This window comes from Corapipo altera, unplaced genomic scaffold (assembly GCF_003945725.1).
Source record: "Corapipo altera isolate COAL_440 unplaced genomic scaffold, ASM394572v1 180, whole genome shotgun sequence".
In the NCBI taxonomy this organism is placed as follows: Eukaryota; Metazoa; Chordata; class Aves; order Passeriformes; family Pipridae; genus Corapipo; species Corapipo altera.
The window spans coordinates 5,823-139,100 of record NW_020884915.1 but is presented as its reverse complement, the minus strand read 5'-3'; the positions used below and the strand labels follow the sequence as shown (position 1 = coordinate 139,100).

Below are 133,278 nucleotides of genomic sequence, written 5' to 3'. Positions count from 1 at the left end.
CCTCGCGTGGTATGGTAAAGAAATGAAACTTGCAGCTGAAGAGGCCTTGGGGGCAGGAATTTAAAGGAAAGGTTTAAACATCTCTGCAAAAAACAGATGCGAAGAAAGTTGTGATAAAAACGAAAAAAAATTTTCCATGAACAGCTTTTAAAACAAAAATTTCTAAAGGGAGGAGCTTCCAGCTCTAATGGAAATAGCCACCCTATACCTTGTGCTTTTTGTCAGGAGTCAAAGAGGACAAAGAGACAGATTTTTTCAGAAGAGCAGACAAAGCCCTGAGCAAGCTGGTCTGACCCCATAGCTGGCTCCACTTGGAGCAGGAGATTGGACTACATGTCCCTTCCCACCTGAGGGGCCCCACAGTTCTGTGGGACTGACCTGTGGCCACAGGATCCTGTCCTAGCTTGGGGCAGGGAAACGTCCCAGGGCTCCATCTGATTATGCAGCTAGAGTTGTAAAGGGGCACTTGGAATAAAAGCAATTGACAAAAATATTACAGGCAGTTTTGAAGAGCAAAATTCCTACTTCAAGGAAATAGTAACACCACATATTAGTAATATATACACAATGTATTTTGTGTTTTATACAGGTACTCAGGAACTTATGCTGACCATGCATACATTATTGTGTTCTTCACCACCTGTTTTATAGTGCCTTTATTAGTGATTTTGGTATCCTACGGAAAACTGGTGCAGAAGCTAAAAAAGGTAAGAAGAAGCACTGATAAGTAAACTTTTAAAATGTTCATGTACGCAAATGTTTGGAATTTTTAAGTTTGACTTTCTATAAAGATCAGACATAAGCAGATCAGAATTGCAGTCAGCAAACACACTCAGTTATTGTTAAATAATTATCCCTACAAACAGAAATACATGCCATGGTTAGAAGTGGTTTTTCAAAGTGTGCAGTTTTGCATCACTTATTAGTCATCTATTAGTCAAACATCATACAAATGAAAGAATGTCTGCCTCATAAATAAAGAAACTGAATTACCCAGTGTTGGCTTATTCACAATTGTGCTTCAATTCAGTGACATTTCTTAAGACTCAAACCAGGCAAATCAGAATGTAGCTTAAAATGACTCAATTGTAAATTTTAAGAGTGCTGGCTACTGGCTTGTAACAATTATATGCAGAGTGAGATGTAGCATTTGTAAATAATGCAATCCTGTTTAGTAAATAAAATATTAGATTGTCCAGAAATATTTTAAAGGCTTGAGAAATGCTTTTGAATTTTATTTAATGGTTGTGTTCACCTGATTCAAAGAAGAAGCTGCAAAAAGTGAAAAAGAAGACAATAGAATAGGAAAATTCCTATCTGGAACTGGATTTTGGGACAGTATTTTGGGACAATATTAATATTTCTATTTACTGCAAAGCTGCCTTGCCTTGTTGCTTCAGTAATAAATTCAGTGAGTTTCTTCAATTTACTGATGTTTTGAAAGTATTTGAGATAGTCAAATTGTATTTATTTTGAATGTTGTTCTTTCTAAGTAAAATGAAACAGAAGGGAACTTTGGGTGACACTGTGATTCTTCTGAAAGGATTTTTCTTGATTTCCTCACGGATTCTTTCAGGGGAGTGAAGGCTGAATGGCTGGGAGAGGTTGATTTCAGAATTAAACAAAAGAGGTGGGATGTGGATGGCAGGGGGGACAGCTGGTGCCTGCCAGGGAGTGGGGCCTGGAAGAGCAGGATATGGAGATGCCTGAAGGAAATCGTTGCTGAGGACTCAGGGTCTCCTAAGAGAATTTGTAAAACTATGGTTCTGTTATTCTGAATATCCAGAATTTCTATTAGTGTTTTATTTCACCTGTCCTGCCTGTCCTGCAGAGGAAATGGGATGAAGGGGGAGCACAGGGGGCCAACTCAATGTGGGGGAAGAGGGGCAGCCCAGAGCAGCCACCTCAGGTTCCTACTCCTGCTGGGGACACGAGGCTGTCCCTGAGGACCCGGGGGGGACACAGGGCCACCTCCAGGAGGATGTTCCTGGGAGGGGAACCCATGAGATTGCCTGAGACATCACCCCAACAGAGGGGGTGTGAAGGACAGTGAGACCACTTGCATCTAGTGCTGTCATGGGACTGCCAGAGCAGTGGCTGATCTGTTAATCAGATGCTTTAGGTGGTGCACAGAAAGGACCGTTTCCTTCCTCTTAAAAGTCTGCAAATGCAAAACAAAGCAGGTGAGATGAGGAGCAAGGGAGGCATCGTCAGTCACAGCAGATGTCATGAACGGCCCATTTTGCCATTTGAGTCAGGTCATGATGTCTTCTGGAAGGCTGGTCAGTGCCATATAGTGTGTACCAGCATGGCCTGGAGCCACTCTGGTGTGATCTCACTGGGCTGTCTTTCTCACTCCTCTCTCTGCTATCCAGAAAGAATAGCAGTATTATTTAAAAAATCACACTTCTGGGTAAGTTGTGTGTTTCACACTTCCCTCACAGCTCAGTGACCTGGTGGATGGCACAGCCAGGGAACAAGAGTGCCCTCAGGGGACCACATTACAGGTGATGTAGTTGTGACCATCTGGCTTATGCAAGTCCTGGCCTTTGCCTCTGAAAAGCCAATACCTGCAATATAATCTGTAAATCTATAATGAATTACCATATGGCCATATCTCACAGCTAAACTCGTTTTCAGAAATCTGACTACAGTGAACAGAGAGAGGCCCAGGCACCAGAACTGGTGTCTTGGTGTTCCCAACCATCCCCTTTCCCAGATTTTGGCTGCCATGTCCCATGGTTGCCACAATGCAGACTTGGTCCCGAGTGGCACAGTTCTGTCTTAGTAAAGTCTGCCAGTCTCTCAGTCCTGGTGACACCAGCTTTACAGAGCCAATAGTGGCTTTCACTCCAACTGCAAAGTTGATGAAAGAAATTAATTTTCAGGAAAAGATCAAATTAGCAGTTTAGCACAGAGGTAAGTTGTTTTGGCAGTATGCCTTTGTTTGGAAGATAAAGCACCAGTACATGATTCCTTATCAGTTTTTAGACAGAAGGGAAAAACCATAGATGAGAAAAAGGCCAGGCTGACAGACAAAGATGAAACAGTTGAAAGTGCAATCAGGGAGATTGTGTTCCTACCCCAGGGTGATTGTACTTCTGCTGAAAGGGAGGCTGGGCTGCTCTCTGTGTGGGTACAGCATATATGAAAAAATGCTGTAGAAGTGTCATATAGTGACAGGGCATATCTTAGCTTTGCTCAATACCTAACACAGCCTTCACTGATGCCTAAGAACTTGTACCTGTTATAACAATTCATTATTATTATTATTATTATTAAACATAATACATATGTATATATATTGTATATATGTTATATAACAACAGCATAAAAACCCAACATTAATTGCAATTTTCTACAGAGATGAGGACACCCCCCCCCCCAGGAGGTGCTTCTATACCTCTAAAAGTACAAAATATGTTGAATTCTCTGAGTGTAGTTCAAGGGTTATTAGGGGAAGTGTGTCCATAGAGATCTAACATTACTGCAGGAAGTTAAAAGGCCATATTATGCCAAAAAATCTACTTTATTGGCATGTATTATTTTAAGACCTGGCATCAGTTTCTTCTAGAGCCATACAGCATTATCATTAATTACTTCCCATGTAAACTAACGTAACAGTGCCTTGTTTCACCAAGTCATCAGAAACAAAACAAGGATGTTTCCCAGAAACACATTGTTTGGCATCACATAATCACTGTATCAACATCTCTGCCCAGGCTGCTTGCATGATCAATGAGGGGAAGAGGGAGAGCATTCCTACTAAATGCTCCAATCCTCCTTTAATTCTGGTGTCATTAGATCATAGCAGCTCTTCTGGTGAAGGCCATAAAGCACCACTGAGCCAGACAGACTCCCCTGGTGTGGCCATCCCCCAGGGTGAGGGGGTTGCACAGCCTGAGCAGTGCTGGCTGTAACACCCATATCAGTCACCTACTTGTCTGCAAAGGCTACGTGGACTAGAAAGTGCTGGAATCCAGCTCCCTGTCTGCTCATGACTCACTGTGATGTCCTTCTTTTTCACTTTCACAATAAAAATAAAACAATACTTAAGCAGAGGAAAGTTTAGTACTGCCAGTATAGGGTAATTCCTGTCCCTGAGCAGGGACTTTGGCACCCTGTGGTCAGTAACAGCCTCCTCCTTTGCTGCCACATTTGGGAAGCGCAGGTCTGTCGTCCCAGCATGGCAGGTCACTGCCCCGCTCACTAAAGTCACTGTTGGAGGCCTTGTTCTTTTTTCTTTTTTAGAATCTTTTATCTCTTCTTTAAAGGTGTCAGAAACACAAGGCAGGCTCAGAACTACCAGGAGACCTGAAAGACAAGTGACCAGAATGGTGGTTGTTATGATCATTGCTTTTCTGATCTGCTGGATGCCATACGCCGCCTTTTCCATCCTCGTCACTGCAGACCCCTCCATTGAGCTGGATCCTTGTCTGGCAGCAATCCCAGCTTTCTTTTCCAAAACAGCTACTGTTTATAATCCAATTATTTATGTCTTTATGAACAAACAGGTACGGTATGCTCTCAAAGTTTCTTTAAAACTCATATTTTGCTATTTTATCTTGCTTTATGGTGAACTATTTCTACCTGCCTATGTGTTAGTTTACAAGTATTACAACATCCAGCATTTAGAACAAAAAAAAATAATCTGCCTGCCGTAAGATAGCGTAAGCCTCTGTGCATTATTAAAATATAAGTGTTAATAATTATTAGGTTTAGATATTATAAAGGAAAATCAGCCCTTAGTGAACATCAGTTGGTTTTCTGTATGAAAATTCTGTTCTAAGACTGTCCCGGTGTATTTCAGTAATTCTTCAGGAATGCAACACCAAAAAGTTGATTTTAAGGCGGGGTGGAACTTTTCAAAGCTTGAATTTGTGTCGGGGAAGTGCTGCATTTGTGGTTGTATGTGCAGTGGGGTAGAAGCATTGCATGTGCCCATGGACAGGGAGCTTTCTTCTCTGGAGTGAGGGCAGAGGATCAGATGCAGAGAAAAGGAACTGCTGTGGGGCTGGGCCGGAGTGCTGTGTGCTCAGAGTGGTAACAAGCATGATAACAAACGTGCACAGATTTCTGCAGGGAATGAAGTTACTGAGAGTGGTGCCATCAAGCAGAGTATAAGCATGTAAGCGAAAAGAAGAAAAATAGTTAAGTGACCACTGGATAAGAAGTGGTGAATACATTTATTCAGTGAGACAGCTATTGCTTGTCTCTCATGCTGTGGACAGCACCCTGGTCTCCCAGTGCGGGGCAGATGCTGCTCATCCCCTGTGTGTGGATGCAAACAACAGACAAACCACCTTTGAATTGCTGGGATTTAGTGTATGAAAGCAACTCTTGAGTCTGGAGAAATGACCAGTTCTGTCCATTAGATGTGGTTAGTTACAATCAGAAGAGGGAAATAGTTTGGGTCTTTTGAGAACATCATTAGTTCTCAGGTTTAGAGTTCTTCATGGTGGCATGGGCAAATACATTTTTTAGGGTTATTTCTTTATATTCCCAGCTGATTCACGAGAGAATTTCTAAGAGTTTTAGCTAACACACAGACTAATTTATAGAACTGTTTTAAAATTTCTCATGTGTTTTAATTGATCTCCTGTTTTTTTACCTTTCTAGTTCAGGAGGTGTCTGATTCAAATGTTCAGGTGCAATGCCACAGGAATTGCAGAGTCCAACGTGAACCCAACTTCAGAGAGAGCAGTGCTAACCCAGGACAGGGGAGGCAGTGAGATGTCCACCATGGCAGTTCGTAGCACCGCTTCTGAAAGGAAAATTGGAGATGAACATGGAAATTGCCAATCCTTTGCTCAGTTGGCATCTTCAGGAAACAAAATTTGTCCCACGTAGAGTGGAGGATGTGATCATTAATGCAGTGCTACAGTGTATTTCAGTGTTACAGTCATCTACTATAAAAATGTGTTGTCATTGGGGACATTATACTCCTGTGGGCACCGGAGGTTCCAGCTCCTTCGTGCACGTAGGAGCTCCTGGCTCTGCAGGTGCAAATGCCCAGCCAGAAGGTGAGTCCTTTCCTCCTCTGTGTTCCCCTTTCCAATCCACAGCAGGCAATGGCACCACACTGCTGTTCTCCTGTGAGGAGCAGTTGTGTCTCTGTCTCTCCTGCCCTTAAATTCCTTTTAATTGAGTTATTGATCCTGGCACAAATTACTGACTCCTCTGCTTTCAGAAACAAGGAGTACAACATAAGTACACTTTCTGTAAACAGTGAAGAAGAATGGAAATTGCCATCTTTCCATCTCAGGTTAATTCACACAGTGCTGTGCAGCAATATACTTGGCTTTAGTGGAACGTCACTTGCACATGCAAAGCCAAACTAGGCTACAAGTGTAATAAAGACAGACTTCTGTGTTAAACAGCCTTTGGGATCATTGTATGAAATGTTGCTAAGAACTGGCATATCAGATTTTTAATCCCATATAAGATCTACCTTTATTGAATGTGTTTTAGAAGAAAAGGCAATGGCTGACTATATTTATATACTTTAGTATGGGAAACCATTATTTCTAGAGAAGATATTAATAGAATACCAATTGAAACAAATGTTACTCCTTAGTGGTATAGAGAAGCTACAGTAACTCTGTTCTGTACAGGCCTTACAATAGAAACGGGATATGGAATGAATCATCCATGGTTCAGTTTTACTTCAACAAAATTAGAATTATTCAGGGCAGAGTGTATCTGACATCCAAGACAAACATGTTACAGTAGGTACCTGCTTAGGTTACTGCTGATGTTTTTTGTTTCATCAAAGACGTAAGAATTATTCAATAAGATCTTTCTGTTAAAAGATGCTCTACAGGTAAAATGTGATCCCTGCAGGAAGTGTATTTCTGTAGTGCTTTCTCTTAACTCTCTGTGGGGGCAGTTTCTTTGGCCCTGCTCTTGTTCCCTTTACCCAGCTCCCCGCCGTGCCTCCTCTCCCAAAGGGCAGCTCTGCCTGTTTCACCCTCAGCACCCTGCACCCTGGAGGTGAAGATACTTGACAATTCCCTTTTTTAGAGAAATTTAGTTGCAAGACACAGACAACTAACTTGTAACATTTTAAACACATAATTTTTAATAAGCAATAGTTATACATTGTGATCTTCCTCTTAATTCATCCTGGACTCAAATTTATTTTGAATTTGATCCTTTTTCTGTGTTCTGAGTAGAAGAATGTTCAGATTCGAATGCCCTGATTTCAGAATGGTAAGATCCAAAACAGGTGAGTTACTCCGCAAATAAAATCACAACCTGCACATGTGAGAACTCACTGCAAAAGACTCTATGGCCTTCATCTCACAAAATTTCATTAGGTGACTGTCTTTTACAGTGTCATTTTGGCAGGGCTCAATCTTAAAGCCAAACGTTGGTCCTTATTCTGACAGCCACATTCTTTACCATTAATCCTGTGGCATCTAGAGCAGAAAAGCGAACAGATCTATATGCCTCTTTTAAATGTTTTGGAAATATTGTGAGACAGGAAGGGTAAGGTATTCAGTTATTATTGCATGCACCTTTTTGTGCTCATTAGTCTGTTAAAACAGTCAGATATGATTTGAAAGTAAAAATTCTTGCATTTAAGACTCAGATTTTCTCTTTCAAGGATATGTTGACCTAGGTTAATCACATGTTAATGGTACTGGATATATTAAATCATGAAGAATTGGCAGAAGTGCTAGTGTTTAATTAAAAGCACCAGAATTACTTTATCTCCTGAGAAGGTTAAGATATGTAAAGTACAGCTCTGTAGTACCAAATAAGGCAACAAAACTTAAGTAATGGCAGTGAAAAAACACGATGTAAAAACGCACAGAAAGCCATAGAAAATAGCAAGTTACCATGAGATTCCCCATCTGATTACTGGCTGTGTCATCCTCAGTCAGGGTCACTCAGGATAAAGTGGTACTTGTAGAACATTTCACCAAGGAAAACCTGCTTTGCATCTGTAAATTAATTGAGGACACCAGTTTGTAAAGACAGTCAAAGACAGTGTCTTCAACTAACACAAGTGGGTCCTCACCCATTAAATGCAGCAGCAGCCAGTGCAGGGTGAGCCGGGGGTCACATCACTGCCGAGCAGGGCAGGGGGACACTGACACCAGACATGAATTACTGCTCTCAAACACTATAGGGCAGGGGATTGATAGAGGACCCTCAGGGCACTGCTCACATTCCCCCACAGGGCAGACAAATAGCTTTGGCCTTTTTATAAGGGAAAGGGAGAACTACTGCACAAAAGGAACAAACCAGGAATTCTCAGAGGGAGAGAGCGTACAGAAGAAACTGAAAAGTCGTGACACTAAGCCCTGCTTCCTTTTGGCCGGTCATAGGCAACAGCTAGAAAGACAAAGCAAGATTTTTCTCTCAGGTCCAGGGGTCTCCTGTGCCCATCCAGCACTCCCCTCACAGACACCTGGGCTCCTGCAGAGATGAAAGTTCTAACAGGATTTTGTTTCCTGGGCAAAACTAATTGTCATATGCCTTTATTTTCATGGGAAACAATTTCGAGATAACATTCAGGGACTGACTTTTAGAAAAAGATTTGTTTAAAACTTATTTAGAAACTGCAGCATTTTCTGTACTGTCTGGTTATTAAAATGGGAAGAGAGAAAGGAAAACATGGAAGAAAACTCAAAATTATTTTCCCGTGCAGTGTTAGAGGCTTCAAATTGTTCCTGTTCTCTGGACATCAATAAAGCACTAGCACTACTTTTCTCATAGAGAATTCTTTGTTGAGGTGTTAGTTTTTTTAATTAAAGGGAATTTTAACCACTTTCTCGCTGTTTGCCTTCAGCTGTTCTGCTGTTATGCAGACCATTAATTAAAGGTGTAACAGCAGTATTTAGACATACAGAAGACAAAAAGTGTTTACAAACTTCACAGTCAAAGATTTAGAGAAGTGTTATACAGATCCAAAATAGCACTGAAGAAGATGATAGATAATTATGAAAAAACAAATTAAATATGTGTCAAAGATGGTAACACTTGCACTCAGTGACAAGAATAACAACAAATGAGGATTAGTTAGAACAAAAATATGGAGACTCTTGCATGTGAACTTCTCCATGCACTGCAATGGCTATTGTGGACATCAAAGATATGTGGCTAAAATAAAACAGAGGGTATGATTTCATGAGATAAGGCAACACAGTAGTAGTGGCCAGAGAAAAAAAAGAGATTAGTAGGAATAATATTAATTTTGGACTTGAACAAAATATTTGTGCCAAAGTGAAATGAAGATGGTTCCCCATGTCAGAGGAGACAGTTTTGCCCCTGACAAAACAGGATTGTGAGAGGAAGAAAGAGTAGCAGCAGTGCCAATCACAGAAGAGATGGTCAGACTTACAGCTCTCGACACACAGCTTTGAAAATCATTGTGGAACATTCAGAAAGAGAGAGTGGCTGAAACACAGAACTGGGAAGGCTGGAGATACCTTAGAAGTAGAAAGCTGGATTAGCATTCTGTTAGTGAGGGTAGTAGAAGGAATCCACAGGAGTGGAGGCAGTCGCACAGGTTATGCAGGGAAAAGTGGATTGAACTTTAGAGGATGGTGAGATAAGGAGGAAGTTTCATATCCTGAGTGACTGGCCAAGGAGTATTATCATAAGGAAATCAATGTTTAATAGTGGGAGATGCAGTGCAGGATGTTAGGATGAGGGCTATAAGCAGTACCACAAAAACAAGTGGAAAACATAATCTGGACAACCAGGTTTACAGGTGTAAATAAACATTTGCTGGGAAGCAGTTTCTCAGGGTGAAACACATGAAAGCCTGAGAAAAGAGAGTATGATCTGAGCCACAGAAGGAGAACATGGTGCCACTGACTTTGAAGAGTGTCAGACATAAGGTGATGGCTGGGGAGGGTGCAGGGAGCTCAGCAGCTTCCCAGAGAGAACCAGCTTTGCATTGTCCAGGGAAGGAAGCAGAGAAGGAAGAGAAACTGCATATGAGAGAAATAGGGATAAGCAGCATTCCTTCAGTCTGCCAGGACCAGTGGGACCATCATGAACGTATCAGTAGCTTATTTCAACAGAGAAGTTCATAATTCAATTAAATATACTGAAAATCACTTGAGCAGTACCTCAGTGGCACACAAGGGTTCATCATCTAAACCTTTGTTCCCAGTGTGAAGCTCTGTCTTGAAGGTTTCTGGAGAACCAGCTCATGTCTAGTTCCACATGGATTTCAAGGCCTGACTGCCACTGTTGAGATTGGAATCATTCTCCTTTTGCACCAGCCCCTCTGGCAACTTTAATAATTATGTTTATGGTTGTCTTATATCATCTTGCCACCCTGTCAGACAAATACTGACATCCCCAAGCACAGACATACAAATATAGGCTGCAACAGGGTGATATGAAAATTAGCAACTCAGGACAAATAGGAAATTAATATTAGAGTCTAATTAGTCTTGATTTCATTTGGAGAAGGAATTAATTAGTCTTAATAGGACCACAGAGGCATCACAAATGTTTTCTTTCCATCAAACAACAGCTGCATTGAACAATTAACAAATCATTCTCATAAAACACAAGGTTCCAGCAATATTTGTCACTGTCCATAACACTGATATTTTTCAGGCCCTCACAAGTGTTTTCTGTTAAGGGCCAGATTTTGTTTGGTTTATTAATATGAGAACTCCCATAACTGTGGGCAAAGACATTTTCTTGAAGAAGATATTTACCTTCTGCACATACAAACGAGTTTTTGTAAATGTTGATCAATTCTCCAGCACTAACATTCTGCATCTCTAATGAGTTCCTGTCTCTGTGAGAGGTTCCCATCTTTGATACAAACAAGGAATAATAGAATCATGGGATGTTTTCATGTTAAAATGTCTTCAGTAATGCTTTTCAGGAGGAGGGGGATACCTTCCTATCCTGCCTGTAGGTCAGAGAGTACATTTTAAAATGTGTAAACACATTGTCATAGTGGGCCAACTGAGCAGTATCAGCCTGGGCACGAAGTGCTACCGGGTTCCCAGGAGTTGATTGTTAAAGTCTTTCAATGTAACACAATAAAAAATCTTTAGATCTGCAAGCAAAAAAACGGGTGGGGGAGTGGGCTTTTTTTTCTTGGGAGTTATGCACAGTGACTGAAGAGACACCTCTTGCATTATGTGGTAAGAGCATGAACATTTTACCATATACAAAAAGTAATTCAGGCAATGGGTGGTCTTAAAACCTTAAGATTTCATGACTAAAAGGTGTGAATGCTGCCAAAGTCAATTTGCTCACACTTACTGTGAGCTTATAAACAGCATCTTGTGTCCTTGAATTTTTGTTTTGCCACCAAGAATACATCTAGAAATCACATTCCTTTAAAAAAAAACATTGCCTCTGGTTTGCAAAACTAGCAATCATAGTATCATAGTATCATAGTATAGATTGGGTTGGAAAAGACCTCCAAGATCATCAAGTCCAACCCCTGATCCAACTCCAATTACTATATCATGGCACTAAGGGCCACGTCCAATCTCTTTTTAAAAACCTCCAGGGATGGTGAATCCACCACCTCTCTGGGTAGGCCGTTCCAATGCCTGATAACCCTCTCTGTAAAGAATTTCTTCCTAACATCTAACCTAAACCTCCCCTGGCAGAGCTTGAGCCCATGTCCCCTTGTCCTATTGTTGGTTGCCTGGGAGAAGAGACCAACCCCCACCTGGCTATAACCTCCCTTCAGGTAGTTGAAGAGAGTGATGAGGTCGCCTCTAAGCCTTCTCTTCTCCAGACTGAACAACCCCAGCTCTCTCAGCCTCTCCTCATAGGACTTGTGCTCCAGTCCCTTCACCAGCCTCGTTGCTCTTCTTTGGACCCGCTCCAGCACCTCAATATCCTTCCTGAACTGAGGGGCCCAGAGCTGAACACAATACTCCAGGTGTGGCCTCACCAATGCAGAGTACAGGGGAAGGATCACTTCCCTGCTCCTGCTGGCCACACTGTTCTTGATGCAGGCCAGGATGCCATTGGCCTTCTTGGCCACCTGAGCACACTGCTGGCTCATGTTCAGCCTCCTGTCGATCAGCACCCCCAGGTCCCTTTCCGCCTGGCTGCTCTCCAGCCACTCTGTGCCCAGCCTATAGCGCTGCAGGGGGTTGTTGTGGCCAAAGTGCAGGACCCGGCACTTGGCCTTGTTGAACTTCATTCCATTGGAGTCAGCCCATCTCTCCAGTCTATCCAGATCCCTCTGCAGAGCCCTCCTGCCTTCCGGCAGGTCGACACTCCCTCCCAATTTGGTGTCATCAGCAAATTTGCTGATGATGGACTCAATCCCCTCATCTAAATCATCGATAAAGATGTTAAAAAGGACTGGGCCCAGCACTGACCCCTGGGGAACACCACTGGTGACCGGTCGCCAATTGGATGCAGCTCCGTTCACCAGCACTCTCTGGGCCCGGCCCTTGAGCCAGTTCCTGACCCAACACAGAGTGCCCCTGTCCAAGCCGTGGGCTGCCAGCTTTTCCAGGAGTATGCTATGGGAGACAGTGTCAAAGGCTTTGCTGAAGTCCAGATAGACCACATCCACAGCCTTTCCCTCATCCACCAGGTGGGTCACCTGATCGTAAAAGGAGATCAGGTTGGTCAAACAGGATCTGCCCTTCCTAAACCCATGTTGGCTGGGTCTGATCCCTTGTCCATCCTGTAGCTGCTGTGTGATTTCACACAGGATGATCTGCTCCATAACTCTGCCAGGCACCGAGGTCAGGCTGACAGGCCTGTAGTTACCAGGGTCAGCCTTGCAGCCTTTTTTATGGATTGGGGTGATATTTGCCAACTTCCAGTCATATGGGACCTCCCCAGTGAGCCAGGATTGTTGGAAGATGATGGAGAGCGGCTTGGCAAGCTCTTCTGCCAGCTCCCTCATTACCCTAGGATGGATCCCATCTGGTCCCATAGACTTGTGAGGATCCAGATGACTCAGTAAGTCACTAACAATTTCCTCCTGGAATACAAGGGGGCTATTTGGTTTCCTATCTCTGTCTACCAGCTCCAGAGGCCGGTTGCCTTGAGGGCCACCTGTCCTACTGGTAAAAACTGAGGCAAAGTAACTGTTAAGTACCTCAGCCTTCTCCTCATCTCTATTAACTATGTTTCCCTCCAAGTCCCTCAAAGAATGAAGGTTTTCTTTGCTCCTCCTTTTGTTATTAATGTATTTATAGAAGGACTTTTTGTTATCCCTAACAGAAGTGGCTAATTTAACTTCAAATTGCGCTTTTGTATCCCTGATTTTCTTTCTGCATGATCTAGCTGTCTTCCTGAATTCTTCGTAAGTAGCCAGCCCTTTCTTCCACAGTCGGTAAGTTCTCTTTTTATCCCTGATTTCCTTCAGAATCTCCCAGTTTAACCAAGCTGGTTGTCTTCCCCGCCGGCTTGCCTTTCGGCACACTGGTACAGCCTGTTCCTGTGCACTCAAAACTTCTTGCTTGAAGCACGTCCATCCCTCCTGGACCCCCTTGTTTTTAAGGGTTGTTTCCCAGGGTATGTTCTGGACTAGACTTCTGAATAGGTCAAAATCTGCCCTCCGGAAATCCAGCGTAGAGGTTTTATTGTTGTTTCTCCTAGAATCTCTGAGTATTGAAAATTCTATTATTTCATGGTCACTATTTCCCAGGCGGCCTCCAACCACTACATCTCCCGTCAGCCCCTCTCTGTTTGTAAACAGCAGGTCTAGCGGGGCCTTACCCCTGGTAGGTTCATTTACCAGTTGATGGAGGAAATTGTCCTCTATACACTCCAGGAATTTCCTAGACTGCCTCTTCTCTGCAGTATTGAGCTCCCAGCAGATATCCGGCAGGTTAAAGTCACCCACAAGGACAAGGGCTGATGATTTCGAGACATCCGCCAGCTGCTTGTAGAATATTTCATCCCCTTCGTCATCCTGGTTGGGCGGTCTGTAACAGACACCTATGATGATGTCGGCCTTGTTGGTCTTCCCCCTGATTCTGGTCCACAGGCACTCAACCTTAGCATTGCTGAATGTAACACTGCACTATTCTTCTGCTTTGGGAACATTTATTGCATTTTAATGATACAACCTGGACAAAGTACCTGCCCTTCCTATAAACCTCCTATGACACTGGGGGATAATTGCTTTGTGGTTTTGCTTAAAATTGTCAGCATTCCTCCATCAATTTACTTGTTTGTAGTGGAAATAACTTTATATATGTATATATATATATATATAAATTATGGTTGTCATAAGAGCTACCATTGTGTTGTGAGGTCATGCTGGTTCCTTTGGGATAATGGTGAGAAAGACACTAATGCTCAAGCCTGGCTAAATGAGTCACTGAGTGAAAACCAGAAATTATGGAAAAGGTAATAGCAATCTTGGGCCCCTTGTGATGCTGGAAACCTCAGATGTTTCAGCATGGAATCACCATCTCCAGGCTCCAAAGTCTTCTGCAGTGGTACACCAGAGATGCTCTGCATTTACACTTTTGCCAGTGCTTTCTTATGGAAAAACAAACAAATCTGTTCTCAAAGCTGTATATTCTCAAGAAAACAAACAAAGAAACAAACAAACAAACAAAAAAACACACACAAAAAAAAACACAGAAAAAAGGTGGATTTTGACATGGGAAAAAAATAAAAATAGCTTTCAAAATCAATTATTTCAGTAGGAGATAAAATGCTGAGGTTTAAAAGTAGACTGTCCAGGCTATTTTCCATAGCCTAAAATGCAGAGAAAGAATACATTTTAAAATGTCATAACATCAGCTCACCTCAGCACCCATTAGCAGGGAAGAAGGTGAGAACTTAGACACTGAATGATGTGTTGGTGCCCTTTAAAAAATGTTCATGTTCTTGCTCTGCCAACAGACAGCGAGCACAGCTCCTCCAGGGAGTCCTTACTGCTTCTTGAAGATACAAATGTTTTAATATGCAGATTTGGATTCTCCAAAAATCCATGTACTGTAGAGCACTGCTAGAGGAGATACCTACCTGCTTACAGTGTAGGGACGTGGAGACAGGCAGAGATCTTTATTAAAGACCAGCTCCACCACAAATTCATCCTAAACCAGGTTATTCCAGCATAGCTCTGATGGAGATTAACCTCTACAGCAACCATTTCCATCTCATTATAAACATGCTGCTCCTCTTGCAAATATTTTTACCTTGTTTTTTTGGTGAAAAATGCACTTAACCACATTTTCTTTCACTTTTGAGTAACAAGACCTTGCCCTTGCCCACACTGAATCTTTATTGCAAAGGCCTCTGAAAGCAAAAATACATCTAGCTATGAAAACATGTTTGAGAAACACATTTCTCTCTGTTTCTGACTTTGGATGAAATACTAATTCCTGCTTTTGTTTCCTGCTTTCTTCCTTTCACTTCTTCTCCGGGCTCAGAGCAACAGCTCCAAACTAAAACACTTCTGATGCTCTCCCTCAGCTTGCTCTTGCCTGCAGACCTGAGACCCCACTCAGAGTAGACGTTTTCTTCCACTAAATGCACTTGCAAAGGACAGAAGGTTTTGATAGTGAGATGAGATGACTTGTCTAAGCCTAAGTAGGTCTTAAACAAGCGTGTTCAGAGTCTCCATAACATTCCTCTACCATTATTCCAGTCTGAGTGTTCCTCCAGTCACACCCAGGGCAGACAAGTTTGCTCACAGTATAACTAGAGGAATGATATGAATATTCATTGTCTAAAACCTCTTCTGTTTAATTATGACCTCAGTGAAAATGATTATCCAAGAAAACAGAGTCATGAACATTAACAATAATTCTCATCTCAATTATTGAGAAATATAATTTTAAATGATTGGTGAAGAGAAGATTCCTAGAAAATTTATGATAATGTTCTTTATTATAATACTTTGTGTTATAGATTGTACTATTCTTTCTCTTTATTACATTTATATTGAAGTCTCTTTCCTTTTCTCTGTCACAAATATTTAAAAATCTGTAAGAGAATTTAAGAGCCTTTCAGCAATTTGGCACACCGGTTTTAGCTCAACTATTATCTTGCTGCATCATGATATTAATGTAGTCATCTCTCTTTAGTCTCAATGAATTGCTATAAAAATGTCAAACAATTAGATTATATTGGCCAACACAGCCCAGTTTGATTGAGTACAGATGTAGGCCATGTCCCTTGAATAACACTGATGGAGAAGCAGAAAGGCTTGTAGAACTCCAGTGCAAATTTATTTCAATATAGGTATCACTTTGGTTCCTAATGTCAGTACTTGCAATACTAATAACCAAAAAATGCTAAATAGGTATTTTCAGATGGAATAAAAGTCAATGTCATTCAGGAGAAACACCAATGAACTCTGCTGGAGGAGAAAAAAAAGAAAATTATAAAACCAGCATAGAAGTCTGGTACAAACATAGACGCTGCTCCAGGGCACAGATGTGACTAAGCCAGAGGGGCAAAATGAACATTTCCTTTGCTTATGGGAATAGTACTGCCCAAGTCCTGTCTCTGCCTGGACCAGAAAATTTAACACTCACTTTTGTGTCAGGAAAGCAATCAGTGTATAAATACTTGATAGAGATATCTGGTTACAAATGTGTCGGTGTTGCCTCTGCGCCATTCCGGTGGTCACTAGGACTGCGACCTCCCTTCTTCTTCAAGTACAAAGTGTGCAGCACTTGCATGTGCAGGCCTGGCATGGAATGAACAGCAAGGGACAAATCCTTACAGACGAAATCTCTCTCAACCATCAGGTGTCCACACAGACCACGCATAGTGAAAAGCTAAAGCTGTGCTGTTAGAGTTTAAAAGCTGCAAACAGCTCCTCTTCCACATATGATAAAAGTCCAGAAGGTGGGTAAGTTGTTCACATTTTGCTGGACCAGGCACGCAATAGGCAAAGTACCCTGACAGTGTGTCTCCAGGGTATGAACTGCTTCAGCTGAACAAGTCTGTTTCCCACACTACCCCAGCAAATCTTGATCCATGAGCATCTGAGCTCCTACTTGCTCTGGAGCAGCAGTGCAGGAGAAGGGCCCCTGTGATGTCAGTGATGGGATTACTGGCTAATCATCAATAAAAACAAAGGCCCAGAGAGGATCAGCTGCACAGTGACAAGGTTGGAACTCTGTTGAGATCATGCTTAGTGATCTGTGCAATTTAGCTGCTGCCTCCCTGTGAGGACTAACCCACTGACTGCAGGTGCCCACCCCACACCCCAGTTGCAGCTCACTCTGTGCTCATTCAGCTGAAATTCTGTGAGCCACTGCGAGAGTTACAAGCTCAGAGAAATTCTGAGGACATGACAACTGCAAATATTTTTTGAAACCCATTCTTTTCCTTCAACAGAAAATCTTAATTACTTCTCTCTGCCAGTGTATTGACAGGTAATTAATAAATACCTGTCACATCAGTAGAAGAACAGACTGTTCTGGCTGCTCCCGGAATGCTGAGAACTCCAGCAGACCAGCTCATTAATACCAGAATGAAGGTCAAGATGTCTACTCTGAGCAGATTAAATGTTTTCATCACAAACTTCTCCCCCTCCATTCCTCTCCTCTTCCAGGATATTGCAGATTACAGCTCTGACTATAATTCCACTGTCACCAAGCTCAGTTTGGACTTCAGGTCTCTCACCAAGCTCCCTTTGGACTTAAGAAGTGGTCCTCCTGCCATCCCCAACAATTTTCCAAATGAACACTCCTGTCCAACAGTATGAAATCCTTTTCTCTTGCTGATGGATTGTGATCATGTCTTCATTGTGCTAATCAAAACAAATTGGGAGCACTGATTTGTCTCTTAAAATCTTGGCATTAAAAAGAAAAAGAAGGCAGAGAATAACAGTGTGGACACCACTGCTGTGATATAAATATGATCTACCACCCAGTACCCGGTCAGATAATAAAACACCCATAATATATTATATTTTCCCAAGGAAATCAGTACAGCTTATGGTTGTTCAAGGGAAACTACCAGCTGAAGTTTTGAAAAACTCACGTTTCGTTTGGTTTGGTTGGTTTTTTCTGCAACTCTCCCTGCAACGTGTTGATGTCTTTCACAATTGACATACTTGTGCAAAATTAAGGAAAAAACCACCCCAAGCTAAAAAGAAATTTAGATAATAATGAATCTGATTCAGTTGACTTTGGTGTCCTTATCTGTAGCTTATCTCAGTGCACTTGTAGCATGGAAAAGTTGTTATGTCAGTTGTTGAGTTGTTAAATATGGTTACGGTGGGCCCATAAGAACCAGAAGTCTGAACCACCTGCCTTGCTAAGAAACTTGTCTTGTGACAATAACCTTCTTTAAGAAAATTAAGTCATGAAAAAGGCCAGATAATTATAACAAAGATTTTTAGATGCCTGTTCAGAAAGTAAAACACAAACTCTTAATTAGTGCAGCCCTAGTTCCTGGAAAAGCTGTACATCTTTGTGAGCACCTGGTTTGTCCTGACAATTTCAAATGCTAAATGTCAAGTATGAGGCCATCAAGAAAAGGGACAGGTCATGACCATTCAGTCACAGAAAGGATGCAGTGCTCGAGCTCAGAACTGACTCTGTTTAATCTTGCCAGTTTTCACCCTCTTCTGCCATCATGTGTCAGGCTGAAGCATTTTATGAAACAAAGGGAAAATAAATCACAGGAATCATTCGGTCATAAAGAAGTATCTCCCTCAGTGTTTCCCACAGATTTGGACACTGCCACCAAACTGAAAAGCCAGGTGAAAAGAAGGAGATGTTATGTTTGGAAATTTTTGCAAAGCTATTCAAATGCATATAATGTCTACTAATGACATCTTCAATCGCTCATGGTGACACAAAACACTAAGGATTAAGATTATGTTTATTGAAGATTATTTCCCTTTTAATTTCTTGTATTTTCCTGGCCCAAGATATTGGCCTTTACTTCTGAAAGGGATCTTTATTTTGTTGCCTTCAACTGTATTGAACTTAGGAGTTACAACACTCTTTTGACAGTGGAAGAATACTGTACTACTGTGTTTACAATGTTTATTTTACTATATTTAACAGTATACATACACATAATAACAGATCTCAAGACTCATATTTCAGGAATTATAATTGATATGTCATGCACTGGGAACATTGTTAATATTTCATACTGCATTTTTACAAAAATGGGATTAAGTGATCAAAAATTATTCCTCATACCAGAAGTCTTAGGTAACCATCTGGAAAACTGCAATTTATTAAATATGTTGCCACTCTTCTGAAATAAAGACTACTGTGACTACTGCTTTTGAAAATGGCACCTACCACGTTCATGAAAGACCCCACACATTCTGTTCTCAGTGGCTGAGAAACACTCTCTCATCACCTGAGGAATGACTTGGGTCTTCCACAGACTAGTCAGTATGTCAGAGCACATAAGTATCCCTTCAGATTTATCTTGACCACATCCTTAAAATCTCTATTTGTCACTGTATCCACATGGAGACACTGTAGTTGAGGCCTGAATTAACACCCGAGAGGTACTTTCAGCAGCTTTTCCTGGTGGCTTTATCTTTCATCCAAACTAAAGAGAAGAAATAATTTACACTCATAGGATAGTTGGCTTCCCTTTGATATCCCATTCCTGGAGAGCTTTAGGGTCAGACAGGGTGTGAAAGCAAGGGTCAGAAGGCTTAGCAGGGTGTAAAGTCACTAAATTAGTGTTCAAATGCAGATGAATGGGCTTAAATAGCCATGGGAATGATCTGTAGTACAACCTCAAATCTGCTGTTATTTCCCTGCCTACAAACAACCAGAGCCATTAGCTGCCATGTTTTGGGATATGCTCCACCTTTGCAAAGCCAGGAGAGAGCCCTGCTGAGGGGACAAGCCCAGCACATGGGATGAGAAACCCTCCAGTGGCTGCTGATGGCAGCAGAATCTTAAAGAGGCGACACCAGGGACTAATGTCAGAGCTTCTCTTTTTGTTTTTTATCATTTTGTGGCAAACTCACTGCAGTTCTTTCCTGCAGACCATTTACAACCACACACTTTTCTTGGACAGCTACCTACTACTCAAATTATGTTCTTGTCCTAGAATATTATCAATAAATTCACCATGATTTTTTTCCTCCTCACATTTTTCAGATTACATAAATTTTAGCTGACCAATTCTTTTCATGCTCAAATATATTATGAAATGTCATTTCTGTTATAAAAGCTAATTGATAATGTGATTTGTTATGTTGCTGAGACATAATTCAGAAAGGTATTTTAAAGCCCTTGATACATGGAATAGCACTAACTGTTTAATATTTCTTGTATGAATGGATACAGTGCATGGGAATGATGTGGTGCCACGTAGATGAAATATTTTCAGAAGCTTTTATTCTTGTTGTTTGGGCTTGTGCCAATGTCGTTCAACGAGAGAGCTCATATGTCCTGAGCTGTATCTGCTGTAATTTATTCCTGGGTCATTAGTTGGTAGGATTTTTTTCCTGCAAGTTGCTGAACAATATATAATATTGCAAAAATTAAGAGCTCGTAGTCAAATAAATGGGCAGCATTCTCTAGAATACTCCTCAAAAAAGTAGAGAAGTATTTAACAATATTTTAATTTCATCTTTTTATTTCATAAAAAAATTTATTGCTTAATGTAATAATTTCTAGCCATTGTGAAAGTCCAGCTGGAGCATTGCACCCAGTCCAGGAGTCCCCAGTGTAAGATATGGAGCTGCTGGAGTGAGGCCAGAGGAGGCCACAGAGATGCTCTGAGGGCTGGAGCCCCTCTGCTCTGGAGCCAGGCTGGGAGAGCTGGGAGTGTTCAGCTGGAGAAGAGAAGGCTCCAAAGAGACCTGAGAGCCCCTTCCAGTGCCTAAAGGGGCTCCAGGAGAGCTGGAGAGGGACTTGGGAGAAGGGATGGAGGGACAGGACAGAGGAAATGGCTTCCCACTGCCAGAGGGCAGGGTTAGATGGGATATTGGGAACAAATTCTTCCCTGTGAGGGTGGTGAGGCCCTGGCACAGGTTGCCTGAGAAGCTGTGGCTGCCCCATCCCTGGAAGTGTCCAAGGCCAGGCTGGACGGGGCTTGGAGCAACCTGGGCTAGTGGAAGGTGTCCCTGCTCATGGCAGGAGGTGGGACTGGATGAGCTTTAAGGTCCCTTCCAGTCCAAACCAGTCTGGGACTCCATGATAAAAGAACTTGCCTTTCTGAATTTGCTGTTCATACGTACCTAATGAATGGTTAAATATAATCCCATCTGCATTTCATCCCCATTCTTTCCATTGCAGTTATTAGCAAGTGCTCTTTCTACTCAAACTTTTATAAGAAATCAACAGTCTTAATTCTGCTTTTGTATTTACAGCTGAAAAGTTTGGTTCACTCCATATTCAGTTTAAAGAATGAAGACCTTCTGTACAGCACCTTGTATACCTATGCTACTGTTTAGTTCTCCAAATAATCTGAAGCCAATTTGAAGGCCCTCCTCTTGGGGGTCTCATACATTACAAGATGAAAAAACCCTTCTGTGCTGCACTCAGAGTGCTTTTGCTTGCATTGTCCAGACCTGCTGGCTCCCTCTGTGGGGAGAACACCTGCTATCTTTAGCACAGATAATTTGCTATGAGAGCACCTCACTTGGAAGAATATCAGAAAATGTTGAGCTTTTAGTTCCTTAACCAAAACAGGTTCTGAAACAGCAGTTTTCTACAGCATTCCTTCTCATCCTTGCCTTGCTCAGTTCCATTCTTGTTCACTGTCTTTAACAGAGAAGCATCTTGGACTCTCAGACTATACCAGCTGAGCTGCTGAATCCTTCCTCAATATAAATAAGCAGCAGGTTCCTCTCCCGTGTTAAACTGCCATTGTAAATGTAAAAGAAATATAAAAGATGTTAAGTATCTGTGCTCTTTTTCTTTTGATATCATTCCCACTTCTACTACACATCTTCTTCCGAAGTGACTCTTTACTTTTGTATAATCATGTGCCCGCACATTGCTACAAACATATAATGGAAAAGAAGACATTATTTCTGGCACCAATTCCTGAAGGAATGAACTGATGTCTTCTGAGTGCACATTCACTCTGAAGTACAGTTCATCATCCACTCATGCAGTCCTACTATGATGATTTTATTGACTGCAATTTAGCACAGCAATACAGAGAACACCCCCACCACCCCAGGAGGTTTGGTTATGCCTGCACTTCATTACTGATTAAGTATTAGGCTAAGTTAGTTCCATCAGTTTCATAAATAAACCACACTAGTAAATTATTGAATAAGACCATTGTACCTGGATATCGGTGGTTTTTCAAACCTTTGAAATCTTGAAGTTTTTATCTTGGATTATTCTCAAAGAGCAGCACTGAAATTTCTGAAGCATCGAAACTTTTCTGCACTTTACCATTCATGAAACTTCTTATTTCAAGAAGGTGGAAGTTAATATAAATTCATAAGAACTGTCCTGTAGCAAGGCAGCCAAGGCTCCATGATTCCCATTGAACACACTTTTTTCCAAAGCCTTTTATGTTACACAGAAAGAGACAGCACTAGAAAGGTGGCATTCAAGGTGAACAACACATTAAGTGCAGGGAAACACAGTTTCACAGCAATGAATGTGTTGAAGTATGATGTGAAAATTATTATTGGAAATAAATAAGAAATTAACAATATAGTGGATATTTGCTATACTGAACAAGTGTGAACACTTGCTTCCTTCAAGAGAAATTGCTTCTTCAAACTCAGCAATCCTTGAGCTTCCCAAATAGCGTGAACGGGATTTGAAAAAGCAGCTGTGTCACAAAGACACAATGAAAAGAGACCTAAAAATAAACACATAGATGCCAGAACTTGGGAAAGGGACTCATGCCAGTATGTGGCAAAACATGACAAGTTCAGAGACTTGAAAATATCTTACACTGAATCCTTAATTTTCAGACTGGGTAACTTCAGAACAGTCTATGATCTCGTCTTACTTGGTATTGTTATCGAATGCCCAAATACATGCCACAAAAAAATATGTCCTGTCTAAATTAGGTTATAGAAGGGAATAAAAATCATGCTTCTTATGGAACACAGTTTGACAGAGCAGCTGCAGTTCATATAAGGTCATCTAATTAAATTTTGAAAGCAACAGGGAAGGAAGCAGAAATTTATATTTTATTGTGTGCATACGGAAAGTATTTTGCATGTCATCATTTTGTAATTATGGTTTATATAGCCCTAGAGCTCTTGCCAGGTTCTAACTGTAACACATCAGGTAGCCAAGAATGGTATCTTTTCAGTGCCATTTTAATGTTCTATCAGCATCAAACACAAAAAATCTGTTACAGGAAACAACACATCACCATTTTACTGGGGAAAAAAAAAGACTCTTAAAATGGTTTTAGTTGCAGTAACAATCAAAGATTTATACTTTCCATAAGTATTAAATTATTTTACATCTATTTCTACTGCTATCACTACAAATAAAGTTTTAAAGCATGTAATTTAAAAATGCACTGCTGTTTAACAGAGCATATTACAAAATCCATACACATAATAATCTTATTTGGGATTTTGAAAAAACAAAGGTTCCCTGTGCACAGTGAAGGTTTCCCAGCACAGAAAGACTGACACAAATTACACCAAAATGATGTTGGGTAAACCATAGAGCACACAGTTGAAAAATGATGGATGAGTTGCAGGAAGATCTGAGGAAGTGTGAACAGTCTGTTCTTCTGTTCTGTCTCCAGAAGAGCTGAGAGAATCCACTTCCACTACAAAAATATGGTAAAAAACATTCTTATTTCTGAATATGACTGAATAGAAGAATGCTTTAAGTGCCATAATTTAACACATCTTCTCTTTGATTAATACTCTTTTACGTTCTTGCCACTATATCTAAGAAGCGTTTTCTGAAAAAAACCCAGAAAACTAGGGAATATTTCTGAGCTGAATTCCTTCTTTCTTCAATTCTATGACAGTGCAAGTTATAATTAAAATTTATTTAATTAACCCTTATTTTAAGAGGTAAGTCTCATATACTGAAAAACAGCAATACAATTTTATAGACAGTACATTAAAAGTTGTTTTACTGAAAATCATTCCTCCCTCTCCAGCAAGATCCCAGGTAGTGTGCCCTTTACCATGCAGACTGTCTAAAATAACTGCTGATCTTCTTGCAGTCTATAATCCATACCATTTATATTGCTTATGTTATGCTCCTGATGCACCTTTTCAGTCCCATTGCTTCATTTTGTAACAGTTTAGTGGAGTGCAAACTTTTAGCTTTTGGTTAACTATGACAGAGCATCCTCAAAAATTTTATTTATATAAGAATGGCTACTCCAATTATGATTCTCAATTCTTTTAAGAATTGTCACAGAAAATTGTCACAGGTCACCTGAAAGGTTTCACTTCTACCTGTGAACCATCCATAGATCTACCAGGTTCTAGTTAATTTGCACAGTCAGTCTCTTGTAATAACCTTTTTAATTCTTACTTTTAATGGAATCCCTTTTCTTGTGAATTCCACTCTTTTGAAGAATACGGACTGTCTGCCCGGTTGTTCTACCATTGCTCAGCAAATCTGGAAAGAAATGTTAGTTTCTGTGAGTTTTTAACAGAAGTTTTGAAATACAACAAAGTATCAACCCTAGAGCCTGGTGCTTTCAGATTTAAAACTCAATGCAAAAGGATACTTTACAGATCCAGTTATGTATTTCTGAGAATGTAAGTTCACTCCAGGTTTTTTTTTCCCCGTAGCCGATGTAACTACAGGTTGCCAAGTCCTAAGGCACTGCTCCTCACTGGAGAAACCCTATTCTTACCATGTGACCATCAACAAACACCCCACTAACACTGTTTTAAGCAGGTTACTGTTCTGTTGGCAAGATCAACCTGTCAACACCATGGTGGCTCCTGCACACAGTTCACCTCCTATGGAAACTCCAGGCAAAGTTTGGTGAGGAGCAAAGGAAGAGGAGCCAGGAGCCAGGGAGATGCACACACCAGGTGTCTGAAGCAATAGCAAACACTCACTGTGGAACAGGATCTCCAGCCTCTCTGCATTCTCCTGCAGGCTTGTGTACCACTGGGTGGCCACTACACAACCAACCCCAGTCAGGCTCAGCAGCATTGCTGTCTCTGTTGGTCTCTCTAGAGCAACATGTATGCAACTAAAGAAAACCAAAAGTATGAGATTAATAAAAGAAAAATGTACATAATGTATTAAAAAATATAACTAAATATACAGTGCTTTTTAAAAGAAGGAGAAAGAATGCCAGATGGCATTTTCTGGTATGCTGAGCATAAAGTGCTTTCTGACATTCATACAGCACCTTGAATCTCATGCAATGTATTTAGGTAACTTTACATCTTTCCATGATGGAATTTTACCAGTAGGATTGCTCTCTGTCCTATTACTGTAGTTTAGGGCATCTCAGGAAATGTGAAAGGAGTGACACACTAACTTTTACAAAACACTGCAGAATATATTTTGTAACATAGTCAAAATGTTGGGAATCACGTGAAAAGACATGTTTAGATACAGAATACTGCAGGAACTGAAACCCTGCTCTGTGTCATAAGTATGATGTTAATTTGGAGGCCTAAAAGCAAATAACTTGAAATGTAAGATTTAATTTTTTACTGCTGAATATTTAATTAAGTCTCTTTGCTTAATTTTTGTTTTAGTGATGGGATGGGAGTGATACTCTGTAAGGTTGGAACTGCAGTAAACAGAAGGTTGAATGTTTTTATTTGGCTCTGCTTTTCATGGTAACTTTATCAAAAGCTAATAATTAAATTTTTCAGTAATTTTTTGGGGAGATGCTCTGATTGTCTAAGTAGTTATGTGACTCAGTTTTAAACAAATGTTATTCTAAACTTTCAGGAGGCTTTTAGACTCAAACATGTAAGTCCTGTTGATAAATTCACCAATCTATTACAGCGAAACTTCAAAAGTTCTGAATTGGAAAAACTAGTTTAAGGAATCACATTTTGGTTTGGTTTAGAAAATGGCTGTTTAGGGGATGTGAAAAAGGATATAAAAAAATACCAGGAGGTTGTCATATATTCAGAGATCTGCATATTTACACATATAGTTGTGTGTATAACCTATCTTACACACAACTGATTTCAACTTACGCATTGTTGCACTAATTAAACAGTATTTTTAGAGATTTTTTTCTATTTCTTCATGGAATGAATAATTAGAAAAGTCAAAAGATATTTCTGCTCCCAGGATGTGCTCTGCCCTCTGGGTGCCCAAGCACAGCCTCAGGACCCTTTGTGCAGGGCCCTTCCAGCCCCCCCTCTCCTGGTTCATACTGGTGTCCCTAGAGCAGAGTCTGTAATTTATCTGTGTTAATCTTCATGTCTCTGATGATTGCCCAGTGCTCCACTCCACCTAAACCCCTTTGCAAGATATCCTGGCCCTCAGGAGTATAACCAGGTTATCTGAAAATTCAGCATGGACTAAGTAACTCATGAATAAAGTTAGGACACTAAGACTACTCTTGCTTTTAATACCTTTAAACTTATTTGTCACATGCCATCTGTCAAGAACTCCTAATGGACATACAGTAAAAGAATACAAACCCTGCCACCTGTCAACTTAAAAGCAAGGGAAATACTGAGATGCTTTTAAGGATAAAAAAACCTGCAATTTATAATATTAAAAACTCTGAACAGGTCATTTAACACGCCATAATAATTTATTTAAACAAAAATCTGTCCCATTGTTAAACCATTCAGTGTATGAAGCCTCAGAGGGACTCTTAATAGTTTATTTGTTAAAGGGAAGTTTTATATACTCAGTTACAGCATTTTGAGAATCTTGAACTCAGTTTGGGAGGTAAGAGTAACGTAGCAAAGTTTCTGTGTCTGATTATCTTATCATTGCCTTGTAACAGAGCTTTCATCCTATTAAGCCTTAAAAAGAGGCTCTTCTACTTAAAGAAGTAAACGAGAATATTTGTAACTCAGAATTTTAACTTTGCTTTGAAATAATCTGCCTTATTGTGGACTTCGCTGAAATCATAATTGTCCTACCTTTTGTGGATATCAGAGTTTGTAATTCTTTGGTAACTTTGCTGTGATCGTACCAGATCCAGAAGAATCATCAAATTGCATTCTGGAAAAAAATATATTATAGCAATGGTATCTGCACTAATAATAATGTCCAGCATAATAAATATAGGTAAATTAAGCCTTTCGTAAGTTAATTACTTTCTTGAACGCAGTCTAAACAACTAATATAAAACTTATATATATCAGCAAAAATTGTCAACTATAATGGAAAGGAACTAATAAAGTCATCCTAACATCATTTGATGTAATTTTGCTATGCTTTTCCATAGTGTTTTGCAGTTTTTTTGCTGTGCCACATTAGTATAACTGATAATGAAGTCCACATACCATCTTATTACAGCCAATGACCTGTATGACTCAATTCCGTAGTTATAAACTCTCGGAAGAGTTTATGCTATGCAAGTATGGAAATGTTGCAGCTCCTCTCCACAAGTTACAACCAAGTTAGACCTCCAACATGCCTCACTTTCCTTAAAGGTCTCCAGCAAAATAACTCAGAATACTCTCAGAATTAAAAGGCTTTGCCTACTGTTTGGTTTGCTGTAGTTTTAATCTGTTACTTATTCTCCTGACCTGAGCAGATCTCCTCTCAATATGTTGATCTTTCCTCCTAAAGTATTTTTAAAATGCATATAAACCTATCAGTGCACATACATATTTATGAATAAAACTAAGCACACAAACTGTGGTACAGCCTTCTAACCACTCTTATTGTTCTCCACCAATGACTTACTCTATGTCGTCAATATTCTTCTCCAGCTGAGACCTTTGCAAAACTAAGTACAGTGGAAAATTTCATATAACTTGCAAATGACACTCCTGTATAGTTATCCCTATACAGAGCTTGTTTCTTTTTAAGCCTAGGAACAGTACATTGTTTAATTTGTGATCCATCTCGACTCTGTTCTGTACTTCTGCCTCTTAAGCAGTCATTCCCTAATGTATTAATGTTTAACTGACTATTTTTCCTTAAGTATAACACATTCTACTAGGCTTTCCCAAATTACACCCTGCATAAAGCAAGGTTAATTTGCATTCTGATCTTGCATTTCAGGATTTGCTAAACCCCTGCATTCTCTTTCTCAGCCTGGTCTCCTGCCCAGATTCAGCAGTGATATATTTTATTTCATCATGTAAATTAGCCAACCCAATATTTAATAATATTGCATCTAGGTTAGAGCTTTCAGAAATCTCAGGCAGAATTAATCCTGGCATATTTTAAGAGTAGGACACAGGACAGGGTTTAACAACTTTCCAAAAGCTGCCATACCTGTAAATATCTGGCCTATGAATATCTGAAATCTCATTTTCAGAGGTTATATATTTCCCATAATATTTACATATAAATGTTTAAATCACTTTTAAAATCAAAGCTTCACGAAGAAGCTTCCTGTTGCCTTGCAAGGCTTCACAATCTGATGTGCACTGTCCTCCTCACTTTCACACATCAACTCAGCTACACTGACAAATTCCATACAGCTCCAAAGTTAAGCTTCTTCCAGATGTGCAAGGGGAGTAGGAGGAGAAAGGAAGATTGTTGAATCTGAAAAATAGTCCTTAAACTAAACCTTAGGCTACAACAAAAAGATGAATTGTTCTGAAGAAGCTGAGAAGAAAATACCTTCTCAGAGCCTACAAATGCTCCATAACACCAGAACAATCTTTCAGCATTAACCCAGCACTGACAGACAATTCTGCTTTGCCTCAGTGGAGACTTCAGAATTTTGGAGAAGTGGCACTGCAGAGGTTGTTCTAAGCAATAAATAATAACTTGCAACCAAATACTTAATTCCAAAGTAAAGGAGAGGATTCACTGGGAAAACCATTAGATGATGACTCAATTTCTGGAACCTAAGAAATTCCAATCTTTGGAAGTGAAGAAGGACTAAGCTTATTTGTAAGGAATAACAAGAAAGCTGCACAGCAGAATAAAACCTACATAATACAAAGGTTTTCAATTAAAAATCCTGGATCTGAAAAAAAAGCCCCTAATTACTAAGATCAATACTGTGATAATGATACAGTAAGACATGCCTAGGAATAAAAGGTGATGTCATTAAAAAATATTTCTCAATTTGCTTATCTTACTTGGGATGTTCATAGCAACCAATCTGTTCAGTAATACATGAGACACGAATCTCTCCATCCCATAGAAGAGAAATGCACTACAGCTTGTCAGCAGCTGCTCCCACTCAGCTTGGCTGAAAGGAAGGAAGAACAAAGAAAGTAAGTTACTTTTATCTTACTGTTTACAAGAATACTTTTTCACAGCAAGCACTTCAGTGTTATTTACTCCAGAAATAATTACAACAGAAGTCAGCATGCAAAGCAAGGAGAAAAATCAGACTGCAGAATTCTATGAAAAATGTAGTAACTCATAGGGACTAATTAATAGCAGCTATTTTAATACAGGGGTATACTAAGTTTAGTAACATCTCTTAGTGAGCAAGAGGCATAGTGTATTTTTAGATGAATACCAGTCTCTCCATAAAAAAATAAAATAAAATCATTGCTGTATGCATTGTGCAGCTTTGAAATCCCAGTCTTTAGTCTAACATTCAAAGGCAGTATTTGTATAGGCACCAATTGCACAAAGCCATTAGGGTTTGAAAAGAGATGTGGATAATTAGCCCAGCTGGCAGCAAAACCTGCAATTTGATAACAACCATCCTTCTAATTGCTAGGAAGAAATACTAAAGAATCTACTCAGTGACATTAACTAATTAGGGAAGATTCCAAAGGACTGATTGCTAAAACAGCAGTTAGGAAGGAACATCCAGTGATGGCCATGTTGACTCACAGGACTTGTCACTGCTTGACCTCTCGAGATCCCTTTTATCCTTCTATGATTTTGATCTTAAAAGTAAAGTACTTCTAGAAAGAACAGTGTGTTTATGAATATACTCCATAAAATGTTATTACCTCCATAATCAAAGTCTGAAATTGGGAACTCTTGAGATGCACCTTGACTACTTTGCCTCTGAAATCTGTACTCCAACCTTACAGCTGACTCAGGGTACATGGAGATGCTACAGGTTTTAACACTTGGATTTAAAAACATTTATAAGCAAAGCCAGAAATTACACTTATGCTCACATGCTTATTCATCAAAGACTGCACCAGGAGACTTTCTGTCAAAATTAGATTATCTACATATACAGCAACTCTGACAAAACCCACCAGGCTAAATCCCTTTGTGGCACTGTATTTCAGATCCCTAAAATATTCTGTCTACAAATCTAAATCTGTGTTTGAAACAATAACAATGGTCTGCTGTGTGTTTACCAGCTCAGGAAAACTTGACCCTATTTTTATGACCAAAGACTCTGGAAACAGGCACAATTTTAAACAAGAAACATGGATAAACCAAGAAAGCAGACAGAATATTACACACCTTGGAACACGCACGTTGCCAATGACACCTTCCCATTGTGCTGTGAACAGGTCACGGTATTTTTCTAGAATTTCCTTTATTTTCTGGGAAGGACTTGAAGCTTCTGTAATAACAGAATTTCATCCTTATGAGCATAACATGCTACAAACTACACTGGGAAATCTTAATTTCAAAAATTTTAAAATGAGACTATAATATTTGCAGGTCATCATTAGATTTCATGTTTTTTGAAACCTAAGTCTGGCTTTTGAAATTGAAGCAACTGTGACATTTTCGGAGTAAAATTGTGATTCCCATTTGAAAGGTGTATCTTATAATGGACAAGAATTATTTGGTAGACAGGTTAAAGAACTTTAAAAGCACAAAGAAAAAACTGTAGATACCCTGAGGAAAGGGTAAAGAATTGAACACCACTACTGCTCATACAGTTCTGTTCCAGAGGCTCAGAGAGGACTTAAGTAGGTGGATAAAACAACTGAATTTCCAGAGTCCTGATTTCAGAAAACAAGACTCCAACACCACCTCTGCTCTCCAAGGACATTGCACATTTAATGACAAATCATTTTCTCTTTTTGACTATATTTCATACTAGTGTAAATTAAAGATAGACACTAGAGCCAGATACTGAGCACATGAACAGTGGTTTATTTTGATCTGCTGTGAAGGAGAAACTGCAAATGCATGAAGCCATTCTCTGCTACGCCACTGGTTGTTCAGTAGCTGCTTTCGTGTTGCATTCAGACTTAAAAACTATTTCAACAGCTGAAGGGAGCCAACAAGACAGATGGAGAGGGACTGTTAATAAGGGTCTGGAGTGACAGGACACAGGGAATGGCTTCCCACTGCCAGAGGGCAGGGTTACATGGGATATTGGGAAAGAATCCTTCCCTGTGAGGGTGGGGAGGCCCTGGCACGGGTTGCCCAGAGAAGCTGTGGTTGCCCCATCGCTGAAAGTGTCCCAGGCCAGGTTGGACAGGGCTTGGAGCAACGTGGGCTAGTGGAAGGTGTCCCTGCCCATGGCGGGAGGTGGAACTCATGATCTTTCAGGTCCCTCCCAATCCAAATACTCTGGAATTCTGTGATTCAATTAAAATCCTCCATTAACTGTTACATTGTTTCACTGATGCCCCATTTACTGTTCTGATGAACAGCTAAGTTTTTTTGCCAACATCTTTATGACTTCATTTTTTTGTACAAAATTTTCTCAATTCCATGGGTAGATGGTGAAGAAATTATTATTTAATATATATTACCTGCTTCACTTCCTTCATTATAGGGGTCCACAATATCTGATAAACAGTTAAGCAGAAACAACATGATTTAAACAACAAAAGAAGAAAGTTTATCTCATACACTTGGATCATAGTTTGTGAAAGGATACATTTAAAATTACGAGCATCAACACTCAAGGGTAAATCACGATTAACTGTTGCCTACAATTAAAAAGAATACATATTCCACTGCATGTAAAAGTTTCAATCAAATATTAACAGTATTGCATGCTTTCTGTCAAACAACTAACAGGAAGATGTGTCAAAAAACTGCAGGATTAATGAAGATGATACTCAATTGTCAATGGATATTAAAAGCATAAGTTATTCTGCATTATCTAAAATGCACAGACACCCATTACATACATACACGTGTCTGCACATAGGTAAGTACAGATATACATTTATAAAAACTCCATGTATACACTATATGAAATATATTGTTGCAGGACATCTTTTAGTAACTTTAAGCAGCTCCCTTGGTGGGTTATTAAATATGTCCCATTTACAAAGTACAATTCTTCCAAGAAGTAACTCCTTGCAAAATCAACAGTAAGCAAAATTTTTATGGACTTATGTGGTATTTATTCTACTTGAGAATTCTAGCACACATAATGAGCTTCTATGCAAGCCACTTGAACACTTTTCTATGCAAGTTCTCTAACATTTTTAACAAAAAATAAAAGCTATTCCTATAAAGCTTATTTAAAAAATGTGGAAAGTTCACCATTTGAACACTCTTTTTCTGACGTGATTTTGATTTTGTTTCTTTAGATATTTCAACATCTGTCTCTGTGAAATTGAAAAGAAATTTTTTTAATATAATAATAGGCAGTTTTAGAAAATAAATGTCCTCAAAGGTTTGCATATATATATTGTAGTAACAACAACAACAATAAACAACAACAATAATAAACAGTGATAACAACAACAGGTTCAAGTGGAAAAATAAAAATTCCTTTCAGAACACAGCAAGGGAAGAACATTACCCAAACCTTCTTCCCTAAAAATACTGGCTTTAAAGAGGAAAACAAGCTGGAGATGTGATCCCTTACACATGAAAATGCTTCATTACACTGCCAATTTCAGATAGAGTTGAGCACTGATTATCAAAGCACTTTCTAGGCCAATTGCCACATTTGTTAATTGTTGATGTTAGTGGAATTATTGAAGCTTCTGTGGGACACACATATATCAAAAGGAAAAAGAAAGCGTCATATTTGAATTGGAATTTTTATTTGTTCAAGGGAATTTTAAAAAGCACAGAAAAGTGACTTCTATTTCTCACTGTATATATGACCACCACCAGAGCACATGTTTCAGTCACTGTCACTGGAGTGCCCTGAAGGCTGGGTATAGTTTGAGATCCACATTCACACTGCTCTGGCTCATGTTCCCTCAGTCAGTGGCCACTGCCACAATCTCATCCACAGAGACTTTGCAACTCTGCTCTCTCTCATTTATCTGCTTCTAAAATCAGGCAACCATAAGGAGTTTCACTTTAAAAAAGGGAAAACCAGAAATGGAAAAAACCTTACATGTTCTAAAACTCATACTTCTGAAAGATCTGTAACAGGGTATGAGTGTGTACGTAAACCAAACCTCAGGTTATTTACAATTCTATCCCTTTAGAAAGAAGAGGTGAAATGAAGGCTAAATACTATTAAATATTACAGACACAAACACTATACAAGAACCTCCCTGGAACAGAATACTTTCATGGTACAGAGTGAGATTTTCTAAATTTGGTCTATTTTTTAACTTAGACTAAGTTAAATAATAGTTTTAATAATTTTATGTGGTATTACCTATGCATGAGCAAAATGCAACTTCAAATTTTTAACTTCAGTAATAGAAGGTATCTTTGATTTATACAAAAACTGCTTACTCCCTGCATTTATTACTCACTTCTAGATCTGAGAAATTAGTTTTAAGATGACAGGAGGTCAAGTTTACCAGCTGTTTAACTACTTCATTTTAACTCATTTCGGTGAAGAGTTTCTGTAGGGTTCAAGTGTCTGCAGTAGGGAAGTTCATAAAGCCTGTGGGGATCTTATTTTGTAAATTTGTAGCACAAAAACCAAGAAGAAAGTAGTTAAGAGATTAAAAGCTTTTTACATTTGTTATTTTGAGCAGTCTTACAGTAATGTTAAAGAATATTAACAGAAGTGTAAATTCTTTTTTTTTCAGTGCAGCAGAAAACAGTTTTAAAAGGTTTAAGACCATACTTGTAAACTTGGCCTGAAACTTTGCAAGCCATTTTAGATTCCACTGAGTTTTACATAATTCTTTAATGTACAGAGGTTATTTTAAATTAGGCACCATTGCATCATCAGCCTGTACATATACAGTCCACCTAAAATACTGGAAACCTATTGTATGTGTCAGCCTTCCAGTAAAATATACACCACCATTCATATTATTTAAACTTTTAAGTATCTTGTTTTCTGCATCATTATGCTAAATGAAAGAATATCTTTCATTTATCTTCCATAAATAGATACTGTTTATCTAATAGTACCTGACTCAGCCAAACGTCGTCGATTGTAGAGAATCTGGAGAGAAAAATCTCTGGATACAGAACTTATTCCTTCCTCTTTAAATATACTCAGAGCTTCCAAAGGCAATTCCATAAGTAATGTATCCCCTAGTAACACCACACAATTTTCTAAATCCATAGATGTCTCTAAAGAAATGTGACAGAACATTATTTAGTAGTTCTCAGTTTGTATATAAATATCTGCAGTTAGATGTAAAAACCTAAATTTGCTCTATGACATCTGAACTTCATTGTACTGTGGATGAAATGCACTATGCAAAAATACTTCTTTTGCTACCATTACTCTTAAGATGTTCTCAAACTTCTATGCACTTACAAGCACCAGTTCTTCAAAGGGAAAAATATCCCCATATTAATAACAAAGAATCTCACATCCAAGTCCAGGTATATGCAATACATTCAGGAAAATTATGTTTGGAATTGTAAAATTGCTATAGCAGTGCTTGGCTAAACAGCACAGAGTTGTAAAGGAACCCTTATCTAATACTAACTGTGTCTTTCTCTAGAAAAATTTTGTTTATGGTATTTAGGAAAAAAAGTATTAAGTATTATTATGACAACATTTCTGTTCTACAGAGAAAGAGCAAATGCATGGCAGACAATTTATCCACTTTCTGCAGAACTACTCAAGACATGTTTAGGGTCATAATACAGCATTAGCCTTGCACTGAAGTCAACAAACTGTGAGAGTCCATGAAATGCAGAAAAAGACAAAACACAAATTGATCTACAGACTTAAAAAAGCTCTTTATTCTAGCTTTTCTCTTGAAAAAAAATGATTTGTGATAAAGCCATTTCATTTAGGCATCTACAGCCTGTATGGTTTGGAAAACTAAATAAATGCAGAAGGATAATTCCATCCAGCATATAAATCGTCTCTTTGATAGTACTCTGAAATGATTGACTTGATATAGAAAAGAAACCAGACAAAACCAAGGCTTTGTCTTCTCCCTGCTTTAAATAAAATTAAAACTAAACTGACTGGATCTTGGTATCTGTCTGTACATATGCACACACACGTGCTGTACTCTGAGGAGCACATACCCCGCATTCCAGCTTGTTTAGTGTCCTTGTCCTTCATGTTCTTTTTTCCTGATTCAGCTGCTGAAACTGTTACACGCTGGGATTCTCTGAGAAGAGGAATTCAGTGAAAATATTACCAGTACTAATACTGGTGTAAGTAAAAATTTTCACAGGAAACACAAAGACCAAACTGCTTCAATGCTTCCAAAATTAAATTTTACACAAAGGATGTGCTCCCTTTGGAGTTCCTGTCCTCTGGAAATCCCATCTTTAAATAGTTTAATTATAATGTTGCATACTGAAGTGTAAGTGTAACTTAAACTGGAGAATGGTGCTTGTTAGAAATGGCCATTAGTCTATCATGTGGCTCAGTTCTCTTAGTCTGGCATATCCTGCATATCCTGTCCTTCAGGATGTAAAACCTTCATTCAGCAGGCCACCCTTGCTAAAACCATTCCTTTATTTGAAGGACTTGAGTCAGAGCTCTGTCTTCACAAATGATAATCAAACAAGTTGACATGTCTTACCTGATAGCAGAAAAATCAAACTGTGACAGCACTGGTTTCAGATATTCTTCCATAATTTCTAATATTTCAGAGAAATCTGATGTCAAATCAAGTCCATTATCATCTGTTTTCTCTGTTGGAGTCTATCACACACATTGAAACAAAAATTGGAATACTTTCCCCCTCCATCCTGGTTAAATACCATTATTTATATAATTTTTTTTATGTTAAATCAGAGGCTAAATCAAGTAATTTGAAACATCATAAAATGCAAAATATGAAAAGTCAGTTTCAAAACTACTTTACTTCAAATTTCCTATCGGCATTTTGCAAAATATTCCAGCATAGCAATCAGTACAAGATGTCAATATTTACTATTTAAGCAATAATACACTTCAGCAATTTCAATGGGGAATGGCAGAAGAGCAGAAAGAAAAGACAATGTGCTCCACCAAAAAATGAGAAAAAATTGGGCAAGGACAACTTTGAGAAGTGAACAGAAACTGCACGATGAACATAGAAGAAGCAAATGAAAACGTACGGAGAGATCAGCAGGGCCAATTTAGGAACAAAGTAAGCAGAATGAAGAAAATAGATAAGGAGAGAATGGAACCATGTAGTAGAGGAGGACACTGAAAACTGAGGCTTGTAAAATCCAAAGGAGTTCAACCAAATGGTGAGGAGTGTTGGCATTAATGACTGGTCTCCTCACTCAGGCTCTCTGGGGTTGGTACAGGCTGCATACAGGGCTAGGGGTTGTAACCCGTACATTTTAAAAACCTAAGCCACTTGTTCTTGTCATCTGTTCAACCTGATGTTATCTCAGCACCTTGTTCTTTTACTTACACAACCACAGCAACCTTTACAAACTTGCCAATACGACAAGTATTGGCCATGGATAAGAGAAAACAATCAACGCTTCACCCATCTGCAATAATGGGTGTTTTAACTGGAAGGTGCCAACATGATGAATAAAACAGAATTACAATTCAAGAACCAGATTTGTCAAAGTTGTGTCATTAATGACACAATGAAAACTTCTACAGAAAATTCAATATGATCTGTATTTTTTACCTTTATACTAATGATGGAAATAGGCCTATACCAGCTTTTGTTAATGCTATACTTAACAGTGAATTTTCCTGATCATTAGCTAAAACCTAAGTTTTATGTAACGAAGCCAAAATTAAAGTAAATTAAAATGCTAGGATGTAGACTTGTACATCTACTGTGTAGAAAACCATCTGTCACCTTGCAGATTAAAAGTGTTTGTGAAAGTCACAGGCTTTTCCAGTACCTTCGTGTTACACAACTTGTGCTCACTGATTGTGACAATGTCCTTAGAGAACTGAGCCTTCCTGCAGTAACAGAAAGCTTTTATCAACTAGAATTTAAGAGGGTTCTTCAAACTTAGACTCCAACAAGACGTGTCCTTGAAGCAAAATTTTGCGACTAATGGACTTGGATCAACTGTGTCCAAATAAGGAACTACAGTGCAGAAAATATTGTGTGCCCTAGAAAAACTTTTCTGTGTTGGAAATCAGTAACAAATCTCTGGCTAAGGTAGTTTTATTTAATTAAAGGGTTGCAATCTGTGATCCTGATTTTTTCCTTGGGACAGCATGGGCTTTCATGTGATATGAAAAGCAATGCACATTTGCAAATGCAAATCTCAGGAGTACAGCACATTTTCAAGTAAACTGCATCAGTTTTCAATTCTGATAAACCACCAAACATTTCAAAGCTTCTGTATGATGATGAACACAGCAACAACTGCACAGTAAGATTAAATTTTGAGGCAGACTACACAGCACTTAGTAACTGTTAAGCCTAGGGATGCTACACTTGGAATAAACTGAAAAATTCTGCATAAAGAGTGTCTATCATATTTTTAGTACGTATTTTTCACCCTATTTTAAATCTAAGGTAATAAAATACATTACCACATCTGTTTTGGAGACAAACTCTTGCAAGTTCTGAATGACATTTTGTTTAAGGTGACTCTTCATTTTTTGCTGCTTGTACAGATGCACTTTTTCCAACAAAACACGAAATGCATCAGGATTCACAGGAAATCGAGACACTTTGGCCTGCACTGTTAAAAGGAGGATAACACCCCCTTAAGACTACTTCTGAGACATATTTGTACTTGAAGAAATGATTGTATGAAGACCACCAGTTTCTAAAGCCATGGTATTTTTTTAAAATTAAATACAGACATATATATAAGCATAAAATATATACAGAAATGTACAGTGAAAAAACCCTCTACAATTATTTATCTGTTACAACTTCACCCTTCAAATATAAACAAAAATTCTGCAAATTGTGACTAGATACATACCTGATAATGAAACATATATTTAGGAATTTATTTTCCTTGATAATTAAGAAGAGTTAAAATTATTTGAAAAAGTATTTTGAAATTTTACTGACTGCAACAGTGAAAGCTATGAGCCTTCTCATAACATCACTGCAATGATTTTATATCTCAAATAAATATAAGAGGTACTTACCCATCAGTTGGGGGAGTTTTTCTGTTTGCTGTGCAGTGCTTACTTTGGGCATCTCAATCAATGAACTGTACAGATTTGATCTATGGAAAGAAGGAAAATGCTGAGTAGATTATTTGACTGTTCAGCCTTGTTTATATGACTCATATTTATTAGATGAGTAATTATTACCCTCTAATTTAATGTGATCACAAATACTCTCAAAATGCAGGATCTACCCCCACCCTGGGTTCAAATCCCTGCAAAGTCTAGCTGGAACAAACTGAGAGTGGTAAGGTAAGTTCTTTTATTACTATATAGCCAATAGGGTAGACGACCATTTGTTCCATGACAATTATTTAAGATATTTTAGAACTGGTGAATGCACTCAGTCAAATGCTATAACTCAGTTTATGAGTGGTTGCTGATTAGGCTGCAATCATCAGATAACTGGCGGCTTTATAAAGTTAAAAATGACCCTTCCTAACATTTCCAGGAGCATAAGCAATAGGGGCTGGAAACTACTAACAGAATTTAGGAATATATCAAGAGTGGCTTGAAACCTTTCAAGTGACCTCTGGAGATTTAAGAGAGAATTAGGGAAATCAAAAATACAGAAAATGTCCAGCTTTGAGCTGCAGGCAATTTTATTTATATATTAATTTGTTCACTATGCTAAAATTCAAGTCCAGCAAAATTAGAAGTGAAAGGCAATAAATAACCAAAATAGTGATTATTTACAGGTAAAAAAAGATGACATTTGTAACAAACAATGCTAAATCAAAATCATGAAATTTTATACCTGTCTTCTGAGTGCTGGAGAATAACTATGTAGAAATTGGATGGCAATTCATCCATTATATTAAAATGTTCAACAGGAATACAGAGGTTCCTCCATGCCTGTACAATAGTTGAAAAGTAGCATTATTTTCATAGATTTTAAAAACCCCATTCTTAGTTCTTTCATTATAAAATTGATAGTAATTTTAGGAAAGAAGGTACTAACACACACACACACACATATATATATATTAATAAAAAGGCCCAAACACTTAGCAGATGTGCCAGGACAAGCAACTCTGTCCAAAGAACAGGAAACACTTCCCTTGAGGGAAGTAAGCACTGGCACAGTTTGCCCAGGGAGGTGCAGAATCTCCATCCTTGGAGATATTCAGAAGCCACCTGGACACAGTCCAGGATAACTGGCTCTATGTGGCCCTGCCTGAGCAGGGGGGTTTTACAAGATGACCTTCAGAGTTTTTCTAACCTCAACCATTCTATGATAGTGTAATTCTTGTGCAATGCAGAAGGATGTATAAATATTAAACAAACTAAAAATACTGTAACTTAGTCCTCTCTTCATAACAAGATGGCTGTTTTGGCAACTACACTATTCTTGAAGTTAAAATTCTATCAAATCCTAGTAGAATATTAGCAAAATAAGGGAGTAGGATAATTCATAGTAATGTTTGTAAAAGTCCTTCAAAATCTTGCTAAGAACAGGCATCTCACCAACAAGTACTATATACAATTGTATTTGGTTTACATGGTACGGTTTTGGTGGTGGGGGAAAGTGCAGGGATGGCTCACAGAATCACAGAATTGTTCAGGTTGGAAAAGCCCTCTGAGAGGAAGGTCCAGCTGTTCCCCCAGTACTGCCAACCCATCACTGTCCCATGTCTTATATACACACACAGATGTCTCTCTGTCTGCGTTTATAAAATATACATAAATCTTAATAAGAAGCTCATCTCAAAGTTACCACTGAAGTAGCAGCCAGTTGCTGTTCCACACGTTTTAGAAGATCACTTGTGTTTCTGTTTCGTTTCAAATGATTCTGGAGATGCAGCAATGCTGCCAGCTGAGAGCTGCTGGTGTTGGATGTAGCCATTAGGAGAATAGTCTTCATCATCATAGACACTGAACAGCTCTGTAAAATTTTTACATTTATTTTCCCTTACAAAAATTATATAAATACATATATACACTATGTGTGTTACAGCATATATCTGTGTGGAAGAAACAGTTTCTTGCTTTAAAGGTGAGATGAACTAGCAAAAGACTGCTGTTTGTGCTTACAGGCTAATGTAAACAGTCTGGTAATAATTTAGGAAAAGTTCTTAAATATGAATAGCTGGAATTGATTTCTTTGTCTACATTTATCATCTAGGTTCCTGCATTTAGTCATAGAAGGTCTACACGGAATGGTAAATATCATGTTCTGAACTCAGCCTTTCAAGTAAGCTGAGTCTGAACCATGAAATCCAGTATTAGCTGATTCTGATTTATCAGAAGACCTATCCAGTCCATTCCACCCATGGGTGCAAATTTAAGTGTTGACAGAGAATCAGGTGTTTTCTGCTTGTCATAACTTCCTTCAGTTGTGCTGCTAATGGCAGGAAGGAAAGTAGTATAAGGTGCTTTTCTGTATTTCTATAACAGAGATCATTGTGTAGGAACTATATGCTATTCCTTCCTGATGTGGGGAATATAAGCCCCAGAGCTACTCTGCAACTTCTCTGGGATGGAGGCACATATTCACAGGAATGATTCACACACCTTCAAGCCATCTATGGGACCATGCTGTGCACGTGTCAATTTGACAAACTGAATATAAATATTTCTTACACACTTCAAAATAATGAATAAACAAATCCAGAGAAACATTTTCAAAATTATTTCTTAGGGAAGAATGAAACGTATTTTGTGGTAATGTCTTAGCTATTCAAATTATAGTTTTTTCCTCTATTAAAATCTTTTCATGTACACAATCATCAATGCAAACATCAGGTCAAACACAACAGATAACACAATTGTTAAAAAGCCACCAATCAAATGATCTGAACTCAGCAAACATATCTTGTATTTGATGACCTGTGTTACTCACCAGCTCTCACACAGGACCCTACATGGGTTCCGTACGACCAATTCTCAGGCTGTGCCAATACAGTTTTGCTTATGCAACTTCCAACATCCTCTCACTGAAAAGCAGCACAAACATTGTTGCCCTACCTGATGAAGTGCCAAAAATTGGCTTGCTGAAACTGGATCAAACTGTTGAAAGCATTCGGCCATTTCCAAACTAGCAGAAGTCAGTACATCAGTCATGTTCTGAATGAATGCAATCCCCATACACTGCAGCAAAGCCTCACTGGACTGAGAAAGATACTTCTGAGCCATCTTATGTTCCTTCTAGATGATAAAAATAAAAGGTTTATAGTAAAATTAATATTAAATATTTGTTACATGTACACATATTACTAGTGTGTTAGAGAAAATAAGTATTGCTTTTTTGTGACTAATTTTCATGCTTCTTCTTTTGAAGGCATTTACCTAACATATGAACAAAACACGCAAATACAGATTAAGTATTTAGCAGACAACAACATCTGTTACACAACATTAAAAAATAAATTTTTTAACACAATGCTTTCTTTTAACATAAAATGTGTACTTAGCAGAATAGACTGAATTTCAGGCCATATGAGTCATTCAGAACCAACGATCAATACAGTTGTTTCCAGTGATGGTTACCTACATTTAATCCAAACAAACCCACAAATCTCTTATCTCAGGTATTTATTCATTTTACTGGCATCACAAACTGTACATTCCGAATTCCTAGAGTGCTTTCAGCTGCAGCAGTTAACAGAGATCAGCTCACTGAATTTTACGCGTTTTGTGACAGAAGTAATTTCTTTGTTCCCAGTCTGCAAAATGTTATGCAAAATGTTATGCTCCCTTCGAAAGACATGTCTGTGAGGCAGAGAGGAAGCTGCCTGCTCATCGAGTCCTGGATGCTACGTGCTCATCAGTGGGAAACCACTGAGGGACAAATCATTGCTTTCTGGGAGCAAGTGGGAGAGCTCTCCTGGGAGCTCCCACATCCTGTGGGGTAGGACAGAGCGACAGAGCAGGGCAGGGTTGGAAAGCTGTTTGTTGGAAGGTGTTCTGTAGACTTTTTTTCTTTTGTAAGTTCAAGTTTGTGTTACAGACATTTCCAGAACTGACATGTTGCCTGTTATTCCATAAAAAGGAAGCACTCAAATTCTAATGAAAGTTCCTATGCTAATGTACCTTGAATTCCTGTATTTTCCTCCTGTCCTTATCATTATGACATTTATTAGTCAGTAAAACACTGTCTGCCCTGTCCTGTTCTCTGCATTCTGCTGAAGACAGGGGAGATTTTCTGATGTTTGATTTAGCTTCTTCCTACCCATCACAGTAGAAAAAAAAAAAAAAAAGAATAATTAATCATCCCACTAAGTAAGGCTGGCTTCATTTCTTTTCTGAAAGTCTATGTGAAAACGGAGTTTATCATAATAGAAATCACTACCTTAACTCCTTGATGGTGAGAGATTTACTAATATCATCAAACATAAAAATTTCTTAATATTTTACAATGGCAATATGACCAACAGAAACTAAAAAGGCCCCCCATACAACCTCCAAGATTTTGACTTTCTAATATTTGCCCTCCATTAATTTCTTCTGGAGGCTTTAATTCATCACTGTATTTATAATGCCTCAATCAACCTTCCTTTTCTTACATGGGGTTCTTATTACAAAAATAAAGAGCAGTTCTATACAAACTTATATAGAAAAACATTGGGGCAGATAAACTGTACTCACAGGAATTAATTTAAGTGTAGAAAAGAATGCATACCATAACACTGGGCTTCCAGTAAATCTCTGAATATACAGGATTTACATCAATGGCAAGGAAATGAAGAGTTTTTCCAGTCAGATACAGGCATTTGGATTTGATGTCAGGACAGCCTTTACAGAGATTCTGTACATTTGCTAACTGAGCCAGTGTAATGTGACCCACAGCACATTCCATATGCTTCCAATCCTGGAAAAATACATATTTAGGTTTATCTGCTCATATATACCCACACAGAATGAAATATACTTTTTAAAAAAATGTAACACATATCTATTCACATACCAATATGTATGTCAAATATGATTACACATTCAACTACAAATTACCTGTCTTTAATAGATACACAAATTCATTAACAACTGATTTAAATAAACAAAAGTTCCATGTGAGATCCATAAGCAAAGTACAATCAATGCCAAGGAAAGCATGGGATAAGGGGAGGGTGCCCAATAACCATCCCCAGGACTAAAATCACACATTTGAGCCTCCCTTGCTGCAAAAATACAGAAATGGTCTGGAGGCCCGTTTACTCAGTAGTGGAAGAAGTTGTGCTACGGAAAACGTCCCTGGGAAACTTTGTTATACCTTTTATGTAGTTCATAGCACTAAATATTTTGTATTACCTGTTCTGATGCATCCTCTTCAATGATGAATGCCTCCACAATTTCATGAGATGACACCTCTCCCAATTCTTTACGCTTTTTCTCAGTAATAACAAGATGAAATATATCCAAAAGAATTTCTACAAGATTTATTTTCCTGTTAGCTAATTGCCTCATTAATGGGATACTAATATTTGTACTCTGAAATACAAAAAAGAAATGCAGAATTCTAATGTCATGTATTTTTGCAAATTTACCTGATAAGAAGTTACAATGTTGTATTTCTTTTAATTAAAGAAGCAAAGATTTTAGCAATCTCACCTCAACAGAGCAGAAACCTTCCAATGAAGATATTTAAGTAATTTAAAAGATAAACTTCAATGTCAAATACATTACAAAGCAATCAAAGTAGTTGCATAGAACAAGAGCAGCAGGGTTTTTGCTTTTCACATTTTAAGTACCTGGTACAAATATCCAATTCCAAGAGTTACACATGTGTACATGCAGCTGGATGCCAGAGCATAATAATGGTACACACTGGAAAAGTAGGCTGCAGGCTTCCATTATCCCAATGTACTGTTTTGAGGATAGACTTTCTTTATTTATAATAATGTTCTGCATAAAATTTTTTTTCTCCTGAGAAGAAACACTTTATGTTGAAGAATTTTTAACCTCTGAGGTATTTAGAGAATCAAAAATATCCCCAAGTTTATACTTTTTCTTTTGTAGCTATTAGATAAATTTCAGAATTAAATAAAATTGATAAAGGCCAAACAAATCCCCTCTTCATCCCTTTTTAAACTGTAAATTCTTCTGACATGCAATATTTCTTTCTATATTCAAACAATGCTTATCATTGCAAGAAGATAATCTCATTTGGGGCTTCCAAGAATTATCCAAGAATGAGTGAATATTACAACTAAACTAGATTTTTTTTAACAAGTAGGAGAAAAAAATATCCATACCTCATTAAATGCAAATAAACTCCAAACATTCTGAAACACTTCCTCAGTTTTAGATACTGCCCTCTGAGCTAAGTTGTAAGCATCTAGATAATGACTGTGTTTGTCTTTTCTGTTCCTTTCCTGCTTGGCAATCAACCTGAAAAAAACACCACCATAAATCCAAAGGAACTAACATAAGAAAATGCTTATTTTTATGGTATAAGTACTACTGAACATAGATAATAAAACAGTGAATCTATTAGATTAATTAAATAGATTACTTAATAGATAAAAAGATTAACAAAATATTATACAGGTGTTTTTTGAAATGTTCAAACAGGAGAAGCAAACGTTCACAAGCTGTTTTTCCAAGGTCTTTCTCCTGTAACTGCCCTGTTGCAGTGCAAGGAGATGTCAAGACTAAAAGAGAAGAAAGGTAGACAATATTCCAGAGTTCATCTTTCCCAGTAACAAAATGGCCCGGGTACAAACCATATCCCAGTCGTTTTAAGGGGGTATCTTGGAAGCATCTGGGATTCCAGGGACACCATGTTCTGCACTTTTGCTATTGCACCAGTTTCTAGAGAAACATTTCAACAGTAAGAATGGTAAAAGCCTGTAAATACTTGGGAATGATTGGTGTGGCTGCTAAAAGACCTTTGCAAATGGCAAGCCAAAACACCTACTTAAGAGACCTTGACACTTTGTTTTGACCTCAAAATAGAACAAAAATCACTGGTACCACCTAAAATTAACTCTGCCTTCAGTGAAAAGAATTTTTGATTCTACAGTACTTTTCTGAATATAGAACATGTGAAGAATGCAAACAGGCATGTAACACCAATATATAAAACATAACAACGTTATCTGCTCTTTTCCATCGTTCATTAGACTACAAAAAATAAACAATGCACTTTGTGGACTAGTTCAACCTAAATAAAATTTTTCCATAGAGGTACAGTCTTACCTACGGATATTTGCACATTCCAGCAGTATCTCAGCACTGCAGTTTTTATGCCCATAATGAACCAAGTCTTTCTCAATTTGAACCAATTTATTGTAAGATTCCTGTAGCACATGTGGCAGCTGAGCAGACTCAGCATTAATTGTCATATGATCTTGGGCAACATGTATCTGAATAAGTGTTTTCCTAGAAAAAAATTTAATTCCAAGATAGCAGTCAGAAAGCACAGACTATGTTTGAGAAGAGACACATTTCTCTCTGCTTTCCTTTAAATTATAAAAAATCTATTAAAAGCCTCCTAGTTCTTAAAATGGGTGTTTTACAAATTATAGTAGGTTCTTAAAAAATCAAAATACTATATTTTGAGATTAGAAATGAGGTGTCACTTGTTCCATGTATCTAATTATTATAGTACCCAGCTCCAACAGATACCTCTGCGTAGGCAGAAGGTACCTCCCACCTTCAGGTAACCTACACTGCAAACTATGCACAACAGGTTGTGGTATCTGAACTTACTTACCAACTTACCAACTCATTTAACAGGCAGTTACATACAAGAACAAAGAAATTGAGAAAGAAACTTAAATTAAAAAAAAAAATCCAAACCACCACATAAATCCCTTAGAAAAAAGTATTTGGTAACCCATAGAATGCACCACAGTAAAGTAAGGAAGCATTGTAAAAATCACATCTATTTGCAGTGTAGGTGCATATTAGAAGCTAGGCATATTTGAATGAAGAGATAGGTACCTGGCTTCAAGGGATGCAATCATAAACCCCAGCTCTGCCTGCCTGCCAGGCCTCCTCAGTAACGTGGATTGGAGCACATTTACAGTGTGTCCCAGAATCTCACAAGCCTGCAGGCAACACCAGAACTTTCAGAATTCTATTTTACATGTTTATGTATAATATTAAACATTAATTTAGAAAGCTTAAATTTTGCACAGAACATGTTACTTATCTTTCCCCAATATTCCCCAACTGGCTCTTGATAACTGTAAATAAGTCTAGAAAGTCTGAGTTATGATCATACTTAGATAATTCGATGATCAAGTGAGTAGTGCACATAAACACAAGGAGGGAAGATGGAGCCAGACTGATCTGGGAGGTGCAGAGCAAAAAACAGTAAATATGAGTTCAGCCCAAATCAAAATAATCCCTCCATACAACACAGACTTGCATACCTTATCAATACAGGGCAGATCATCACAGACACAAGACTATATTCATGCTGAAACTCATGAAAGTTTAAGGCTGAACAATAAATGGATATTTTAATGTTATAGGTCAAATAGGAAAAGTTTTTTCTAAAAACATATATGTGTTATAGTAGTATCTTCCAGAATCCAGAAATAGTATTTGTAAAAGTATTTGGAATACTTGAAAAGGAAAAGCATCCTAGGAAATAATATTGAAAGGTACAATTTTTAATAAATATGGAAAATAAATACTCCAGTGTTAACAGAACTGTCTGAATACAAAAGCATTCTAATCAAGAGAATCAAATCTCTGGGATTTAGTCACACATGCTATTTTATAGTTGCTCTTATTTCAGTAGAAGGATATAGAGAGATTAGGATATAAGAACATTCTAAACTTTTGTGGGTAAAATCTCATTCCTAGTGGCCTGCATGTGTTTGGAATGTGTAATTAACGTTTGTTGAACACACAGAGAAAACAATATTAACTGCACTTAACACCTAATTTTGCTTTTATTGAAATGAAAAGGTTATAATATTTCACTGAGAGGGACCATAGCTGAAAAAAACCCAAACCGCAACCCCCAAACCAAAAAACTTCCTTACCATGCTCTGTTTTCCTTCCCCCTCTTCCTCTAGAATTGCTTCTACCAGACTAAGAGTACTGTTGTACCAGAACTGCTCATTTCCTCCCAGAAGCTGTGCTTTCTCCAGGAGTGCTTTAGCTTGTCTGTGGTTCCTTTCCAGGTTAGCCAACACAGCCAGTAAGTACAAGCACCTTGACACATCAGACAGGGCCCTCAATTCCTACACAGAAGGATATGTGGTCTGTACACCAAAATCCACTACTGCTATTCATTTTTGTCTGTCTGTATTTTAAACTTACAGAAATAAAAAGTGAATGGTATTTCCCCAATTGGTGTTGAATTTCTTAGTCACACCTTATATTCATTCTTTTTTTCAAAAACAGGAAGTGTCTACTTTATATGAAGAACTTCAAATCTACTTCACATTTCTTTATATTCCCCTATATTCTACCCCACAAGTCAAATAAGCTATTTTTCTGCTATTGTTTAGTATGTATAAATCTGCCAGTGTTTGTCAGCATCTCATGAAGACATGTGGTGATGAAAGATGTTTTTATGAACTGATATGTAGATACAATAGACATCCAGTGAACTCACAATAGTTACATGCTATATAACCAGTAGCATGTAAGGGACAAATACAGCATAAGATTTGTATACTAGCATACAGACATACAGGGTACTAGTAAGAAATTATATAATTAAAATTATTGTCCTCCCAAAGGTATTTTGAACTTTTCTCTATACACAATTCTTAATTAATGCTTTAAAAAGAGGCATGTATTATTACTGAATATTATTCATATAATATTATTCAAAGTATTCATGACTATGCTAAACATACACAGGCAGTTTTTACTTACATGAGAAATATTATTACACAAAATAACAGGATAATAACTACATTTTTTTAAAAGTAAAGGATTTGCTGCAATAATTATGTTTCACTAACTTGTATAAGGAAGCACAGTGCTATAGTGGAAAGTGGTGGATATAGGGGAAAGATCTGAAATGTAAACCCTTCATCGTATTGAGATGATGCAGGTTTGTTTGGTGGAACACATGGACACCTATTTCATATCTGCCAGAATTCTAAGGTGTAATTTCAGTTTTAGCAAAACACAGTTAGCAATAAAACCAAAATGAAGTTCAAAATGAAAGAAGGAGACTTTCAAACGACCAAAATTTCGAGAGGATGGAGCTGAACACCCTCTCTCTCTTCTAAGCAAACCTTGAACATCCTCCACCTATGCAAACAAACAAGGTTGGGATATACCTGTATCCTTCAAGGCCACTGCAAAGCAGAGAGAGATGCTAACACTACTCCACAAATTTAAATAACCTTCAGGCAACTCCCATAAAGTTGGACTCAAATGCCATATATTTAAATGTACGTACTATATATGTAGAACCTTAAAATGACATTGGTTTGGGGTGGGAGGAGAACGTTTATTTTTGTAGTTCGATTATTATTATGAGGAATAACTGCATCAAAATGAACATTTTTTCTCCATCTTTTATTAATGTTTCTTTTTCCATTTAGTTTTTATTGTACCTGAGTTGCAGCATGGGCTTCTGCAAGCAGAAGTCTTGCTGGTTGATACAAGCCAAGCTGAATTAGTACATCAGCTTTTTCAATCCACAAGGAAGGGAAAGAAAGTGCGCTCAGTCCTTTTCCTGTTGCTGGATTTAACTCAAAAACCTGAAAAACAACAAAAGTATTACACTGTCATAAATTTCAAAAACTCATCTAGATGGAATATAAATTGTTATTAACTATTGTATCCCACAGTCCAGCTCTACTTTCTAACTTTGCAATTCAATGTTATTTTACAGGAAAAATAGGTTTATTGTGAGATTTGAATTCTGTAATCCTTAAAAGGCATTCAACTCGTAAGCATATACTATTAAAACTAATTTTAGGACAGATTAACTACTTTAGATATGCTACTGTCACAGAGAAGTTGATTCTTGGTAATAACTAAAACTCAAGGGGAAAAATTATTTACGAAAGCTAAAAGAGGGGACTTGAGAGGGATTAGTAATTAGAAAAGAAAGGTATTTTACATGCACAAGAATGGAAAAAAAAAAGAGCGCAATGTGATATGACAAAAGTAAGGACAGAATTGCCAAAACAAGGAGCAAAGTGTAGGTAAGCTTTATCAGTAAGGCAATTATCTTCCTAAAGAAGAGACAGTAAAGACAGAGCTGAAATATTTGCATGCCTTTAAAACAATATGTAAGAGGAAGCAAAACAGTATGTGGCAGTGCAAGGGAGAGAGAAAGAAGAGAGACCAAGAGTGAATACAGTGTCTTTTTTGCTTCTCAGTCCTTTCCACTGGTTTGCATTAATCCCAAAATCCATTTATAGGAAAGCAATTTTACTTTGTGTGAATAGAGATTCCACTCTTGTTTTTCCTCAATACAAAAAATATGCCAGGCAATCCCAGCTCAGCCTCAGCTGATGCCTGCCAGCAGAATTTAAGTAGCATGCATTTTTCATGATTTCTGTGTTCATATATTTCTCAAGTATTACCTAAAAACAAACCAGCAAGTTTATTTAAAAAAAGTGAAGAGTAATTTAGCATAGAAACTGAAGCAGAAATAAAAACCTTTTCACTTGAATTAAGGATATTCTCATCCCTACTAATATTCAGCTCAGCATTTCCAGAAGATGTTTTTCTTTCTTCTGTTTCTGTATGTACAGTTTTTGATTTTTTCAGTGCAATCTCTTGCCTACACCTAAATCACAAGAAAGAAAAAGTAAATTCAAGTATATTTTAAAAACATCTCATAATGAAGTATTAGTTTGTTAGGAATCTTCACTATACACTCACTCTGTGGACAGACACACAACAATCATGCACAGAAGCTAATATACCAAAGTTGTGTTCAGAGGTCATGTTTTTTAATATTTTTCCCCCAACAGCACTTATCAACTGCAGGGAAAAAAGTCCCAACTAAATACAGTCTCTTCAGTGAAAATACATACATTGCTTGTTCCAAGTCACTAATATGTGTTTCTCCAGCAGCTCTCTCATGATATAGGGATGCCTGACTCAGTTTTAAATCTGAACATATCAGGGCAATTCTAAAAATAAAAAGAAAAAATGTTTAAGAAACAATCAAAATTCTGCATATATTACATTACATAAACACATTGTATATAAAGAGCACACATTCCACTTTTGTCAATCCTACCTTCTCATGTTTTGATTAATACTGGCAATAACAAAGACTGTAAATAATAACAGCAGAAACGCTGTAGCTGAAATTACCCATTGACAGAGGTCATAGAATCACAGAATGTTCTGGGTTGGAAGGGACCTCTACAAACATCTAAAGGTATGGACAGGGACACCTTCCACCAGACCAGGTTGCTCCAAGCCCCATCCAACCTGACCTTGAACACTTCCAGGGGTGGGGCAGCCACCAATAGCACCAGTCTGTCCTTCAAACCTCTACCTCTCCAACTTAATGGCACAAACTATTGGGTAAAAGTATGAAAATATTTATAATATGGTCTTACTATACCATGCAAAGCCCCCCATCCACGTGTACATGCTTACCTACCTTTCTGTATTGAATAAAGAGTAATATATAATCCTGTACACCTACCTAATCATACAGAGACATCAAGTCATAGATATAAATGAAATACCAGGAAATAAAACAAATCTTGAGGAGTCACCAAAAAAATCTGTCTGGCAAATCTTGGCTGAGAATAGTTTCCTATCAGTAAATTCCTTTTAGCCTTGTAAGACAGTAACTCAGTAATAAATTGGCAGTACAGATAAACACACATATTTGTGTACATTAATATTTATCTATTCTGCTCTGTGGGTTTAGTTGCAAGCATTTTAAATATACATTAAGTGGCATTTTGCAAACAAACAGAAAATAAACAATTATTGCTTGTAACTGTAACTTATTAAGCAAACATTATTAAATAACTTTCAAAAAAGCACAATAAAGTGTTTTAACTAAAACAGCAAAAGTTTTCTATTGCATGCATATTAAATATTTTTAAATCAAAACTTTTAGGGGTGATCATCCATAAAAAATAACATCCTTTAGGTCATAAAAGCAAATCTCTGTAGAAACACATTTATTAGGGAAACTTCTTTGTGCCCTTCAGCTACAGACAAGATATTTTTGTTGCAGGAACGGAGCCTGTTTTTGACTACTTAATAGATAATACTTTTATTGAAACTCTTTTGGACTTCATTTTTTTTCAGTTAGGTGACAATAAGGCATTTCAAAAATCATTCACATGGAAGTGGCCTGGTTTCATATTCTCGTACATTTTCCACGTGGAGATGATGTTTAGTAACAGATAAACTTAGTGGTTTTTAATTCCACAAACTGATTCATCAAATTTCTATTAAAATGTATTAAAAAAGAAATTAAATAAAAAACCACCACAAATATAAAATAGTAAGTCACAAAAAACCTTGTTACTATTTAGTGAAATATTAATGGATGGTCCACTCCAATCAGTTTCTCTTCTATTTAAAATAAATAAAGGATACAAACCGAAGGTGATAGAGATCAGACAGACTTCTACATTCCACAACTTCACTAGCAATAACTTCAGCTAGTTGAAAGATGGGAAGAATCAAGTGGGGGCAAAAAATCTTCTGTAGTTCTTTAGATAAGAGATCCATAAAATACAAAGTGCAAGTCTGAAAAGAAATTTTTTTTTAGTTCAACCAGTATAAACATAATTTTGTAGAAAATAACTTTTAAATTAATGACTGCAGTTTCAGTTCCAAAATAAACCCCAAAAAAGGTCCAAACAAACTTTCAAGCTGCAAGAGCGACGAGGTACAGAGAAAGCCAACAAATTTATTCTGTAAGTTAAGTGCATTTCGTATAGGGGACAGACTAACACTTTCTGAAGTATTAATGACTCCTATGACACAAAAGTATTTTGGACAGATCTCTGAACATACACAGACAGAAACTAAAATGCAACATAGTTTTTTGGTACTCATTTTTCCCTAAATAACAAATGATCTAGAATTTTGAGGAGTATACTTACAGGTTTGGGGAAATTTTCCCAGTTAATACCATAGATATTTGTATTCTGTTTAAAAGCATCTCTGATTTCCTTAGGACATTCGTACAGGGCCCATTCTTCCACATTTGCTGGTAAGCTATCAACTTTAGGCTCCTCTTTTGCAACAGAAATATCAGACTATAATAAAAACCAAGGACACTTATAAGGTCAAATTAATAATCTTATTGGTATTGAATATTCAGCTAAAAAAATAAACCCATTTGTTTAATATCCTTTGAAGTTTTCTTGGATTTGTTTTTTTTTTTTATCCCTACACTGTGGGTTTTACAAAACAGCAGTATCTTGAACAATCAACACAAAAGAAAAAGTATCTGTAAATACCTGACCTGTAAAGTCTGTGTGATCAAGAGTGAACCTATGATACCCAGACTCAGAAATTCTTCACAGGTTGTGAGAGTCTGTCCAGGAAAGCATCTGAACTATTTACCATATGAGCCCAAGGAAACATCTCTCAGAAAGAGAGAATTGTTTGAAGTTCACAGGAAAGTGGGTCTTACTTGTGTCTTTCTGCCCTTCTCTTTTTTAGGAGGAGATTTTGACTTCAATTTCTGAGTAGTTGTAGGTTGTGAAGACCTTGAAGTTGCTTTTGTAATAAGTCCTGATGCTGGCAATGATATCTAGACAATCAAATATTTACAATTATTTTCAATTCAAATTATTTTCAATTTGCAATAATAATGATACTTGTTAGTAACAGTTATTATCCACTGCAAGTCACTATCTGCAGCTGTTAACAATTGTCACATATCGGGTTCTGTTTGCAAAAGTTTTCTTCAGAAAACAACAATTTCAGAGATTTCTGGTTGCTGTATTATTTGTACAAGCATTTAGGACAATCATGCCAATGCAATTAAACAGCAGAATTGTCAAAGATGACATCATCTCTGTGGTAAACCCTACTGCTACTCTTTTTTAACCTATATGGCTGCAAATTCAATTCTTTTGTTTTAAACTGCTAGTCTAGATAACTTCATGTTCTACATGAAATGGATTTCATATAAAAGTAATCTACAAGACTGCAAAGAGTAATTTTGTTCTCCTTCTGGATTAGTCATCTACAATGCACCTAATGAATGTTATAGAAAAGAATTTTCTAAATATTTAAGCATAAGAATGAATTAATTAAAAACTTCCCTGTGCATGTAATAGCACAGCTCTGATCTTACCTAAAATTAAAAAAAACCAACAAAAAACCACATTCATTTCAGAAGTCGTGTATGTTTTGCTGGAGGAATGAAGAATAAAATACAAAATACAAATAAAAAACTAATGCTGGATAATGCACAAAACATGAAAATTTCAAATTAAAGGTAATATGTCTTTTAAAAAGTCAGAAGCAGATGATTATTGGCTTCAATTATTCAGGTTTTCAGAGGACATTTTAAGATCTTCTACTGAGTTATTTATGGAGTCCTAACACTTTAGAGAGCCTGCTAGAAACCCATGTCTTCAGTCAAGTCTGCTTCATTTTGTACTCCCAAAACAAGGAGTCCTGGAGTACTTTAATTCCTTTCATACACCATGGTTATTCTTTTTTTCACAATACTATTCAGCTGTAAATGTGATTCTTAGAATGACTGTCATTGTCCTATGAGTGGCACCGACAGCAGCACCAGCTCTTTTAGTTTTAACAGCTTATTGAAACAGCAGTACTCCCTTCACATCATTTTTTCTCTAGTAAGACACTCAGTCAAGTGTAGTATGTTTAAAGTTGTGCTTGTGTAAATCCGAAAATATCAATATACAATTTTTATTTTTCAAATTCCTGTCTTCCATCACCTTAAACTGATTTCACAATGAAATCTTAACAAATTGCAGACTTTTACATCTAACTGGAATAAAATTATGCCCAAGCTATACCTTACCAATCTAGTTGATATGTTGATATCATTTCTATAATGATTTCTTGCATTACTAAGTATACATTTAGTCCCTTCAAAGATTTACTTTATTTAATGTATAATTGTTTTCCTATGAGTGCTGCTGTGATTCTGAAAAGCCATTTCAATTGGTCATATCTATGAGAAATGACATAGATTTGTTTAATTTGGAATGCTGTAACAATGAGAAAGTAATTGGAGAAATTAATGAGTGAACGCAATCCTTTCAGTCACATGACAATTGATTCAATTTTGATTCAATTTTGAGAAGGCCCATCAGAAATCACTGTTCTTCAGAACTGCCAGCAATGTCTTCAGTGCATATTCTGCCACTACTAAGATTCTTTAGCAAATTAAAAATACACAATTTTTAAATTTAAAAATACACAACCTATTGCACAAAATGTACAACTGTACTCTAGAGAAACACTGGGCCACTGCTTTTATCCCTCTTGTCTCTTCCTTATTTTCCCAAGATGAACAATTTTCTGGTTTATTTCCAAAAGCTGCAAAAATACACGAATGACACCATAAAATTGAAAACTCTAAAGACATATTTAAACACCAAAAGAGTAGCTGGTATCACAATTACACGAGAAGACCTGAAACAGACTGGCCACATTAAAACCCAATCCAACATCTGATCTCCCCCGGTCTCACCTGCCAGATCCGGACGATACAGGCACATGCCAGCAAACAGTGCTGCTGATGGCAAGGAGAACCAGGACCAGAAATTACAGCCAGTAATGTCTGTGCTCTGAACAAAGCTTCCAACTGTTTAATATTACTCAAATTCTCCAAATTAATTTGAGGGATGATATCATTTGCTCCACTGTTCATCTTAATGTTTTCTGTGGGCATAAATTCCGCAACATCAATTTTTTCTGTTAAAAAAAAAAAAAAGCAGTCACGTGCTCACAATGGCAGCATTGCAAAAATGCACTCAAAAGTTAAAATTTCTGAATTGAAAATGAAAAAATTAAGGGGAAAAAAGAAAAATGGAAATCCATCTACTGAAGATGTTCTTACTATTATGATGGAGTGCTTCTTGTACCATGCTTTCAACCAATAATGTAAGTTATGTTTATTAAATGATGTAAGCCTGACAGAGAAATGACATCCACATAACGTTGGACCAGATGATCTTTTGAGGTTCTTTCCAATCTGGGCTGTTCTATATTTGAATCTAGTTTTCCTTATTATATTATTTTAGTTTCCATTAAAAGCTTTGTAAAAACTTTCTTGGAACTTAAGTGGTGTAAGAAGGCCAGTAATCATAAGCAACCAGGTGAAACTGGATGGGAGGATCATTACAGAACAAATACAAAGTTTAAACAACCATAGGACTGTAAAAAAAAAACAACCGAACCACTAACAGAAAAGTATGAACAGAATATTGCTACTGTGACTTCAATCAAATGTGTGATACTAGAGACACTGAACATTTCTCTTTCTCAATGCAAATACCACAAGTACTTGTCTGAACAACTTCAGCTATCCACACAAAAATAAGAGCAGTGAGGATGTTCATCAATGCCACACAGGACAGTGTTGTTCCAGAAATCAGATACTTTTTTCCCCAACTGAGTAACAGGGTGTTCTATCAAACAGGTCACTGAGGCCATACTACCACAAGTGGACACAAAGTAAAAGGACCAAGGGATTTTGACAGTTACATGAGCAGCTGAAAGCACACTTCCCTTTGAAAGTCAGTTTTGAAAAAACAATGCTAAGATACTTGACAAAGCCAAGTCAAGAACAATAAACTTAGGTACCCAAATCTTGGGACAGGAACTGTTTCCTGCAGTTCCATCTGTCCCTCCATGAAGATGTGTTTGCAACAGACTGCCCAGCACTGCTTTCTGGAAGCATCTCACAGCTCAGGAACCCACATCAAATGGGAGTAGTATCTTACTACACCAACAGACTGAGGGGAGGTCTTCATGGCACAGCACAGAACCCCCAGATAACTGAAGCAGCACTGATTAAAAACAGTGAATGTAAGAGAAAATACAGGCAAGCTGGTGCCATTCTTTGTGATAACTAAGCTGTAAATTTAAAATGCCCCTTGCATTTGCTGCTGAGAAATTCCTCTGGAGGAGAAACACCTATTACATACCTTCCTCTTGTGAGGACTGCATAGGGAATTTCATATGCAGCAGGAGATCTACTGCCCAGTGCAGAGGTTTAATGGCATCGTTGAGGGGAAACTGATTACAATATAACCATTCAGCAAATTCCATCAGGTAGTCAACACTCTGCAACTTATCTTCTTGTTTCTGTAAAAGTAATAAAGGAGGAGTTAATTAATATTTGTTAATGTAAACCTTCAAAAAGATCTTCTAAAGTTTAATGTAATCTGAACAGAAGCAAAAAATAATAATTGACAGTGAGCAGTTTTATTGGCATCACATAATGAGAGTTATGATAAAGAGAATGTAACAGAAAACTCCACCAATTAATTCTTTGTTTTATTAAAACTCCTTGCTACTCTTAGAGATTTTTCTTTGACAGGACTCAACTAAAATTTTCTGGATACAAAAACTCAACCATACAGAGTTTTCCTACTGAAGAGCCATCTCAAAGTTATAAGTAATGCTCAAGCACATGGCTCCCCTATCAGTTTAGTTCTATACCTCACACAACTTGCAATCTCATGAATCACTTGAGAAACATCCTTCCATCAGCATCGAAACAAACAGCAAGAAATAACAAACCTGTGAAGCACTGATGGCATTTTGGAAACAGCCCAACTGTCCAGCAGTACTTCTGGAGACTGCCGCCAAGTGACGCCACATCTGCGGCAAATACTCTTCGCTTTCACGACTGATTTTCTGAATGGCCACTGTAAAACTGCATCCCAATCCTGCCCTCACTGTAGCCATGTGTTTGAAAATCAGGCTAGAAAAAGATCCAACAAGTTATAAATGACTTGCGTTTGTACCTGTCAAGTAACTTTGTGAATAAGATAGATATATTAGTTCATATCAGCACAGTACAAAGATGAAAAGTTTGTAAACTGTCATAAAAGGTCCTAAAACCCTGAACCCAGATAAGATTATGTAAACAGAACTCTGGATAATTTAGTTTTCATTTAATGTAAATGGCTAAATAGCCACATTTCATGCATCTATTTCCTTGGAAAGTAAGATACTACTTATATGCAAGTTTTAAAAAAATTCAATTTACAAATATTAACAGATTAATGACAGGAAGCACTGCCTGTGTACGTCTTTTTCATTGAAAAGACACAACGTTGTTTTCTGTTGTAGGAAGAGACAGGTTGATAAAAAGTAGTAATATTTTCCCAAGGTAAAATAAAAAAGCACTCAAGAGTTTTATACTTCTCAAGAATCAAGATGCTTAACTTAATAAAAATAAGTCAACCAACTTACAGCTTGTGTCTTGTCTGAGGTAAAACTTGATTAGCTTCATCCAGGACTTTTAGTGCTGTCTCCCAGTCAGCTTTATCAGCATATATGTGGCATAATAACCCATATAAGGAGATTCTTAATGTCAGATCTTCCTCAGCACCTTTGAAGTATATTCAAATTGTTTATTAATATATTGCAGAATTAGAGTAATGGTATTACAAAATACTGGAGTTTCTTTTATTACCAGATGAAAAAGGAAGAACATGCCTGGGGGAAAGCATTCATCTGATAACCCGATACTTTGAAAATCCTTTGTAATCCACTGATGCAAAGGCCACATTGCTTTCTCTTCCTAAAGAGACGTAAAAAAAAAAGAGGAAAACAAAAATCTTTCAGTTATATCTTTAAGGATTATTGAACTTCTGTTCCATCTGTAAACCAATCCATATGGTTAATATGAACTAGTAATCTGTAACAAATAGCTGCTTGAGCACATGAAAGCCACAGGCATTTCTCCAGAGTGAGTCCTATAATACAAACCCAATACGACAATAACCAGACTCAGTAATATTCAATCAGCTACACTGATTAAATAACATGAAAACTTGAAGCACTCTCAGAGAATCAGAGCAGCTGAGGTTGGTAGAGGCCCTCTGGAGCTCTCCAGCCTACACCCCTGCTCCAGGCTTTACCTGTGAAAATCTGACTATCACAATTCTCAACCAAAGGTAGGAGACTTGTGAACTGTTTTGCTCTCCTCTACAGCAGTTTTCTACCTTCAAAGATAAATTCATTATCTTGTTTCAAAACCAGATCCACATATGACATGCTGACTATTGAATACATAAAGGATGATGCTAATAAGTTAACTGAGCTACTGTCACAACCTTTGGATAAGTATTACATTAGCATCATCAAAGATTTATCAGATTTGATCAAATCAGCATTTACTTCCATGAAGGCACAAAGTATGACTGATTTTGTGCCCTTCTGCAATGGAGTGACTGCATCAGTGGACAAGGAAAGAACTATGGATGTCATCCACCTGGATTTCTGTGAGACCTTCAATACAGTGCCCCACAACCTTGCTGCTGCAGAATTGAACAGACAGAGGTTTGCTGGATGGACTGTTAGATGGATAAGGAAGTTGCTGGGTGGCTGCACCAAAAGAGTTCCAGTCACTGGCTCAATGTCCAAGTGGAAACCAGTAACACAAGGTATCCCCCATAGGTCCTTACTGGGAGCAATACTGTTTAGTTCATCGCTGACATAGTCATGGGGGTTGAGAGCACTCTCAGCAAATCTCCTGGTGACACCAAGGTGAGTGGTGGGTTCATTGACTAGAGGGAAGGGATGTCACCCAGAGGGACCCTGACAGGCCTCAGCAGTGGGCCCAAGGGAACCAGGTGAAGTTCAACAAGGTCCTGGACCTGTGTCAGGGCAAACCCCACTATCAGAGCAGACCTGCAGTGAAGGATTTGGGGGTATTGGTGGATGAAAATCTGGACATCTCCTGGCATATGCTTCTCCAGATGTGACTGCATTTTAAAATTGCCTAGTTAGACTAATCAAGGATCACTGGAGAGCAGTTCCTGCCTCTTACAAGGGTTACTACAGTGTATATAAAATTAAAAAATTTGGTAACTCCAGAAATAATCAAATATTGAACACTCTGTTTACAGAAAATATTTTTTCCTAACTATTAGCTGAAGTTACTTACTTCTAACTCATAAGAATTACTAACATTTTCAGACATAAAAGATCTATACTACTTATAACTGTAAACCTTCATTATCTACAATAAAGTTTGCTTTTTAATACAACTTACTAAGGATTCACACTGAAAACACTTGAAGTTTCTTTACCATCAGCATCAATCACTAAATACAAGCACAGTTTACAATACCTATTAGAAATTCTTACCTGTTTATTTTTAGATTCTGCTTTAATTATACTCTTAAGAATTATTTCGGTAGGTTCTTTAAGATGTTCTCTGTCATGTGGAGAGCCCAGCAAAGGTAAACATGCATTCCAAAAGTGTCTCGCTGCAAACATTACAAGGGAATAATTCCCAGCTTCACCTGCATGCCTGAAGAAAGAGAAGTATAGCTTAATGAGGGAAAACAATCCCACTATAGCCAATTTTTTTGGGGATTTTATTTCTACAAATATTTGGGTTTACCTGATCTGCACACCACCATATGTAATCTCAGCAGTGAGGAGTTAGCATATGAGCTTCATACAAAAGCTATTTTCCATTTTTATAAACCAAACACCTTCACACATTCAGAAGTAGCAATAAGTATCATATTAGTGACTTTATTGTATTTCTGCATAATCTTAGATCAAGAGCATTCATTAAAAAATAGCAGAAATCTACTTAAGATGTCATTGGAATAATATACTTTTTTGGCTTCCTGTTAATTTCTCATTCTAAAAACCATTAAAAAATAGAACAAAACAATTATTAGCATGCCATGGATTTTGCTTAACATAGTGCCACTGTAACACAAGAACATGCCCCAAATGCCTCTAGCTGCATTCAAATAGCTTTGAGCATATTTATTGAAAATGTTACTTTGAATTCATAAAATAATTCCCCAGATAGTGATACAACACAGTACTCAGCTGAGTGAACAAAAGCTTGGAAATTTAGTGAAAAATTATGCATTGGTATAATAAAATCAGCAACTGAATAGTTCTACTATTTAAAAAAAAGCAGTTTTTTGAAACTGGCAATCTGATCACCCTCTAGACAGAACCATTTAGATCACATTTAGACTCCTGCAGCCAGTTTTGGGCCAGCCAACACATACCAGACACGGATAAATCACAGGGAGCTCAGTGCAGGGCCACCAAGATGAACCAGGGACTGGACTGCACTTGTCTTGAGAAGATGGCCAGGTGAAGAGTTGGCTTTGGGGGACTTAATGACAAGAAGTTTCTTAATAAGTCAACAAGGTTACTGAAAAGCACCAGTCAGGCAAGAACAGGCATAATTTGAAATAAGAAAGGTTCAGTGTGTGTACATGCAGAGATATCCCCGTGGGTACGGCCAGGCAGTGGAGCAGGTCACTCACAGAGGCTGAGTGTCTCCACTCATGACCAGAATGGACAAAGCACTGGGCTGGCCCTGCTTTGAGTAGGAGTCTGGACTAGATCCTTTCCGAGGTCCTGCCAACCATGCTCTCCCATGATCCTATGACACTACAAGATCAGCTACGTGGAAAGGAGTTGATAAATTTTCTGAAGTGTAAAGTTTCTCAAATCCTTTGTTAAACACTTCAACTCACAACTATTTTGCATGTTATCAGTCTTGGCAGAAAATATGCTGATCCCCAAATCTGTAATCAAATTTTAGATCTGTTTTATATGTCTTCTCTCATAATAAAACATACCTGGCACTCTGAGCAAAGGCGTTTGATGCTGCTACACGCAGATGTTTTCTTCCAGACAAATTTTCCATTATGCTCTGTCCTTGCATCCAGGATGTAGTGCTTAACATTTCTTGTTTCAGTCTGTTACCTGGCCTGCATAAAGGCAAATACTTCAAGAAGTGCTAAGTCTTCCAGTCTAAGACCATCCCATTTCCTATTAATGATCTTTTCAAGTTTCTACTATATAGATGTCCCTAGTTTTGGAAGTTACAAATGCTTCTACTGAGTTTTCTTTTAAAATCAGGACACATTTAAAAACTGAACATTTTGTGAAAATAAAGAATAAAATATCTTTTTTACACCTCTAATGAATATAACTGTGAAATCAGATTAAAAAAACTATTATCTATATTTAGCAAGGGAAGAAAACAGATTTTTAGTTTTCTCCCCATGTTTCAGTATCATACATCAAACAAAATATTAGTCCAAAATTGAACTTACACAGTAAGCAATTAAAAACAGAAATCAGGGAAATTAGATGATTTCTAATACTTTCTTTTGGAATTTGTAATGCTTATGTCTGGTAACTTATGCACAGGGTTCTGGAGAAATTGATATGAATCCTATTCTACTACATTTAAAAGAAGACAATGTAGGTTTCAATGCTACAGCTAATCAGTTAAAAATTAATAAGCAAATAAATTGATACCTTTGGCTAATAGTGACTTTGTAAGAAAAGAAGAAATACAATTTGCAAGATTTTTTAAGGTCTTAGTTACAAATGCAGCCATGACCAGATGCACACTCCAGCTGCTCTGTTCTACCCTGTGTGAGAACTGACAGCCATGGTCTGTGTGCACGAGAGGGCACCAGTGCCCACAGCACAACTCAGCAACACACTCAAAACCAACCTCTCTGTCCCCAGGCTGTGCTTTACCAGGAAACACTGAGCCTGTCTTCCATTTTTGGAAACAGCACTGACAATGCATGACTACATTCCTTTGTCAAAGAATCAAATATTTTATCATTCATTACTTTGTAGATTGCTGGATGTGCAGCAAGTATACTCCCAATTTCTGTAAAGTTCTGAAACTATGTATTTCATATTAAGATATCTTACTTGGTTTTACATGGCTTTTTTTTCCCCAGGCAGAAAACAACACTGTTTTTAATAGAGAAATTATTTTGCAGAGAAAAAAAGGAACAATATATTGTATCCAAACTCTTTCACATGTTTATTTCAAACTTCCTACATTCCAAAAAATTACTGCTAAATGGAGTTGACTTGCTCCTCTTCTGATAAAATTAATTCCTGCTTTTGGAGGAAATTATATAAAAAATAGAAGGATCAAAGGATGTCACCTTTTTATAATAAAGGACTCCATCAACAGATCCATTTATATATGAAATATCTTTGTGGTTTTTTGTTGTTTTTTTTCTCTTTGGAATCAAAGTTTCAAATAATCAGTTAAGTAAGAGACTGGTTTTTAAAGAAACGACTTACATTCCTACTGCACCCATATGTATAGTGGCAATAAGACCACAAAGGCCACTTGACAGCAGAACCTGGAATACAGGAGTTGCTGTTACCTTTCATCACCCCCAGACCCATCCTGGCCCAGGAACTGTGTAGACCCTTTGTGTACTAGATGCAGGTCAGCACTGGAAGCAATTTGCATCAGCAGAAGAACTCGAATCAGCTATTTTCTGCCTGGAGATTATAAAAGGGTCAAAATAGCGTGATTGCCAGAGATCATTTCAGAAAAGCAATGCTCCCTGGGAAGACGCCACACCACATGGATGGATGACCTGCTGACTTCCTTGGATAACAAACTTCATCTGTCTTCCTGAGCTGGGTCCAGTGCCACAATCTGGAGCTCCCAATGCTTTTTACTTTCACTTTCATCTCTAACTGTACAGATTTTTTGTAAAAAAGATTCTTTCATTTTTGGTTATGTGATCAGATGCATTTACCCTCTATACTCTTTCTTCAAAGCTTAGTTCAAGTATACCACTGTATCATGCAAAATTCCATGTACTTACACATCATATTTCTTAGTATCTCTGTTGTGGACAGAATTCCTATCTGATTCCAAGATCCTTTTGGAACAAGTTGTCACTATTTCATAGGCATGTGGTACATATGCAAAATACATAAGTCGTGTCAGTGTCTGCAGCTCCGCTAAGGAATCCGACCAACTGCATTCTAAAGCCAATTTCACTAACTAGGAGGGAAAAAATAAAGAAAAAAGAGAAAAAAGGAGGGAAAAAAGTGTTTAAATTTCAGGGTTTTAATATGCTCTGTTCTACAGCACTTACATGCTTACAGCTGTGACTTCCTTACAACCCATCTGGGCATGGAACAAGCATATAATAAAACCATCTAGAAAACTAAAGAGTTACAATTACAACCAAAATATACAGTAGAGAGGCATCATTCATCTTGTAGTAAGTATTGTTATAGTGTGTGCAAATCCAGCTGTAAGTGTGCATGCCCTTTGGCCAGAAGTATATGCCAAGACTTATTCTATGTCCTCAATCCTCTTTCAAAAATCAGTGGAACAGGACTATCAAAATTCAGAGACCATTTTAGTTAAACCAAAGGTAAGAATGGGAGATAGAAGTGGTTTTACAACAACCAGTTGTTGTAATATACAGTTGCTATATATGTTGTCATATATATGGAAGCTTGGACTCCATAATCTTAGAGGTCTTTTCCAACCTAAACATCTATCTATCTATCTATCTATCTATCTATCTATCTATCTATCTATCTATCTATCTATCTATATGTTGTTTCAAATCTAGTTTCATTATAGGATCTAAATGTTTTCATTGCTTTTGTATGTATCAAAGTTTCACCTTTTTAGGATAATGGTGCTTGTTAATGAATTGGTCCAAACAAAGATACTACAACACTGTTATACAAAACCAAGCCAGTGAAGCAACAGCTAAAGCTAACTCATAGTATTTGGCATAAATCTGTAGACTGACCAGAATTAGATACCTATATATTTATATGGACCCAGATCCTAGTCTTGTGAAAGAAGGACTTCTACAGAAGTGTTAGCCAATGCCACCAGATTCCCAGCTAAATGGGGAAATACATCTCAGTTAAGAAAGCTCTTTACAGGAGTTAGAAATTATAACTGTGGTAATCAAACAGTTATATATATAATCAAACTCCCTGTTCTGAAAATATGAGGTATAAAGCTTTCTACACTATCTCTATTGCTCTTGAACAGCCTGGTAACCAATAGGATCACAGGAAAAACGTGGTACTATTCAGTGTGAGTAATTAGAGAGGACTGATCAAAAGCAAGCACTTTAAGAAAATACACATTGTATGACTCATCAAAAAGTCACCTAATTCTTTAAATATTAACCAAGTGTAGTTGTTCTACCATGTAACTGTCAGAAGTAACTTCACTATTATGTGAAGTTTCCTGTTGAAATTTTGAATACTTCTAACATGAACCCTAAACCTCCCTGTAACTCCCTGACAGGAGGGTGGAGCCAGGTGGGGGTCGGGCTCTGCTCCCAGGGAACAAGGAACAGGACAAGAGGAAACGGCCTCAAGTTGTGCCACGGGAGGATTAGGTTGGATATTGAAGAAATTTCTTCACTGAAAATATTGTCCAGCCCTGGCACAGCTGCCCAGGGTAGTGGTGGAGTCCCCATCCCTGGAGGGATTTAAAGGGCATTTGGATGTGGCACTTGGGGACATGGGTTAGTGGTGGTCTTGGCAATGCTGGGGGAATGGTTGGACTCAATGGTCTCAGGAGGCTTTTCCAATCTAAACAACTCTCCAATTCTACTGAGTTTTCTCAACAAGAAAAATGAAAGGTTAGAAGTATGGTTCTGTATAGAATTCACCTGAACCCACAAAACTCATCTGTTGGTTATGGAAACAATCTGTTAAAGCAACATAGAAATAATTCTAATGTAATCTGTTCTTTGGAGAAATGAAAATACTCCATCACAAAAATCTTCTTCCTGTCACAAATATTCAAACACTTGGAAAGTTTTAAAGGAAATAATGGTACAATAAAAGTTTCCAAATTAATTTTGCCTCCATTGAAAATTGAATCTGAAATCACATTTATAATATCCAAGTTTTAAAAACTCAAGAACTAATTAAAAAAAATACCTCAGATAAGTTAGGAACAGTGAAATCCATGAGACCCAAGCCATTACATGAATACATTTCCAGACCAATAAGAATTCTTGCCATAAGATTTTGTGCTTCATCATTATTCTAAGTAGAAACAAAAAATTCACCTTGAGATTTTTTTTTATTGCAAGTCAGTAATATTAAGAACATTAGTTGAGATGACAGGGTAATAATAATACTAATAATAATGCTTGAAAACCTCAATTTGCTTTAAGCAAGTCCTCATCTCTACTGCATCCTTAAAAAGGGGGATTTTATGTATTTATATATTTTTAATTAACATTGTGAACTCCGAACTACTACAGTTTCAACACTAAAAATCCCCATCAACAATACAGTGAAGGTAGATTTCATATTTCATTGGGGGATTCCAGTTTTATAGACATTATTAAAAAAAAAAGGAATAAAATATTGCTTTCCAACTTACTAGGTCTATAATCTATTCATAAAGATGCCATAGTAAATGTTGACATAAATAGAGATGACTTTTCTTAAAATTTTTAATGTAGTCATTTTATTATTTTACACGTATGAATTCAAGATCAATTCTGCTCAACAGGCATCATATAACAAACACCACCACGGCAGTAAACAACAGAGGGTAGATTTAAGAAATGTAGACTCATTGCTATGGTCAATGTGAAAAATTGGCTAGCTGTTGGAACTACAGCCCAAATTTATTTTCACATTGTATTCAAATATACGAAATAAATGATACATTGATAATTTCAGTCATAATTAAATGAATATATGAGTTTAACTTTTCTTTGGAAAGTTTTGTTATTATGCAGGATTTCAGGGAGATCATACCTGATCCTGAGTCCCAAGATTGATCTGCTGCTCATTTAACTGCTTTACTTTCACCCAGGTAGCAATGACCTGTTGTTGTGTAGCAACAGGGACGGTTCCCTTAGGTGTGGTTCCAGTCATCACACTTAGGGCAAATTCACAAATCTAAACACCAAGAAGAAAAAAAAAAACAGAAACTTGAAACACAGGAGAAATGTGGAAAGCTTCTTGTACGGAACATGCCATTCATTAGTTATCTTAAAATTATTGCACACGCATCTCTAAGCCTGACAACATCTCCTTTAGGGGAGTTCACAAGGCAAATGGAAGTTACAGCCCTGAGCCCCAAGCTGGTAAGGAGCTCCAGTGTGCCCCTAAGGAGGATCTATGTAGCAGAACTGCAAAAGATGGTATCTTACTTTTTGCAGAAAATTCTACTACTGAATTTATAGGAATTGTAATACATGACAGCAGAACAAAAGGAACTACAAAAATAAGGAGGTGGTACCTCTAGGGCAGCTTGGATGTCAGAAAGTCCACGAGGATCTACCAAGAGAGACTGGGTGACATTTGCCTTTTCCTGTTTCTTTCCTGCAGCTTTTCTGCCATTGTCTACTGCTGTATCTTCTTCTTTCTCCTCAGCAGGTTTTGGTTCTGGAATCCAAGGAATAATTAGGCCCCGAGCCAAAGCGTTACATAACATCAGTAAAATCTCAGTACTTCTGTAGAAAAAAAACAAAAATCAGAAGTGCACACTGCATCAGATCAAAGGCAGGAATAAAATTTATTGTTTTCAAGTAATAAGTAATACTTGAAAATCTACTTTTTTCTTAGAAAATAAAATTACAGATGTTGAAAAAAAATTTGGCCATTGGAAAATCAGTTTAAATTGTTAAAACTACAAACCCCACAATTTTCATAGTTTACATCCATTTCTTAAGCTCTTTCTATAATTGAAGCTTCTCTTTCATCACAGAAAAAAACCCCTAAAATTCATATTTATGTCAGACAAACATTAAAACATAACTTTTTATTAGCAAGGCTGCTATACACGAAAATAATAACTATTTTCTAAACAATTACCCTAAGCCAAACCCTTCACATGGACCCATTTGTTTCTGGTTATCATGCCAACCCACTGCTGAGCTGGAGTTTTTGGGTCTTTTTTCTGAGAAAACATGAACTGAATTACAACTAAGAGATTATTGCTGAGATATAAACTAACATAAGTATCAAAATTAATAAGCAGGTATTACCATTCTTCACCTCTGCACAAACTGCATTTTAGGTTTTGTTACCCAGTACTGTTAAAAGAGACTTATTTGCTGCTGGTCCTTTCCCTGCCAAGTGCTGAGGTCACTGCCAACAATATGCTAAAATTTCTAGGACTGTGTCCCACAGTCAGACTTTGACTGGAGCATCTCCTCTGCAATAGTCAATCATTTTGCCACTGCATTTACTACAGCACAGGATTTCTCCAAACCACTGTGGAATCTATTCCTCTTTTCATAGTCTATTAATGTGCAAATCCCCTTTATTTAATTTTCTATTTTCTCTTACTTTAGAACCAGTAATAACCACCTTGCTATGATTAGAAATATTTACAATTAATTATATTTACAATATGGTAAATATATTTACAATATAGTTCAACTTCAGAGTAAATGAAAACAAACTACACATCTTGAGCTGTCCTGCAAACTCATAGTCTAAGAAAATTCTCCCAATTTTCTGACTAGCTTAACAAAATGCTATTTTTACTTGCATATTCCACAATGAAGAGAAATTAATATTGATTGGTCTAAAGTTAATACAGCTTGCAGTGTATAGTAACAAAGAACAAATAGAAAGGATTAAAATGTAATTTTCACACCAAAAAATTAAATTTACCTTCTGAGCTACTCGATATATACACCAAAGTCCTTCCACTGCTAATGAAAGCCATCAAGAAACATCTTTCACAGCACAAAGTGACTTATGCTGTTTGCAAAAATATTTCCTATGTTTTAGAAAAAAAGAGCATGTTCATATCCAAACATCTAAATTTACCCATTGTATCCAACAGTCTTGATGGCTCCAAGGAGAGTCTGCAGATACTCAATGATTTCCCTCTGTCTTCCTGAACAAATCAGATGTCTGTTGTAATTTAAGATATACACCACAGCATTGTGAACAATCCAGGCTTCATTCAGTTGTTCTCCTATTTCAGCTGCACGCTGGAAGTTTTCCATAGCATACTGAGATAAGCAGTCTATCCATAAACTGTAAAATTAGTATAAAGAAGTTGTTATTCCAAACCTTCAACACTAGAAGGAATTATATGGTAAGGTTAAATATGCAGTAGTACATCTCAACCAACTACAAGAACAAAAATTTAATTACTTTTCAGTTGCATTTATGAAGTCCTCATCCACTGACTAGTATTTTACTTGGATGAGAAGATGACTCAGGAAAGGAAATAGTATCCACAGAAAATGAATCATCTCTGACACTCAAATGTTATTAGCTTCAGAAATAGTGTCTATGGTTCATGCTTCATGCACATGTTGTTTTTTTTAAATGTATTTGTGGCACATGTGATGGCACTGCCCCCAGCAGAACCAGAAATCATTAAATATCCATGCAGGGCTCTCCTTAGATACAGATATAAGTACATTCCAAGTTGCACTCAGGAGCTAAGGACATATCTTTTGTACTTAAAACTGCACATGTTCTTGCACTCAAAGGCATTTTCAGATGCTCTGAAATACTGTATTCATTTTTAATAGAGCAACATCCTTTTCACAGTCTGTGCGATAGCTTTCTTTCAATACCTTCATTTTCTTTTTATTTAGTTAATTATCAAAGTGTACCATTACTTAGAAAAAGCAATATTAAAAATGCAGTCTTGAATGATCACACAGAATGCAAATTGTTACAAAGCCAAAAGCACAAACTGACACTGGGTATTACTATGTCAACAATGGTATAGGACACAAAGTGCTTTTTTTCCTATGGGTTTTTAATCTAATGGGTAAACCAAAAAAAAAACTCGTAGCAAATTTTGGAACAGAATTCTCATCTTTGCCCCTTGGCTCTGATCAGTTTATAATTTTTCTTGTTTTACTGAGTATGTGCAAGCAGACAGTGTGAGAAACTTTACTTAATATTCAGGCTGAATGAACAGACCCAGGGACACAACTCTGTCACCCTGCTCTCTCAGGACATGACCACTGCCACAACAAGGCAAGCATCAGCACGAATGTGAACAGCAGAGAGTCAAAGTGTCAACTCAGAATTCTCCCTCCTCTTCTCCTTTGCAAGAAATAATTGTGTGAGATCAGAAAAAAACAATACTTGCTATATTCTACTCTCTCAGATTCATTTCAGCTGATTGGATGGAATAGACAAGATCTGCAAACTGAAATAATTCATTGTATACGTTCAGTACTACAAAATCATTGTAGTTACAGGAGCTATAAAGCAAGACAAAGAGTTTTTTGATTTGGGAAAACATTTTTAAATATAAAATTTAATTATCTAAATGTTGATGTAGACAGATCTAATAGTTTTTAAGCTTGGAATACTAACTTCTAGTTCCAGAGAAGTAAATGCTAAATGAAAAAGAAAATCCACACTCCAGAATGAAAGCAAACAAAAGAAAAATTATTTCAAACTATTTTCTTAGAACCTTTTTCTTTTACCATGACTACCTACAAAAATGAAAATTATGCTGACAATGAATTTTACTAAGGAGAAATAGCTTCTGCAATTATCTGTGCCTGATAATAATGGCCTATCAGAGTTCCTGGGTCTTGACACATGTTAAGGAAAATCACCTGTATGTTTTCCATTCTGGATCATTTTCCAGAAGATATGAAACATCTCCTGGATGATCCTGGTTTGTGTCTTCTGGAGGTACAGCATGATCATTCAGTTCAATTCCCTGCAATCTTAATAAATGAACAGTTGCCTGGAAAGACACAGAGAAATAAATTATCTACGGAGGTTATCACTGTGAAAACAGACTATGACTCAGTATAGAAGTTACCTCTCCAAAAATTAGAAAATACAAAATACTTTTTCAGATGTTGTACAGGTATGTACAACTATATGAAATATAATACAAAATACTTCATAATCTTAAAATTGTCTACAGTCAATTTTACTAAACAATGACAATGAGAAAAAAACCTCATATTTTATGTATATAAATTTTTTTAATCATGCTGGAACTTTAGGGATCCAGAAATATAACGTCACATGTCAAACATTTACAGTAGAATCTCTTGTAAAAAAGTGTTATCACAACCTGCAGTGAAACTATTGATATAGTTACATTCATATAATATTTTGACAAGATGTTTCATGAAACTACTTTATCCTCTAGTTCCTAGGGAGATAGAAAATAACTAAACTCATAATACCAGTGCTTTAAGACGTATGCATAAAATTGTACATGAAACAAATATGAATGATAGTTGTGCAATTTATTTACCTCTGCATTAATGAATCTTATTTCTGCTAGTATTCTGAGTGAATCTGTTTCTAAAGAGAAGGAATTAGCAGGTAGCAATGATTCTCCTGAGGTGTCACCTTGACCATTAACCATCATAGCTGCACCAGCTTTGCTCTTCCGTGCTAAAAATAAATAAATAACACCATTATTATTTTCATGCAAATCATTACCCTCAATTTAAAATTTACAAATCCCCACACATTCTTAAATCCCCAAGGAAGGGTTAGTAAGAAAAACCTTAAAATTATTTCACATAATTAATTTTTCTCATTAGTACCATTTATTGCACTCAAAGCCTGTTCTTAGGCAGTGCTGAGACGTTGGTTACCTGGGATTTTTGCTGCATTTGTGCATAAACTTCAATATTTGCAGCAAATAACTTGCTCCAGTTACAAAATGCACACTGAAATTACATTAGTGTGAATAGACCCCATGGCCTCTAGTTAATTATTGCTTTCATGGAAACGGAGTACTGAACATTTTGTAGTAGATGAAGTCTTTGTGTGTTTAAACCACGGACTGGGCTGACTTTCTGGTAACTCAGACATCAGTAAAGACAAAATAAGCAGTGTTTTTCTTTGGTTTAATAAGGAAGAGAAAGGACTCAGTTATTTGAATATAAACATGGAGTTTGTAAGAACACACTAGTTTCTATTGATGATGCTTTTGGTGCATGGTTGCCTTCAGTTTCTGGTAAGAACTTATTTTTTCCCTTTAGTTTGGAAAAAGAGTTGAAAGATTAAACATGGCTAGTCTGGAAATGCAAAACTTGTGAAAGAAAACAGGCAAATTCATGCCTTTTTTTAAGCAGACATTGGAAGCAATCTAGAGAAGAAAAGTGGAATAGGTTCAATTAACATTGGCTACTGAAAAAAGCTGCATTTCATCTGCACTTAAAGGTAAGTTTTACAAACTCTCTGGCAAAATCAACTTTACCAGACACATGCAAAAGCTATCAAGCAGCTGAGGATTTAAAAGTGCTTTTGCCAAGCTAAGAACTCTTTTAACATGTGTGGTAGGTTTCCAGCAGACCCTCAAGGAATAAGGCACAATGTTGGATACCTCAGGGAACCGATGAATAAGGAAAAAAGGTAAAAATTATTACAATGTAAGCCTCATACAAAGCGACTGACAACCCATTTTTCTTCAGGTTCCTCAGGCATGGATAATATGGACCTGAGATGACCATTAGAGAATGCACCTGTTTTCTTAATACAGGTAGATACATTTCATACAAGTGCTTTTCTGCAGCACTGGTGAAACATTTCTGAAGGCAGAGTATGGCTTCAACAAAAACTGTATTGACTGATTTCTAGATTTGGAAGTAGAAAGAATATTCCATGTATGCCAACAGACAGTGACAGACAAGGTGCTCATGGAACTTTGGGAATGGGAAGAAAGAAAACACAAGTGTCTGACTCCTTCAAGTAGCTCTAGTAAATAAGGAAAAAGTTCCTCTTACAACATTCAAAATAAATTGTTCACTTACTTTTTTTAGGCTTTGATATCTTCCTAAACAAGTTATCTTCATACAAGAGGCAGAATCTACATGCTGCACGGCACACATCCCAGACTTCCTGCTTACGTGCAACTTTTGCCAAATCTGCCCAAAGTATAATTCTACCAAAGAAAAAACATAAATAAAGTTAGTTTGTGAGCAAGATTATCTTCCACCGTTCTGGATCAACAAAAAATCATGTCAATAATGATGGCCATCAGGAAAAAACAATTAAATCTACTCAAAATTAATAAATGTAACTCTTCTTGTCAGTAGCAAAGATAACATTATTAATTTATTAATTAAAAAGAATCTCCTCAGCATATCAAGAGTGAGACAAAATTCTTGTTTTGGATGGTAACTATACTGAAATTTCAAATGTGTGTGACGACCCTAATGTTCTGTCTTAGAACTTAAAGACAGATCTTGAGAATTTAAAAATACATCTTGAAAACACACACTTCAGTGCTTTTCCAGGGCTGATTCAATTACTCAGCCTCTTCCAAGGTACCATCCAGAAACTGAACCTCTGCAATAGAGACTTTCCCCTCAGACACTTCTACACGATGAAAGAGACACTTCTGGCCTGCAGTAATTACCTCTCTCTGTCGTTTTCATTTCTCAAGTGTTTCAAATGCTCATCAACTTTCCCCACACTCTTAGTGTGATGCTGGGCTTTTGCACAGAGGAAGCTTATTTGACTCGTACTTTTACCTGAGGAAACTTTGCAAAGAAATAAGAATTTAAAGCAGTTCTTAAATAAAAGAGATTAAAAAATCCACATAAAGGGCAAGCAATTTCATTCATAATTACTTGCTGAAACACTCAAAATTGAGCCCTTTTCTCATTCCTTCAAGCTTTCCCCAAACCAACCAACTGACATGAAAAGATCCATATCCCACCAGCACCTACTCTGCTTTTTTCTAGATCTTCACATATAGTTTTCTCAACCAAAAACTGATCTACATTTGTTTGACCCTAAATATCTCAAGTGCATCTCTTTTCTGACAGGACATGTAGTGCTCTAGTACATTAAAAGTACTTCTGAGTTCAAAATACATATATGAACAGGTTCACTTACAGTGACAAGAGGAAGGCACAATGTCTTACCGTTCTTGCTAAACATCTTTTGCAATGCACTGTCCAGCATGTGATACCTCTGTGATACCTCTGTGCTACCCAGCCATGCACAGAGCACTGACAGAACCTGTCCAGTACAATGCACAGTGACAGTAATATCATATTGGAAATTATGGACTGAAGAAGGACATTGTTCTCTGGATCTGTGGGTACTGCTCTCACTAAATTAGCCAACCATATACATCAAAACAGAACGAAAGGGTTTTATGCAACTGAAAAAAACCACTACAAATCTGATGTCCTGTCCTATGTGCATTTTAATAATAGAGTTGCATATATATTTTCTTACTCCTTCAATAAACATGTGTAAGCTTGTTGCAATTTAAGTGTCATGGAAAAAGCAAAAAACTCACTGCTTAGATGACAGCCTCACGAAAAAATGAAATTTTTCACAACAAAATTTTATAAAGTCTTGTGTTGAAGTCCTGTGATAGTTCTAATGTTGTAATAATCTCACTCATTTTAATGACTCATCTTGGAAGGCCAATGTGTACTAAAATGTATTCTCAGGAACTTCAGAAGTAATTTTACAGTTGTCAACTAAAAATTTAAAAGCAAGGAGACTTGCATGCTTAAAATCCTCTTAATTTCACAAACACAATGCATTTTTTCTCTTTAAATCATGTATGAAAATGGCATCATTTTCACATACTAAAAAGGACTGCACAGAGTGGAACAGCTGATCTGTAAATAAGACCCTGGCTTGTAAGTGATCAGTTGATCAAGTTTGAAATGGGGCTGTGCAGGGTCAAGGTTGTGGCCTGGCTGAGCAGGTGGCATGAGAGAACTGCAAGGTCTTCCATGGAATAAACAGGCTCCTTTGGGAGCTACAGGATTCCTCCTATAGCACTCCCTACACAATCTCTACCATGGGATTACAACAGGTACACTCAAAGTTAGTGACATTAGTCACACACTTGCTTTATTACCACGATAAGAAAAAACACTTCAAGCAATCTGGAAAGTCTGTCCATTTGTCTTCAACCACAGGCTGTGTGAGGCATAAGGAACATGCCTATTTGTGTTCCGTGTTTTAGAAGGTAAATAATGAATTAGTGCCTCAATCTCTGTACAGAACTCGAGCTCTCAAAAGCAAGATTTTAGAACAGAAAGACAAATATAATACAGAACGAACACGCAGTGTAATTAACACAGAGTATTATGGAGTGAAACTTCTGAAAACACCACTTGAATAAGAACATCAGGAGTTGCTCATAGTGAAAATAAACTAGAACTATTTCCAGCCCACTACAGCACAACAGGAAGGTTTAGACAAATCTGGAGGGGAAAACAACACCTTTTCCAGTATCACAGTACAACTTTTAGATCCCTAAAGATATTGATAGGAACTGTGCCACAGAATTCAGCAGAACTGTCACTTCATCTGTACTGCAACAATCTCTATGTTGCATTAGATGCTGTGTCCAGCCTTTAAGAGTGTGCAAAGCAGATAAAGTGCAGTAACTTTTAGTCACAGAAATGAACTTTACCTTTAGCTTCATTTTCACTGTCAAGGACTATTCGAAATGTATCAGGAGCCAATGCAAGACCTGCATTTACCAGAAGGGATCTCTTTTTCCTCACATCGTCCTTTTGTTTTCCCCTTTTAGCCTATGTAAAGAAAAGAACTCATTGCTATAAGGCTCATTTTATATTCCAACTACACCTTATTTACTAAACATAACAGAATGCAGATCATGTAACTTGCTACTACCAAAAAAATACCTTTAGCAATTGTGCATCCTCATGTATCTTAAACATCATTCTGCAGTATTATCATCATTGAAAGTGACTGTGGAACTTCTGTTTTGATATTCAATACACCAAGGATAATTTAATATGAAGTACCGTTCGTGCTGCCCATGCAACTGTACAGCATATTCCTCAGTATATAACCTGTCATTATGTTATACCTTCTTAAACAAAGAACAGTACTTATTTACAAATCAACAGTAACACACCCATAGTGCAATAACAAGGAGTTGCTACAAAATATAAAAAAATTCCTGGTCTTCTCAGAATGAGTCCAAGTCAGAGGAGGAGTAAGTGCTTTTTTTAAAGTAACACTTAAACAGAGTAAGTTTGCATGGAAAAGCATTAAAACCAGACAAAAAAAATCTGTTGCCAGCATGATTTTTGTTCAGGTGCTGAGGGAGCACAACAGAATTAGATGGAGTAACTCTTGACAATGACTACACCTTGACTTTACATTATATTATTTAGCAGCATTTTTAAGTGTCATGTAATACTGATTTATCTTGAAGCCAGCCAGGATGTTTAGCTATTTGGACACTGCTCTCCTCATTAAATAAAACACTGTTTCATGCAATGAAATCTTAATTGCTGACAATTGCTAATAAACTTCTTTTTTGCTGATATTTTTGCTAATTAACAACTCCCTCCCTCCCCCCAAGAAATAAGTTTTTAATGTAACTGGGAAAAAATCCTCTACCACAACCTTCAGGCTGTGAAGCAGCATGACCACTTCAACGACGATTTGCTGAATGCAAGCCAATGCTGGCTCTACTAATACCCAGTTCTACTGAGCAGCTGGCTCTCCTCTGCTGGAATTTAAAGAACAAATCTGTTCCAGCTACAGTCCTTGTTCATCCTGATTACCTGTTCAATCATCACTCCCGCCCGGTCCTCCTGACGCTCAGGTGCCTGGTACAGCACCGTGCACCAATGAACGCGGTTCAAAGTCAGTCTCAGATGTTCTTGGTACTGCCCACTGCTGTCCACCTGAATAGCTTTTTGCAAATGTCCCACAGCAGCCTCCAGTCTATCCCCATCTTCTTCAATACGAGCTATTTCCATGTGAACTTGGCAACGCAACAGCGTCAGCGTGCTGAGGAACACAAATTTAAGTGTAAACTGTCAAAATGAGGCATGCTAAAATTCTTAGACCTAGAACTCACAAAAAGGTGAAACTCAATAACTAAAAGCAACTCTAGTATGAAAATTGATGCTCCCTTTATAATTGACTTGTTTCTTTCATTTTCACTATCATGCTCACACCACTGCATGAAACCAGCATGTTTTCCCCAAAACGTGCACGTTCTCCAGCCTCAGGTACACTGGGCTCCCTACCCATCACCTGCCCCAGGAAGCTGTTCATGACAGCTCAGACTCTACATGCTATTTTAGATTATTTTCAGGGAGAAAAACAAAAAATGAGATGAATGAAAGCAATGTCATGAGAAAGAGAAAAGGAGAAAGGTTTTCAAGCCTATCAAACATCTGCCACAGAACTCATGTATGGCCACATCAGAGCCCATATGACTGAGCAAGTCTGGCCCTTCTCCTGTGGGCCAAAGTAGCTACAATTAATGCTGCAATCCAACTGAAAATTAGGACAGGCAAATTAATAGGGGTAAGTGATTTCATTCAATCTCTAGTGACAGTACCACGTCAGAGCTGAGGTTGAGTCAACTGGATTGCTATGAATACACAAGGTAACAAAGGCCAAAACTCTGACCCCAAAAAAACCTAACCTGCAAGCTTTTAGAGAAAAAATGGTCATTACTGACATTGAGTATAAATATCAAAGTTGCCTGTGCTGATCTGGCACTCTTTATATGGGAAGCCTAAAAATGCTTGAATAACAGTACAGTAACACAATATACTGCTTTTATACAAGTGTGTTTCCACTTCTTCAGGCTTCTGTTTCCTCTTTATGCACCTAAAAAACCGACATTTTAGAAACACTGAAAATAGATTCCTCACCTTCCTCTGCAATACTTCCATCAGAAACCACCTCCCTTCCTGCTCAAGTGGTAGATTGTGTCAATTGTAACTCACTTCACTACAGGAGTTCTGATCTCTGCTCTTAGCAGTCAGCCTATGCACAGGTCCAAACTCAACTAAGTACCACACAGTAAGGTCTATTTGTTTGACTCAATAAAAAAAGTGAAAAAACTTAAGGTTAAGTACAGCATAGTAGCAAACAGAAGAACATACCTGAAAAAAATACTAGATTTTCTTAATACAGTAGCTTTTTCAATTAAAAAGTACCACAAAAGATGGAAAAGTAGTATCCTGAAAGAAGTGTCTTATTTGATATGTAATACAGAAGCCATGATGCTTTTTTTAAAACTAATTCTTTAATTTTATGTTCTTGACCAACAGAAGTGATGTTAATACAAGAATCTAAACCACAGTCCAACACATGCACTCATACTGCAGCTTTGGAATTTTCTCACAAAATTCTGATTAACTAGAGTATTATTCAGTTCCTAAAGTATTTCAGTATTTGCTGCAGGTCATTAAACAGTGTGAGATTTTGCCTGAAAGGAACCTGTATTTCAGTGCTTAATGGGGAATTGTATACAACATGCAGACCTGCATTTATTACAAGCGAATGGAAAATTTTCAAAGATGCTTATTATCAGAGAACTTAAGCTTTTAAATGAGTTTGATGCTGAGACTTTCCAAAGTAACAAATAAAAAAGTGCACAGCATAGAAAATTACCTGTCAATCTCTTCCAGGGCATCAGCAACTGAGATCAAGGGCTTTCGCACGTGTTGGTGCAAGTTGTGCTGTAGCAGTGGCAAGCACAGATTCCACTGGGTTGCACAAACAACCTGAATCACATTAGGATCTCCCAACTGAACTGCATGTTTTAAGCTTAAGTCAAGATTTTTTATCAATTCCAGCTGACCCTGGCATAAACGAAAAATTAATTAGCATAGATTGCATTTAATGAGTACAACTTCTTACATGTTCCTCCAAATTTTAACCTTTGGACTGTTTTCAGTAGAAAACAGTCCCTCAGCCAGCAGACTTTGGAAACTTTTTTTTTAATAATTCTTTTAACAAAAGCTTATTTTGTAAATAGGTATTGATAACTAAGGAGTGTTTCTTTTAGGTACTCCAGGCTGCCATTATATATTTCAGGCAGAAGTCTGTCAGCTATTCCCCTTCCTTATGATAAATAGAAATTGGTAATTGTGAATATTTGTGAATTCAGAAGGCTTAGCTTTTTGTTTTTTCATACAAAGGTACCAATGTTGTACAGGAGAGGAAATAAAGAAATATTATGAACAGGATTTGCCATACTGTCAATTAAATTTGGTTAATTTAATTAAATCTAAAAGTAAAGCCTTACCTACAGTAACAGACAGTTGCCATTTATTACATTATTTTTAGAGGTATGCAATTAAAAAAAAAAAAAAACAAAACCCCTGCTCTCCAACTTCAGACACCGCAGCTCAGAATTTTAGAAATACCTAAATATCCTATTTTACATTTTAGCATTGGTAATGTTTCATATTATGAGGAATTATTGAACTTTTTATTTTCTTTCAAAAAGTGAATGGAATTTCTGAACTCCAAAATGAGCACTGCCATAGATAGGAGGAGGTTCATGCACTACCAGTTTCCATTAAGTATATTCCTACTTCCCATTTTAGGAACTTTAGGTGACTCTAAGAGCTATTCTAAGATGCTCATTGTAGGCATTTCTCTAATCCCACTGACAACATTGATACTTAGGCTTCTGCTTTTGATGGTCCGAATCATAACTGAGTCAACTGATCACAGAAATCAAAGAAAATCCCCCCCCCCCCAGTGTAACAATTTATCAGGAATACTCTATTCCTCTGACATAAGAATTTGTATGAGACTGCCCATAACATGCAATCATAGCTGAGATGGACTCGACGATCCTTAGTGGTCCCTTCCAACTCAAGATATTCTATGAAAACATCTCCCACAAAGGCAGAATATGAAAACATTAGAGGGTTGCCCTTCCATGCCTCAATGCTGCCATCTTTGCTCTCAGAAAGTAATATATATTATGAACCTCTATAGCCAGACAGAAGAGTTGAGGGAAGAATAAACAACTGTGGTTTATTTTTCCCTGTCTCTTTCTTGGTACCCAATTTAAAAGAATATAAAGTTTAAAAGAATTTCTGATCAGTATAATGTAATTAAGACACACAGTCAAATGCAATTTTCCACATTTAACAAATTAAAACTTTTACTTTTCTCTCAAAGTTATTGCTAAAGAACATACCTCAACAACTCCTTTGGTGTAAGTCACAATTTTAGTGGTATTTTTTCTTCTTTCATATTCACATTCCAGGCATTCTATTTCAATAAGTTTCCCTGGCTCCTATGAAGTATTAATACACAAAACACTAATTTTAATAATTAAAAGGAAATATGATAAAGATGAAACCCATGAAATTACACTAACACAGCCCTGTACTTTCCTACTGAAAATCCCGAAATTATACGAAATAATCAACTGAAACAATGCAAAGGAAGTAGAATTTATTTGAACAGTAGTTCTTTTTTATTAAGTTGAGGCTGCAAAATAACTTTTAAGTGGTTCATTGCCAGAGTTTTCAGTAAGAAAATCAGTGTATACCTGCTTTTTCCTATACTGTAATTTGATTTCAGTTCTAGTAAAATCAGAAAATCCCAGAGCTGCTTGAGTTGGAAGGACCTTAAAGCTCATCCAGTCCCACCCCCTGCCATGAGCAGAGACATCTTCCACTATCCCAGGTTGCTCCAAGCCCTGTTTGACCTGGCCTTGGACACTTCCAGGGATGGGGCAGCCACAGCTTCTCTGAGCAACCTGTGCCAGGGCCTCACCACTCTCACAGGAAAGAATTGCTTCCCAGTATTTGATTTAAATCCATCCTCTGCCATTTGCTTAATAATGTTATTAAAAAGGTACATGCTTGGAATAAACAAGCACTAATCAAGACAGAAAGGATTCAGCTTGATGGGTAGTGAAACATATAAGCAAAAAAAGAGGCTAGACTTTCAACTCCTCAGGAGAGATCTGATTGTTAAATCATATAATTTATATGTATGGATCATAGAAACATTTAAGATAAGTTTCATTTGGTTTAAATGGGTGCAGTAGGGAAATTCAGACAGCACCTCCATTCCTCAAGCATTACAATGTGTTAATTTAACACCCCTATGACTGCAAAACAGACAGGATTGTGGAAAACTGAGATGAACCCAGAACTGTCCCAGTCATGGCGTGACAAATATACAGAGGTGGAATTCATGTCATGGCTGAGAAATCTGTCAGTGCTTGGCAAAAGCCAAGGAACTGGAACTTAGATCCAGATTTCTCTCACTCTGCTATGAAGGGGTTGCTGTCAAACCATGCTGGGCAATCTGAAGTTGGTCACTTAAAAACACATCAACTCCAAGGGATAAGGTTAAAATTGAAGCAAGGTTTCTCTACTGCTGCCACACAACACATAATTGCTACTACTGTCTACACAAATACTCAAATCCTTGTCAATCTTTCATCTAGAGGATTTAAACACATCTTCCAGTGGAATGCTATGGATTTGTGTGTGATTTTAGACATGCAGGAAATGTTCACAATAACAGGCCTGAATCAGATTCCTGGAATAAAAAAAAATTCAGTGAGGATAAACTTACCAGTAGCTCAAAGTAGGATCATTATAATAGAAAATTGAATTTAATTTCCAATCAAACTCTTGCGCAGGTAACATTTTAAAAACGTAAGCAAAAATCTACAGTTAGTATTTATTTGCCAAAATGAACTGCACTGCATATCATCCTGGTCTACCTTCATCCTACCTTCTGACCTGGCATCTTCTCTCTAGCTTAGGAATAGAACACTTAGCCAAATAATTATTTATCTTAATGAACATACAAATAATACACAGATGGACAGAAGATCCCAGAACCATCAGCATTATTTACTAAATATATATATCAAAGGGGTGTGTGTATGTAATCAAAAATCCCCAAACCAGTGTAATTAATACTTACAGTAATCCCAGCACTTTTTAAATCGAGGATACATTGAGATGCCAACTCAGTGCAGTTTACTTTCAAAGAAAAATGAGCTAATTCCAGAATCAAAGGAACCCTTCAAAAATAAAAAAACATCACTTCAGAGAATTTGATATTGCTCCTCCATGGAATTATAAAAACTCTAGTTGAAAGCAGTTGTGCCATATATCTGAAAACCATGAAGTTATCTGAATATTACAGAACATGTGGCTATGCTAGTAATGCTCACAGTTAACAAGGAAAAAGTTTAAAGCTGGCTACGTGAAAAATACAAAAGTTCATCTGTTTATGATGAACATTTTTAATTAGCATACTCCTACATAGTCTTGTACAAACAACTCCTGAAGAAGACAAAAAATATAGAATTAAATGCATGCACGACTAAGGTGGTGAAAGAACAAACTAAGATTGCAAGTAATTTTGGAAACACAACGCAGTGAACTGGCACACAAAGCAGTAAAATCCATCAGTGTGGTATCTAGGAACAAAGAACACAGACACACAGACAGAGACTGTGTTCTAACTGTCTGGGATAGGAGAAGTAATAAGACACCTGAATACTTGTCAAAGATGATTTACCATTACAAGTAAAAATACAGTATTACTTCCATATATAATTACTAGAATAGAGGTCTCTATGTCAAACATGCTGAAGAACTGGGAAGGGCCTCAAGAAAAGCTAAAAATTAACTACAGTCTGAAAAGTGCTTGTCAATTTTAAGGTCAATTTTAAGACCTTTGAAAAATCTCATTTTATTAACAAGAAATGGTTACGGAAAGATTTAATCATGTTACACAAAGAGCTGTATGGAAGAAGATATTTAATCCTGGGTTCTTTAATAAAGTCTAATAGGGTTTTGTCTATTTTTAAGATGACCTACATGTTAAAGCAACACAAACTGTTGTAACCAACTTCCACGGGACTATGACAAGTAAAACTCACTTCACACTGAGAACAGATGCTGGAGGTACATCATATTGTTTCAAAAGTGCATATAAAGAATTCAGCTCTGCGATGGCATCACTTGGAAATTTATTTGTGTCCCACTGCCTGCAACATATTAGGAATTGGGTCAAAATTTTTTCATGAGAAATATTATTGCATTAATATTTTGAAATAACTCTAACTTCAGAATGGATAGCTTAGTCCAAGGGATCAGTAGGATAATTGGGTTATGAAATATAAAAAAAAAAGTTAGCAAAACCTACTTCAGTATGGCAAGTAAGTAACTCAGAGACAGCCAGATACAAAGCACTAAGAACATTCAAGCATAAGAATTAATATTTCACATGGTAAATTTTATTCCAAAACAAAAAAAAATGGTGTGCAAAACTCCTTTCTTATAATTCAGTATAAATTAATGCACTGTTACTTAGAAAAGAATTAATGCTTCTATAATGGGGAAATGTTGAGACATTGAAAAAAAATTACATGAGATTTCATTATGAAGTTTAATTTTCAAAGTTGTTTTATCCCTTTAAAATGTAAAGACCTCAAAAAGCATGATGACTCCTGTCCTGTGATTTATGCATTATATTTCAGGTGTGATTTCTCCACTTCATCTTTACTTTCTTGCACGTGACTTGTGTATGGAATGACAGTCTGCTGGATAATAATGGAATTCTTTCTCCTGAGATAATCTGTCCAACACACTACTCCCTACATCCCCAAAGAACTAGTTCACTTTTTAGCTGAGGCTGTTCTCCAGACAGGCCTGAGAGTTACTATCCAAACTGTCATTGTAATTTTCCTTTTAAGAAACTAATCTTTGCAGTAGATTTTTCTACTGGCACGTGGGATACCAGAACCTGAACCTGCCTCTATAATATGCAGCATCAAAGAACAACTGGAAGGATACAATTTCATACTTACAATTTTAACATCTGCATTTTATAAATAACTAAAAGATGGGTGGAATCTTGTATGTCCTTCTCTACCTCAGAAATATCCATCAGTTTGTGATACACCTATAAAATAACAATTTAATTATTCACTAAATAAGCAACAATAATTGAATAATCATTGACTAAGTGACTAATTAAAGTGAGAAACAACTCAACGGGGCTTACTGGGAGTTTAAAATATATTTCAGCATTACCATCAGAGAAAATATTTGAGAGTATTTCTCTGGAACATTTTCCTTAATAAAGACTGCTGCAGTAGATGAAAACTCTTTTGCTTCTTCCAGTTTTGAAGCATCGAGGAAGCACTCGAGTAAATTTCTGCAGATCAAATAAATGCTTGTATTAAATATTTTTTAACATTTTCTGAAATAATTCTTATTTATATTTTTTCAACATGCTTTCTATTCAAGGTACCACTCCTAAATGCAGTACAAGCCATTAGCACTGACTCAGCACAAAAGAGATTCTCTAACTTCTACATTTTTGCTTCTCCCAGAGATATAGAGCTGTTAACACATATTTAGTGCAGATCATAAAAAGAATCCTGGAAAAGGAGGGTTTTTTTGTGAAAACTTTTCTCCATAAGATATCTGAAATTAAAAGGAGTAACTATTTAAAATTATAGGAGAATTTCTCTAAGATTCTCCCTTAACTACGGGAAAGGCCAGTATTTCAAAACCATCTAGCAAAAAAAAATTATTCTTATTGGAAACTGGACCTGGACTTTCAATACTTTATCTGATTTAACTGAGAAAGAACCTGTGATCCCATGAAATAAATTAACAACAAAAATGATAATAATAATAAAAAATATTTTAAAAATAAGTACAAATGTAAGAAAAATAAATGCAACCATTAGTTTTGTAACACAAACACATCGTGTGCACTTGCTTGTTCTCAGCAACACCTCAGCAAGAGTATGTTTGGTATCAAAAAACTGCAGGCATGGTATTCTACATGGTCCTTAGCATACCCCTTGGAATGTTTTTGTTACTTAAATTTTTATATCTCTCCAGTTTTGGCTTATAAAGAAAATGCTGCACAGCAATAAACCATAAGTCACAGACTAAAAAACTAGAAAAGATCAAAAAGAGAAAGGGAAAAACTATGGTAGAAGTGTAAGAGGTACTGGAAATGGTCTGCAGAATAGCAGATCAAAAAATCTCTGAGAAAAGCTTGTGGGACCTTGAAAAATTACGTGGACAGTCCTCATTTTGCACATAAAACTATCTCTCTTAGGAGAGTTATCTCAAAGTTTATACTCAAGCTTTGCTCAAGAAATGTGAGAATGGTAATACATTGATAGTGATACATCATTTTTTTCCAATTATTATGAATGACTCAAATACTACATCCAAAATGACTGTGCTACTTCAAATTAGACCGAGGGCAAAGTTGTCTCTGCCACTAAAATTTTAACCTCAAATTAAATATTAAAATGAAGCATTTTTTATGTTGAGTACATTCATGTTTCTTTAAAAAGTTATGAATTAAGCTTTCCACAATAAATGTATCTACAGCATTACCAATGAAATACACCTTAGTAAAGACCACCTCACGTGGCAGCCACATGTGTAAGAGGACTACAGAATGTCCATCTGAGAAAATATAATCAAACTTACATCATCAGTTCTGCCCTCCATTCATTGTCGTGCTCTTCAGTTTGGTTTAATGCTGTAACAATCCGAGAAAGGCTGGGAATAAGGCAATTGCGGAACCCAGGCTTAAGAAATGGCCTCACAAGTTGCCAATAAAGAACTGAGGCGTTATATATCAAAAAATAATATCTGAAAAATAAGAATCAAAAATTTAGTATTTCGTGGAATTGAATAAACATAAAATTACAGCTTTTAAAGGCACTTCTAAGAAGTAAAAATCGGAACTTTTCATTAGAGCCAATCCTGATCAATAACTGAGAAGACAAGTACAGCACAAGATTATGGTAACTCCTGCAACTATGCTCTACTCAATAATACCAATGAAAAATCAGCTAATGTGGTGCTCTCACTCTACAGAGCATAAGTACAAAAGGGTAAGAAATGCTGAGATGTCTACCAGCCTTACACAGGATTATTCATCCTGTCCATTTAAGAGTTCAGTATTCTTGTGTTGTTACAGCAGTTACAGAAGTTAGGAAAAGGAAGTAAAAATCTAGAGAAAAAACCCAAACAACACAACTCAAGGTTACCTACTGAAAACCTGAGACAAACTGAAAATCTAAATCAGTAACATTTCCTGGGATTTAGAGTTAACCCATCAGTAGGGCCTACCTTCTATCATGGCTGGCAAAATCTATTGCCTTCATAAAAAACAGCACGAACTTCTCAAACTCCTCCTAGAACAGAACAAAATAAAAGCCAATGCAATTTGAATACGGCTTTTATAAATCAGTACATTATTTTCCTATTTTAATATGTTCACATCTCATAAATTTTATTTTCAGACTAATCTCAACTAAAACATACTGCCATAGGAGGTTGCTCCCATAGAAACAGAATAACTAGAAACTGGTTGCATTTTCTGTTACTATGTTTTCCTGATTTCAAATTTTAAAACTGTATTTTCACTGTATTTCATTTCTGTCAAACACTAATTATCAGGACTGAAATTTTCCAGAACTGCAAAGCTGCATACTTTTTAAGCTTTCAGCAAAGAAAGCCCAGAGACATGCAAGAGCAGATCTGGGGGGGGGGGGAAATTATATTGGTTTGTCCCATTAAAAAAACCTGAGGTATTATTTTCTTCAAAACAGCTCCAACAAGTCACCCGAAACATTATGTCAGGGTGCTCTCCTATGGGGAAAGACTGAGAGAGCTGGGACTGCTGAGCCTGAAGAAGGCAGCTCAGGAGAGATCTTATCAGTATGTACAAATTCCGAAGGGAGGGTGTAAAGAAGATGGATGAGATAGTCAACAGGGATTTTTGAAAGTCGAGGAGAAAGATTCAGTGGAAATGGCAAAGTGGAGGTGGAACTGGGTGAGCAGGAAGGGGATGACAGCAGAGGAGCTGAGAGTTTGAGAGTAACTAAACTCTCAAAGAGAGCTGGAACTGACTTACTGGGCTCTGAGATGGCATAAGAGGGGTACTGACCAATAAATGGAAACTACACAGATAAAGAGAAAACCAGAAAAAAGAGACTGAGATGAAATATATACCAAAGCAGAGAAATTGCACTTGGCCCCTAAGAGCAAAAACATCTTAAATTTAAGAACATCTTATAATTAAGAACATAAGCATCTTAATCAACTAAGAAGGATTGTTTGGGTTGGAAACCAAAATAAGGACAAATTTATCTTCATTAAGTGAATCTGATTACTCGTCATACAGTAGGAGATGTTGCACCACTCCTATTTTCATAAATTATCTAGAACACAGCAGTGAAAAAACTTCACGACTGATGCAAAGTGTATCACTTTTCAAATGTGCATGAAGTTTCAAAGGGACCGTTGAACAGTTGTTCTGCCCATGTGCTCTGAGAAGAAACAAAGTATAGATGACAGGGAAAAGATTCTAGCTCGAAAGTTAATTCAAACACATTATTCAAAGAAACTACTGACACATCTGTAAGGGAAATTTGTGAACACAACACTAACTACGAGCTACAAAGATGGTGAAGGGCCCGGAGGAGAAGCCATACGAGGTGCAGCTGAGGACACTTGGTCTGCTCAGCCTGGAGAAGAGGAGATTGAGGTCGGACCTTATCCGGGTCTGCAGCCTCCTCACAAAGGGCAGCAGAGGAGCAGCAGCAATCTCTGCTCCCTGTGAGCAGTGACAGGACCCAGGGAACTGCTGGAGCTGTGCCAAGGGAGGGTTAGGGTGGATTTCAGGAAAAGGTTCTTCCCCCAGAAGGTGGTTGGGCACTGAACAGGCTCCCCAGGTCACGACCCTAAGGCTGCCAGAGCTCAAGGAGCATTTGGACAATGCTCTCAAGGACGGGGTGGGATTGTTGGGGTGTCTGCTGCAGGGCCAGGAGCTGGACTGGATGGTCCATGTGGGTGGCCTCTCACTCAAGATATTCCATGATTCTAAACATCTGTTATGGCCATTTTCAGTGGTCATTTACCATTAACAGATTATCAAAGCTGACTGACCACAGTACAAGGACAAGTGAAATACTGAAGACATAAAACAGATCCTACTCCATTTTAAAATCAGCAGGAGGAAAACACTTATGGACATGGTATCACCTAAAAGCAACACACAGATGCAGAAGTATCCTGCTGAGTTGCTACTACCTCTTACCCACATCCAAAGTACTACATGGAAACACTACTGATGAGTGCTAGAAGCACGCTGCCACAGAAAGTAGCTTGGCAACCTCTCTCCTTTAGTCGTCCACTTCCCACAAGCCTGTGAAATGTTTCCTGAATAAAACTTGTAATCAGTTTAAGAGTTACGGCTAAATTCAGTTTGAAAGTATCACATTTAAGTAAAAAGTGAAAAGGTTGACTTCAAAACAATCAAACTTGAAAACCTGAAAACTTTTGCAAGCATTCCTTTTTATTGTCCTCCCCAAACTATTTGAAATATTAGTCTAATCCAGCTGGTTTTGCTTACTCACAAATTACTCAATATATTTTATTTTTCCCACAGTCTGATCATCCTTGTGCATTTAAAATAGCTGAAAGCAATACATCAAAACCTAGGAATAAATACTTCTAAAAACTGGCTCAATGTAAAGCAACCTCTACAATTTCTCACCAAATTATCTGTAGAGTGTAGAGCATGCAACTGGCCTTGGCACAAATAGGCTCTACCAAGAAACTGGTTCACAGGAAATCTTGCTTTAAAATACATCTGTAGACAGTCACTGCTCATTTCTGGATATCCCATCTAAGACCCAAAAAAAATCATTTTAATATTTAAAAAATGCAACAAACAATTAAGAACTGTTAGCTTTTAAAAATGCATGCCTAATCAAGGGGTAACATCCAGCTGCATACCAGTATGCAAGCAATATTACACAAAGATGCAGACTTGTACCAGATGTGGTACAAGCCCATTAAAATTTACTAAAATTTGAAGGCATATTTTTGTAATTTTTTTATGAAAAGACAGCTTCCTTATTTAACAAAACTCCTCAGTCACATAACTGCTTACAGTATTCAAAAAATGTCTCCTTTTTTAACACAGTTGTTAATAGACAAAATTCTTAACAGAATTTTTTTTTAAGTATGTATATTAGCTGGCAGGATTTTGTATGGATGTCAATTTTCAGACCACAGAATTTGATTGGATTGCAGCCTGGGAAAAAAAAAAAAAAGATTCATAATTAGAATGGTGTAGAACCTTCCTTCTTTTGGCTGGTAGGGTCTGTTCACAGACACATTTTCTTCAGTCATAACCAAACTGCTAACTTCAAGTTCTACATAACAAAAAAAAAAACAGGCATAGCAAACTATTTTATATATGCTATGGTATACCTGCCATATTTTGGCCTAATTGAAAACTTCACAAACCACAGTTTGATGACTGACTATAAAAAATGATAATTCAGAGGCTGAGTTTTAAGGGAAAATGCATGTTTAAACAATTGCTCTCCAAAACCAGAAGAGCATAATACTTCTCTCAGGTATTTCTGGGATTGTTTTTGAGGCAGTAGCTTTAACAACTGTAAATACAGTATGTCATATACATATTTTTATTCAATACAGATACATTGCCTAAATTCCAAACCTGAAGTGCTTGTTCAGCACATAAAACATACAAGTCGGTGCTGAAGTTATCTGAGTCAAGTGCAGATATTCCTTCACTGGCTGATTTGATCAACTCGTAAGCATCCTTCAAAGCCTGAACATCTGCAATATATAAGGAATAAAGAATTTATTCTTCAAGGTGGATTGACTGACTTGATTGCATTCAAATGAGCTGTGTGATATCCTGTCTTTCCTTCACAGAAATAAATTAAGAATATTTAAGAAAAATAATATCAAACACATGTTGTTCAAAAAGTCAGACATGATTCTAAGATGAAGCATTAATAAGTCTTTTGCTATTTAAAATCACTAACATTAGCACACTAGAAAGTGAACTACTTGGAACCCCTAGTTCACAATTCCATAAATTCAGCAGTTTGCTTTCTGTTGGCACAGAAATCCTTAAAGCTGTTCTGTGGAGTGAACTTGCCTGGACGAACACTAGATCTTCTAGAAAAAAACACTACAGCACTCACTTCTTTGCATAGCCAAGCAGCATGCTTAAAGCATTCGGAGAAAGAACGCTTTCTCCACATGCACAGTTTAATCACAAAACAAATTAGGACCAAGCCGTTTTCGCGTTTAAAGCGTGACGTTTCCTTTATTTAAAGACGGGCACAAGGTGGCAGCCGCCGGCCGCCCGCTCACCTCGGCCGCGCTCTGCGGCGCGGAGCCGCTCCCTGACGGCCGGCTCCGCCATCGCAACCGCCCCAGGCTTCACCCCGCGGGCCCGGGGCCTTTCCGAGGAGGAAAGCGCTGGCCCCGTCAGCCGAGGGGACCGCCTGCCAGCTGTGCCCGCCGGAGGGCCGGCCCCGGCCGCTCCAGCTCCCACAACACACGAGTATCCCAGCAGCGCTCCCACAACACACGAGTATCCCGGCAGCGCTCCCACAGCAGGGGCGCGCACCTCCCGCCCCTCCGGCCTCGCCAGCCCCCGCGGCCCCGGCCCCAGGCGGGGAAGCTGAGGCCGGGCCTGTCCCGGTGCCTGTGCGGAACCACCGCGGAGGGCGAGGGCGAGGGCTCGCGGGTGACACCGGTAACGACTGGTGGCTTCCTGGGGATGGAAGCAGCGCTAAGAAATGCTCTCACCGGCAACTTTTGTAACGAGAATAGTACGGATGTCAAAGGGAACATTGGTTTGCTCCATGTGCTTTTTATATTATAATTACTTTCTGATTCTTTCGTGCGTGGCTTGCAGATTCAAACATTTCATGTGTTACAAATTTGTCCTTCCCAGAGGGCTTTTCTGTAGTGTGTTTTTTTAACATGTAAGAGAGTACAAATTTTCCGTAGCATTTTCCCATCTGTTGCTCCTTTCCTTCGGCTCTACAGTAAGGGAGCTTAGGGCCAACTTCACAATCTGTACTGAGGGTGCTGTCCCATCTCATTATGCACCCTGGAGTTTATGTATGACTGTGGAGATAGACACACATTCCCTTCACTCTCAAGCTGCATGCTAACGTAATGCCATGAATCCATGCTTCAAGGTGGCCTGCCTGACGTGGTTGCGCTCAAACGAGCTGTGTGACAGCCTGTCTTTTATTTTTTACTCCCGTAAAGCCCCGCGTCTGGGACGAGTGGCTGCAAGGGCTCCTCCCGGAGCAGGGCCCGGCCCGGCCCGGCCGCGCATGCGCGGTGTGGCGGCGCGGCCATGTCGCGGCGATGCGCGGGGCCGGGGCGCTGCTGGCCCTGCTGGCCCTGCTGGCCGTCCGCACCCCCGCGGGCACGGCCCGCCGCTCCGGCCGCAGCAGGTGGGCAGGGGACGGGCACCCACCGCTGGGGCGCCTCCCGGGACACCGGGCCCGGGCTCCGGCGGGAACTGCGGCTCAGCTGCCCGGGCTGCGCTGAGGCCGCGGCCCCGGGGCACCGGCACAGCGCAGCGCCGGGCCGGGGGCTGCGAGGGGACACCCGGGGCCGGCACCGCGATGGCCCAGGAGGAGCGCGGCTCGGTTGCTCCGCGATGAGGCCGCTGGCGGTGGGAGCTGGGAGGTCCGGTCGTAGTAAAAGGAGCATTGTACGGTGGGGAGACAGTCCAGCAAGTACAGACGGCGAGATTCCGTCAGTGAGGAGGATGGTTTCGGCTATTGCAGAGTAAAATCTGTCTTCGCGGATTGCACTTGGGATGAGAACCGAGAGCAGCTGTCATGCGTGGACACTGAATTTTTTTACCACTTTTTCGTCCAGGGACTTTCAGAGTGATTTTTGAATATAGTAATAGAGAGGCTCCACAAAGTTACTGCAATGACAAGAGAGGCTTTCTGTACTTGATTATCAGTGCAGACTGTACAGCAGCACATCTAAACTGATGAAAAGTAATACTGTGTTCTGTTGCTGGCATTAATATAAAATAGGAAATTTTGCAAGAATAGTCTGTTTAACAGTTTACTGAGTGTGGGGGGCTTGTCTTTGCAGGTCTGTGAGTCAAGTGTGTGTGGAAAAGTCACTCATTTTCAGAAGTAACACCCCTTATCCTACAAACATCATTGCTGTCCCTGGTGGACATGATCTGTTCTGTGTGCAGCTGAATGACTGTAAGTAACCTTTCTTCATAGATCATTCGTTCACAGATTGCCTCTGCTTAGGGAATATTTTTTTTTAAACTGATACGTTATAATTGTTACTGATTATTTTGGCTGTTCCTGAGAGAGCATAATGAATCGGGGTCTGATCACCAAAGACAAACACAAAGGTGACTGCACTCCATGTAAGGCCAGAGTTTCTGGCTAAGCACAAATCAGCCTTTATCGATTGCTTGTGTATCTGAGATACTTTACTCAGTTTGCTACGCTTAAAGCAGCAAGTAAGGATGTTTGAAATATCCCACTGTTATCCTTTTCAGAAAGTGATTTCTTTCCGTATTTTGTATTCTTTATTATACGTGCTTATTTTCATCTTCTCATCTGGCAATGATTTTTTCACTGGTAATCATATAATATTTTAGGATATGCCAGTAACACTCTTTTCCTCTTTTCCACATTGTATTTCATTTGACTGATTTGATGTCCAACTCTCCGGCATCTATTACTGTTCAGTAGGGTCTCACATTTGAACACACCGTTTTCTCTTTCGAGTCATTTGTCTGGGAGTTTTGACCCACAGTCCCAGCTACTTCTGACCTAAATCCATGAACATTTTAGGTTGGGTAGGGCTCAGGAGGTTAATGGGTGAAACAGCTAGTCAGAACAGGGTTAGTTTCGTACTATCTAGTCCTGCTTCTCAGCTCTTTACAGATGCTGCCTGAATATTTTGGGTACATTCAGAGCACAACTAGAAGTGTTTTCTTTTTCAGTTTAATGATTATACCCTCAAGTGATTATTAAGCAAGGTGCTCTGTGCACCTACTTTTGTGAACCTTGGAGGAGCTTAATATTCCTTTGACTTTTATCTCCTTCAAATGTTTATTTGGCTGCTTGATTAATGCTGTATTCAAAAGTTTTGTTTCTGCTTGCTCCACTGTTCCTCTGAGCATATGCTCTGCCCTTAAACAGCAGAATTACACTGAAAGCTTGTTTGGTGTTTTTTTTTTATGTATGTTTTTTCTCTCCAAACCTACTGGATTACTTAAATTCTTTTTGGTACTACTGTAATTGAGAATACTGACACTTGTTCCTGTTGTTGGTAGGATCTCTGGTCCTCGAACCTTGTAAGATGTTTTATTTGGATGTATAGAAAAGTTTATTGTTCAAACAAACACATTGATGAGTCTGCATAGCACATCTTTAATAATTTGCCACTTTATAACAGTGTTTTAGCAGCAATAATTTAATACATTACAGCATTGTAACCATACTATTGAATACCACTGGGTCAAGAGGGAATCACTGTGGGAGACCATGCAAAAGTCTGGTTTTTAGGATGCCTACTGTCTATTTATATTTACTTTTGAGTTTTACCAATCTTAATTATTTCAAATCCACTTAATGTTTTTTTTTAATGATCTCATAAATTGGTAGTGCTTTGTAATTAAAATGTCATGTGTGTCTAATTTGGGTATCTCACAGAAATGACAGGACATATTAAAATAGTTGTAAAGCAGTTTTCATGCTTTTTGGAAAGTCACTTCCTGTATTAATATCTTTTAATCATGAACAGTACAAACTACTCAGGATTTCATCCTATCCCTAGACCATATTGCCTGTTAGAAGTGTTAAGTTGGGTTAATTAATATAAGGCACCATCTAGCTTATAATTACTGAAGCTGTTCCTTTTGAAAATGTTGGCACAATATTTACTTTTATCTTTTCTAGTAATTTGATATTGGCAGATTTCTTTTTTTTTTTTCTCCTTTCAAACTCTAGCAAAGCTGAACTATTTCCAACAGCCCCAGGATATCAAAGAATCTGATTTTATGAAGTTCTTAGAGAAGTATGGCAGACACTCTTTCATAGCACCATCACAAGTCCAGCCATCATTCTCTGCTTTTTACCATGTGAGTTGAAATCATAATCAGTTTGTACATACACTTCTACTAAAGCTATCTGATGAGATCTAATGACAACAGATTGAGTCTTACTTTTGTACCTGTAATCCATAATATCACAGAATTGTAGTGTATCCTGAGTTGGAAGGGACCCACAAGGATCATCCAGTCCAACTCCTGGTCCCGCCCAGTGCACCCGAACAATCCCACCCTGTCCCTGAGAGCGTTGTCCAAACATTCCTTGAGCTCTGGGAGCCTTGGGGCTGTGAACACTGCCCTGGGGAGCCTGTTCAGTGCCTGACCACCCTCTGGGGGAAGAACCTTTTCCTGAGATCCACCCTAACCCTCCACTGGCACAGCTCCAGCCATTCCTTTGGGTCTTGTCACTGCTCACAGGGAGGAGAGATTGGTGCTGCCCTTCTGCTGCTCTTTGTGAGGAAGCTGGAGACCCCGATGAGGTCTGACCTCAGTCTCTTCCAGGCTGAGCAGACCAAGTGCCCTCAGCTGCTCCTCATATGGTTTCCCTTCCATGCACTTCACCATCTTCGTTGCCTTCCTTTGGATGCTCTCCAGTAGCTTTAGATCTTATGATGTGGTGCCCAAAACTGCCCTCAGGGCTCCAGGTGAGGCCACCTCAGAGCAGAGCAGGACAATCTCCTCCCTCAACTGGCTCATGATGCTGAGCCTGATGCACCCCAAGACAGAGGTGGCTCTCCTGGCTACCAGAGCACACTGTTAAAGTGTTTGTTTCTCAGTTCTCCTGATGAGTTTTCTTGTATTTAAAAGGTTGGACAACCTTTTAGACAAAGCTGAGTGTACACAAAGAAGAGGTATAGATTTGTCTCTCTGCCCTGATGATGACATCACCTTGTGTTCCACAGTAATTGTGATTTCTCCAAATTGTCTTTTCAGGCTGGTGATCCAATCCTAATCTACTTTGATTCATCATCTGTACTGAGCACGCTTAGACAGCCAGTAAAAATGGGAGCCAGTGGACTTTGTGTTGATGGAAATCCTGCTGGTTAGTAAAGGGGGAAGAATATCTTAGGGTGATTTGCTTCTGTTTGATCTGTTGTCATGTCTTAACTCAGGCTTCCTGGACAGTAAAAGTACAAGCTGTACTCGGATTTTTGCCAATTTGAGCAAGAGCTGCGCGACTGACCCTGCCCTCAACGCTGCCTCTTACTACCAGGATTTCACTGTGCTGAAGGTCCATGTCAGATTTCTTGCTTTTGTGCAAAATCATGGTTGCTTGACTTTGCATTGCTTTCCTCTGCAACTTCAGCTAACTGGAAAACTGAAGGTCATCTAGTGTGTCAGCCCTGATCTCCCAGTTGTTGAGGCCTTCTTGCTGGGACACCTGCTAAAACTATTGTGATTGGTGATAATCCTTCAAACTACTTTCAAATAAATTTCAGTTATTAGCAAATTATTAATGGGTTTAACAGGTGCTTCACTGATACTTCAGACTCTCTTGCATTTTAAACAGACTGTTTTTCAAAGTATTCCTTTCTGTTCCATCAGCTTGATCAACCAAGTAGTGCCTGTACTCAGTAAAGAATGAGGATTTGTTTTACACAATATGTTACCTCTAAAATCATATGGAAGGCCACTTATCAATATTAGCTCTGTTTACAGTCATAGATTGAATTCCATATCAGTTTCTCCACTATTTATTTTGATTTCATTTCAAAGTAATGGATTTACTGTTCTGCATTCATTGTGCTGGTTTTTCTGAATGTTTATACAAAAATATCTCCTCTTGCCTTCTAGAGTTTCTCTGGTGTTCCATGAGAAAACAACATTGTAAATATGAACACCTTACTAAGGCTGATGACTCTGTTCCCCCTTATATTGGAAATGTAAATCAGCATAACTGTAGTAGAGAGTATTCTATTGATCAGATTTAACTCATGTTTTCAGGGCTTTCTTTGTCATTGTGGCCAAAATTCAGTTTTTCCTTAACTGGAAGCTAAAGTAATTACTTGATGGCAGAAGAAGGAGTTCCAGGAATGGATCAGAGATATGATACTTCCAAGTATCTGCATTTTGCAGGACATTAGCAAGGCCAAGATTAAATTTGTCTTCTGATGTTCTAAAATGCATTTTGTGGATTGGGTCTGTGATTTATAGATCACAAAATGATGACAAGTTTTACACATCTGGAATAAACCAAGTAATTTTGTCAATATAATATGTAGGTTCTGTTTAGTGATGATTTCATGACTTTAGGCACTTACAAACACAGAAGTTTACTTGGGGTTTTTTTGGTGTTATATAATGGTTTGTTTATTTTTCCCAGGTCCCTGTTAGTGGCACCATTCTGCAGTCCATGAAGGTCAGTCTCTGTCTCCAATGAAAATAATTTCTACTTTTGAAATAAAACATACTTGAAATCTTAAGCATTCATAGTAATCTCCATAGGTTGGGAACTTGGGAGAATGGGAATGTGCTGTGTCTGAGACAAGTTTTTTTTTGACAGAAGTGTGACATTATAGAAAAAAACAGGGATATAAGGAAGGATGTACTTTTAAATGAATGGGTACAGACAGGGCTAAAGTCAGGGAAGCAGCTTGTTTTCTTGGAAAAAAATTGGGTGTCTGGAGCAGAGTGGTGTGCTCACAGATCACAGCTACAGCAAAGAGGTAAATCTGTCTTGGATGGAAAAGCAGTGGAAAAGAGTAAAGAATGCACACTCCTTTTAAACAATTAATAATTGTTCATGTGCTTCCTGTCTCCAGGTAAATGTCACTGCAGTTGCACCACCTGGAGCTCCCCACATGAGAGACAACACATGTACCAATGTGGTTTCTGAGGTATGTGAATCTCCTTTCCTTTGCGCAGCTTAACACAAAGTTATTGCCTTTCTCTGTCTCTGATTTTCCTCTGAACTGGACTTTCAGGTGATCTATGAGATAGAATACAGTGGCACGAGTGGGATTCAGAGTGTTTCTGTCCAGTTCAAAGTGAGCAACATCTCTGGGAACCTCGGATCCTCTCTGCAGCAGCACTTCACTTTGCACTTCTGGGTCAGTGCCCCCATCCTCCCTGGGCTTTTACCAAGCTTGTAGTCTGTCGTTTGTGACCGATTTTGATACAGATGAGATGTGAAAAGATTCGAGCAGTGTCACTGTGGTAGAGTAGTACCAGAACCCTGGGATGCAGATGGTAGTTGAAGGCAGGAGGAGATGCATTTCTGGTCTCAAGTAAAACATGCTAGTAGAAAAATTCAGGCTCAGTGCAAGCATGCAGTCCTGCATTGCACAGATTTCAAGGGGCTGATTGTTTTTATCTGATTATTTTTGCTGTTGTTTTGGTTTGGATGTTTTTTGGGTTTTTTTGTTGGGGTGGAAGGGAAGAGGAATCACCAGCATGGTCTTGTGAAGGAAAAGGTTGAAGCTATTGCTTTATCTGAGGTGTTCAGTGTTTGTGAACAAAGTTGCTAAATTTATTCCAGGTACTTATTTAACTTTGCCTGTGCAGCAGGAAAGAGAGTTACTTTGGAGGGGGTGGAAATCTCGGAAATACTTATGTATGTTAAGTTCACATAAATCTTGTCCCATAGAGGCAATGTAAAGTTGGGTAAGTGATGACCTCAGGGGTTGGTAAGTGTGCAGTGCAACCTTGTTGAAGTTAGCCCCAGAGGCTCTCACCATAAAACAATTTAGAAGTGGAATGTGCCACTAAGAATCAGGGTCAAGGCAGGGTTTGTTCTGCTGTTCATCTGTAGAATTGCCCAGACTGATTTGTTCACTTCCTCAGACACAAATGCTGAGCAATAGGAATTCATTGTCCTGAGAGCTTTCCTGGTAGTATCCACATTTCAGGTACTGACACTTAGTTTTTTACCTCCTGGACTGCAAGTGAACTTTCCAAGTAAGAAAGAGACTTTGGAAACAAATAATGGGAGTTTTAGTAGTGCATAATATTCAGTCACTTAAAAAATGGCTTACATTTACATTTTTGAGAATATGAATTTGATCTTCAGAGATCAATGGATCTCATTGATGCCAATATTTTCCCCTTCTTCTATTTCTTCCCTTTGCATCTTTGTAGACCAAGACCCTCTCTCATATGTTGCCCAGAAGTGGAAACCCTGGCTATATCACTGGAGCACCATTGCTGATTGCAAACAGTGGTGCCATGCAGCACGTATCCTTCTTCTGCTACCAGTGTTTATTTATCACTGGGTTTCTTGACTTCTGGTACTCCCTTGTCTGGACTTTTGTAGTCCTCTGATATGGAAAAGGAGTAGTGTGGGGTGAGTGGATTGTTAAATACAAGATGAGTGTCCTCTACTGTCTGTTTATGCTTTTATTTGGCTTCTTGACTTGCAGTCTGTCAGATGAGTATTTTACGGAGTGAAGGTGATGGAGGTTGCTCACAGTTCCTCAGACACACGGTACAATTTGGAAGGAACATGAGAACAGGCTGCAACCTCAGGTAACACACTCTGCAGTTGTCCTTCCTGACACAGCTGGAAGGTGTAGACTCACTTAGCACATCTGTTATGCAGTGCTGTGGAGCCAGGGTCCTTCCCTGAGGTCACCAATGGGTCTCTACAGATCTTTCATATCCTAAGAGAACTTGGATATCAGGGAGATGGAGGACCACTAGAATAATATGAACACTGTGAAGGCCTTCTGGGACATCATGAGGCTGTAGTCTGACAATACATCTTGGACAAGAGTAGAGTTTATATTTGAGGAATGAATTACAAAGGAATCTTTAAAAGTGATTGTTTTGATGATTTGGATTGTTCTTTTGACAGGGCAGGTGTAGAACCACTGGTGTGATAAGATGGCTAAAGAGCTGTCAGTTTTCCTTATCATGCATTACCCTGCCCATATTTTTCTCCCTTCTCATTGCAGAGATGATTGCATCTGTTTAATACCAATACTTCTTGACTCATTACAGGAGCAGAAGAAATACTCATTACAAAGGCAGGATGTTGATAGTGGGATTTTTGTCCTGGAAATCACTTTGTCAAAGCTGTTATTTTCTGATTTCCAGCCTATCCCCATTACTGGAAGAGAGTAACTGTAGTTACATCCAGCAGAAGTTATACAAGGCTTTTCAGGGGATGAACAGAGCAGAGGACCTTGCTATAATTGGCAGTGCTCATTCAACCCAGAGAGAAGAGTGGACAACCATTCTGGTTCAGAACTGCAGTGTGCAGGTAATATGAATGCAAGATGACCAGCTGTGAATATTTTTCCTTTCATATCTTTGTATTATCTCAGGGAAGTGTGGGCATCTGGACTTCCTTTGTGTGATGATCCTCTGACTCTTAGGAGCCTTAATACTTGTAAGCAGTCATGGTTCATGCTGTTAGGGTACTTAGCAAAAGAAACCCCAACAAACCCTGACAGATTCCATATTTCTCGAATCCTGTTCCTGCTGTCTAAGTGGGCCAAAAGAGTTTAATACTGAATCCAGTGTTGTATTACCTAGTTTTCTGACAGCCTTCTTGAACTAATGGTACCTGGTTACTTGCTATTAATTTGATGTTTTTATTGTTATCATCCTTTCTGATTTTCCATTTTCTAGGGATATTTATATATCACCTAATAACGTTAAAAGTTTGCAACCAAAGTGCTTGTATATTAATAATTAGTAATCTGTCAGATGGCCTAATGGAATGCAAAATCCAAATGGTACAGCTGAGACAAATTCTGTTTGAAAGTGAGATGGGTATAGCTCCAAAAGGGGTGGTTGACCTGACTAGAAGTTAGAGAGTTAGTGCTGAAGTGACCTATGCTATCCAAAATATTAGACTTGGACCATAGTGGTCCTTTTTCACTTTTAAAATACTATATTAAGTTGACTGGAGTATATTTTATTTTCAGGCTGTGAATTGCACTTCCTGTTGCATGGTTCCTGTGACCCTGGAGATACAGATACTGTGGACTAAAGTGGGCCTCCTGTCCAACCCACAAGCTCAAATACTGGGTGCACGGTACTTTTACCAGTGTCAACCCCTGAAGGTATGTAATTAAAACCCCTCCCTCACACACAGAGGTAATTAAATGGGATTTACAGGTTGCTTAAGAACCAAGGAATTGAATGGTCTTGAAACTAAGTAGAGATTTATTGAACTTTAGCAGTGGTCTGGCTGCAATGGCAAGAGTTGTTATTTAACAGCTCCATAGATGAAAAATTGTTTTGAGATCTGTTTAGTACTGTCCTCATGCAGTTGCACAACTGGAAAAGGTACTTTCTTTCCAACTCCAAACCACCTTCTGCCACTTAAGGACTCAAACTTTAAACTTATGCTCAGTATAAAGTTGTATTTACAAAGATTCAGTTACTCTGTGTTTATCTTAAAGCCTTGATACGGAATTTGAGTTGATTTATGTTTCACGGACCCCACAGCATGCTGATAGTCTGTGTAAGAAGACATTTCTGTTCCTCTAGAGGTTCTGAAATCACCAGGTAGCTGAGGAAGAGACTAATGCTGATGGCAGCAGATTTGAAGAATTAAGGAGGAAGGCTGTAAGCCAGAAGGAGGCACTCAAGGCCAGGTTGGATGGAGCTCTGAACAGCCTGGTCTAGTTGAAGAGGTCCCTTCTCGTTGCAGGGGACTTGGACTAGGTGACCTTTACAGGTCCCTTCCAACCCAAACTATTCTGTGGTTCTGTGATGTCAGCAGGAGCTAACAGGGTCATAAAAGACAATGAATAGTCTTTTTCAAGCATGTTTCAGTGGATCCCATTTTGGTGCATTTTTTGGTTTTGACATCACATAGTCTTTTGGGCAGCTCATGTATTTCAAGGCTTATACTTCTCTGTAAGGAAGCTGAACATGAGCCAGCAGTGTGCCCAGGTGGCCAAGAAGGCCAATGGCATCCTGGCCTGTATCAGGTAGAGTGTGGCCAGCAGGACCAGGGAAATGATTCTGCCCCTGGACTCAGCGCTGGTGAGGCCACCCCTGGAGTGCTGTGTCCAATTCTGGGCCCCTCAGTTCAGGAAGGACATTGAGGGGCTGGAGCAGGTCCAGAGAAGAGCAACGAGGCTGGTGAAGGGACTCGAGCACAAGTCCTATGAGGAGAGGCTGAGGGAGCTGGGGTTGTTCAGCCTGGAGGCTCAGGAGAGACCTCATCACCCTCTACAACTCCCTGACAGGAGGTTGTAGCCAGGTGGGGGTTGGTCTCTTCTCCCAGGCAACTATCAGCAAGATAAGAGGTCATGGTTTTAAGTTCTGCCAGGGGAGGTTTAGGTTAGATATTAGGAAGAAATTCTTTAGAGAGGGTAATCAGCCATTGGAATGGGCTGCCCAGGGAAGTGGTGGATTCTCCATCCCTGGAGGTTTTAAGATGCGACTGGATGTGGCACTTAGTGCCATGGTCTGGTAACCACGGTGGTAGTGGATCAAGGGCTGGAGTTGATGATCTCAGAGGTCCCTTCCAACCCGGCTGGAAAAAAAAAAAAAGAAAAAAAAGAGAAAAAAAGAAGGAAAAAAAGTGAGAAATAAATTTATTGAAATAAATTTATTGTTTTATTGGGTCCCTGCTTTATTCTATTGACATTTTACTGAAAGGATTTCATCTTATGGTTCTGTCTGTTTCTGGCAGCAAACACTTGTCCAAAGGGCCAGGTGATCTTATCTTACATACAGTTTATAATTTTATAAAAAATAAAGCTAGCTTTGCTTCTGTTCTTATTACTAGCTAGCTGATGTCTGTCCTCTGAATAGAAGGCTTACTCTAGCAGAGCTTGAGTCACTGCTGCCACTTTGGAGATCTGTAACATAGGATGCACAGTAGCTACTGGTCTTTCCTGTGCCCTCAATTTACCTGCGAAGTATCAATTTGAGGAAAGAGGGTTTACTCCACTGAAAACTTAGGACAATTAACTCCTACCATTGTAAAGACATCTTGCTTGCCAGTCATCTATGGTGGGTGTCCATTAGAAAATTGAGGGGGGATATCTATTTTGCATTGTCTGCTAAACTGTGCTTTCCCTCTTGTTGCAGTTCCCGAGCGCACACACGGTACCTGTGACAACTGTCGTTACCTTCACTGACATGACAGACTGGCCAGAACCACCCCGGGGCCAGCCCCAAAGGCACTGGAAACTCCCATTTGATATCTTTTTCCCATTCAAGGTGGCACTCAATTTAGAAAGCAGTTACAGAGTTGATCTGGCTGGCTATTTTTTGTTTATTCTAATAATGTCTAGTATTCTCTGCTTTTGAAAATAGATAAGGTTCAGTAAGTGAATTGGTACATTCAGAATATGTTCCAGGAAGTTGTTGGATGAAAGTATGTTTTTTAGCAAAGGATTTATTTTTTATCTTAAATTCTTCAGATGATGGAAAAATCTGCCCCTTATGATGCGAAGTACTCCAGTGGAATCAGTAGGGGGCAAGAAGATCAGAGCCTACTGTTAATAAAATGTATTTGTTGCTTTTGTACATATACTGTGTGTAGCAACTTTATTGCTCTCCCTCATTACAAACTTTAAAAAAGGGTGCGAAAATAAACTGAAAGACTTGTAATTAGTCAGGGTATCAAGGGACATAACACAAATTAAACAAAACCAAACATGCAGATTTTGGGGTAAGTTCACATATTTACCTTTGTGAGTGTTTGCATGGTTTATTAGCTGGGAAAGAATTCCATGCAAATGTCTGCTGCTTCCAGGGATTCTGATTCTGGGGCAGCCCATGCAGGCTGCGCTGAACACTTTGTGTTCCAGTGTTACACAGGGCTGCTGGTACCACTATAGCAACAAGCTTGGATTTTTAGGTAGATGTGGCTTCTCAGATGTGCCTTTGCAAAGCTTTTAGTGGAACACATCTGTAGTGTGTCCTGTGTCCTCTGATGCCTCTGATCTGTGGAATCCAGCAAATTAATTTACAGGTGACAGTAACTGAAACTTCCCAAAAGCCAAATTGCCAAGTGTGTCAGGATATAGCTTGAAGGAAAAGGATCTGGCATCCCTATTTTCTGCATTATTGATAATAAATCAGTTAAGTGTGACTACAGAGATACTGTTTATCTATGAGCTGCAATTACATGAAGTAAGAATGCATCACCTTATTTCTGTAATTCTCTGCCATACCTCAACCTCCAACATGTCATATTTTCTAGTTCATATTTGGCTGCTCTGACATTTTGTCTTTGCAAGAAATGGAGCTGGAAGGAGCCTTGTCCATAACCTGTTCTAGCCTGAATTAAGGCCTGTACAAATTCTAGCCGTGCCATAGCAATGGATGTGCATTTAGAATCTGCAGTTTCCCTATGACAGTGTATTTTAGTGTTTGTCATGTTTTTTTCCCCACTGCCTGATCTTAAATAACCTCCTTTGCAATCCGGTATCAGGCACGGTGTGTCAGTGGCACACACCAGGCAGGCTCGTGTGTCAGATGCCCAGGATGGAGTGTTAGTACTCGGTGGGAAGGGCTGGGACAGCGCTGTGGAATGTCCCTGCTGCCAGCACTGTATCTGGAGCCACCTGTCCAGCGTGCCATTTTTGGGGCAGTAGGTCTGGTTTTACACTGTCCGAGTGAAGACGATCTTTACTAGATGATCTTTAAGGTCCCTTTCCAAGCCTGACCATCGATTCTCGGAAGATGCAGTTTTGGGTTTCAAAGGAGGAACAGCTGCAGAGCCCGCGGGCGGGGCCGGAAGCGACGTGAGGCGGCGGCAGCTGAGGGGAGCCGGGCAGAGTAAAACCGAGCGGGGCCGGGGAGAACCGGGCGGTGAGTAGAGCCGAGCAGAGCCGGGCCGGGCCGGGCCGAGCCGGGCCGAGCAGCCTCGGCCGTGCCCCCCGTCCGTCGGTGCTGCCCGTTCCCTCCCGCGCGGGGCCCGGGAGCGGCCGAGGGATGAGAGGAGAGGAGAGGAGGAGGGTCTCAGCCGTGGCGCTGCCGGGCGGCACATTCACCCCCGTTCTCCCGGACCTCCCCGGAGCCGCTCAGACTCGCGGTCCCGCTCTGTCGGCGGTCCCGGGGCGGTGCTGCCCTGAGGAGTGACCGGGAAATCGCAGTTCGGTCCCCTGCGAGCACCAGACGAGCGGGTTGGAGCTGCACGGGCCTCCACCCCCTGGGACCCTGTGAGAGCAGAGCTGCTGTTCTGCAGGTTTTCTTTCCTTGCTGGTGGTCTCTTGTGGGTACTCACAAGATTTCTCCATGCCCAAAGAAAACATTTAAATCCACCTGACGCTTGCCTGACACCTCAGAGTCACTACCTAGGTTTTGACCTGACTTGGTGATAAGCCTGTGTTCTTTACATAGTGTTTCTTCACAGTAGACAGGACAGGATCAGATTAGAAGTTTTTTTAAGTAACCTGACAGCCCTCTGGAAGAAGTCATAAAACTGTAGATAAAGGAGACTTAATGAGCAAAGCTGACAAGGTTTACCAAAAGCCTTTGGCAACTCTGCACTGTGAAGTCAGGAAGAGTTTTATTTTCTTAAATGAATAATATCTCAAATATTTCCATAAATGCTTATGCCTGAGCTGACTCTACTCTAAAATTGACAGATACTTCTTTATCTTCCCAGATTTGCTCAAGGACACTGAGAGAAGCAATTACAAAGGGTTAAAATAAAGTTTTCTTCTTCCCTGTTCTCTAGTAAAGTATTTATGTTTAGTGACTTCAGAAACTACATTACCTTTTCCATATTTGTGTCAGTGAATATTTTTTGTTGTGTAAAATGCTTTACTTATTTGTTTCTGTGTTTGCTGTTTTCCCTTGCTCTTCTAAGCTACTCTGTACTGGATTGTTATAAAAATCATGTTCAATAGCAAAGTGAGCATCTTTCAGGCTTAGCTTCAGTAATTTTTCAGCTGCTCTTGTTGCATGTTGTGTTAGTAGGAATATGAAAACAATGCTATTTTTATGTTTTTCTGCAACATCCAGGGAAGAAAACCACCTGAGGATCACTGTGCATGATACTTTGAAAAGTCAGCTGAAGATGTAGTGAAAGTCAAAAAGCAAATAGAATGGTAGAAATTATCACTTAAGGAATGAATGCAGAATAAAAAAATATATTATGCCACTATATAAATCCTTGCTTTGTCCAAATTTGAGTACTCTGTGCAGTTCTGTACAGCATATTGGGTAACATGCTGTAGTCTGGGCTAATTGGGGAGGTAGAGGAAGAGCAATGGAGATGATTGTATATATGAAATAGCCTTGATATGAGGAAAGCTCTGAGGGCAGAGCTCACCAGTGTCTGCAGCTTCCTCTCAAGGGGCAGCTCCGACTCTGCTCCCTGTGAGCAGTGGTAGGGCCCGAGGGAACGGCTGGAGCTGTGACAGGGCAGGTTTAGGCTGAATCTCAGAAAAAGGTTCTTCCCCCAGAGGGTGATCGGGCACTCAACAGGCTCCCCAGGGCAGTGGTCACGGTCCCAAGGCTTCCAGAGCTCAAGGAGCGTTATGACAACCCTCTCAGGTACAAGGTGGGATTGTTGGGGTGTCCTGGACAGGGCCATGAGTTGGCCTAATGGTCCCTGTGGGTCCCTTCCAGCTCAGGAGATTCTAAATGCTAGTGTTCTAAATGATTCTATGATTCTCTTAATTTAGAAGTGAATGCAAAGGGGATAATGTGAGGTAAAGTGAAGACCAAAGCCAGCGCTCTTGCCCTTGTGGAGGGGTTTGTGTTACAGTGGAGAAAAGAAAGGATATAAATGGCCTAAGGAGCTAAAGCCACTCTCACAAGTGTGGCTGCACAGCCCTTTCATCTGCTGTCTGCAGACGTGTGTGAGCAGGGCGAGTCCAGGTGAAGGAGGCTGTGGGAGATGGCTCAGCAGCTCGTGCCGTGGGTAGGGCTGTCTGGACTAGTCCGGGACCAGACAAAGCGTCTGTCAGCGCTGTAACTCGCGGAGCCCAGGATTTTGTGCTGCAACGTGGAACGGAGTTACATCATCCGCGGGACGGCGGGGGGGGGGGGGGGCACGGCGGGGCCCGCGGATTGGCTGGGCCGGCACAGCGGGGCTCCCGGATTGGCTGCGGCGGGTGAGCGGGGCCCGCGGATTGGCTGCGGTGGCACAGCGGGGCGGGCCCGAGGGCGCGCGGCTCGCCCGTGCGCGGGCGCTGCTCCGCGAGAGCCGCGGCGGGAGGCGGCGGGTGCGGAGCGGGCGCTGTGCGGGGCGGGGCGGGGGGTCCGCGGAGGTCCCCGGGAGGTCCTCGGGAGGTCCCCGGCCGATCCCCGGCCGATCCCCGGCCGATCCCCGGCCGATCCCCGGCCGCTGCGGTTCGCGGGCCCGAGCGCCCTGGGAGAGCCGCGCGGCCCCGAGGTTTCCTCCCCCCGGCAGGGACGCAGCCGAGGGGCCCGGCCCTGCCGCCGCTGCTGCTGCTGCTGCTGCTGTACAGCCCCGGTTTTGCTGCGGGCCCGGTTGGCAGAGCCGGGCTGGCACAGCGGAGCAGCACCGAGCTCCCGCCGGTGCGGCCCGGGGGCTCTCGGGAGGCCTCCGGGGCCGGGACACGGGTTGGCCCCGCCGGGATCCTTCTGGGCGGGAGGAGCCGCGTGGCACTCGCTGCTCTGAGCCGCCTCTTCCCTGTGCCTGGAACTGCTGCAGAACCCGGCGGAGCTGCTCGCGGGCTGCTCGAAACACCGTTTATTTGAAGGATTCCTTTATTTTAGTCAGCTCTTCTGAACTGGCGCCCCTCTGGGAAGGTTTCTAGGGTTTAAGTTTACACGAAGAACTGCAGATGAGTTTTGGGTTTTTTCCCCTTTGCAAAAGTTTTAGTTGGTAAGGTGATGAAACGGTTTAAATAGCAAAAGCCTCTGCATGTCACAGAGGACTTATTTGTGTTGTGGTAAAGACCACCTGGCAGTTGTGTGCATTTCCTTGGAACTTGATTTGTCTCTACTTCATTGCTTAAGTGTAGTACAGAATAGCTCTTTCTGTCAGTTTGGTTTCCAGATTTTTTTCACTTGTGGAATGTCCTAACACTGAGATATTTGCCTTTATATATAAAACTGTGAGAAAAGTTTATTTAGTTTATTTTAATCAACTCACAGCAGATACTTACGGACATCTCACGGGTCTGTGGCCAACAGACTGGAAAAAGTGTTATAGATTGTTGTTGGTCAAGGCACCAGTTTTAGTATTTCTGATCTCTGATTGCTTTGGAAGGTGACTAAGTCTGTGTACACTGATCTGGAACAGAATAAATGTACAGTGCTATTTAACAGCTTTTATGAAGATAAAAGTATATGAAAACTAGCCAGTAGTATTGCTTTCTATTAGCAACAATATGAGGACAACTTTCATCATTTAAAGAGATAATGGGAAAATGATATTTTTTTAAAGGTCATGTTCAGAGGCTAGTTTGGAAGAAGTAGGGTTCTCTGGTGATGAAAAAAAAGTTTAACCTGATGCTAGGGGAAATATCTGAACTGTGCATTTTGCATTTCTTCCTATTGCTCTCTCTAAGTAAAGCAGTAGTATTTTATTATTTTTTGTATTCTATTTTTAATTATGTAACTTTTTTAGTTCGTTACTGAAGACCAGAACCATTAAAGGTTTGAAAATGGTGGAAATGTGAGTTTGAAATTGGAATGGAAAATGAGGATTGAAATTAGCTTTGAGTCCTTGATTGAGTGAGAGGAGAGAAAGGAGTTGGACTGGCCTTTAAAGAAAGCTTGTGGCTTACAGCATACCTTGTGCTCTGTCTGTGCTTTCTGGCAGCATCATTTCTAGTTCACATATCTCTTTTCATTTTCTTGATGTCTGCTGCTGCTTTAAACTTTGTTTTCTTGTTAACTTGGTCTCCTTGCCTTTTCTCACAAGTTTCAAAAACATACTTTTTTTTCTAATCTTTTTCTTTCCAAACATCCACGTATGTGACACTTCTCACCCTTCACTGTCTGCTCCCCTTCAGCAAAGGTGTCTCTGGCAAAGGGAAGCTGGAGGCAGCCTCCCAGGACAGGGTTGCTCTTAGTTGCCAGCAGCCCTGTAGTTAGGGTGGTGGTTCTCCCACTCAGGATACTTGTGGTGGAAGGGGTTCTGGATAAAGGACCCATTGTTTGCCAGCTCTGGTTGTCAGGACTTTGAGCATCCCTCTGAGACACAAGGAAGATCCTGTTGAGAAGACTGTCTGATAGTAGGTGTGAAGGTGAACTTCAGGGTGGAAGGTTGGAACAGCCAGACCACCTGTGAATGGTGGGAATTGTGCAGCCCCAGAGGCAGAGGTGCCTGGTAAGGGCTCAGAGGAGGAATGTCTAGTTAGGACTGTTTCCCAGCTCCTTGAAGTTTTCCCTGTTATGAGGAGAAAACTGAGTCCTTGCTTGGTTTCATCATCTGCTCAGTCCTTTGCCTCATCCTGGCAGAGGTCTATATTGCCTTTTCAGATGAAATGCAGAACTGGAGGGACATTGCAGATTAATACTGTTAAAATGGCATGCAGTGTCAGCTTTACTAGACTAGAGAACCATTATCTGCTGGTGGCTGCCTTGTCTAATGTAGAGCTGTAGATTTTTGTAAGGATTATAATGAGGGATAGTGGCAATATGCTGATGCAGGATAATGTTCACGTACACATGTGCCAGAACTGGCAGTGCTATAATTGTCCTGGTATTTGTAATAGCAGCCTTCCAATGCAGTTACTATAAGACCTCTGTGCCCTCTTTTCAATACCTTCTCTGTCCCATAGCTTCTACAGTGGTGTTTGCTTTATTCCAATGGTGCAGAGAAATGGATTGAAAGCAAGTAAAGGAAGCAAAATTTTGTAAAAGGGGAAGGGAAGGTTTCACGGCTTAAATATTGTCTGGGAGAACTGGATGCTTGTTAATCTCCTTTGGTTCCTTTGTGATAGTAGATGCCTTACTTCAACTGGAGCTGTCATAGGAAATTGCTGACTCTCTATCCCTTGTTTGCTGTGTACTTGCTCTAGTGAATTTTAGAACTAGAAGAATCCTGACTGTTTACAGGTTCAGTCAAGGGAGACTAATGTCAAGTACCTTGGAAATTCGTGTCCTTACTTGCAATCATGGATAACATCTTGTAATTTGATAGTGTTCAAGGAAAAGTGAACGAGCATATTTCCTGTATTAACTAGGGCTGAGGTTCATGACAAGTGTAGGAGATGCTCTGTTGTGGGGTGTGCAGAGAAGTCTGGATGATGCAACCTCTCTCTGTGGTTTTTTTTTTCTTCCAGGCTTCTCTGTAGACAAAATTAGGACTTTTATCCATTGTAGGTACATTCGCTAATAGCATTTTCCTTTCTTGGGGAACCATGTTTTTTTCTTTACCTTTATAATGATCTTCTGGCAGCAGATAGAGAACAGGGGCCTTCAGTTCTTCTGTGCCACAGTTAACCAAATTCTGCCAAATGGAGAGGGGGCACAAGGAAATGGTATTAAGACTGTCAGGACAAAGATGAGTTGGACTGGGGGAGTGGGTGAAGAGAGAAATATAGATGGAAAGTCACTGATATTTAACCAGTTTTCCCCCTTCCTCCCTTTTAACTTGCAGATATCCTTGATTTGCAGAAGGCATCTCAGAATGTTGTGTCAAGCTGCTCTGAGCCCTGTTGTCCGTTCCCCAGGATGGTGCTTTGTATTGTCTCCACGTGCTGTGGCAGCCATTCCCCGTTCATGTATGTATGAGAGACAGCACACCTTTCTAGTACTGCTGGTCACTGTGTCTGGGCATGTCTGTGCTCTTTGCTGTGGTGAAAGAAAATCATCTCATCAACATCATTCAAACTTACAACCTCTGAAGTGAACTGCAGTTGAAGCTCTACTTCCTTAACGTTACTCGCTCCCTCAACTAAGTAGTATTCATCTGGATGTCTGAGTTTGTGTTTTTTTTCATTCTGACATGCATTTCAAGCAAAAAAACAATCAGTTATGAAAGTACTGCTACTGTAAAAGTTCTTTATTTCATCCTCATACATTCCTAGAAAACAAGATCTGGTTATGTCTGCTCCCCCATCTGTCTTTTCAGCCCACAGATGTCTTGAGTAAAGCAAGGTGCAAAGCTGAAATTTATTTGGAGTAGATAAAAGTGGAAAGATGCTTGCAGGAAACCTGAGTGTAAATACATTGGTGCCCTGTAAATATCTCTTCCCTGAAAATCTAACCTGAGAGAACCATTCAGTGTCTGTTTCATGAGTAGTCTGAAATAGAAAAGGCAAAGATAGATAGACTCCATTAGATCAAGAGATTAGCTGTTTACCCTTGCAGGCAAGATTAATTTCCCATTGGTCTCTGTGTTAACAGTTCTCTTTTATTAGTAATTATATGAATTAAATGTGGAAATCTTGAAAATGCTAAACTTGTTTTTATGATCTACGGCTCTGTTGACTTCTGTATTTGTAATATTTCTAAAAATCCGTCATTTTCCAAAGTCAGTAGTTTTCACAGCATTAATTGTGAGTTTATTCCTAAGTATTGGCAGTATCCTGCAGTGGAGCAACTCTTGTTACTTCATCAGTTGTGATTTAAAGCTGGAGTGATCATTTATCACAGGTTTTTTTTTTGTTCTCCACTGTTTTGTGTTTGTTCTCCACTGTTGTCTTCAGCTCAGGTGTATTTTGAAATTCTGCTTCTTTACTCCTGAGAAGCAAGCCTCATGCAAGTTACATAAAAGGATCTGTGGTGCCACATACTTGAGTATGTTTCATATGTTTCCCCTTCTTTATTAAGGAAGTGAAACTGTTGACAAGGTACAAGATATAAAAACTGGGGTGCCTTTAAATCTGTGTGTCTAAAACATGGACTGGTTGGCTCTGTCAGTTCCTTCCTAATTGCATACAGAGCAAGTTAATGGGCTTGCATCAGCAGAAGTGTTTGGCATATGTAAGGTGAGAGCTGATTTCACATCTCAGTCCAGTGTAAAGTAACTAAAAAAGGCAGGTGTATGCAGCCATAGAGCAAGATTAGCAGTTAGGACTTTATTAGAGATTAATTAAGTTCTCTGCTTGTTCTAGAACTGTTGTCTTTTCCCTTGTTTTTCTGAAAAAAAATAAATGGTTTCTTTTAAGATCCTGGATAACCCTCAGCAGCTGCCTTCTTGGAACTTTCTAAATCCTGAATCTCTAGCCAAGAAAATTGGAAATAAATTTTACTCCTTTCTGGTTATACTGTGTAGGATAAGCAAATACTAAATAATAGGGTATAACGCTGGAAAGAAGAGTTAAACTGGACTCCTTCACCCAGTTTTTTACAGACCTTATTTACATCCACAAGTATTCCATGGTGAAAATGAGAGGCAAATGAAACTCCTCTCGAAATTGCGTTTGCTGCTTTTATTTCTGTGACATTTTAATGCAGCCCTCATTTATGATCAATCATTTAAGCTGCTTCTATGTGTATAATGAACAAAAGATTTATTTAATTAAAGCATTGTTAAAATTACAGGTTTCCCTTTTATGTAGGACGGTGTTCGTTCCTGTCTTTCTCCAGCACCAAGAACAGTCATGTTTAGATTATAAATTAATGCATTTTGTATTACAGAGCATCAAAATTAGACATAGTGAACATATGAAATAAAATCAGGTAACTGACCATGGCATAGGGTTCGGTTTACTGATTTATAAAGAAGTCTCTGCATCTTCAGATGAAATATTCGTTAGGATTGACTAGAATAGAATAGTTCAGGTGTAAGTCATCTAGTCCCACTGCCTGATGCCTCAGGGCTGCAGGCCTCAGCTGAAGCATGCTACTGAGGGCATTGTCCAAAGACTTCCTGAACCCTGCCAGGCTTGGGGCACGACTGTGTCTCCTGTCGTAGGGTTTGGACACCACCACGTGACTCTGAGTTCATATGTTCATCCCCCTGCAACTGCCCCTACTTAAGCAATGTGCAGAAATACCTGACTCAGAGGTGTTGTAAAAGCTGTGTTTCTTTTCTTTCCTAACTGTCAAGCTTTCTTTACTACTACAGACAGGAAAACTCTCTATAACTGTATCTAATATAAAGACAAGGCTAAGGAGGTTGTTTTTAAAACTGGTCCTTGTGATATGAGCTGCGTGGGCTCTTTTAAAGTGTCCCTCAGTTTGGTCTTCTAGATTCCCAGAGTCAGAGATCTGTGATGCATGGGATATTGCCTTGTATACCTTAGGGGTGGTTAGTGCTGCTCAGATGGAACTGGTTCTCACTGTGTTTTGGTGAATTGAAAGCTACTTCTCTTTCCCAGTCACTTGGAAGTGTGTGTTGTGAGCTTTAGCCTTGGAAAGGGAGGAAATGTTGCAAGACTTCAAGGGCCTAAAGTCTGAACAAAACACTTAAAACTGCTTTTCTTTTTTCTTTCTTTCTTTCTTCACAGACCTTCCTCACCGTAACCAAAGACTAAGGAATGAATCCATCCGTTGCTGGAGCAACATTCCATTTCTCACGGTGCCTCTCAGCCGTGCCCATGGAAAACCCTTTGCACACCGGAGCGAGCTGAAGCACGCCAAGAGGATCGTGGTGAAGCTGGGTAGTGCTGTCGTGACCCGAGGGGATGAGTGTGGCTTGGCCCTTGGAAGGCTGGCTTCGATTGTAGAGCAGGTAATCCTGAGCCTGGACGTTTGGTTTAACTTCAGATAACTTCAGGGGTTGTTGAGTGGTGCAGAAGATTGTAGTAAACCCTCTTTTTCAATCCCTTGTGCTGTGGTTCCATAAACCAGGTAACTCAGGACATCGTTGTTTGAAGGGGTGGTGGGTTGACCCCGACCACACAGATTCTTGTTTGCTCCCCGCACCTCTCCCCCACCATTAGTGGGATTGGGAAGAAAATGGGAAGAGCAAAAGTAATCCATTTCATGGGTTGAAATAAAGACAGTTTAATAAGTGAAGGAGAGGGGAAAAGAAACAAGTGATTCTGAGGCAATCGCTCACTACCATCAGACTAGCAGACCATGCCCAGCTGGTCTTTGAGTGGTGGCCACATTAGAAGACAACCCCCTGCATTTTGCTGTTCTGCAACCCCAGTTTTATTGCTGTGCATGACATTACGTGGTTTGAAGTATCCCTTTGGCCAGTTCAGGTCAGCTCTCCTGAATGTGTCCTCTCTGAACTTTGTTCCCAGCCCCTTGGCTGCCTGCTGGGATGGAACATAGTGGAAAAAGGAAAGCCTTGATGCTGTGCAAGTGCTGGTCACCATGGGGGCAAGAGAAGGCTTTGATACCGTGCAACACTATTTAGCAACAGGCAAAACACAGGAATGTTATCAAAACTGTTTTAGAACTGAAATCCAAAACCCCTATAAAGAAAGTTAGCTCCATCTGGGCCAGACCCAGTGTAGTGTGAGAGGTTTGCACAGTGAGATTTTTATGCCATAGGTAAGACATGACTGGGGCATTAGCTGGCTCTGGTGGGAAGGTGGTACTGAAGTTTGTGTACTCTTCAGAAAGAGTCAGCCCTTCTTGATTACCTGAGAATTTCCGGAGTTCCCCTAGGGAAAAGCTTGAAACCTCATTACTTGTAGGAAAAACTGATGGGATCAACTCATGTATTTGTTCTCCAAAAAGAAATAGTTACTTTGGCAAGGATTGGACATGTTTTCTCTGAGAAGTAAAGTTAAATCAAATTCACATAAGACATTTAGCTTTAGGGCTTTGAAAGGAGTCTGGACAGATACGTGTAAGAAAGAAGTAATCTAAAGTGGTTTTTTTAGTTGGCCTCTTCACTCCTAGAATTCAAAGTTACTGTGTAATGGTAGCTTTGGGAGTGGATGGGAAATAAGAAGATTGGTGGAAGATACAGCTGCTCCTTTACATTTCATGTCTTTCCTTATCTGTAGCAATGGTGGTAGAGAGGTGAGGGATGTAGAAGTGTTAGCATGTAATATGTATTCTGAAGATTCAAACATGATTCTGTCATAAAAACTGGTACTGTGAAAAGACGGTTTAGCAGAAGTTGTAGATGGCATACAGTCCTTGGCATAGCTCCTCAGTGGGTAGGAAGGTGTGCAGAAATATCTTAAAGGATGTTTGCCTTGATTTGTGCATCCATGGATGCATCACAGCACTTATGTCAGCAAGAACTGGTGAGCATAAGGTTGTCTATAACAGCCAGGACTGTCATGCTGGCAATGAGGGTACACCAGGCCCTGTTTCTTATTTTCTGTACCTACAGGTCTCAATGCTGCAAAACCAGGGGCGAGAGATGATGATTGTCACCAGTGGTGCTGTAGCCTTTGGAAAGCAGCGGTTGCGTCATGAGATCTTGCTTTCTCAGAGTGTGAGGCAAGCACTTCATTCAGGCCAGAGTCAGCTGAAAGACATGGTGAGAGGCTGGTGGCACTTGTGTTTTTCCTTAAATGTTGGGTGGTACCTGCTCCAGTCACTGACAGCTGCTCTTTGTCTTTGTAGGCTATTCCAGTGTTGGAGGCCCGAGCCTGTGCAGCAGCAGGCCAGAGTGGGCTCATGGCCCTGTACGAGGCCATGTTTACACAGTACAGCATCTGTGCAGCTCAGGTAAGGCATTCCCTCCTTCCTAGACTGACTTGCTACTTTTGGGGCTTATTATTGTCATATAAACGGTACCTTATACAGGAGTGCCTTGCTAAGTATTTCTGACATGGAGTTATCCATCGTCAAGATAAAAACAAATATGCTTTTTCCTTCTGAGGTTCAAGTGTGTCCCACTCTTATATAGCAGGGAGAGTCTGTTAAGATCTCTTCACAAAAGCTCAATGGTGATCCAAAGTGAGGGTTTAAAAATCACAAGTGGTTAAATTGCCACGTGTTCTGTAAAGCTGGTGGAAGTGCATATCCACACTTCAGAACTTTCTGCCCATCTGCTCCTCAGACCCTTCTAGCTTGTGGCTGATGGTTTCCCTAGCCTGGGTCTTATGCTGAAGGCTGCAACTCTATCACTTGAACTACTCTTAAACAGGCTTTGCTTATCTTAAATACTCTGGGAATACAGAATTGCATTAACTGTAACGCCTTATTTGTTTAGACACTTTTAATGAGTTAAGGAGCCTAGTATGAAGTCTTTCTTGGAGGAAGTTCTTCCTGTAATATGGCAGAGCTGATATGGCTAAAATGTTTACATATAGCTAAAAATCACTATAGGTCGTGCTGGATTAGAATGTTGTTAAAGTCCGTAGGCAACTGTCATTCCTTTGATATAAATGAATTCATTGTCTCTGCCAAAAAGGTCAGAGCACACATGGATTTGACGTGCTATTGTAACATTTGTGTGCTGGAGTTGTTTACTTAGTTCTCAAATATCCAATTACAGAGTAAAAATAAAAAAACCCAGTCTCTCCAGAGCAGACATTGAGATTTTTTTGGTCTTAAAATACCAAAAAGAGAAGGATGGTATCTGCATGCAGGAGACTTTAATGACAAAATTCTTTCAGAAAAGCAAGTGAGTTCTAGTGAGCTGAAGAGAAGTCTGGAGATAAAGCATCCCTTCTGCTAGCTACAGGTAGGAACATGAAACTGTGAGGAAAATCAGGAAAGGCAATGTCTTGAGTAGTCCACTGAATTGTTTAGGTCTGAGTAGTTACCATCAGCATCTGTGTTCTGATTACAGTTTTATTTTCCAAATTTGCTCCTGGGCTGTGTGACCTGTGTGACCTGAGAAAGGCCCTTGTAGGCTCCAGTGGAAGTTAAGGCATGTAAACCTATAATGTTGTGGGAAGAATATTTCTCACTTGTATTCTATATCCTTGAAATGTAGTTTCTGTTTCTTTTGTGACCCAAAAGGCATGACTGCTCTGTTATGACATGTTAATACGTAAGTTTATGATTCTGTTCTCAGGAAAGGTGGTAGACTAAGTATTTTTTTTCTTCCTCTTAGATTTTAGTCACCAACCTGGATTTCCATGATGAACAGAAGCGTCGCAACTTAAACGGAACATTACATGAGCTTTTAAGGATGAATATTGTCCCTATAATTAACACCAATGATGCTGTTGTTCCACCTCCAGAGCCAAACAGTGATCTGCAGGGGGTAAATGTGGGTAAAGTATTGCAAGGGGGTGGCTCCTGCTTGCAGACGGTACAACTCTAATGTGTACTTGACTACTGCCATAACTGGGGACCTCTGAGGCCTAGAGCAGGGAAACACACATCCACAATTAGTGTGGCCAGAGGGCACTGGAAGACTGTGCTGACTTGCCTGTGTCTGTTGTGATACATTGTTGTGGGGTGAAAGCAGGGCAGATAATATCTGCTCTGACAAAACCAAGCATGCCTAATTTGTTTTTTTACCGAATAGTTGAAGTTGGAAGGGACTTGTGCAGGTCATCTAGTCCAGCACCTCTGCTTAAAGCAGGGTCAGTTAGTGCCCCTTGCCCTGGCCCTGGGCACTGAGGTAGAGAATGCAGGTACTGATGCCACTGCTTTGTCATTTTGGTATTGCTGTACTGCATTCCAAAAGCAGATGTGCTTCCACACAAAGGTCACCTTCGAAATTGCGGTGGGTGTGAACAAAGTAGCCCAGGAGGCCTTGTTTAGTGCTGAGGTAACTTGCTTTTGTGTGTTGCCACCAAACATTTCTTAGCTCCTCCTGCTCCCCAGTGCTGCTGATGTGCACGTGCATTGCAGGTGATCAGTGTGAAGGACAATGACAGTCTGGCAGCACGACTGGCTGTGGAAATGAAAACTGATCTCCTGATTGTTCTCTCAGACGTAGAAGGTTTGTGAGTAATTTCTTTAATTTCTTTTTAGTTTTAATGAAGTTTTACAGTAGATTGTCAAACCAACCTCTTTTCATATTTTACTGATCTCTTGGTGGACAATTGCAACATACTCCTTAACTCCTGCAGGCCTGTACCCCCTGCAGATGCTGTGGAATAAGCCAAAGACTTATTAATAATAATAATAAGCCAAAGGTCACACTGTTGAATGTGGGTGGATGAGAATGCCTGTGAACCTGAGACTTGTTCAGAACCCAGAATACCACGTGTACTGTGGTACTTCTGTCAGCTTCTAGAGTTGTATGATAGTCAGTTGTATGATATCCCTGCAGGATAAAGGCTGTGTCTAGAATAAGGATTATAAATCAAATACTATTCTGCAATAGTTTGTTTTTTCTGGCATCAGGTACTGTTTCAGTGAATTATCAGCAGAAGTCCTGGTCATTGCTTTCCATATACTTTGATCTTCCAAGCTTTTTCTCTCAGACTTTTGGCTTACACTGCTCAAGTCTTCTGAGCTGTGCTTTTGTAGCATAAGCCTGTTACCTGTGGATGTTGAACTTTGTTTTCTAGACAGAGGAGGGTAGTGGGTGCAGTTTCACATCAGTGCAGACCACATCACCCAAGTCACAGCCTTTTCATCTTTTCCAGATGGATTTCTTTCAGTGGATCTTGGACTTCAACACATACTTTAGGCCCTGAGGAAGAAGGAGCTGTCTTTCCATAAATACAGTTTCTTTTAGCCCATTCAACCAGGTTTCATGGTTGATTCTAGTTGAAATGACTGTCTGAGAATAACTCATAAAAGCAATAAGCAGAAGAGCTTGTAAAAAAAAATAATGCTCAGCACACCCACCCTGCAGGCTTATTCATTCAGTGTGACATTTTGTTTGTGGAAGGATATGTGTCCTCTCCTTCCCAAGCTGTCAGGAATGGACACAGATATGTGTGAATCTAATTTGTCATGGCACTATTTGTTTACATAGAATTTCTGGGAAGTGATTCAAGAGTTCAAATTTAATATGTTAGGTAAACTAAAGTGTCATTAAACTCCAAACATAGTTACATAAAATTATTTGATTTTTAAAAATATTAGTAGAGTATGTCTCTGTAGTGTTGTGTTCCTTCTTAGCAGAATTCTAAACCCTTTTTACGTGTTTCTGAATTGCCCAGTTTCTCACTGTACAACCCAGCATTCAAGAATATCATCTGAGGCTTTAGTGAGGAGTATTGTCCTCTGTCTTTTTGGTTGGGGGCTTGTGTATGTAAGGCCTGATGTTGAACATATAAAAGCTGTAAACTGTCTCTAATCCCAACCAAATATCACTGTGTCCCAGCTTGCATGCTGCTGTTCAGCATGTGGGGTTTTGCTTTCTTATTTGTTAGGCTTTCAGTAAACCTGTACTTGAGACTACCTGTGAAGTGTTTCGTGCTCAAAAAGCAGGGTTCAGGGGAAGTTTTCAATCCTTTAAAGTGGAATACAGCTTTTTAGCCCCATGTTGCTTGGTTTGGTTTATTTTTTTTATTTTTTTCACGCGTGAGCTTTGGACATGAGGGTATATAACTGATTTTTATTGTTTATTTCAGGACTCTTTAACAGCCCTCCAGGATCTGATGATGCAAAGCTCATTGACATATTCTACCCAGGCGACCAGCAGTCTGTAACATTTGGAACCAAATCCCGAGTGGGAATGGGTGGCATGGAAGCCAAGGTAGAAATATGGAACCTTTATTTTGTTTTTGGGAAGGATGTTTTTGTTGAATCAGATAAGTAAACAAATCCAATAAGAAGCTGAATAGGAAAAGAGTAGGTAAAAACTTTGTGTGGAAACCCGAGTAACCCTTCAGCAAACTTCATAGCTTCACCAGAGGTTTATAAGCAGTGACAATACCTTTACATCTTGGTCAGAGCAGCCAAGAATGCTTAGACTGATCAGACATTAAGGGAGTAATGCAGACAGCTAATGGTATTGAATAATATTTTAATATTATATAGTAATGGCCAGCACCTGAGCAAGAACAGTGCTCCACAGTACAAGTAATATCATGTGGTCACTTAAAGTGGATTAAGCTAATCCATGATACCTGATCAACATCAGAAAAAATGGCAACAGAATATTTTCAAAAAAGAAAATTGGATTTCTCCGAAGAGTAATAAGAACTTTCAGCATAAGGAAATGGTGAGAAAGAACATATGACCAATGTGCCCTTGCAGAAGTCTTGAAAAAAAGCAAACTGTTAGGAAAATTTGAAGTATGCTTCTAAAGGGGCAGCTGGTTAAGGAAGGGAAGGTAAAGTGCAAATACATGATCTCCTTCAGTGCTACATTATGGAAATTCCTGAAGTGTGTTGAATGCTCTTTGAAAGCACAAGTGATCAGTCTGGAGGTCAGGGTGGGCCAAGAAGTCTTGTTGTGAGTGGTGACTCAAATAACACAAGTGAATTTCTTGGAACTGGCTCTATCCTTTGCTGTAGGTGAAAGCAGCTCTGTGGGCCCTCCAAGGAGGCACCTCTGTAGTGATTGCAAATGGAACCCACCCAAAGATCTCAGGTCATGTCATCACAGATATTGTGGAAGGGAAAAAAGTTGGAACTTTTTTTTCAGAGGTAAAACCTGCAGGTGAGTACAGAGGTAATGTGTACATTGAGAGTTGTAGAGATTTCTTGAAAAGCTAGAGTTAAAATTTGTCTAGACCTGTGCAATACCTGGCAAGCCACACTGTGCTTGAAAAATGGATTTTGAAAGCTATTTTCTAGAGTAAGGATAGAAAATGTTGAATTCCCTGCTTTTGTTCCCTTTGTGACCTTTGCACAATAGGGTAAGTGTGGAGTGATACTTTTGGCTTGCACTTTAAGCCAAGTGAATTTCTTCATGTATAATCCTTAATGGATTTCTTGTATGAATGTGTCAAATTATACTTTGAACCCACTCTGTGTCACTGTGGTCAAGAGCCTTTTTGGTTAGTCCCATTATAATAAATTTATATCAGCAGTAAAGCTTTTAATCTTGTGATCCCACTCTGAGTGTCTTACAAACACAGCAAACAGCAAAAGTCCCTGTGGACTGTTGTGGTGTTTACTCCAATCTTCTCTTTGTCTTCCATCTTCCAAGAAACACACTTGGGAAATTCAAGTAACTTTTAGAAATCAGCTATATCTGCTTACATACATATCAGTTTTCTCAAAGAACACCAAAAAATGCCATACTTTCTAAAGTATGATATCACTTTAAAAAGATGTTTTAACACGTCTTAAGTAACTCTAATTAATCATGTGTCTGCAAGTCCTTTTCTTACACTTGCCACTACACCTCTTTATATGTTCCATAACATTGGAGTTCCTACTCTGGCTAGTTCCATGGGACCCTTCTTAAAACAGAAGTTGGGTTGTATTTAGCACCTTCAAGTCATCTGGTTTACAGGAGATTTCAGGAGAGTTAAAAATAACAACTTAGTTTATCCATGAGTTACTTGTGAACTCTTGGGGGAAACGCTGCCTGAACATGATGACTTGTTTTGAAACAGAAACATAAATTACCTGTTTCATATCATTTCAGCACCTTTATTCTAAAATGCATACAAGGAGAGACAGAGGGAAAGCAATTTTTCTGTGAGCTGTTACAGGATTGGGCTTTGGCTCCCTTTATTTTTCATATGTTCCCATGCATACATTCCTCAGCTGGATACTTAAACTTTTCAAAGTTTGCCTCCTTTCTTTCAGAAGCCTACTATGCAGAAGCCTACTATGCCTTGAGACATATCCTGCTGTTCTTTTGTCCTTTGTCCAGTCTTTTTGATACATGGTGCACACTCACCACATGTATCACACATCACACGTGACTTTACACAGGGATCACAGCAGTACTTTTGTGTCAGGTACAGATTTTTCTGTTTTAGCATGTAACTTTTTTCTTGAAATTTCCGTTTAAGACTCTTTACCTGATCTGAGCAAAGAATGGGAAGATGGAAGGCCTGGTGTTCACTTCTGCATATGCTGTTACCTTGTCTGTGTGGCATGGTTTTGGGTTTTTTTGCAGGCCCGACAGTAGAACAGCAGGCTGAGATGGCTCGAGCTGGTGGCAGGACCCTGGCAGCTCTACAGCCTGAGCAGGTGACAGAACAATATAGTAGCTACTTGTTAAGACTGTGCATGTGTGGCAAGTTTTACAACACGGATTTATAACATAAATGGGCCCCTTGGGACAAGAATCTATTCTTCGTGTGCCAGATCTGTCATTTGTATTGTAGCATGCTCAAAGATGAGAAAAGCAAAAAGATAATGTACCTTGGGGCTGTGGAGTAGAACATGCTTTCCTGTGGGATTTATAAAATTCCTGATAGTGTCAAATAGCAGAGAGAAATGAATTGTGGTCAGAGCTGCTGAAGAAGTGACTGGAGCAACTTGCTCCATTCACTCCAGTGTAGAGTTCAACATACAACATGTATGCAAAAGCAGAGTTGTAAGCAATCACTGCTCTGCAACTGGGCAGGCAAGATGTGGCATGGGGTGCTCCTAAAGGAAGAATATGTGAGTTTGGTGAAAACACCTGGCACGGAAAGCAAGATAATAAAAAGCTAAATAAAGGTTGAAGCAGTGTTCAACCTTATTTTTCAATATGATGCAGGCTGGAGAAGTCAGCTGGCCAGGTATTGGGAGAGTTAACAGTGAGAGGATGTGTCATGGAGCATAGGGCCCAGATGTCAAATGGCTGAGACTTCATGTGAGAGGTCAGTTCAGAAAGTGTTTTCTCTTTCAGAGAGCGGAGATTATTTATCGACTTGCTGACTTACTAACTGACCAGAGAGAAGAAATTCTCCTGGCAAACAAAAAGGACTTAGAAGAGGCTGAAAATAAAGGTAATATTTCAAATCTCTTTATGGTAATAGTATCATCTTGAACCTCTGGGCCTCAAGACAAAAGAGAAGAACTAGAATCTTCCATTACCTGGGATTGGGTACTATGGCTGGCACGAATTAGTGAATCTAGGGCTTTGAGAGCTTGTCAGTATAAACAGCTGCAGCTTCCTTCATTACATAAAACAGTTGCCTTCATCAGAGAAGATACTGAGGCCCTGCGAAATACCAAGTGATGTATTTAAAAAAAAAAAAAGAACAAATATCATCTCTGTTACTGTCATACATAAAATGAATATTTTATGGGCTGGTTAAGGTAATGTTTGGCTCCTGAGGGGAAGGCTGTCATCTCTACGCTTAAAGTGATGTTCTCCAAAGAGAACTGTATCCCCTTCTGATTGAGGAAGGTTCTCTTTAGGTGGCTTGGATTAAACCCATTCTTCTGTGTTAGATGGATGCGTTCGTTGAGAAGCTGGAATTGAGACGTGTACACACTGGCATAGCAAAGAGATGAAAAAGGCACATCATGAATTGTAATAATCTGTAGAAGATACCAGGGAACCGTTTTTTACTGACCAGAGTATTTGAGGGGACCTTGCTGGGTTAACTTAGTGTCTGAATGTGCTCAGACTAAAAAGTTCTTGCCCAGTCTCACAGCAGTGCTGTGAATATGTCTCTGCTTTGGCATTTCTGTTTGTAAAACAGATGAAATTACTGCCTGGACCTTCCAGAAATACTGCAGGGTTAGAAATCTGTAAGAAATTCAGACATACAGCAGTATGCATTAAGTGAAAATGTGGAGTGAAATCACAGTCATATTCGAGCGGTTTTATTGTGACTACCAAACTTAATGCTGTGCATTTTCCATCTCAGGGAGGTTACGTGCTGCAGTGTGGGAAATAGCTGAATTTTCCTGAGGCTCAGCACTCAGTCACTTTTGCTTGAGCCTAGGCAGACCAGCACAGATTTCCAGCACAACTTCTTCTTTCTTCTAGGGAGACTGGCTCTTCCTCTGTTGAAACGCCTGAGTCTGTCCACGTCGAAGCTGAACAGCTTGGCCATTGGGCTGCGCCAGATCGCAGTGTCCTCCCAGGACAGCGTGGGCCGCGTGCTCCGCAGGACACGGATAGCAAAGGCCCTGCACCTGGAGCAGGTGACAGTGCCCATCGGGGTCCTCCTCGTGATCTTTGAGTCTCGTCCAGACTGTCTTCCACAGGTGTGTAAGGGGGGCAGATTACACTGCTGGGAATTCTTTGATGATGGAAGAAAGGGTATTTCTGTTGGTGAGCAGCTGACAGACTGCAAGAAGTCTTCTTTCAAAGGACTCTTGCTTAGATTCTTCTGCAATTGATTTTGTTGGCATCCCTGTTTTTTCTGCAGAGATATTTTCAGAACTTGCTTCTGCAGTACTCAGTTAATCAGGCCTGGGGTTTTTTGTTGTTGTTTTTTCAGAGGTAAGAGGGGGCTGGGGTTTTTTTTCTGTTTGGTTGGATTTCTGTTTTTTGTTTTGTTTTGGAGTTTTTTGGTTGTTGGTTGGTTTGGTTTTTTTTTAGGGGGGGAGGGCAGGTTGTTTTTTATAAACCTGTTGTATAGAAGGAGTTATCATACATTCAGATGGTGCAGGTCCCGTGTGTGTTTGAATGAGTGTGTGTTCAGTGCCCAACTCACAGCCCGGGGGGCTCCTCCCAATACGCTCTTATTTTCTCTGTCCATGCTGTACCCAGCTGAACTGCAGGCTGGGATTAACCAGGAACTGGCTCATACAGATACCAGGACTTAACAGGAGCTGTTAGGGGAGTACATGATTGAAGACAAAAATTAAAAAGGCCGAGCAGAGAAAGCACAGAAGTTCCAGGCTATGAGCGGTGTGTTCTGTACTGCTACAGCTCGTGTGCAGTGAAGGTTGGCTTTTACTCAGTTGTAGGGAGAAGGGTGTGAGGGCGAACGGTGTTTTAAGTTCTTGGGTGCTGAAGTTGCTGGAAAGGCTAGTGAAAATCTTGACTGGTGTACTTTAAATGAATGTCATTTGTCTTGTGCCAGGGATAGGGAGGGCAAATGCCTTCCTCTGTAGTGCTGTGTGGGAGTATTGCTGTGAGTAAATGCTGTTATAATGCATAAACATATGGGTGCTGAAATAATATTGCAGAGGCAACCTTGATCTTACTTTCTAACTCCCAACTACTTTACTGAGCAACTGAAGTAGATTTTAAAAAGAAAACAAAAATACTTCATTATCAACATTTCTTCCCACAGTTAACATTAGGTGTCTAGGAAGATTGATTGAGGAGTTCTCTGACACATGAGCAGGTGTTTTAGGAGAAAGTGATGGGTACAGGCCCTTTAAAAGGAAGTGAGATTCAACCAGGGGACAGCTTGGTACTTGATGCCTGAATTTTTTGACTGGTCCCCATTTCACACTGGAAGGGTGTTCCTGTGGAATGAAAAGGCACTGATCTCCCTCGTCTGCCAATATTTGCTCCTACTGCCAGCTCTGTCCATCACAGATGACCAGTGTTACCTTCTTGAATTCTAATCTGTCTGCCTGCACTTTGACCCAGATCTCTTGCCTTGCATAGCTGATGTCTCCTTCTTTCTCTTTCCTGTATCTTAAAATTTACACTAGACTGACTCCTGCTGGCTCTCCCTTCCCCTGCTTGGTTTTACAGGCTCAGAATGGCTTGTCTTGGTGGTTGCTTTGCTTCCTGGCAGCCTCCTGTCTTCATACTCACACAAGGTTCTCTGATGCAGCTTTTCTTTGGCTCCTCTGCATTTGAATTGCATGATTTCTGTCCCATGCTGCCCCTGGTAGTGGGATGTTGTCTGAGTGCAGATGAGCAGTCCCTCCTCTTAGTTCACTACTGCATCTCATGCTTGTTTGGTTTAAGATTTAATAAGCTTCTAATGAGCATATACAAATAATATGTCTGCCCCTAATACTTTACAGCCTGCTTCCTACAGATTCCACCAAATCCAATTGTTGCTCTGAAATACAGTCATGCTCTACTATTCTTTGAAGAGACTGAACTGTTTTGAAACCCCTTATCTTGTGTTCTACTTCTAATCACAAAGTTTTTTTATTTTTGTGTCTTAATTCTTGGTATTTCATTTTTTTCAAATCAGGTCAAACCCTTTCTTTTTATCTTAGGCCTCTTTATTTAAATAAGCTTATTTTAATTTTCCTTTGTGATACTGGTCTGGAGAGGCAGATACTTAGAAAGTATTTTTAAAATACAATCAGACTGCTTTTTAGTGTCTGGTTATATCAGTTAGAAAGACACACAATATCTGTGGAAGGTAGACTTCCTAGACTATTATACTTCAGTGTGTTTTTCGAAAGTGTTTCTTGTTTTCCAATATTCTTTTCAAATTCGGTAGAATATCAAGCATTTTGGTTGTTATTACCCATTTGGTATTAGAAAGGGAAAGGAGGGGATCTGAAGAGACGTATCTGATGCATTTAACATTTTTCTCTATGAATCAGCATCTAAAGTGTGCCACTAAGGTAATCTCTTGTTAGGTGTGAGCCTGGCTAATTTTGCCATCAGCATTTCAACAGCTACAATTGGAATACTAATGGGTAGGTATATAACCTACACTAACCAACCTATACTAATGAGTGTAGGTTTGGTGATGATACATACAAGTAATGATAAGGATATGTATAATCTTTCCCAGCAGATAGCAATACAGTAAAATAACTTAAAATGCTGAATTTGTTCATTCTAAAAGGTTCTGAAGAGGAGGTGATTTTGTTTTCTAAAGGAGTGTATGCTTTTTAAATTTTTTTTTAAAAAAGTGGACTAATTGTGAGGCCATTGTGAATGAAATTGGGATGAGGAAGACAAAAAGAGATACAAAAGTAAAATAAGTCTTGGAAGAGAGCTTTATAAAGTCTGACATACTCCTAGGTGGAAAAGAACAAAAGTCTGTTGTGTTGCTGGGCTCAAATGGCACCTTAAAGAGAAGGGTGACAGTATCAGTTGGTTTCTTCTGGTGATGACAGAAAAGATGATGCTGGGCCTATTGTCCCAAAGGTTTTTTTCTCCCACAGTTAGAGAAAGTGTTGTTTATTTATGACTTCTGTTTTAGACAGCATGATGAAAATATTCTTCCTGCTCATAGGAAGAGCTTCTTAGCCACTTTCTACCAGAACAGTTAGGACAAGAGCTCTTGCTCCTAAAATTATTCTCCTTCGGGTGTTTGCCCACACAGCTGCCCAGTTGTTATCAAACCCCATGTCCAGGATTTCCTCTGACCTGTCCACTGCAGTCTGCCCCAGCAATAGTACCTTGAAAACTCAAATTTGTTCCTGAAACACTAACACATAATTTCTGTAGTTAAATGTGCTGTTACTTGCAGGGAATTTTTGGAGCAATAAAAGCAAACCTGGAGATTAATATTGAGTAAATCAACAGCACTAAAAATCCCGTTTTTATTTTGTGAGTGTCATTCTGACAGAAGAACCAGATTACATTTAGGTTTTGGGTTTTTTTCCTTTCAATAAATGCTTCTGACAGGTGTCTGCTTTGGCCATAGCCAGTGGAAATGGCTTACTACTTAAAGGAGGGAAAGAGGCAGTACACAGCAATCAAATCCTCCATCATCTGACACAAGAGGCACTCTCCATTCACGGAGTCAAAGATGCAGTGCAGCTGGTAAGTGCTTGGAGTTCAGTCAACTATTCCTTTGCTATGGTATGTATAAAATGTATAAGCAAAACTTGAAAGTTCAAACTGTAAACTGTCGGTATTGCAACTGCCACAGGTGAACACGAGAGAGGAAGTAGAAGATCTCTGCCGTTTGGATAAGCTGATAGATCTGATCATTCCACGTGGTTCATCGCAGCTGGTCAGGAATATCCAGAAAGCTGCCAAGGGAATCCCAGTGATGGGACACAGTGAAGGGATCTGCCATGTGTACGTGGACACGGATGCCAGCGTTGAGAAGGTCACACGGATAAGTAAGCTGTGAGAGGGTGACTTAAACCTCATGTGTGTAATTCAGCTTCATGTTTGGAGTATGCATTGTAGTTATGGTAATTTATTATGCGTATGCTGTTCAAAATCCTTGTCATGAATGTGATGTAACCAATTATCTACTCTTCAACTTCAGTCAGAGACTCAAAGTGTGAATATCCTGCTGCCTGTAACGCTCTGGAAACTCTCCTGATCCATCGCGACTTGCTGAGAACCCCGTTGTTTGATCAGATCATAGACATGTTGAGAGTAGAACAGGTTAGTCACTCATACTTGTGTTTTGTTTTGTGGGTTTTGTTCGGGTTTTTTCTAACAAATTTAGAAGCATTTGGTTTGGCAGGTGTAGCCTTGTTTGGTTTTATGGTGGCATAACACTTTAGTGTCTTTGTACGTGTAAATGAACTTAGGGAGAACTTTGCTTCTCCACACAACTTCAAGTTTTTCTGTAGAAATTGTCTGAAAGCAGCTTGTTCAGGACAGCTACAGGCTGTTACTGGGATACAAATACTTACTTGTATATAGCAAAAATAATCTTCTGCCTTAGAAGAGCATATATACACACAACCCTTTCAAATTCTGACTGAATTGTTGTTAACCTCCCAGATGCAAAGCCACCTCTTCTTAAATCTATTCCTTTAGCTTCTTACCCAGGTGAACTCACTTCCTGTTTTTATCCTTTCTGAATTTGCTTCATCCATGTGGATTTTTTTAAATTTTCCTCTTGCATGCCCTTTATTCACATCCATTTTCCCTTCTAGTGTGTCCAAGGAACATCAAAAGGCCAGTATACTAATGAGTTGTCTAGACATGAGCAGTGGTTTTCAGTAAAGGTAGCAGAGATGCATCAGAGGGAAATATCCATTAAATAGTATGAATTGCACATAAATGAAGGGTTTTGACACGGCAGTAGGTATTTAACAAATAGATTGTACAGGCAGTGATTAATGCAGGTAAAATAGGGAGGCCATGTGTTTTGATGATGTTAAAAGGGTTATAGTAAAAGAAGCTGATAGGCAGGAGCTAGTTCTCAATGGATTTTTTTTATGTCTTGTTTGGTTGTTTCTTGGGAAGGATAGAGTGCAGGATAGGTCTTTGGATTTCAGATGAGAGGAATATGAGTACTAGTGCATTTCCACCACCACCACCCACCCACCCAGCTCCTAATACAGTAGGGAGGATGTTACCTCTGTCTAATCTGACCTGACAACAAGAAACATGCAAATACTGGGCAGGATTATGCAATTAAAGTAATTTATAGTTGCACAAGGAAATGCTGTTTTACAGATCCCTTCTTAAAATCCTTCAAATTTAGTAAATTTGTGCCTTATTTCCCATTTATGTTTGTCTTGTCAAAAATTGCTTGTGTTTCATTTGCATGGGGATTTCTCTGCTGTCTCTGTTCTAGATTATCTCTCATTGTTCAGGTGGCTCATCTGCTATAATTAAACTCAGAGGTTGATAATGTGTTAAATCTTCTTTATAACAAATGAAAAATACCTGTGTCAGTTTTCTTGGTTTTGGACCTGGTAACTCCTCTGTGTCTGAAACATGTTCTTCAGAGAAGGCTGGTATCATTTTACAAAATAAAGGGTTAAAAGCTGATCAAGATCTTAGACTTCCATAGGTGCAAGGTTGGAAACATTCCTTTTGTTACTCGCTTTCTTAAACCCAGGACTGGCTGCATTTTATTGAAGCTGTTTTCCCAACACTTGGTGTTGTACTGTCTTCTTGTCCGAGAACTTTCTAAGCAATGTGATGCTTTAAATAATTTGAAATGAGTCCTGAGCTGGGAGCTTGTCATGATAGGCAGCCAACCGGGCATATCAGCTATTGGACCCTGTTTCTAGTTCACCAATCTGCCAAGTTTCCCAAAGTATGGGTGTATTTTTCTTACACTGCATGTTGTGGGTTAACTCCAGTCAGTGGCTAAGCACTATTCAGCTGTGTGTTTTACTCTGCCCTGCCCCAAGTGGGACAGAGGGAGAGAGTTAGAGCAAAAGCAAGGAACCTTGTGGGTTGAAAGATAAGTTTAATAAGTGAAGGAAAGAGGAAGAAGAAAGGGGATGAAGAGGAGGGAAAAAACCCAACAATACCCCCCTCCTGAAAAGAAAACAAAAACCCCACCAGCCTCCCAAAACACCTGCAAGTGAGGCAAAGCCAATTACTTGTGGTCTGCCACAAGCAGACCAATGCCCAGCCGGTCTCTGAGCAATGCCTGCCTTCTTCAAAACCTTCTCCCCTCAGTCTGAATTGCTGTGCATGACATTGTCTGGCATGGAAATACCCCTTTGTCAGTTCTGGTCAGCTCCCGTGGTTGTGTCTCCTCCCAGCTTCCTGCACACTCCCAACCTTCTTGCTACACGGGGACAGAGTGGGGGGGAAAAGAGAAAGCCTTGATGGTGTGCAAACTCTGTTCAGCAACAGCCAAAACACTGGTGTGTTTGTAACGCTGTTTTAGTCACAAGTCCAGAACATTGCACCACAGGGAGTGCCGTCCACCCCACACAGAGTACAAGAAGCTACACTTTTCACCTGGAAGGCTCTGTTATGGTCAGTAGCACAGAGTGTTTCTGTCATTGCAGGTGAAGATTCACGCTGGCCCAAAGTTTGCATCTTACCTGACATTCAGCCCTTCAGAAGTGAAATCTCTGCGCACGGAATACGGGGACCTGGAGTGCTGCATTGAGGTGGTGGACAGCGTTCACGAGGCCGTTGAACATATCCACAAGTATGGAAGTTCTCACACGGATGTTATTATCACAGAGAATGGTTAGTGACCAATCTCCTTCCTTAAGCTGCTGTTTTGGTTTGACTGCTGATTCTTGATTTTAGTGTAACTAATTACATTGTAGTAGTTCTTCTCTCGGGTCTGTGCCAGTTCAAAACCTAACTAGAGCTGTGCCGAGACTCTCCAACCAAAGCAAGCCCACAACTCCTGAAAATCAGCTGCGTAAGGTCACGTTGATCTGCATCTGAACAGTGTGTGAGTCAAGCAGGCTTCTGTTCCTGAACCTCCTGCTGAGCTTAAATGAGTGTCACTAAAAGGCATGTGTTTGATACCATATAACCCGCTGGTGCACTGGTGATTTGTAGGGACTCTACTGGAAATAGAGCTGATCCTAAATGTTTGTCTTGTCACTAAGGGCAACTGACCTGCAGTTCACAGACTTGCATGTGGTATTTCTGCATTTTGGTTCCCAAATATTACCTGCAATAGCAATTGAATTTAGGATTTTTCATTATCTAGAACAATTCCACGTTTTAGACTAATGGAGAGCGGACTCTAGTTTAACAGTTTGACTGACAGATGTGGTTTGGGGCAGCTGTTTTTTCTCCCCAGTCATACAACTAAATCCCTCTTTGAAAGTTCTAGGCTGGATGATTTAGAATTAGACATTTTTTTTTGCTTTCTTCTAGTCTTCACAAGCTTCTTTTAACATTTGCAGTTGTGTCTACTTGGTAAGCATACTGGGAAGGAGGTATAAATGAGCATGGCTTAGCCCAGGCTGTTTAAATACTGTCTGATAAGGTTGCACATGGAAGTTGTATAGTTACATCTGTTCACTGGTTTGTGTTGTATTTATTGAAGTACATGACCATTCTGTAGGTAATGGATTTTTTTTTGTCTCTGCCACTTTCCCAGAGCAAACAGCAGAGTTCTTCCTCCAGCATGTCGACAGCGCTTGTGTTTTCTGGAATGCCAGTACCCGATTCTCTGATGGCTACAGATTTGGACTTGGTAAGAGAGAGAATATTGCAGGGATGCAACTGCATAATTTGCTGGAGTGTGTGAAAAGTGTGGCAGTACGAGCCCTGGAAGATAGGATTAGTCTCTTATCTTAGTGTCTAATAAGAGGATTTCAGGAAAGGTTCTGTACGAAAAGCTGAAGCCTAGACACACAAAGCTGGTTTGAATCCTTTGAAGCTCTGTTCAGTCAAAGTGTGCTGCATGCATATGGTGATAGAACAGTGCAACCCAGGATGTGAAACTAGTAAACAGTTTTCTTTTTGTTTCTCTTCCCAATGATGCTGTAAAGAATGACATGTTTTGGTCCTGCTGGGCAGACTGAGCTGCTGTCCAGTGTGCCAGCCCTGCAGTGTTGAGGAATGAAGGGCAGGAACCAAACTGAGGATGAGTTGCTTAAATAAACAGGTGCACTTCTCTGAATTGCAGAAGACAAGGGAAACATTCTTTCCTGAGGTAGAAAGTCTGAAGTCTCCACTGCAGGCTGTTAATCTGTTATCTGGAACATTCAGTGTTCCATGTGATTCAAAAATTTTAGTTCAGATATTGCAATATCTCCTCAGTGTGATAAAAAAAGATGTAAGTTCATAATCTTGACCAATTTAGCTACTGTCTTTTTGTTTTAAAGGATTAAACCCTCAGGAAACAAGTCTAAGTTCCATGTAAGAGATACCTCTCTCTCTCTTGCATCTTTCTTTCTGAAAGTAACTCTGTAGCAGCCAGAAGTATAAACATTACAATTTATAATGTAATAGTTAACCTCCTCTAACTTTTATATCAGGTAAACAGAACTTCTGGCGTTTGGAGAGGAGCAGATAATGGCAGGTCCCTGAAAGGCAGGCAGCTTTTTAACATAAAGGTGCAAAACTGCTTAGTATGAAGTGAACATCAGCAGGAGATTAACTGCCTTTATTTTGGGTGTTTCTTACAGGTGCTGAAGTGGGAATTAGTACTTCTCGTATCCATGCACGTGGACCAGTGGGAATCGAAGGACTCTTAACTACAAAGTGGTTGCTGAGAGGGGACAATCATGTTGTTTCTGACTTCTCAGAGCACGGGAGCATGAAGTATCTTCATGAGAGCCTCCCACTCCCTCAGAGAAATGCTAACTGAGAATGTTGGGGTTGGAGTTAAAACCCAGGAGTATAATTATTTTCTGAAGATGTCCAGGCTTCAGGACAATCTCTGGTGAAGGAGTTTGTCTTTCATCTTCAGGAGCATTGTCCTTGGTCATTTGCGGTACAGTTAATACAAAATGATCGCATTGGTGAGATTCCCTCCCCCCCTTTCAGTTTCCTTAAACAGCATCTGCAGGCTGACCTCACTCCTCCCACAGACAGACTTCTCCAAATCATGCAGGTAACGTAAGAAAGGATTTCAACATCTGCTGCATTCTTTTTTTGTCCCAATGCTCCCTGTAGCAAATATGCTGGGGGGTGGAGCATGATTTTTTTTTTTTCCTGTAAGTCTTTGTTTTATTCAAGTATCTGTTCTGGAGAACAGACTCAATAGTTTGGGGTTTGAGCGGTTTTTTCTTCAGTTTTATGATCATGGCAGCTCTTGAAAGCCAGAAAGCTTTACGCTTAGTTTCTTTGTATTTGATAACTCTTGAGACAGGGGGACAGGTGTTCCAAATGTGTAGTAAGCTTTTGACCAAGAAACCTTTTATATCTCATTCTTTGTATTGTTGAATATTGTAGATAAATAATATAATTGTCCGCTGCATGAATTTTGTTATTTATTTGTACGAAAGGTTTATTTTTCTTTGGTTTTATATAAAACTTAACCTTCCACAACCCCTCCTCCGACAGCAGTTCTACTTCTATGATGGTTTGTCTAGAATGAAGCTCTGGCTCTGTAGGAACAGTTCCCTTGGCCGCAGAGTGGAGGAGCTCCCTGCAGGGCGCAGTGTGTCCCGCTCTCTGGTTCTCCCTGCTGGATGCAGCATGTCCCACTCTCCGGTTTGGAGGTCGCTATGGGGCACCTATGGATCTCTGGGATGTTTTGGGGCATCTGTGGGGCCCTGGGGAGCCCCTGAAGGTCCCTGTGGGCAGCCGGGTGTCCTTGGGGGTCCCGGTGGGTCACTGACAGGGCGCTGCGGGACTCCCGTGGTTGCCGATAAGCCCCGCCCTCTTTTATGCAAATAAACTCCATATATGGGCAGTCGACCCCCGCCCCTTTATGCAAATGACCCAGGTGGCAGAGCCTGTTGGAGGCGGTGCCGAGGCGGTCTCGCCCCCTTATGCAAATAAAATCCATATATGGCGGGCGTGTAACGTGGTGGTGAAGCCGCGCGCTGAAGAGGGAAAGCGGTAGGGGGGGCGGGACGAGGCAGCGCGGAAGCTCCTGAATTGCTTTGGAGACCCCAAAAATGGCGCGGTGTCCCCCCGGGTCCCTCCATCTCTCCGCCTGGCCCCTACTTGCCGCTGTTTCCCTCCCCTCCTCCTTCCCGGCCGCCGCACTCTGATTGGCCGCCGGCGTGAGGTGCGCGGCGCTCCCATTGGCTCAGCTCTTCGCGCGCCTCCGCAAAGACGGTGCTGATTGGTCAGCGCCGCCACGGCTCCCGGCGCTGTCCTGTGTCTAAGGGGAGCCGCGCGCTGATTGGCTGAGCAGCGAAAGCCCGCGAAGGCGCCGCTCCGGCAGAGGGCGGGCTGTGCTAAGGGGAGCGCCGCGCTGATTGGCTGCCGGGCGTAAAAGGGGGGGAGCGACCGGGGTGATATAAGGAGCGACAGGAGGGGTCGCTGCTTGAGTCTGGCGGCGGCGGTGGGAGAGGAGTGGTGGCGGTTTAATTAATTAATTAGCAGATTTAATTAACGGGAGCTCGTGGGGTTGACTAAGGGATTAATTCAGGCGTTAGTTGGCGCTGCGGAGGGTTTTGAGGCGGTTTTGGGGCTTAGTCGGGGAAATCCGGAAGGGTTTGCGGCCGGTTTAAAGCCCATTTATTGACTTAAGTTAATTTGTTGCCTTAATTTAAACCCCTAGGGGAATAATTTAATTATTTAGTCGATTAATTAGTTTTAATCGCGGGTGTTTGGCGGAGCTTTGGTGTATTTTTTGAGGAGTTTCTGAGAGGACTTAGGGCTAAAAACACTTTTAAACCCTGTTTCTCCTTAAGGCGAATTGCCTCAAATTTTTTCAATTGTAGGTAACTTTTGCCTCAGGTTCTTTAATTCTGATTAAATTTGCTTCATTTAAACGCGGCTTCAGGGCTTTTTTGCCCCATTTCGGAGCCAAATTTCTCTTTTAAACACTTTACCTGAAAGTTCCACCCTAGTTAAACCAACTAACCCTAAAACTTAAATATTTATTAATTAGATGAAGTGTAGTAATTTAACAGGCATTTTAGGTGCTTTTTGGTGTTTTCTTGAGGCATTTCAGTGCCCAAAGCACCTTTACCCCTCAGTTTTTTAATACCACTGCTTTAATTTATTAATATTAATTCAGCATTAACTTGGGGGGATTTCTCTGGGGATTTCAGACTTTTCAGAGGCATTTTTGAGGTATTTCAAGGGCAAAATCGCCTTTTCATCCTCCCCTTTCTTAAATAACTTAAATATTTCCTTAATTTATTTCTATTTATTAAATGTTAGTCAGTTTTATTTAAATTCCGGGGCTTTTTGAGGTGTTTTTGTGGCATTTTGTGTCTTTCCTGAGGCATTTTGGTGCCCAAAACGCCTTTTAACCCTTTCTTAAATGTCTCAATAATTTATATATCTCCTGTATTACTGAAGTATAGTGAATTATAGTCAAATATTATTTTATTGCATTAGGGTTTTGAGGAGTTTTTGGAGCCTTTTGAGGCATTTTAGAACAAAAATTGCCATTTCACCCTCTCCCGTCTTTCAATAATTTAAATATTTATTCATATTTAGATGGGTTGTTTTAATTTCTAGGGGGAATCGCCGTTTAACCCTCCACCTTTAAAACATAACTTAAATATTACCCTAAATTATTAATATTAAAATTTAGTGCGGTTTAATCTGCTTTCTTTAAATTCTGGGAGGTGTTAAAATTTGGGAGGTGTTTTTTTGAGGCATTTTTATCTCCTAAACTGCCTTTTTACCCTCTGCTTTTTTAACATCGTTTGAACACCGCCTTGATCCATTCGAATTTATTTTTATCCAGTTTTGGGAGGTGTGGGGGTTTTTTGGTTTTGGGTTTTTTTTAGCATTTTTTAGTGCTGTTTTCCTCCCCCCGCCATGTTCTACTACCCTGAGGTGCTCCGGCGTCACACGGGGTGTTTCGGCACCATCTGGTAGGGGGGGGGGGTTGTGTGGTTTTGGGGGGCGCTTCGGACCGTTCTGCCTCGGGTTTGGGGGGTTTCGGGTGGGTTTTGGGTGGTTTCGGGTGGGTCCCGACTCTCTTTTTGCGGTCGT

At 39.3% G+C, this 133,278-nt stretch overlaps 4 protein-coding genes across 17 annotated transcripts in view; 3 read left to right on the top strand and 1 right to left on the bottom strand.

Moving 5' to 3' along the window:
• Nucleotides 1-6,322, top strand: part of LOC113952769 (opsin-VA-like) — a 7,103-nt gene extending 781 nt beyond the window's left edge. Inside the window, exons 2-5 of the mRNA XM_027655190.1 lie at nucleotides 226-283; nucleotides 590-707; nucleotides 4,275-4,514; nucleotides 5,620-6,322. Of these exons, the coding sequence (XP_027510991.1) occupies nucleotides 226-283; nucleotides 590-707; nucleotides 4,275-4,514; nucleotides 5,620-5,850 (647 nt within the window). The 3' untranslated portion in view covers nucleotides 5,851-6,322. The remainder of the gene's footprint in view (nucleotides 1-225; nucleotides 284-589; nucleotides 708-4,274; nucleotides 4,515-5,619) is intronic.
• A 16,837-nt stretch (nucleotides 6,323-23,159) lies between these two features.
• Nucleotides 23,160-89,994, bottom strand: CFAP46 (cilia and flagella associated protein 46). Of its 6 annotated transcripts, none has more exons than XM_027655346.1 (59): nucleotides 89,772-89,994; nucleotides 88,357-88,478; nucleotides 87,382-87,513; nucleotides 84,951-85,015; nucleotides 84,303-84,467; nucleotides 82,875-82,998; nucleotides 82,649-82,743; nucleotides 81,719-81,826; nucleotides 80,752-80,851; nucleotides 78,998-79,096; nucleotides 77,452-77,642; nucleotides 75,600-75,828; nucleotides 74,471-74,591; nucleotides 72,440-72,563; nucleotides 71,832-71,962; nucleotides 70,322-70,464; nucleotides 69,663-69,796; nucleotides 67,894-68,106; nucleotides 66,353-66,566; nucleotides 65,866-66,009; nucleotides 65,032-65,139; nucleotides 62,925-63,106; nucleotides 60,903-61,034; nucleotides 59,428-59,593; nucleotides 57,772-57,856; nucleotides 57,526-57,664; nucleotides 56,848-57,031; nucleotides 56,250-56,409; nucleotides 54,791-55,014; nucleotides 52,748-52,867; nucleotides 52,212-52,367; nucleotides 51,704-51,852; nucleotides 50,160-50,258; nucleotides 49,780-49,909; nucleotides 48,723-48,869; nucleotides 47,187-47,387; nucleotides 46,132-46,238; nucleotides 45,385-45,567; nucleotides 44,439-44,574; nucleotides 43,495-43,674; nucleotides 42,869-43,057; nucleotides 42,280-42,414; nucleotides 41,215-41,394; nucleotides 39,965-40,132; nucleotides 39,005-39,102; nucleotides 38,227-38,306; nucleotides 37,654-37,805; nucleotides 35,732-35,853; nucleotides 35,226-35,311; nucleotides 34,143-34,307; nucleotides 32,349-32,413; nucleotides 31,732-31,783; nucleotides 31,604-31,639; nucleotides 30,351-30,453; nucleotides 29,045-29,157; nucleotides 26,918-26,999; nucleotides 24,905-25,041; nucleotides 24,366-24,452; nucleotides 23,160-23,640 (listed from the first exon to the last, which is right to left on the bottom strand). In XM_027655346.1, the coding sequence occupies exons 3-59, from the start codon at nucleotides 87,511-87,513 to the stop codon at nucleotides 23,504-23,506; spliced, it is 7,707 nt and encodes a 2,568-aa protein (XP_027511147.1). In that variant the 5' UTR covers nucleotides 88,357-88,478; nucleotides 89,772-89,994; the 3' UTR covers nucleotides 23,160-23,503. The 6 variants fall into 6 exon arrangements, 5 of the variants coding, with proteins under 5 accessions (XP_027511147.1, XP_027511144.1, XP_027511145.1 ...); XM_027655343.1 differs by lacking the exon at nucleotides 89,772-89,994 and adding an exon at nucleotides 89,025-89,455; XM_027655344.1 differs by lacking the exons at nucleotides 52,748-52,867; nucleotides 89,772-89,994 and adding an exon at nucleotides 89,025-89,456.
• A 317-nt stretch (nucleotides 89,995-90,311) lies between these two features.
• Nucleotides 90,312-101,295, top strand: TCTN3 (tectonic family member 3). 2 transcript variants are annotated; one of them, XM_027655358.1, is made up of 13 exons: nucleotides 90,312-90,688; nucleotides 90,789-90,907; nucleotides 92,675-92,805; nucleotides 93,709-93,817; nucleotides 93,888-94,006; nucleotides 95,099-95,134; nucleotides 95,538-95,612; nucleotides 95,700-95,825; nucleotides 96,853-96,948; nucleotides 97,142-97,239; nucleotides 97,810-97,975; nucleotides 98,646-98,783; nucleotides 100,771-101,295. In XM_027655358.1, the coding sequence occupies exons 3-13, from the start codon at nucleotides 92,725-92,727 to the stop codon at nucleotides 100,990-100,992; spliced, it is 1,266 nt and encodes a 421-aa protein (XP_027511159.1). In that variant the 5' UTR covers nucleotides 90,312-90,688; nucleotides 90,789-90,907; nucleotides 92,675-92,724; the 3' UTR covers nucleotides 100,993-101,295. The 2 variants fall into 2 exon arrangements, with proteins under 2 accessions (XP_027511159.1, XP_027511158.1); XM_027655357.1 differs by having other exon boundaries at nucleotides 90,322-90,365.
• Nucleotides 101,296-102,340: 1,045 nt separating this feature from the next.
• On the top strand, nucleotides 102,341-130,704 carry ALDH18A1 (aldehyde dehydrogenase 18 family member A1). Of its 8 annotated transcripts, none has more exons than XM_027655352.1 (18): nucleotides 102,423-102,501; nucleotides 108,221-108,344; nucleotides 111,018-111,241; nucleotides 112,811-112,960; nucleotides 113,047-113,151; nucleotides 114,488-114,646; nucleotides 115,237-115,327; nucleotides 116,916-117,040; nucleotides 117,804-117,948; nucleotides 119,365-119,438; nucleotides 120,085-120,184; nucleotides 121,177-121,397; nucleotides 124,699-124,836; nucleotides 124,946-125,141; nucleotides 125,294-125,415; nucleotides 127,740-127,926; nucleotides 128,801-128,896; nucleotides 129,834-130,704. In XM_027655352.1, the coding sequence occupies exons 2-18, from the start codon at nucleotides 108,251-108,253 to the stop codon at nucleotides 130,013-130,015; spliced, it is 2,409 nt and encodes an 802-aa protein (XP_027511153.1). In that variant the 5' UTR covers nucleotides 102,423-102,501; nucleotides 108,221-108,250; the 3' UTR covers nucleotides 130,016-130,704. The 8 variants fall into 8 exon arrangements, with proteins under 8 accessions (XP_027511154.1, XP_027511153.1, XP_027511152.1 ...); XM_027655351.1 differs by lacking the exon at nucleotides 102,423-102,501 and adding an exon at nucleotides 104,803-104,867; XM_027655353.1 differs by lacking the exon at nucleotides 108,221-108,344 and having other exon boundaries at nucleotides 102,341-102,501.
• Nucleotides 130,705-133,278: the final 2,574 nt, after the last annotated feature.

Coding starts and splice junctions, on each gene's coding strand:
- CFAP46 (XM_027655343.1), bottom strand. CDS start 89,076: ATGGCGGAGCCGGCCGTCAGGGAGCGGCTCCGCGCCGCAGAGCGCGGC. Junction 75,829..77,451: donor GCCCTGGAAGAGATTGACAG/GTAATTTTCTAT, acceptor TGTGTTCCTCAG/CACGCTGACGCTGTTGCGTT. Junction 34,308..35,225: donor TAAACAAGCTGGAATGCGGG/GTATGTGCTCCT, acceptor ACATTTCTTTAG/AGACATCTATGGATTTAGAA.
- TCTN3 (XM_027655357.1), top strand. CDS start 90,337: ATGAGGCCGCTGGCGGTGGGAGCTGGGAG. Junction 93,818..93,887: donor TGTTGATGGAAATCCTGCTG/GTTAGTAAAGGG, acceptor GTCTTAACTCAG/GCTTCCTGGACAGTAAAAGT. Junction 96,949..97,141: donor ACAGTGGTGCCATGCAGCAC/GTATCCTTCTTC, acceptor GCAGTCTGTCAG/ATGAGTATTTTACGGAGTGA.
- ALDH18A1 (XM_027655349.1), top strand. CDS start 108,005: ATGATCTTCTGGCAGCAGATAGAGAACAGGGGCCTTCAGTTCTTCTGT. Junction 117,041..117,803: donor TGGGTGGCATGGAAGCCAAG/GTAGAAATATGG, acceptor CCTTTGCTGTAG/GTGAAAGCAGCTCTGTGGGC. Junction 128,897..129,833: donor TGGCTACAGATTTGGACTTG/GTAAGAGAGAGA, acceptor TGTTTCTTACAG/GTGCTGAAGTGGGAATTAGT.